At 42.3% G+C, this 144179-nt stretch overlaps 1 protein-coding gene across 3 annotated transcripts; it reads left to right on the forward strand.

Annotated features, from left to right (window-relative positions):
* The first annotated feature begins 40756 nt into the window (after positions 1-40756).
* Positions 40757-109943, forward strand: FER1L6 (fer-1 like family member 6). 3 transcript variants are annotated; one of them, XM_065628153.1, is made up of 40 exons: positions 40757-40832; positions 44615-44741; positions 46117-46171; positions 46267-46398; positions 47690-47752; positions 52120-52198; positions 53734-53890; positions 55474-55660; positions 57264-57456; positions 58498-58847; positions 62469-62577; positions 64367-64547; positions 67935-68055; positions 69357-69457; positions 70332-70422; positions 71182-71301; positions 72420-72572; positions 73916-74102; positions 74666-74790; positions 76632-76766; positions 77312-77461; positions 81265-81375; positions 82089-82250; positions 83434-83617; positions 83804-84000; positions 85553-85675; positions 85807-85846; positions 87773-87888; positions 89024-89155; positions 90196-90321; positions 91354-91481; positions 93225-93395; positions 94578-94738; positions 97712-97854; positions 98413-98501; positions 100508-100606; positions 103020-103261; positions 103605-103768; positions 105564-105664; positions 109763-109943. In XM_065628153.1, the coding sequence occupies exons 1-40, from the start codon at positions 40769-40771 to the stop codon at positions 109941-109943; spliced, it is 5550 nt and encodes a 1849-aa protein (XP_065484225.1). In that variant the 5' UTR covers positions 40757-40768. The 3 variants fall into 3 exon arrangements, with proteins under 3 accessions (XP_065484225.1, XP_065484226.1, XP_065484227.1); XM_065628154.1 differs by having other exon boundaries at positions 83810-84000; XM_065628155.1 differs by having other exon boundaries at positions 83816-84000.
* The last annotated feature ends 34236 nt before the right edge of the window (positions 109944-144179 follow it).

A 144179-nucleotide genomic window follows, 5' to 3' on the forward strand; every position in this document is an offset into this window, starting at 1 on the left:
TTATACTATAACAATTGATATCTTTAAAACCTGTTAAACTGCTGTAGACAGAGGAACTTAGCATGGTTTTAATGTTAATTTTATGCACAGAAACATTAACTGGTATTATCTGTGTTAGAAGCTTCTGGATGCAGTTGTACTTCTGAGGATGGGAGCAGTAAAGCAGAAAGGATGTAGGGTTCAGTGTTTGCCTGCAAAAAGAGTGATATTGAAGTGACTGTGTTCCCCATGGTGTTTAATCCCCGCCTAACACCTGCTGTCCAGAAAGCTTTGGCTCTGATGCTGGTGCCATAGTTCTCTACTAAGTATTCAATAGCTGTACAGGGTGCTGGCGTTGCTGTAAATGGATTTTAGTTATCTACTCTGAAGAGGTTGAAAAATCATGGAATTAGATGCTGGAGTAGCTGTTCCTAGTTTTACAGATCATTTGAGCATGACACTTTTTCCAAAGAGAGAACTACCTGAGGTGAAAATTTTAAAAATAATGCAGTTTTTGTGTTTTGGAAAAAAAAAAAAAAGTTTTTAAGTTAGACACGAAACTTTTTAACTTTTAGAAATTTATTGAGTTGCACTTGCAAATTGTGCCAGCAGCTTTTTGATGTGGTTGAAGCAGATATTCAGTGCTGAAAACCTAGAAATGTGTTTGGGAACCTGAGCTGCAGTTGAAGCTCTGTTGGCAACAGCGGTACTATTGTATTTGGTTCCACTGAGGTGAGAAAGACTGTTTTCAGAACGGAGGTTCTCTGAAGTGTATTTACCTACCTGAATATCACATCTCGAGTGATGATGTGGGAAGGAAAAGCTGGCGTGACAGCTCTGTTAAGCCCTGCTCACAGTGTGGGCTGAGCTCCGCAGTGCCGGGCTCGCGCCTATGGGGATGTCAGCCCTGGGAAATGGCAACTGAAACATCCCCACGCAGGGCCGTCTGTCTGACGGAGGGTATTTCAGGTCCAATGTTGTTGTGGCTGGAGAAGGAAGCACACAGGCCTGTTTGCATCCCGAATTTTGGGTGCAGGCAGACGTGAGATGTGGGCGACAATGGGATGTCTGGCAGGGGACAGCTGGCTGGGTTACCAGCAGGGACGGGGCTGTTCTTTCTCTTCACCAGTACAGGCAGGGACTGAAATGGCAAGAAATAACATTCTGGTTTGTATTCCTCCCGGGGGCACATGCTGTCCCCCAGCTCTCACTTTGAGCTCAGTCCAAACCTGCACATGGCACGAACGGCAGGGCAACTGCAGTGATCCTGGGCAAAGCCCAGGAGAAACCGACTTCTCTGGTGGGTTTTGCAGCAAAACACGCAAATCTTTTATTGGCCAAGATGTGCATGACCTCTTGCTGGTGTTAAAGTGTAAGACGCCCTTTTGACGTTTTTGGTGTCTTCACACGAGAAAGAAGCCAAGGATGAGACAGAATCATAGAACGTCCTGAGCTGGAAGGGACCCACAAGGATCATCGAATCCAACTCCTGTCCCTGCAAATGACAACCCCACAGTTCACACCGTGTGTCTGAGGGTGTTGTCCAGTCTCTTCTTGAACATTGTCAGGCTTGGGGCCGGGACACCTCCCTGGGGAACCTGTTCCAGTGCATCATGTACATGTATTTTCTAGTCTGTGTTTTAGTTGTGCTTCCTCCCTCTGCGTTGTCTGCCTATGGGAACTGCAACTCAAAAGCTGTTGTAAGAGAAATAGGGTCAGGACAGCTTGTGCCCAGTTGTATCAAATGTTTCATTTCAGGGTGCTGTGAGCCCTTCTTCAGAAATAAAAATCACTCGAAGGTCTTCATTTGATGATATTTTATTTATTCTGAAGTTGAAAGAAAGTCACTTCCACAGCTTGTCATCTTGAACTCTGAAAACTGGAATAGTTTTTACATCTCTGTGGCCGGCTATGGAGGAGGAGATTGAGCTGCCGTTCCGTGCACCTCTCCCGCTGTGCTGTGTACCCCTCAGAGCTTTGCTCTGCAGGCTCTGCTTTTGTCAGCTCTTCCTTGGGATGAACGGCAACAGCAAGAAAAAATGAATTGTCTGTATTCTGCTGCTCAGATTTATCTAGAGATTTCACCCTCACTTGTTTAAAGAAATTGCAAACCAATCTGCAGTCCTGTGCAGCAAGTAGGATGGCAGAAAGATTCATGCCTGCACCAAGCTCTAATTTGTTTTTGTCACTCACTTCAAAGAATACAGATAGCTAGTATTTTCTAGAGAAATGGAGTTAATATTTTTCAATGCAGGGTATAAAACAAAATTAAACAGAAAATTGTTGAGGCAATTTCATCTAGGAAAGGAAAAATGCTTACACTAATAGCAAAGTGCTTATTTAGAGGGGTATGTTATGGTATATGATCATCCCTGAAGGAATCATTAAAATATTTTTCGAAAATTCAGGCTAAAGCATCACCCCATTTTCTTCTGAATGCAAAGAAGCCAGTTAAATCTGAAGACCAGAGCTGAAACACTGAATGTCGTATTTTGAACAAATAGTTTACCTGTTGAAAAATGCAAATGAAACAGGCCTTTTTTTTTTTTTTTTCTGAACTATTTGCTGATTTCACCTGAATACACACACCTAATGGAGAAGCAGCCTCAAACCCCAAGCAGCCGGTGGGAGCCGTTTGGGGAGGCAAAATGCCAAAGTGAGATTGCAACCAGCTATGTCAATAGGTTCTTCTGTTGGAGAGATGTAAAGGGCAGAAAGGTTTTACCTCTAAGTAATCCCTCAATTTTCCCGACTTGCTGAGCAGCAGCGCTGTGTCTGTGTGTCATCTGACTGACACCTGGAACAATGGTACTTTGGAATAAGGAGTAAAGACCTGGAGGAAAATAGAAGGACAGAAGTGAAGGGATTTCCTAATTACAGTGGTTCCTACAGACTCCAGGACTGACTCATTCATCAGCTTTGCCATCACATGGTGGTCAAATAATTCCTTTTATTTTAAAGGAAAAGAGCAAAGATCCGTATCATAGTACTGAAGTGAAGAAATGTTTATTTCTGAATTGTGCCAAGGGCAAGATTTCTGAAACACTCCCAAGCCAATATGGTAACCATAAGAGTGAGTTCACCAGGAGCAACCCAGGTACTGTGACCTGTAACAATAAAAGAGGCAAAATATCTTGTCTTTCAATGCACCAGATTAGTTCCAAAAATAGCTTGCAAATTCCTGTGTCTGGTAGTTTCAAACACGGCCGTATTTGCACAGCATAGTTTGAAATGGCTCTGGCAGAGGCTAAGTCTATTTCTAAATAGACACACAAAAATGCACCGTTTCCTACCTTTCTGGCAAATATTTGGTTAAACAGATGTTGTTGGGAATGTGCCTTGATGTGTTGTTGACAGTAAGGATTTGGCATTGCAAGTTAGAGGACAAAATCGTTTGATATTTCCAAAGGCAAGGGGGAATCCACATGCCTGTCCCTGAGTGCTTGTTGCAGGAGAGTTTTATGCCACTGTCAGCCAAAATGGGGATTTTATTCCTGCTGTATCCTTAAATCAGCGTAAAAACCCCACAAATGTTGTTGAACTTCTGCTGCAGTCATTGTAGTGTAATGGAACAGATAACATAAATACAAGGCCTAACTTCAGCCTCTCTGACCTGTGTCTATAGGGACCTTTGCAGTCCTCAATTATTCAGGCAACTTCTGGCAAGATTCAAGGCTGAATTTATCTCCGGATCATAAATCCATCAGAGCTTTTAAAACCACAAGAGACCAGGTAACACTGGTCTTCAACCAGACCTGTCACCTCTGCGCTGCCAAGGAGATCACTGCTGGGTTTTGGAGGCAGAGAGGCTGCAGTTGGTCTGGAAAGAGGGATGTGGGCACTAATTGTTCAAGGTTTCCCAAGTCAAGGTTTTGCTTTATGGGACCAGCCTGCAGTTAAATAAATCTGGAGAATTCTGCTAGTAAAGGTGCCCTTTGGGACCAGCCCAAGGGGGAATAAAGTGCAATGGAAAAGCTCCAGCGACCTGGGAATTGCCATCAGAAAAAATAAAGATGGTTGTATCTTTCTTGCAGGCAAACTGGCTTTGGAAGGAGCTGACCTAAAAATAAAATAGAAAACACTGATGCCAGCCCTCAAAATCTTCCGGGGTGCATTTGCTCCGAGTTCAGCACCTGAGTGTTCCTGTGCTCTGCTGGATTAATGCTTATTGCGGCCTTCCCGGGCTGCCCCAGGGCTGGGCCACCCTGGCCCATGGCGGCCTAGCACCTGAGGGGTGGGGCTGGCAGAGATCTGAGATCTTTTTATTTTCTATTTTGTTCTATTTGGAGAACATATTTGTCTGCCAGCTCTGAGACCCAGCCCAGCCAGGGTTGGTGAGCCTGTGGCGGCTGCAGATTATACAGAGCATGTCCTGGTTCAGGAGCCTCTCCCTGTCTGCCCCATGAATATACTATTATTGAAATAAAGCAGAAGAACAAGTTCAGGAGAGACTGAGACTCATGTTTCCTCTCTCTCTTCATTTTTTCCTAAAACCACAGTGTCATGATGAGCGCATCCATGCGGGATGCAGAAGGCTCACCTCCCAGTTGGGTTTCTGTCAGACATCTACATGATCCGGCATTTCCCACATTTTTACAAAATACCTTAGCAGGTGGTGAGTGTCAGGACTTTATCATGGAAAGCTTCAATTGCTGTACAGGCATGTTAGGAGAAATGCCTAGAGTTTTTGGAAGTAAATGTCATTTCAGATTAGTAACCGGCTTTATCCAGCCTGTGATAAGTGAATATTTGGCTCCTGAATATATATATATATTATACTCCAAGATATGGCATTATTTGCAGCGTGTGGTCAGAGCTCTGTGTGTTCCTGTTGCTGCAGCTTATTTTCTGTGGCCATGGTGGAAATGGATCTCTAAGAAATGGGGTGAGGGCTCTGCTGCTGCGGATTTTGGGGAAAAGGGAGAGACCATACGGGTTTCGGGCTCTGCTTGCAAGCGGTTCTCTACTCAGAAAGAAAGCAATTAAGTGACAAAGGATTTTGGTTACCCTTTGCAAAAAAGCATTAAGCTTTCTTCCCTTGATTTCCATTCAGTGTTTGTGTGAAAACATAATGACAGTTAAATGAGCTTTGTTAAATCTTTCATAAAACATGTTAGCTGTGGAGAAGGCAGAGGAGTTAAAATAGAGTCTAGCATTTTCCCGGCAGACTTTCTTGCAGAGACTCCTACAAATACTGAGGTCTGCAAATCTATGATTCCTACATCCAGATGCTCATTTTTGCACACAGGAATTCCTGCCAGTGGCTGTTCTGAGAGATCCCGGATTTTCTTCTATTCCATCTGAAGTAATTTTTCTCCCATTTCCAAATGGGAGAAAAAAAATGTGTAAATGTGACAGTGTGTATATTAATAAATCCACTGTCTTTTCATGAAGGATCAGTTAATTATTTTTAAAGGATCTGAACAGAGAAGAGACAGGCTTTTAGGGACAGATATAAATTTCTTAGATCATCCTGTTTTCTGATTTGATAAACTGCCCCAGGATATGAAGCCCTGTATGAGAGCAATCCAGGTCTGCATTCCACAGAGATTTTGGAGAACGCAAAAGCTGTATGTGCTCAAATGCTGACATAGGTTAGTTATATCACAAGTGAATGAAGCTGCATTTTCAATATCAAAGATTTTCACACTGCTGCTTGTGTTTGCCTTGTACTAATTAAGTTTCAATGTGCCTCAACTTTGTGTTACTACCTTTTTATTAAGTTACTATCTAAATTCAAATTGAAAAGCATGGCTAGCAGCTTAGACAGTACCTTTCACAAAACTAGTCTAAATGTCTTGAAAAAAAAGATTTTAATTCAGATTTATTGAGATGCCTGTTTTATCTGGCTTTCAAGTCTCTAGTGCAGTGGATTTTTGCTGTTTAAAATAAAGTAATTCCTTTGCAGGACAACAAATGTGCCTCCACATCAGGAGCTTCGCTAACCTGTGCTGATGCTGTGAGGAGGTGGGTTGTTTCTGTGTTGATTCTGGCAGAGTGTGATCAATAACTGAATGTCTCGCTGTGACTTATGGTAGTTCAGAATAGCAAATATTATTGCTAACGTCATTTTGTGCAGAATAAATGACACGAAGCAATGCAGCTTTTTGTACGCCTCCTTGTTTAACAAGGGCTGTAATTTCTGCAGCATGTGTTTGGTGTGGAAAAAAAACAACAACAAGAAAACAAACGAAGACGTATTTCCTCCCATTTAGAAACCAAACCCTCCTAATGAACAGTGAGTCAAATCACAGAGAGCCTAGGGAGATGCTTCATCTCTTATCTGCTCTTTTCTTTCCTGGTTAGTGGGGCTTTGAGGCAGCAGCTACATTTTCCTGCCTCTCTCTGACAGTCTGGTCAGAGCTCGGTGGACTGTTGGCTTGAACACCTCACAGAGTATTAAAAAAGGAGCATAGAAGTGGCTCGTAAGAAAATAACAATATCCTTTTACCTTTGCCTTTTGTGGTTACTGTATTTTTAGTGTAGTTGCAGGCAGTGATCAGAATGAAGATGTCAAACTCGTGCTGTGAAACCAATTCATCCTGCAACCAAATGGCATATTTGGTGTTTGGAGAGGGATGGAGTAATCTATGCCATATACGAGATCCCTTCAGCCCCTGGTATGTGCTTAAAACTGAATTAAAGCCCTGGGGCCAAAATGCTCTTGTCCATTCTTCAAACTCTCAATAGGGAAAAGATGCTGCCACAGAAAGAGCTTGGACCCATGTTTCGGCCAGCTCTGGGCTGCTGGTTAAATGTCACCACCATAAAACGAGAGAAAAAAACCTTTCAAGAGTGAGAATTACCAGGATTTGGGGCATTATAATCATCTCTATTAAGGGTCAACGTGTTGGGAGTCAAAGTCCCTTGGAGCAGGTTTTGGGTACTGCAAAGCAAAGGGGCAGCTTCTGTCCCACCTTCGTCCCACCATTCATGGAGCACAGCTTGGGTTGGCCGTCCCTTGCTGGCATCTCTGGGGGCTTTGGCAGTGACCTGCTGTGAGGATACACTGGTGATTCTGGTATTTCCATTTTGCGCTGCTGCCTTCTTGACTCAGTACGGAGCTGTGTGTTACCTTGTTCATTCACTGAAGTGGGAACTGAGTGGTCTGGGCTCAATCTGTGTGACCTGACCAAACTCCTATTTTCTTAAGCTCAATTTTTTTTTTAACAAATTTGAGTTCTTTTTTCCACCTTGTCATTTTGTAAGCCAGTTTTATACCTAAGTGATGTGAAAAGCGAAGCCAAGGAAGAGGAGGCCATGCCTCAGAGTCTATTTATAGACCAGTGTACCTACTGAAGCATATCCTGTTGCCCAGGTTTTTAAGCTTTTGGCGTCAGGAACTATCCCTCTGCATAGCTCTGAATGAGTCTTAAGAGGGTGGCACCCAAGTTTGAGTGAGGTTCTTAAAGAGCGACCACTCTTGCTAAAACATAGTCACAAGCACTTAGCAGTTGCTGAGGCCATTGAGGGAAATGTAAAATACTTGTGTTTGGGCAACAGCAGCAGCATCTTTCTTATGAAGAGATTTGGGTGACCAAGGAAAAAGGTGTGAAGTGCAAATGTGGAGCCAGGAGGTACCCACCAGGGCAAGGCTGGTGAGATCCACCACGATGACTGTGCTGGGTGATGTTTGCCAGTCTTGCTGTCTGTTCCATGCCCTGATAAGAGAAGTGAGTCCACCGAGGCAGAGAAACCACCGTCCTGGCTTTGCATATTCTGATCTGAAGTTGCACCTGAAATCATGACTGTGTAAACAAACATTTGCCAAAAGCACAAGGAAAATTCTCAAGGCTGCAGCACTGAAATAACAAGATACTTCCTCAAATTTAGCTGCATGTTTGATATTGACTCAAACTGGTCTGAACACACAGTGTACGGAGTGTTGACACACCAGCCTACTTGACAGAAATTCTGTCTTATAGTCCAATTTTGTATTTGTACGTGGCCTACCATTTGATATGTGCTATAAGAGCTGCACCACAGAACAGTCTCAATGGGATGACAGTCAAAAGGAAGCCAAGAACTGAAAAATAGCCATTGCAAAGGGAAAAACTGGGTCTCATTGCCAGAACTGTAGACAGGAGTTTGCATTGCATCTCCTTCCCCTTCTCCATGCTACGCCTGAATAATTTGCAATAATTGTGACAAATTATCTGATCCCTTATGAGTTATTTGTGTGATATGTGGGAACATTAAAAACTACAAACCACCCACGGGTGGAGCGCCCCAGCAGGTAAGAATCTGAGTTATTCCTTGATTTCTCAGCCTGTAGGTGGTTTTGCTGCATATGTGGATGGGTATTTCTCTGCAGTCAAAGCATGCTAGAAATGGGAAGAATGGAAGCAAAGGCTGAGATTCTCAGGTGATATTGTTCCAACAGCTCAGGCTCCTAAAAAACAAAACAAACAAAAAAACCCCAATAACAACAACGCAAAATGACAACAAAACATGGAAAAGGATACTAGGATACCTTACAAAAACTCTAATGATAAAATCATGCCAAAATCAGTATAAACCTACTCATGGAAATACTTGTGAAAATTTTCTGGCATTGTTCCTGTCAAAGTAGTGACACCAGTGGGAAAAATCCCTTCAAATTTGTTGTTTTGATATCAGAATATGCAACATTTGTCCACAATTTTCTTTACCTGAATTGAGCTACTACTGACTGAGTGGTTTGTGAGGGCTAATGAGACCTGAACGCCATCTGGGATGCCTAAATTGAGGCCAAGTTATCAGGTGTTCAGAAGTGGCGGTGTGGCTATTGTTGAAGAGGTTCGCTATGCGCAAAAGTTAAGGTAATCATTTGGAAAGCTGGGTTTGATTAAAAATTCATTCCTGAATGAGCTGAATCAAAAGCTGCCAATTCAGAGGCCCCGTTGATGTTCCCTGGCGCAGGTCAGCTGCGCAGTCGGTATAGGGACCACAGAGCTGTTCACAGGGGGAGCCTTTACCTAAACCATCAAATCAGAGGGAGAGTGGCACCTTGTACTGGCAAGTGGGACCACGCCTGAAAAGTGTTTACCAACTGTATTTGGAGTTATTTTAGGGGCTCTGCATTACAGCATTTGGGGGACTGGCTATTTTAGGGACTGGAAGCTGAAGACAGGCTGTCTGCATCTGGCCCTCTACTGCATTTTGATTTCTGGAGTTGGTTTGCGGTGATGTTAGGGCATCAAGAAGCGAGACTGCTACCTAACACTGCTGTAATCTTCTGTTTAAGACCTGCACGCAGCTTCGAAGCAGAGTCGTATGAAGACATTACCATTCTGGTCTCATTCTGGTTTGAAACATCACAGAAGAAAATTAAATAAGGAGATAATGTAAAAACTGCTTTACAAATTATCCCACAGGTAATTTGAAGACAAACTGGTGCAGATAAAATACATGGAACAGTTCCAGATCCACTAGCACTGGATGTGTTTAGCAGCCCCATGTCTACTATGGAAATTGGTTGGCAGCTGTCCATAAATTAATAAAAATGCATACTCCGTGCAACGTTTATGATGCTGAGGCTGGAACCATAATGGGGGAGCTGTGCATGGCTTTGATGCTAACTGTTCTCTGTAACTATACACACAGAGAAACAAAGACGAGGCAGGGAAAATCAGAATTATAGAAGGAATTAGTCTGTTTAATGCAGAAATTAAGAAAAAGGAAGAAAGTAATTATGTACAGACAGGGGCTCAGTCTGACTCGCACCAAAATCAAAAGCATTTCAAAGGTATAGCTGTTCTTTCCACTATCAGGTATATACTATGGAATAAGGTTTGAACAAATGAAGAATCACGTGGCATTACAGATGCAATAACTACCCGGTCATGCAAACGATGAGAAAGTGTACAAATAATTCTATGGGCAATGTTAATTTTAAAGAACATGTTTGTAGAAAAGTAGGTTCAGGGGCATCAGAGGAGAGTAATGAGATTAATTTTGGAAAGGAGAATGAGAGATTGCTGTGGGCAATGCTGTGTGACGTTTAAAAGCACAAAACACTCCCTCATGCATATGACCAAGCAGCTGAGGCTTGGAAGCTTGCCCAGAGGTGAGATTGTATTACGGACACTGCTGAGAAAATGCTGTATAAACTTGGTTCTGTTGAAGTTAAAAAAAGCAAAATAGGCGTCTGCTGACATATAAGCACAAAAATGTCACCCACAGGATTTCAGATTCAATTTAAATGAATAACCTTGTGGTGGATTAAATAAACCAACAGAGTGTATCTATATGGGATACCAAGAAATGCTAAAATTTTTATTTCCCTTTTCTAGTGTAACACAGCTGAGGAAGAAATTTTTTACAATGAGAGTGGTGAAACACTGGCCCAGGTTGCCCAGAGAGGTGGGGGATGCCCCATCCCTGGAGACATTCAAGGCCAGGCTGGACGGGGCTCTGAGCAACCTGATCTGGTTGAAGATGTCCCTGCTCATTGCAGGGGGTTGGACTACATGAGCTTTGAAGGTCCCTTCCAACCCGAATGATTCTATGATTCTAAGAAAACAAATTGACTTTATCACATTTTTAACTACAGTTGTGTAGACACAGCAGCTTGAATGGTTTATATAGACTTTTATCACAGAGGGAAACCAAAACATCTGCATATGAACTGCATGGGTAGCTGTGAGAATACAAATGAAAAGAAGTTTATTTGATTGACATTTACATCTGGCCATGTAAAATCCAGTCTCTCCATACTGTACGTAAAAGTGAGAAACAGATGCGTGTGAGGCAGAGACATCTCTTTGTATGATACCTTCAAACCACTGAGAAGTGCTCGTGTAACAGCAGGTACTGAAACAGAGAAATAAACAACAGCAGAGTCAATTATACTGTTAAGCGGCTTGCTTTATTTTATCAATGCTGAGGAGCTCTGGGGATCATCCTCCCTAAGTGCTCCAAAGACTGGATGCTCTTGCATTGCTTATATTCACATAATTATTACATATGCATTACAATTTTTGAAAATTTTGACATACAATACATCTATACTAAGAAATAATTGATGATGTTAGTTATAATTATTTAGTTTCTTACTTACAACACGTCTATTAATTATTAGTTAAATATAAACTAAGCACTCTGCTTCTAAACAGTGTATTACTTAATCTTCTTTCTTCCTCTTGTCATGCAGAAGGATCTAAAACTTGAAAAATATCCCCTCACTTTGCAGGTGGTCAGAAAGCATTTATCTCATGTCAATTGGTTAACGATGGGTACATCTTTTATAACTTAATCACAGTGTACATTAATTTGTCAGCTTCTCTTCAGCACAAGCCTTTGTAAGCTACATTTGATTTTGTTAAGTAAAACCAGGTGAAGGACATGGTTGACATTTTGCCCATGGAACAGATGGATAAGGTGTCAGTGATCACGCTGCGGGGCAGGTCGGTCTGGTGCGTACTCACATGGTGTCCTTTGTACCTGATGCAGAGCTCTTGGGTGGTATCAGCTAAGGTGGTATGGGGAGACTGCATTTGTAGCGCTAAAAGACAGCGTCAAATCAAAAAATGTTTGGTTTAGGCATCAGATTTAGGCAAGCTGTGGAGCAGGCGGCTCTGGGGAGCTGTGGTTGTTAGAGGTGCTGGGGTGAAGTGCTTTGCTCTTCTGTCCTCTCCCAATTCAGCTGCTACAGACCGAGAAAATACAGCTCTTGAGGGGCTCAGCCCCCTTAGCAGCGTTTCGCAGGAGTGTGCCCTGCCAGTGTTCCCCAGCAGATATTGCTCTTGTCATGATGCTGCTATCTCTGCTAATTCAGAACCTCTCACTCTCTGGAAGGCTTAGACGTCCAGGAGACCTCATGGCTGAGAAACTTCTGGCACAAACTTCTCCTGGAGAGGGTGGCCCAGGCTTATGCTTTTCCCAGGCTGTGGCGGGGCAGAGATGGGCTGCAGCCTCACTGGTGGGCTCCAGACTCCACACCAGGTTCTGCTGAGCAGCAGCAGATGTTACCTGTGTGCCTCAGGGGGTCCTAGTTCAGAAAGCAGAGAGATAGTGGACATCAAAATTTTATGGCAGGTTGTAGTTAATTTACATGAGAATTCTTCTTCCATTTCAGTGCATGGAAAATGTTTTTACAGTAGCTGTGTATGACGTCTGTTTTACATCAATAGCATCTTTTTCAGGACTGAAATTATTCATGAAAACCCGTCAACTTTGTCTGAGAAATCTGAACTGCTGGAGAATCCAAGATGAAGATCTATTAATTATGAACTGAAAAAAAAATATATTGCTTTAAAAACCTACTGTATTTGAGACCCTTGTCCTCTGTGCTCTGAATGGAGTAGTTTTACCCTGAATTTGTTCTACATGGTCTTGCTCTAAGTAGCAACAGCTGAACCGCTTCGTCTGTTCAACACTGTAGTTATGTATCTTATGCAAAATGCTTCTGCAGGAAGAAGCTGTGGACAAGTGTTTTCCTGCTCTTCTTTGCCATTCCACTAATGATTTTAGAGGCCCTAATGTATCCCACCCATTTGTCTTTTCCAAGCATCATTGTCCTAATTTTGGTAGCTGTAACTTATCTGGAGCTACTCCATGCCCTTGGTCACCTCTGTCACTTTCCTCTGTCCCCTGCCAGTTTCAACTGTTTTCTTTTGGGAGAAGTGCACAGAATGTTAGACTGCACAGAAAATTAAAACTAGATGTATAGAGCCTCATTATACTTTGTGTCACAAAAGGAAGAAATGATGGATGCTTCTTCCACAAAAGGGGCTCCTAGGCATGACCAGAGCATAAATAAAATGTCCTTGTAATGAAATCCCCAACTGAAATTTCACCATAAACTGCTCCATTTGTCTGTCTTTCTCCTTTCCTTCCGAAGTGTATGAGAACCTCTGCCAGTTTTGCATCTGCCTGGGTGGAACTCTGTTCCTCATTGCCTGTTCTCCCATCTCTGTCCAGCAAAGTGCTTTACCTGGACCATGCTTCTCCTCAGCATTTCAATGCACTGCATTACATTGCTCTAACTCCTCCTTGCAAGCATAATGACACTGTTCAAACTAATAATGTTAACCATGCAATGAAAACTAGCCATGCCTTTTGGTTACTCTTGTCTAAACTGTCTGATGAACTCACCCTGTCAGAGATTGAGGAAATATTAGTGGGTAAACACTTATGAGTCACAGGGGTTTCTAGAAGTCACCTGCCCAAGAAGCAGGAAAGTCCCTCAGCCAGGAACTCTCTCCGATCAGCATCGCATTGCTGGAGATGGGTCCTGACAGACCTGCTTCTGCCTGGTTTTGCCCCTGTAAAAACACACGATGTTTTCCATGTTTGATCATCAAGTAGCTGTTTTGAAAACAGTGTTCATGTGTTACTCTCGAGTTGTTAGTGTGAACTGAAAACAAACCAAATCCCACTGTGGATTTCCAGTCGAGTCAATCATTATTGACTATTTATGCTATAAAAGTCTATTTATACTGTAAAAATACCCTGCCGTTTCTATGAGTATCTATTAACCCTAAGACACTGGCAGAGTGAAAGCCTGTTATCTACACACTTTTCCTTTCCTCCCTGCAGACAACAGACCATCACTGCTTTCCAGGTCACGGTTAGTTATTTTGCAGCATCTGCCCCTGGGGTGCTCAAGCGGATCACACAGACCTCGTTGGACTCCTGGGTGACCTCCTCCAGGGCACTGAAGTGTCCCTCATTTCACTTTCACTTATTTCACTTCCAAAGTTAATCAAACCAAATCAAATTACTGTCACGGTAATTCTGAGCATGTGTCTCTACACAGCGATTAACGCAGTTGAATTTGTCCACTTCAAAAGTTAATTCGGATTAACTCCCCTGGAAACCCTGTGCAGTAGAGCCATCAGTGGTCTCCCACAGAGCCAAGGTACTAGTGTCTTCCAGGGAATTTGGGAAATAAAAATACCTAGGGTGAGATTAATGTCACTTAATCTCATAAAGCTCCTTTCCAGTCCATGCAGGATGTCAAGGCACAGCTCCACTGGCCTCCTCTGCACAGGAACAGTGCCTTGGAGCCTTGAATCGAGGGCAGCTGGACCCTGATGGATGTCTGGCACCACATGAGATAATCCTGCCTCCTTAAGATGGGTCAGTATCCTAAGTGTGAAGGAAACCACATCAATTCTGTAACATAATGATCAATGGCAGCTGTAACATCCACTGAGCTAACTGCGCTCCAGAAAAATGCTACAAATAATTATGAAGTGAAAGAACTCAGCACTGTCAAAAGCAAAATCTTTTGAATGTGAGAGCTGGACTGATTGAGGTTCACTGGAATAGCTTGGAATTACTTCCAAAAAGAGTCAAATTTCCATCTGTTATTTTATTTTAATCAGTTTTCAGAACTCAGCCCTGTCACATTTCCTTCTGAAAATTAGTGGGTCACACTCAGCTCCCCATATCTGCTCTATCGCAAGTGAAATTGGAACTGTATAAATACAGGCATCTAGTGTCCTTAGAGATGCCAGGGACTTCAGCCACCCACCTGGGCTGGCTGGGATCCATAGGACACCCACACATTTCTGGAGCAGTGAAGGGAGACAGAGCAGGATGTCCTGAAGCACCACAGATGACACTGATTGCCCTGTTGAGGCAGAATTGCTCCCTTTGCATCCTTATTTCTGAACCTCTCCTGTCTCCAGCTGCTGTCCTGATGAGGACCCATAGGGACCTACCTAGAGCCCTTCCGCAGAAAGCTGCTGGAACTACTTTGTCAGGATAAACTTATCTTTGGGTGAAGGAAGGAAGAAAGAGCTTTCCTGGTACCTCCATAGGCCACACAGGGAACCTGTGAATCTAGAACAAGTACTTAAGGTTGTGGCTTCATCAGCAGCTGAGCCAACCTGATGGTTCCATCTTCCCTCCCATTCTTCCTCCTGCGCCCCGCTGCGTGGTGGCTCTTCTTTCCTCCTGGCTCCAGGCTCCCTGGTTCCTCCTGCAAGATAGTTCCAAATTGTCCACTCATTTCTGGTGGACTGGTGAGTTACATTGGCTCAGAGCAGCGTTGCTGCTGTTGGCATAACAAGCATCAGGTACACGGCTGAGAGCAGAAGATGGGATTGGTAAAGGGGGGTGATGCCCCCAACCTTTCTCAGCAGCAGTGAGCTGTTAAATTGGCTCAGATTGCTACATGAAACCCCCCACAATGATAAATGTCTAAACTCGGTGGTATGAACATGTCCCTGTGTGTTTTCCTTAGCACCTAGAATATCTGTGCTGACTAACCAAGGGCTAAAACAGCCTTAAACCCTAAAAATCAAACAAAAAATACTAACAAATTTTAAGACTTTATTGTGTCGCTCTGACACAATCTGCTTTTAACCAAGCTGGAGAGCAGTTTCTGTTTGGAAAGACCTGAATTAACCTTTGTGATGTAAGACATTCCTCTTGCCAAGAGATCAGGCTTTTCTTCCCCGTTTGCTCCTCAGCACATCTCTTTGGCAACCCTTGAACATGCATTGCAAAGCTACTGAACTGAGTAGCAAAATGACTGTGTATGCAATGTACTGCACGGTGAGCCAGGTCTCCCCTTTTTGTGCTAATTGTATTAATTGCAGCAGTTGTGTGAATGGCATTTTTTAATAAGCGAAAGAGATTTACTTTTGCAGAACTATGGAGCACAGTGAAGCATGTATATGTTTTTGATATGAGGTGAGATGATCAGCTAGTTAACACTCCATATTTGGTCAGCAGATTGCTGTTCAGTTAATTTAATTAGGTTACACAAAACATTGCCTAAAATGTGTCTGTGCTTTGTCCCAAAGTTTACATTTGTACTGCTCCAAGGACTAATGGAAATGTTGCATTTGCTGTATTGCTGTGACACTGCAGAACATCGTTTGCTGTACGAATAATTTGAAAATGTTATGTTATGCTTGCAAGTGCCCCAGAGAGAATCACTCTGTTATTGCATAAGCTGTAGTTCAGAGAGGATGTGTGACTTGTGTGGTCACAGTAACACCGATATCGCTGCAGGGAGCAGATTTCATCCTCAACCCATGCTGTAAATCCTGATATACCTGCACACACCATGACTAGTATCAGAATATAGGATCGCAGGACAGGATCAGAGGAGAACTGAGCTTGGAAGGGCCCTCGGGTGGTCTCTAGTCCAACCTCCTGCTCAGAGGAGAGTGAACCATGAGCAGAGACCTTGATGCTCAGGGCTGGGTCCAACCAGGTTTCAAAAATCTGCAAGGACAGAGACTGTACGACCTCACTGAGCAGCTTGTTCTCATGCCGGATTGTCCTCATTGTGAAAACATTTTTCTTTTTGCAGATCCAGGCTATATAGGGAACAATACGTCTGAACCCCAGAGGGAACGAAACTCTCAAACTTTTTCTTGTGCCCATCCACTCTGCCAGTTTCTAATATCTTGACCAAAATCCCATTCATCTGCCTGGGATATTTGTACACTGGGAACAGTAGTCTGGACTGGCAAGTCTGGAGAGAGGGTCTGTGTTGTGGAGAAGGAGCAGAAATTGTATTAGTGCAGCAGAAACCTGAACTTCATGAAGCCCTGTGAAAAGAAATGCATACTTCATTTTGGCATTTTCACACCCCAGAACATCAGGCTGTTGTTTTTCTGGAGCTGTTTTATGAGCCAAAATGCTGTCTGAGTCATAAGCTGGTTCCACCTGACCGCAGCAGTGGGGAGAACCCACTCCTGGCAGGAGGAGGAAAAATGTCTCTGTAAAGGAGCACTATGAGCCAAAACCAGAATTTTGCAAGGCTTCACTAAGCAGCTAACTGCACTTGTACACTCGAGTGCTTTGGGAAGCCTTATCTAGAATAAGAGCAATGAATATAATTAAGTGTTTAAACAGCCTCACCCTACTGTGGCAGATATCTCGGTGGGTTAATCATAAACACAGGCAGAATCCCTGTGGCAGCCAGGGGAAGAGGAGTGGTGTGTCTCATGCATGCTGGATGAGCTGCAGAAGGCCAGCTTGACACCAGACAGCACAAAAGCATAGGAGATGGAGGAAAAAAAGCCAAGGTAGTACCTCTTCTGTTTTTCCCTTTTAAAAAAATTTTTTTTGACAGTGAAAATGTAAGACATTCTGCAGCAAGAAAAATGAAAGACTTATTACATTTCGAAATTTAGGAATACTTAAAGACTTAGAATTTCAACATCGAGGTGCTTGCGTGAGGGTTTCATTTACGTCAGCAAGTTTTGTATTTGTTTTTTTTGTACTTTAAAAGTGTTTAAGGGAAGATCATTAATTCTACTGAATTGCCAATGTGAGGAGATGAATGTCTCTGGCAAGGATATTTTCTTGTGTCTTTAGGGTTTTCTTTTCCTGTCCACTGTTTTTTAGAAGTGTAGTGTCTTCGGGATTACCTTGGTTCACACTTGGTGTGCACCAACCCAGCAGTGCAAGTAGGACAGAAAGCACTTGTTGCACCATGGTCCAGGGCTTTGGAGCTTAAATGTATAAGAATGGTTTCTATGGCCACATCCATTGGTATAATACAACCTGTAACTCTCCCTGCAGTTCTGTGATTCTGCCTTGAAGAAATACGTAGAAACAGCATGCCATCTTTCTTAGGTAGATGTATGTATGCTTCACTTTAGCCAGCAAGAATTTCTTTTGACTTCAATGGGGTGCATCTAAGGGCAAAATTCGACACTTAAATATTTTAATGCTCAGGTGCTGCAGCTGGAAATAATCTTATTTTCCTGAAATCAGTCCAACTAATGAGCTAAGGATTAGCGCTAATTTGTGAAGTGCATGTTTTTCACAAGGAAGGTTACTGGTTTTTTGCTGAAAGAGAACAAAGGGATTGGTGGGTGTTTGTGCCTATGAATGTATAAGTATGCATATAACCATGTTTATTTGTATGTTTCTCTATTTCTGTTTACAGTAAGATTATTTCAATAGGATGTCCTGCATATAGTGTATTTTCTTGTTTCTACCTTCTTTTGCAGTAGAGCTGAATATGATAGTCGTGAACAAATTTTGCCGTGGCTGTAGTAGACCCAATCCAGAACTTTTTCATGGATTTTGTACAGTCTTTACAGACTCAGAGATATGGAACTGAGACTAAAGCCTGGCCAAAGCACTTAGAGGATTTGCCTGAGAATTTACCATAAATTAGTTTATATAAATAGTAAATAAATAGTAGTGATTAAGTAAAATTAACATAGTGACAAATTTGAATTTGCGCCTGTCGTAAATTCTAGGACGACTGCACAAGATTTTGTGTGCGCAGAGAAACCCATGTTTTGTTTCAATAGTTTTCTTTCTTCATTGAAACAGCCTAAGAAAATGTACCTGAAACTAGTCTAGCATTAGCTCTGGTAAGATTTAGATCAACTTTTCTGTTCTTTCTGTGGAAATGGGTTTGTTCTGCTGAGAGAGGTACATGGTTTTGGAGCCTGGGTCATTCACTGTTCTGTGGGTCTGATCCTGCAGACAGCAGAAATGTTCTCCATCAGATGCCTGTGAAGTTGGATTAGCCTCTGCACCAGGGAGTTCCCAGGTTGACCGTTTTTAAAATTGATTCCAAAAATTGTATTAGTTTTAGAAAGTAGTAGTGGTCTATTTTTCATGGATTAGATACCTCTCATTTCAGCTGATACAGCTGATTTTTAAGAAACTATAGTCACAACAATACGTAGTGGTGTAAACAAGCAGTGCTCAAGCACTTGGGAATTTGAATCATTCATGGGAATATATGAACTAGCACGATGACACAAATCTAATCTAAAAAATATTAATACCAATTTCTTGTGTGTCCTTTGCTTAGATTGCTCATTCTAACACCAATAGATTTTTACTCTGAGGATGCTGAAGTATTTGGTATTTCATTCAGTTCATGGTCTTGTTTTCCTACGTACTGCTATTGCAACTTCAGAAGTGAACCTAGTTTCTATGAGTTGTAAGGAAATATGGGTAAAAACAGAGCTGATGTTCTACTTATTGATTCTGATTTTATCTTAGATGCCGTTCTGGGATAGCTCTAGAGAAATAAGTAATTGCTTCAGAGTTTACATCAGCGTACCTGACGGCAGGATTTGATCAACTAAAAATAAATGATGTGACTTCGGCTGTTTATTAAAGTATTTTTAAAAAATGCACAATCATTATAAATGGGATCAAACAAAGCAGTTGTTCCCACTTGTGTATATCCCTTTGCCACCCCGTGTTCTGAACACTCGGAGGCAGTGGCAGGCAGCTCTGTTGTGTGCAGCACTGGAAGGAACCCCCATCGCAAGGCAACTTCAGGCTGAGGCAGCCGTGGGGAGTCTGTCAGGAAAAACCACACAAGATGCAGCAAGGAAGGAGCTGGGCCACCCCTTGGCAAGTTCTGGGTGGTTTCAAGGAGCATCTGACTTGTGCTGATGCTGCTTTGGAGGAGGGTTTGAGTTTCTCTGTAAGCGCTCAGGGAATTGTAATCCCTCCTTTTTCTTCCCCGTACTGTGGATTATCATCCTGGCTTGTACCAGGAACAGTTTGGCCAGCAGGACCAGGGCAGTGATCGTCCCCCTGTACTCAGCACCGGTGAGGCCCCACCTCGAATCCTGTGTTCAGTTTTGGGCCCCTCACGACAAGAAAGACATTGAGGTGCTGGAGAGAGTTCAGAGGAGGGTAACGAAGCTGGTGAGGGGCCTGGAGCACAAGTCTGATGAGGAGCGGCTGAGGGAACTGGGGCTGTTCAGCCTGGAGAACAGGAGGCTGAGGGGAGACCTGATCGCTGTCTGCAACTGCCTGGAAGGAGGGTGTAGCGTGGAGGGGGTTGGTCTCTCCTCCCAAGTAGCAAGTGGTAGGATAAGAGGAAATGGCCTCAAGTTGCGCCAGGGGAGGTTGAGATTGGATATTAGGAAAAATTTCTTCCCGGAAAGGGTTGTCAGGCATTGGAACAGGCTGCCCAGGGAAGTGGTGGAGTCACCATCCCTGGAGGTTTTTAAAAGACACATAGATGAGGCTCTTAGGGACATGGTTTAGTGCTAGAGTTAGGTTATGGTTGGACTCGAAGATCCTGGTGGTCTCTTCCAACCAAAATGACTTTATGATTCTACGATCTGCACCAAAGCTGAGGGAAAGGCAGCGGAAGAATCCCCTCACAGCCTCCCTGGGGAGCATTTTGCTCTCATCAAGCCTGTGCCCAATGATACAACCTGGTCCTTGTTTGTGAGCATGGAATGAACATCTGCTGGGGTTCTGGGATGCTGGTGTGTTGAGTTGGATCATGATGGGGTTTGGCATCTTGGGATTCTGTTGCTCAGTGTCACAGGTTGACCTCTCCAGTCTTGGTTGGCTTGTCCAAGGAAGGAATTTGGATGAGTTCAGTGCCTGCACTTTGGCTCAAGCCAGCACACCCCCAGTTCCCACAGGTAAAAGTCCTGTAACATGGAAAACTTGAGAGCTCAGATTTACAGCTCTGAGTATTGGGCCGTTGCTCAAGATGCCCTTAATTCATAGCAAGCCATGAGCGATGGATGCAAGTTTTGCTCGCTGGGAAAGGCAAAATCTCTCTCTCAGGTTTTATGACCTGTCTGTGTAGAAGTAGCTACTGGGATTAAGCCTGTAAACACAGTGGGAAACCTCCTGCTGCTGGTTTTGCGATTAGAAAAATTGTGGTGGCTTATGAGGCCCAGAAAGTGCTCTCCACCAAGAAACAAGCAAACAAATGATCAGTGGTACCTGAAGTATTTTGAGCAAGTACTTCCAGAACACTTTTTGCCTCAAGAATGCATACAACACAGCCTTCTTCCTCTTTCCTCATTACATGCCTTGAATCCTTTTCCCTGGCATTTCCGTGGTTTGGGGTGACATACAGGCACTGGAGCGCAAGCCAGTGCCTCCAGCAGGTGACCTGGGAGGTCTGGGACAGCAAGGCCCTGGTTTCACTCTCTGTGAGTGGAGAAAGCTGCCCTGGGAGAAGGGAATCTCCTCCAGTCCCGTTTCTCCTGGGGAATATGGGAAATAATCTGTAATCTGCTGTGACAATCAACAACTTTCTGCACATGCAGTGGCAGTGAAGGGCTGGGGCAACCCCTGAAAATGGTGAAACCACTGCTCTTTGAATTAAGTCATTCCTCTCCTTCTTTACTCCTTGTTACTTCTTTATGGTTATTTTAAAAAATTATTTTATTGCCTTTTTATTGTTTATTACAGAACTACTGTAAAAGTTCTGGGAGTGTGACATTCAGGTCGTGCTCCTAAAACTGGTAATGGTATCACTGAATAACTTCACCTTACTAAAATGAACTGCATGGATAGAAAAGGTGGCTGATGGTGAGGCCTTTGGATGGGACTTGGAAAACATGCATTGACTTGTGTGTTTACCACTAGCCTTGGGTCCTGCCTTCAACACACATGCCCTGCACACACCTCAGGGAAGTTTTGCTGATTTGGTTCTGATGCATCTTTTCCCCATAGTCCATTTATTTTATGTTATTTATATATATATATAAAAATTTATGTTACTTGTAGCAATGTTTGCTTCTATCTGAAACTCTTTATTACAAGCCCATCAAATAAATACACTCAACGGGGACCAGGACTGCAGGCATGTCCGTTCCTGCAGAAAGCTTGCTACTCGCAGGACACAAATCAGCTCGATTTATCCTCAAAGGATGCCTGTAATGACCTGACAGGCCTTCGAAGAGGCACCACCAGGTGGCATTTGAGGACCAAAGCACTGGTGGCACAGCCAGCCTTTGCAATGCCACTTCCTCCACCATCAGGACAGGGTGATGGATAACCTCACTTCAGAGAGGGGAGATTTGCTGACTCCAGCCATGAGTGGGCGAGAACTCACATCACTGTCTCCCCTTCACCAACCCAGAGATGTGCTGACATCAAGTTACTTGTGTAGAGCTAAACTGATCATGTTCATAAAAAGATAAGCTGTGCTCCATGTGGAGTTCAGTGCAAGGGCAGGGAAACCCTTGCATTTGGCCTTCTCAAATGAAATACCCTAGATTTTACAGAACCTTTTTTTTTCTTTCCCTCAAAATACTCTACACAATCTCTCTGTATTTGAAATCTGTACCTCATTGAGAAAGTTTGATATATCTGTTTTTGTTGTTGTTGTTTTTATACTCTCTTGCTAAGGCTTGCCACACAGGAGTGGGATTAATCTGGACAAATGGAGATGTCTCAAGTGTCTAGACTCCTTTCCCAGTTGATAGGGAGAAATGAACACTTCTGGTGCCTGATTCATTTGGATGCATTTCTGATGTCCACTGGATATGGATTACCTAGGATGACTGGCTAGGATGTAGCAGCCTACTTTTAGATGTCTGAATTTAGGGCAGATAAATCTGGCACTAGTGTCTAGATGTGTGGCCACAGATCATGCTCAAATAAACCGCATATTGTGACTTTAATGGAGTATTTATGTCTTTTTCCTCTCACGTTTTTCTGCTGGAGGTGCTGGCCAGGTAGCTGAGCTGGATCCAGCTGGTCTAAGTGAGGAACCTGTCAGAGGGATGGCCAGCTAAGCATCTGTCCTAAAATTCTTTTTCAATGTTGGTCCATATTTCCTACTTTATTTATTTATAAACCACTCTGGAAATCTTGTTTCCTGGGCCATGACCTTGTAATGTGTATTTGCAGCCCAGAAAGTCAACCATGTTCTGGGCTGCATCAAAAGAAGCGTGACCAGCAGGTGATTCTTCTTCTCTACTGTGTTCCTGCAAGACCCCACCTGAAGTCCCCTGCCACCACTGAGTCCCACTCTGGGGTCCCAGCACAAGAAAGATGTGAACCTGTTGGAGAGAGTCCAGAATAGGGTCACAAGAATGATCAGAGGGATGGAACACCTCTCCTGTGAAGGAAAGCTGATAAAGTTGGGGTTGTTCAGCCTGGAGAAGAGAAGGCTCTGAGGTGGACTTATTGAGGCCTTTCAATATATTTAGGGCACTTACAGGAAAGACAGAGAAAAATTTTTTACCAGGGCCTGTGGTGACAGGACAAGGGGCAACAGTTTTAAACTGAAATAGATTGGACATAAGGAAGCAATTTTTTATATAAGGAACAGGCTGCCCAGAGAAGCTGTGGATGCCCCATCCCTGGGAGTGTTCAAGGCCAGGCTGGATGGGGCTTTGAGCAACCTGGTCTAGTGAAAGATGTCCCTGCCCATGGCAGGGGGTTGGGCTGGATGATTTTCAAAGGTCACTTCCAACCCAAACCAATCTATGATTCTGTGATTCTATGAATAAAGAATTAATTATTTCTCTGTATGTTTATACAGAAGGGAGCATATTAGCCATTCCTCCAGCAATCTTTCTTCATATGATAATCTGTATCTTATTTCATATTTGTTTGTTTTTCTTCTTTATTAAATAGTCCCAGTAAAATATGAATTGTGACAGACCTGATTATTCAGAAGGAGGTTCATTCCAAATTTTTATTTGCAGACAGGCTCCTTGTCAGACTACACAGATAACTGTTTTTTACAAGAAATTTCCATCTCTGTTACTAACGACGCTTGTGGCAATTGCTGGAGCTTGGCTACTTCCAAACACCTTGAGAAATACTGCAGTAATCAAAAGTACTTAGTTCAACCGAATGTGTTTATTGTTGACAAAGTGTGAATCATACCCCAGAACAGCAAACACCTTTGAGTTGTACCCTGTGAAGGCAGGATGCTCTCAGAGACATTGATGAGAAACAAATATTGAGACAAAAAGGTGTTTGTTTTAGACACTAGTCATTTTACATTTTATACACTAGTATTCTAGTCATTTTATATAGCCTTAGTTTCAACAGATTCCCTCCAACTCTAGTAAAATAAAGAAGCAATATTAATGAGTGATGTTATGTTGATGGCTATGATAAAAGTGGAGAGAGGAGATGTTTTTTCTGGGAAACTTTCAGGCCCTCTCGTCTGAAAGATACAGCTGCCTTTGAATGAAAGGGTGATTTTGTGGAAAGACCGGGCTGGTTGCACACTTTATTTTTACAAGTTCAGGTCTTCTGAAAGCAAATGGAAATGGAATTGCTGCAGTACCAGTGTAGACCAATTGCCCATCCAGTTTCAAGAGGTTTGGCAGTGTCAGCATGAAGCATGTGTGCTTGTGCCTGGCCATTGCCACCTCCCTGGTCAGCACCTCCAGCGGATCACCTGGCGCCGAGGGGCAGCAGCCCTGTGTCCTGCTTGTAGCCCTTGGAAGCTCCCTGGGATTTGGCTCAGGCAATAACCTAATGCTCTATAAATAATTTTTAAGGTGATTTTTTTTTTTCTCTCATTACTATTTCAGGAATTTATTTGGCCTGGCAGGGAACAGGCTATCCAGAGTGAAAATCAAATCACCCTGCAATGATTGCTGTCTGAACCTGGACACAATTACTGTACCAGCTATTTCATAAAATGCTCAGTTTAAACTTGATATCTATAGAAAGGCTGAAGGCAACATCTGCTCTTCTGGCTTTCAAAAGATGAAAGTCTGTTGTGAAGACAACCCTCTAAAATCATACTGAAGATTAATTTGAAAGTTTTGCAGAACAGGAGACCAGTCTGGAATATATAACTGTTAAGCTCTAGCATTTTACAGCCCCTCTGAGACAGAAATAAATGAATTCTTAGCACTTTAAGAGAAGTGGGATATTCATGCTGTTTCAAGAAAAGTCAGAAACACCTGCTACTAGCCTCTTGATCTAGGAGCATCTTTTACATCAGTCAACGACTGTCTTGGTACTTATTCAGACTGGGACTGAGGTAGACACAATAAGAACAGATACATGATGGAAAGATAGATTGGAAAAGGAAAGAGATGTAACATTGGTGATGTGGGATGACAGGGACACAAGAAGTGAAAAGGTGTTGTCAGCACACAGGCAATGCAAAAGTCATGACGTTAATCTCATACCTTGGCATCTGTAAATAGAGAACCACATCATGTGCCCAAGAACTGTTAGTAGCTTTTGGTAGAACTCTGGGAGGGCAACCTGCATCCCTTATCCTCCACATCTGCCCTTCAGGGTCCTTGTGTGTGCCCAACAAGCACTTTTCTTTGTAGGGTGAGCTACAACCTTTCTGAGGCTGGAATAAAAGAAGTGCTCTTCCAGGTGGAGTGACTGCTGAGCTGCTTTGTGCTCAGACACCTTTTTGTTTATGGAAACCAACCTGCTTGGTCTTTGAACAGTGTTTAAACTTCATGTCTACTTGGTAGAGAATCGCACCGTGTGTGTGGTGAGCTCAGATGCAGAGCACTTCCCCCAGCAAACAGTCTGGTTTTGTTCCTATGCCAGAACAGATTCATTTGGGATTAACAGTTCTCTGCTGAACAGCCAATAGTTACTGAACAGCCAATAGTTACTGAACAGCCAATGGTTACGTTCTAGTTCAAACAGTGTGCTGATAAAACAGAAGCATCTTTGCAAATGTCAGCACTTAATTGGCATTCACAGAATATTTTACGTCATCACTGGAGAGTGATGAACTGGTCAGCATTTAGGGGTTCATATTGGTGGGCTGTAGTTCTGGGCTGTGAGTCCTGAAAGCTGGATGCAGAACCCTGGACTGAGCAGAAAGCATTGTATCCCAATCAGAGCACGGGAGAGCTCATGGCTCTGCTTTTGAGACCAAAAAGGTTCAGTAAAAAATAAAAAAATAAAAAAACATCCCTAAGGATGTTTCATATCCAGGCAGCCTGCAATAACTGTGAACGTGTGTATGTGGAAGGGAGGGAGAAGAATTAAACCATGTGGCTTAATTCATACCTTGACAAGTGAGTATCTTCTGACTTGGAACTGATCCTACAGCCATGTCCAAACCTTACATCTTATTGTGCGCTAAGCCTACCCAGGTGGGACTTACTATTCCTCTCCCTTTCTCACTCCACAGTAATTTGCTGACAAATCTTGCCAAGAGTCTTCAGAAAGTCGAAGATTAAGTATGTTGGGAGTACTATAAAATAACAAGCCCCTTGGGGAGAAGCAGGATACAAGACACAGGCTTTGAATGCTGAAACCCAGCAGTGCCTGTGAAAGGTTGAAGCATTGCCTGGGAGAAATGGAGCGGTAAGGGATACTTGTCTGCCTGACCTCATGGAAACAAAGCTCGGTCAGGAAAGATTCCTGCCCAGGACAGAGACCCAGGATTAAGTGAGGTATCAGCACTGATTACAGACTGATTACAGACTGATTACAGACCCCTCCTGGCTGACCTGGCAATGAGCCTTGCTGGCTGAGCAGTTTTCTTTTGCAGACCCAAGCCTGTCACTCATGCTTCATTACTTCTGTCGCTATAGTAGGTTTGTGTGACATTGCAAAAGTAGAACCAGAGGTGTTAGCAGGGGTCTGAGCCACTTTGTGCTGCCTGAGCCACGCTGCAGCACCTGCGGCACAAGCAAGTGGATGGAGGGGGCTGCAGGGGAGCAGGGATGTGCCAGCATCTCCATGGCTGCCTTGAGGCAAAATTGGATTAACAATCCATTGTTCTCAAATACCATCCTCTCTGCACTTTGGTATGTTTTTCTTTTCCTAAAATAAAAATTTGTAGTAAAGCAAGTGCAAAGAGATAGAGTTAAAGATGTTATCACAAAGCCAAGGTCCCCCTGGGTAAGGCACTGAACGTAATACTTCACTTCCACAAAGCTTTTATTCTATTTTTCAAATTTGACATATTTTCCTTTACACCAAAGCTTCCATCAGTTCCATATTCAGTAAGAAATGCACTCACTGAGGGTAACCCAACAGTGTAGCCCCAGACCAGCCAGGAGCTGCTGCAGTCGGCAGGTTCTGGCTCTCAATCCCTGGCTGACTGCTCTGCAACATGCTCCTGAAGCTGCACGAAGCATCAGGAAAATGCTCCTGCTATGGTCCTGTATGGATGCCTCCATGCCTGCACTTCTCTTGGCCCACGACCAGCTCGCAGTATCCCTCACAAAAGTCAAATTCTGCTTTTTATACTAGGCTCCATCAAACAACTTATTTTCAGCTGGATCATTAGCTGGATGCCTTTGCCTGGTTTTTAACACATGGATTCCTCCCTGAAAAATTACAGTAATCCCATTTCTAGGGCTATGCAGTCACTGACGTAATATGACAATTCATACCTGCTTAGGAGGTGGCCTATTTAAGTTTCTCAGTTTTTCTAACCTAGTATCTCTTGCTCTCAAATAATGTTGTACCAATGCTTTGAGAACTTTCCAGCAGTAGACAATTTGTAGTTCAAGTTCCCTGGCATGCAACAACAAGAATTAACTCCTATTTGTAGCTGCCTGCATTTGGCAGCAACGTGCCCAGTTTGGGACCATTTGGCTCAGTCCAGATCCTGCAGAGCAAAAGGCATTGAGTCCTTAAGGGTTTCAAAGCTGATTAAAAGCAATATTCTGCTTGCAGCAGAGAAACCAAAAATAAAACATGTGGGTTGCCAAGTCCCTGTAGTAGTTGTGAGGAACCATTTTGTTCAAGGGACTCTTTCCTTAGACACACCAGCCCACCTCTATAAATACTGTGGTTTCGATCAGAATACTTCTCAAACAACACTGAAACCTCCTGATGCTCTTCCCATGGGACAGGTAAATGTTTTATATCCATTAACTGAACAGGCCACCCCAAGCTATGTAACTTTATGGATGTGGCAGGAGTGAACCTGGAAACAAACTCAATATCTTGACTTCTTATGCCTTCCCTTCCACTGAAGACCTCGCTTAGCCCAGGACTGGTCTACTTTTTATGAGAGAAGAAGGGCTGAGTCACTTTTTTAATGTATTGACTATTGAAAACCTCCCCTTATGTAAGCTTTCTATTTCTTTACACTCCTAAACATCCCGTAACTTGGTGCTAGGCACAGCCCCCACCTTGGTTTATCAGGTAGCTCAGAGAAACACCCTCTTTGTAAATACAAGGGAGTTTCTGTTCGGCCTCAGATTCATCAAATTAAAACCCTGGCACTTTCTGTTCACCTGTTCCTGTGGCACAGAGCAATTCATTCGGCAAAGGGAATCATAGAATAATTTCATAGAATAATTTTGTTTGGAAAAGACCTTTAAGATCATTGAGTCCAACCATTAACCTAACACTGTCGAGTCCACCACTAAACCATGTCCCTAAGAACCTCATCTATGCATCTTTTAAACACCTCCAGAGATGACGACTCAACCATTTCCCTGGGCGGCCTGTTCCAATGCTTGATAATCCTTTCAGTGAAGAAATTTTTCCTAATATCCAATCTAAACCTTTCCTGGTGCAACTTGACGCCATTTCTTCTTGTCCTATTGCTTATTACTTGGGAGAAGAGACCAACCCCCTCCACGCTACAACCTCCTTTCAGGCAGTTGCAGACAGCGATCAGGTCTCCCCTCAGCCTCCTGTTCTCCAGGCTGAACAGCCCCAGTTCCCTCAGCTGCTCCCCATCAGACTTGTGCTCCAGACCCCTTGCCCTTCTCTGAACTCGCTGCCCTGTGCCGCCTTGCACAGCAGCACGAAGCCATCACTGCCGTGGCCGGTGGTTTGATGCTCACAGCCTGGTGTGGGGACATTTCTGCTGACCAGCAATGGGAGATGCAAAGCGTAGTTGGCCTTTGAGCATGGCAGGGCATGAAAAAATGAGTTTAAAAAATATTACTGGGGATGGATTTACTATAGATGAGGGGAGAGAAGAGGCAAGGCTCAGGAAAATGTTGTCCCCCAGGCAGCGATTTGTGATGCGTTTTGTGATCTGTGATGGACTATGTATAATGGTATATTGGTTGCTATACCCCTCTTTAGTGTAGCTCACGCTTTTCAATGAAAAATTTACAAAGCCTTTTCCAGGAATCAGGTAATTAAAGCTACAGTAACTGCCTGGGGCCTCGGCACATCTTCACCCAAACCTAAGGCATCCGCAGCTGGTGATTTCTGTTATTGTTAGTATTTTCTATGGCAGCTTGTTTGTGTAGAAAGAGAAAGAAGATGAGATAAAGTAAGAAAAGAAATTGAAGAAAAGTACTCTCAGAAAAAGCCATAATAAGAACTTGGGGCTAACTGCGAACTTCAGAAGGTGAATGAAAAAAGAAGCGTATTTCATTTTCTGCTCCAGTGGAGAAAAGGGGATTATGCACATGCTTTTTAAAGATACAGGATTGTATGAGATATCTGATTTAATTACCATTTCTCCTCCTAGCAGAGCTTTGCCCAACTACTCAAGTCAAACGAGAGTACGATTGGTGCCAGTGAAGGGCAGGGCAGGTTCTGGACAGCCAGGCTGGAAGCTTGTGCCTTGTTGAACTGAGGCAGAGCAAATAAGTCAGACCTGCAGAGACATCCACCTCCCAAAAGTCACCCAAAATAAATGAAAGGGTGCAGGATTTTGAACCTGGTTGATCACTTGGGCTAAGCTGCCTAATGTAGTTTTATTTCACTGCTGCATTTCTCACTCCAGTAAAACTACTGATACCTCACTTGCTGTGGGTACTTCATCACAGCAAGGAACTTAATCTTGGGAAGAATTAATCCCCCCATTCTGCTGCGTTCAAATGTTTGATTCCAAACGTGTCCTCAGAGAGATGTTCAGTGTCATGGTAATAGACTATCCTCTCTATAGGTCAGTTCCCATCAGACAAGGCTAAGAACAGTGTCAAAATGCTCTTCTGAGAAGCGCTGAACAAAGATCTTGTGCCTCTGTAACCTGTTCTCAACAACGACTGGAGTCCATCCAAAAGCAAATGTCAGGGAAGTAGCTGTATAGACAAGGCTGGAGGCAAGAGATGTGAATAATGTGAAAGTTTACTAACTAAAAATTGCACATATTAAGCTTTTTAACTGGGGAGATAGGAGGAGTAGAAGGGCTAGCCACAGTCCGGAGCCCTATGTGTTGGGCTGCAATAAAGTCAGGCAAGTTATGGGTGGAAAAAGTGAGAAAACAGAAAGAAAGAAATTATACTCTTATTAAAGAATAGCTGTGTATAAGTACATGAATACTTAAAATAGGCCTGTTTTGCCAGAGGGTGATTGCTCAGTCTGTCTGAAATCAAAAACTTTTCAGGGTGTCTTGGTGGGTATGAAAATCTCAGTGTCCTTTTAGCTTGGAGCTGCTTCTCGAGGGCGCTGGCTTGCTCCCACAGGTCTCTGCAGAGCAAGAAGAGTTCATGTTTGCACAAGGATAAGTCTTTTTCTGTTCAGTGTTTACCAACTTGACTAACCAGGCCCAACATTTGCTACCAGCGAGTAGCAAATTTAAATGCAGTCTTAAATGCAAATACGAGCTTGGAGAGCCTGTTCATGATGTAAAAGGTAGTGGCTGGAAGAAAAACAGCAGAATGGAGCCCTCAACAGTGTCACCTCAGACCCACAGGTATGTCTGATACCCCTAGGGAATTATTCCAAGATTTGAGCTAAATTCAGCTAATTAGATTTAAAGACTTCTTCTTGAAGTAAAAGAAAATAAACAAATCCTTTAATGCTTATTTAACTGCTCCTGGCAGACATGACTATTATTGCTGGTATTTATCTATTCCATACTGACTTGTGCTTCATTTAATCATTTCTACCTGCAAGGGAAGACTTTCTGAGACCAGCAGGTGATGGCTCAAGCTCCCTGTGGAGGGAGGAAAGGGCTCCAAGAGGTGCAGGAACAGGAGGAAACAATCTCTTGTGTGTAATAATGGCATATTTTATTTTGTGAGCACACATAAGTATGCAGTAGATCTGTTACCCAGATTTTGTGCACTGACATACAAAACGTTGCTGAATATGACCCTTAATTTGCACCTGTTCAGGATGTGGCTTCTTTGCTGTCATGACTCATGATGTACAGGAATGCTACATGTGTCAATAAAAAGTCATTGCTTTTCTGCAAAAGGGATAGAATTTGAAAGAATCAAGGCCTGAGTAAATGGCTAGTGTTTGCAGCGTACCCATGCTGGGGCACTGCTGTCTCTGAAGCCTTCTCAGAGCTTTGAACTTTAGGATCATTTGCAAAATTCAAAAGTTCCGTTGTAGGTTGTTCAGAGTATGTTGGAATATATCTGGTATTTCTTCTTCCAGATCTTCTTTTAGTCATTCTGCACCTAACAACACATAGGGAAATATTACTTTTTAAATTACAATGCTAAAAACATGGAAGGAACTGGGTCAAACTGTAAGGTCTCCTTCACCCCAGTTTCTGCCTCCCAAGAGGTGCCAAGGGTGGATACTTGGGAAAAGAGTCTGTGAAACAGGTATGAGCAAGTGATTCTGCCTTTAGCAGTTTCATGCAGTTAGGAAGCTTATGAGCTGGATGGATATTGGACCGTTTGGCCACAAACTTCATAAATTTACCTGAAATATCTTTGAGTTCTTTGGTCTCAACAACCTTCCTTGCAACATGTCCTACAATCTATGTGTCTCATTGAAGAACACTTCCGCACTTCTGTTTTAAACTTGTTGCCTGACAATGTCATTGAGCGCTCCCGTTTTGTGGTCTGGGGACTGAAACTGAGAAATTCCTCTATTCATCTCTCCATGTCACTCATTATTCTATAGCTCATTTCCAAGCACCACTTCAGCTGCAGCGGGACAGTACAGTGAATCTAGGTACCTCTCAGGAACATGGTGATCATGTGAGGCCGTGCTTTTGGGGATGAACTCACCTTCCCGTTCAAGTGTGTTCCAAGAACACATTCGTTTTTTCGCTATCAGACTTTATGCTGGATTAGGTGTGATTCTGGCAAAAGTTTGTGTTGTGTGCTTTGATCATTCTGACAGAAATGTGATAACAAATCCATACCTGATTCAATCCAGCATGACTGCCAGGTGATCCAGCCATGGTCTGATATTTATGATCAGGAAACCATCAGAACATAAGAAATACCCTATGAGGTCAGATGCAGTATGTCTGGCAAGGTGCTCTATCTCCAGCAGTGACAAAAGGAGGTGATATTCAGGGACAGCACGTGAACCTGGCTACTTTCTGTGGTCCATTCCCCTAGCATCCAGAACATTTATATCATGAGTGTTAATGGATACATCCCTATCTGGTTCTATTATTATTTTTAGACCTGTTTCATCACGTGCATCCTCATTCTAGTGTGGGTTTTGCTGAGTAACAAGCAGCTCTGCTTTCACCTTGTTCACAAGCTTAAATTTATAATTTTGGTTCTATTCCCACTTAGTCATTCCTTCTCCAAAAGAAGAGTGCAAGTTGTTTCAGTATCTCCTCAGTGGCTTCTCCCATACTTTTCTGTGCCTCCTCTAACCCCATTATCTTTTCTGACATGTGGCGACCAGAGCTGCACACAGTATTTGAGATGTCAACCTGCATTACTCTGTAATCCTGTCTTGTGATCCCGTGTGAGTTCACCAATGCTTTAGAAGCAAGACAACACCCACTGGCTTCTTCCCAATATCCACCCTGATGATATCTACCACCGTTTTGGCTTCTTTGACTGATGCTTCACACCAAGGCGCTGACTTCAGAGACCACCAGCTATGACTCCAAGACCATCTCTTTGGGTTTGATTGCCAGTTCTGAGTTCAACACTTCTCAGACATGCTTGATTATTTTTAACTCAGTGCACCACCTTAAAAACACAGTCTATCATCTATTTTCCAGGCTGAATAGACTCTGTCAGGAGCCATTAGCCTCATCTGGTCACACTTACTGGTGTTTTCTGCAAATTGTGGAGTTTTGTGCTCTTTTCAAGAGGACCCAATTGGAGGAGAAAGCAGTAGCCAAAATGCAGTAATTGAGTGTCATATGATGTTCCCTATTATAATTTTAACTGATTTAGTGCACTTCCTAATGGTTGGTTTCAGTTTTTGACTGCTGCAGTGCAGCAAACTGAAGTTTTACAGAGAATTATCCACAAAACCATCTGATTTTCTTTCCTGAGTTGCAATAGCTCTTTTAAAGCCTATTGTTGAACATACAGGCTTAGTGTATAGGTAATATTGATCGCCATATTGGCATCTTGCAATTTCTTTTTCCTGTTGCTGATGATAGTTGAGACAAGACGTATAATGTCATAGTGTCACATAGATGTGAAAAACTCCAAGCTTCAGAACTGATACCTGTGTGTGTGCCACAGCTGGTTTTCAAATAGCAGCTTGTCATACAGGATTGTGTAGTCACCTTCTTGAGGAGCTGAAGCTTTTCCATTGCAAATTCTTGGACCTGTCAAAACAGCAGAACCAGTGGGAAATCAGGAAAAATAGAAACAAGTTAAGACAGCTAGTGAGACCTCTGGACTGTGAAAGAACCACAGCAGAAATAATGGATTTTGGGATAGAGTCACATAACTGAATCAGGATAAAGTGTCTGACAATATACTGTATGAAGCAACTCTGCACTGGCAACAGAGATAAATTAAATAAATAAACAGAAAATAAATCTTCCCTTAACTTCTGTAAACCTGAGAAAAGAAGGCATGAAATTAGTACATCATTAACCATTCATTAAGGTGTTTCTTGCTTTCCATGAGACGCAGTACACAGAAGCCATTTTATTCATCTCTCTTTGATAATTAAATGTAATGCAATAAATTTATTTCCTGGGACTTCATTTATTATCACAAATGGCATACAAGCTTAATAAAAAATGTTTCCGAATTAGCCAGTTACACTTGCATTATAGTTTTAGATCGATTAGACTTTTTATCTTTAAGCTCCATCTTTGTATTGTAGTTATGTTTTACTCTTTGAGATGAGTGGCTTAAATTATGAGATAATTTACTTTTCCTTTCGATTTCCTTGACTAGTACATATTGTAGAAGAGGCAAAATGAGAAGCCAAGAGTCTTTCTTATGTTTTTGCATTTAAAAAGGAAAGAGAAAATATTTTTATCCCCTAGGGAATTATGTTGTTTTTACTTGTGTTTATTTCATAAAAGTTAGAACTAATTGTGTTGAGATAATTATTCACCTGGCACAATGTGAACCTGGTTGATGTACTGCAAAACCCTTTGGAAAACTGAGTTTTGTTGAAAGAGAATTATAAGGAGCTGCAAAAAATATAAGCCACCTTACACAATGGAAATAACAAAATGCAAAGATATAGATCCACGTAACAATTTTTACATTAATGTGTGAGAAGGCTGAAGGCTGTTTTTCCTCTTTGTTCAGTTTCTAACATTTTCTCGGTGAAGGCAGTCACTGCAGCCATTGCTTTACAATCCTTAGGCACTGGAGCTGGCCCAGATCTGAGCTGCACAAACCTTTGATCATCCCTGAACTAAATCATTTCGATGGTGTCAAAAAGTTTGCTGAGACTGCTGCTTCCAGGGAGGAAGAGACTTGGGAGGAAAAGCGCAGCAGCTGCTCCAATAAGGGTTTTCTGCTGCCAGGAGCACTCTGGCAGCTCACTCACCCTGTCCCATGAGGATTTCTGGATGGTCTTGGGAGACGTTCTGGATAAAACAGGGTTTGTTTCTGTGTCTTCCCTCCGTGTTTCCAAGGATCGCCAATTCCCCCCTCCCTGGTCTCATTCCTCTGTGCCCACCAGCAGCAGGTCACACACCAGCACTAGGGAAGGGCCTCCCAAGGCTCATGGCCACAAAACCAGGCCATGACATGCATCTCAGTCTAGTGCAGGTTAAGCCCAAGAATAGGTTTTTCTTGAACAAGAGGTAGAAAGCTGCCCTGAGAGGGGGCCTTGTGGAAGGAGACAGAAGGTCCTTCTTTGAGCTATACATGTTCAAGATGGCTCAGTTTGTTCTTCTGACTGTATAACCAACGGACAAGTGATTTCTGCCATCCTACAGCAAAGAGCTAGAGCAAGTCAGATAACCTGCACCCTGGAAGTGTCTGTTTGCCTCTGGATGGTGTGTGACCATTCCCCCAGCAAGAAGCTTTTCTCCTCATACGTCGCTTCTCTGAGCACATGGACTTGTGGAAGGATTTTTCTGGAAGAAGAAACAAGTTTAAACAATGCGGAAAATCTCCAGGGAGATTCAGTGTTTAGTAAGGTCACTTGCACTTTCTTGCTGACAACTCCGAAGTGCTTTTTTGTGCCAGCTTTCCTTTAAATTAAGCTGCAAATTGTAATTATATGATACCTGAGAGAATACTATGCAGTGCAAGAAGTGATCATGAAGCCTCTATGATGACTGCACACCTTACCTGAAAAATAAAAGGCATGAAAGGATGCTTTTAGAAAGCTAGCAAAGCAGGAATGCTGGAAGTTGCCATGGATAAATCTTGATGAGAATAGAATGCAGTTTGTAGGTCTTTTTCAAAGTATGGAAATTAATTCAGAGACCCAGTGGACCTGTGGCACTGAAAAAGGGAAATAAACTCTTGTATTTACAGATTTGTGGTGCAAATCTGACACAGTCTGAACATAGTCAAATGCTGTGCTATGGTTGGTGTCCCACTCACTTACTCTTTGAATCAGGGAAACCTCAATGAATCGCAGTCATAAACTGGGACCCACATTGTCACTGTACCTGTGCAGAAGAAAAAAGTTGTCCTTACTCCAGAATTTTTTTCAATCCCCATGTGGAAAGAGCTGGGAGAGTCAGTCCTCTTTGCACTAATCAATGTTCTTTATTAGCTGAGATGGCTGCTTTTTAATTATTTCCAGTCAAGGAACTTACAATGGGAAACCTCCAATGTAAGCATGTTGGTAGCCTGTAGAAACTATTTCTTCCACCTTCTCTTTGGACAGGAGTTTGTTTTATCATACCTTGAATTAGCTTGTTGGCTCCAAGGAGGAACAAAACCCTTATCTGGATTTGTGTATCATGTAGCATATGGGGACTAAAACTTCACTGGATTTTGTCAGTACTGCCAAAATACCAAATCTCCACCTCACCACAGGCCACAGATAAAAGACTTTTTCTGCACCCCAAGGGATCAGCACCCCAGGTCTCTCCTGATTTCCCAGATTCTTGCAGTGCTGTGTTTGTGCATTGCTGACAGCCAGGAGGTCCTGTAGGGAACATGGGAGACAGTTCCTACCACATCTTTGGGATCTACCTAGAGGTGACACACACAGTTTCACGCCTGGCTTGGGGATGACAGATGGATATGAATAACTCTGGGGACATGACCAATCTGGTAAAAATGCGTGGAAGCCTGCAGTTTTCCCTTCTTGGCAACATTTTCCTGTGAACATTTCCATAATCTTAGGGAGAGGGAAAGGAGTAATTTTCAGTGGTTAATTGAATTTGTGTCTTGAAGCTGTGGTAAAAAGAAACATTCTTTGAGGAAATTTGAAGACAGCTTACTTTTATTTTTTCTTTCCAAGAGAACAGCATTTCTATTGCATTTAGAAGTGATGGAGCCTCTCTGTTGTGAGGGGCTGATACCTAAAATTCCCTGAAAACACAATTTACTTACACCTTTAGAGAGAAGATTCTCTTTGGCAAATCCCATGTACAATGAATGCTGCCCTGCCATCTTGGCGAACAATCGCTTGCTCTTCTCCTTTCCCACAGCTGAGCCTTGCAAGTGGCTTGTGCTTGCTGCCTCGGGTGCTTTTGAGGGACACTTCTCTGCGTGGCCGCAGCTGCCTTTGGCAAGGTGACTGGTGGGACCAGGGGTGCAGGGGAGCTCCGGTGTACCCTGATGCCTCCCTGTGCCCAAACCTTTGTCAGACTAAAAAGCTGAGACTGAAATCTGGTTTGCTTCAAGTGTAGATTTTGCCGTTGGCACCCGTGGAGTTCTCTCATCTCCATCTGGGCTGTTTCTACTTCTGTCACTCCATGGCGCCTTCTGCAGTCCTGTCTTCAAGCAGTTTTGGTGATACGTAAACATAAAAATCATGGAAGATGTCCCAGTTTCCACGCCAGGCTTTATTAATGGCCATTCCATTCAGTTGCCCTCTGGCTCCTGTTTTGCTTGGCCCATTTTTTTGTCTTGGTACTTGTCGTGGATTAACCCGAGCTAGCAATATAACCATGATAGCCGCTAACTCACTCCCTCCTCCACCCTCCCCCTAAAAGGGGAGAAGATCAAAAGGGAAGGGAGAAACTTGGATTGAGATAAACACAGTTTAATAAAACAGCAAAATACTAATACATTACTAGAAAATACATACATAAAATAGAAATAAAAGATACTCAAGGCAATTCCTCACAAGCACACTGAGCAGCCAGTCCTAGGAAACAGCCCAATCCCAGCAGCTGATCCCAAAGAGAGAGAAGAGAGGAAAAAGGCAGAAAAGCCCAGAGGCTTCTGCAAAATGGCAAAAGGCCGGGCTAAACATCCTGACCGAACTCCCCCGGCTGCGCCCCAGAGCAAGCAAGCAAGAAAACGGAAGAAGCAAACCTGAAGATCCCAACTTCTCCTTAAATAATTAGCATGACGCTAACGGGATGGAATACTCTTATTGATCCGTCTGGATGTCAGTCAAGCTCTGCTCCATCTCTGCCCCACTTCCTTGATGCCTCACACCTGTAAGCAAGGTTCTCAGACTGTCCTTGGCTCTCAGAGCAATTAAAAACTTTAGCTCTGTGCTGGGGTGTTATCTGCTTGTTCTCAAACTAAGTCCAAATAAAGAAAAAGAAAGGTTTCTAACTGCGTGAAGAAAATTAACCCATTTTCAGTCAAACCAGCACAGTACTACATTTCCACTTGTACTGGCCAGGTTTTGGCATGCTTTGGCACACAGAAGTTGTGTGTTTTCTATGATTGTGCCCAGCATGGCTGACATTCCTCTCGGGCCTGGCTAGTAAACTTAAATTGCTTGTCCTGGATACCGCTTTTAAATATTATCAGCTTCCCTTTCCAGTTTGCAGTAGCTTTTCCTCCATAGCTAAATGTACCTCGAGTTTGCAGGTGATTTTGAATGTTTGAGCATCGCTTGTTATCAGGTTTGCTCAGCTCGTAGGTGTCTGCTTGTTTGGACTGGTTGGACTGTACACTTCTCCAGGTAAGGTTTTTATTCCTGTAGCAATGTAGGCAAACACATCGTCTGATAATAGGGGAAAAAACGCGCTGATTGTTTATCACTGTATGCTTGTGGTCAACAGAGAACCTGGAAAATATTGCCATTATACTAAATCCTTTGTATTTCCATCATCACCACCTGGTTTGTTTGTTAGTAGAGTTAATAGCACAAAATTGTTGAGCAGCGTAGGCGGCTGTAGTATGAAATCATGCCCACAGAAATCTCCTCTTGAAATAACGTGACCAATACTTGGGAAAACAGTACAGAGCGATACACGAATAAAAGTTAAGTTCTAGATGGGTTGAAATCCACCACTGTTCATAAATTTGTGTGGGATTTAGTGAATGTTTCAGCTCTTCACATGAGGCATAAAGCAGTGTATTTTCAAAATATAAAACCATGCAATTTCAACATTTCAAAACGAAATGAATATGCTGAACGTTTGACATTCCAAATTGAAAAGGACCAAATTACCTGTAAACAAAACTGCATATTTCACTACTACACAGGGTGTTTCAAAAATATAGACCTAATTTGAAATCACTATATCTCTGCAACCGTGAACTGCCTATGAATGAAACTCTTAGCACTTGAAAGGGCCAGGCATAGACTTTCAGATGATTACTGCCAGACGCCTCTCCCAGCACCCAAACTGCCCCAGCCTCAGTCATTCACAGGATGGTGGCTCTGCAATGGCCTTGAAATTGGGTCCACCTATTTGAAACACCCTGTATAATATGAAATTCAGCAAGAAGGTAAGATCAGCAACAACGGGTTTTATATTTTCACCTTCAAATAAAGCCAAGTGAATAGTTTGCAATGACTTTGGATTTCTGAGTATAGGTCAGGTTGGTGTGGTTAATTCAAAATGGTAAGACCACAGGCTTTTATTTAATGAAAATAGCCTCTCAAGACTGCTTTGGTTCTACTGATTTATTTTCCCATTTTTTCTTTCATGTTTTAGTTCAGACATTCAAAGTCTGCTATCACCAACCTCTATTCCAAGCACTGTCCAGTTTACTATTAAGGAAGAACGTTTGTGTATATTTCCTGCATTATTGTGACTGTTTTACCAGACCTTGATTGGCAGCAAGAAAAGATGTGCAGACTCTAAGGGTCATTGTTAGACACTGATTCAAGCCTCCAGAAACCTTTAGAAACCCAGAAAATTAAAATGAATGCTCTAGTGCCCAACAATTTGATTTCCACTCTCCAATCCCCTCTTGAGTGATGAATCATGTGGCTTAAAACCACACACTTTGTAAAAGGAAGAGAAGATAAGAAAACCTCGAAGATAAATGAAAATCAGCCATTTCTTTCCAAAATGTAAGGAGAGCTGTGCTAAATTCCCCATGTTAATGTCTCAGGGAGGCAACTGCAGAACAGCTGGCTGCTTTCCACACCTTCAGAACCCTAGGTTGAAAAGGGTTCTCTGGGCACAGCTTTAACACAGAAAATGGTGTTTCTCTTCCACATTGCTGAGAATGGATGCTGTGCTGAGCCCTGCTCAGGGGCAAGGGGGAGAAGTCCCATCTCCTTCCCACAGCTTTCCTTCTCTGCAGTGCATCACCTCCTGCCTAGGATCTGGGGTATGGCAGAGCAGAAGTTGGAGCAGTAGGCCAGGTGTGAATTGGAGACTGTTAAAGTTATTAATCTTGTAGTCATACTTTGATCTGTTCTTGCAAAATGTCAGAACAGCACTGGTGTCCTATTGCACAACTGGTGCTCCCAGGCCTCAACACAGGGCAAACAAAGAGTTTGGTGGGATGAGGCGGAATGGCAACCAAGAAGGAGGGACTGGTAGCAAAGGAGACCCTTTGTTGAGGGTGAGATACAGTATGACATTTGTAGAGATAATAGCTTTTGCCCCCTCTTTGAAACCAGCTCTACAAAATACAACTGCTCTTTCTCTCTGCTCTCTCTACTCACTGAAGAGCTAAAAGACCAATAGAAGAGTAAAATAGGAAAAGGACCACCAGCACAGACCTCTGAACAGCCACCCTGGGCTTGCACCATTGCTGGGAGAGGTGCTGTATCGCAGCTCAGCAGCTGTACCTCCCACCTCGAGGCCATGGGGATTTTTGCCATCAGTTTCCCAAGGAGGAGGACTGCACTGTGGGTCCTTGCTGAATGTCTTGAGATGCTTTATCTGTGATGGCAACCAGACGGAGGCCATGCTTCCCTGCCTGCATCTCAGCCCATGAACACACCTTGTTCCTGGGTGACTATGGTAGGCTCCTGGCAAGGTGTGGTGGCTAAAACTGAGTTGAACTCATGGAATAAGGAAGCCCTAATGAGGTTACAGAGCCGCTTTAGCCAGGCATGATCTGAAAAACAACCTCATTAAGCTTCCACTGGGAAAGTTAGTTTTAAGATGGATCAATTCCCTAATCTAGTATAGGAAGAAGTGGGAGGCAGAAAAGCCTCATGCAGTAGTGGCTTGGGTTGATGCTGGACTGAAGCACCTTGGTAACACAGCTCAGGAAGAAACCCTTGTCCAGTTTTGTTCATGGCTTTGCTGCTCGGAGTGAGAACAAACTAAATAAATAGCAAAAGCTGTTGCGGTGTGTGTGCCACTGACACTGTGGGTGTCCTCACTAAGGAAGTTTACACAAACACTTCTGTGTTTATCTTAATTGTCTGGAAAATCTGCTTTTGATCTGGAACCTGTTATTTCTGAGAAGCTTTTATCTCTGATCTTGTCACAGGCAGAAGAATTACATGTATGGGAAGTCAGTAGACTGGAAACTTATCTTGGAATTCCTTTCTTTGCCTCTTCTTGCTGTCTTGGTTTGAAAAAAAGTTTTGGCTCTTCTCTCAGTATATTTGCCTGTACGCAGCCAACTTTTAAAAATAAATAAAATTAGATGAAGCATAAAACCAGAGCTTTATACTGTTTGCTTTCAATAAAAGGAAAATAAAAATATAATGATCTCTCTTGGAAATCAAATCTCCCTCTTAACAGCTCCTTGAATTAAATTAGAGTCCAGCACAGAAAAGGGCTTGAAGATTTGCACTGATTGCTTTCCTTTACTTTTTCAGAAAGGGGTTGTTTGCTGGCATGAAGCTGAAGAAGAAGAAAAAAGGCAAGAAAGGGTTGACTATTGCAAACAAAGATGCATTGGGTAAGGCCTCATAAATCAATATTGCAACTGGGAAGAGCAGGTGGGGGATTTTATTATATCTAATTTCATGTGAACTAATCTGAATTGTGTCTTAGGGTTTAGTATTGATAATGTGGGCGGTAAAGTCCTTATCACAGCCAAGTAAACAGAGACCTAATTTGCTTTAACTATTTCATGAAGTCCACCTTCAGATTCTGTGAGCTCAAACTGCTGTATTTGCTAGAGTAAAAGAAAAATGTCAGCCTGATTTTCACTGTAGAGAGATGACACATTTTTGTATTTTTTTTTGTACTCTAGAGATAGATAATTCATAACAGGTATGTAATTCCTCCAGAAGGTCTGCTTCTTTTAGAAACCATAAGATCACAACCTGAGTAGGCTCTAATGGCTGGATGGGCTGGCTTGATAAAGCCAGGAATTTTACTTAGTAGCAATTTTTCTATTAAATGTACAACAGTTCTTTTCTCTTTTCTCTTTTCTCTCTTTTCTCTCTTCTCTCTCTTCTCTCTCTTCTCTCTCTTCTCTCTCCTTTCCTTTCCTTTCCTTTCCTTTCCTTTCCTTTCCTTTCCTTTCCTTTCCTTTCCTTTCCTTTCCTTTCCTTTCCTTTCCTTTCCTTTCCTTTCCTTTCCTTTCCTTTCCTTTCCTTTCCTTTCCCTTCCTTTCCTTTCCCTTCCTTTCCTTTCCCTTCCTTTCCTTTCCCTTCCTTTCCCTTCCTTTCCTTTCCCTTCCTTTCCTTTCCCTTCCTTTCCTTTCCCTTCCTTTCCTTTCCCTTCCTTTCCTTTCCCTTCCTTTCCTTTCCTTTCCTTTCCTTTCCTTTCCTTTCCTTTCCTTTCCTTTCCTTTCCTTTCCTTTCCTTTCCTTTCCTTTCCTTTCCTTTCCTTTCCTTTCCTTTCCTTTCCTTTCCTTTCCTTTCCTTTCCTTCCCTTCCCTTCCCTTCCCTTCCCTTCCCTTCCCTTCCCTTCCCTTCCCTTCCCTTCCCTTCCCTTCCCTTCCCTTCCCTTCCCTTCCCTTCCCTTCCCTTCCCTTCCCTTCCTTTCCTTTCCTCTCCTCTCCTCTCCTCTCCTCTCCTCTCCTCTCCTCTCCTCTCCTCTCCTCTCCTCTCCTCTCATTTTTTTAATAATTATTTTTTATTTTTAACAGACATGGGTGCATCCAGAAGACATGCAGAGTTTCCAGTATTTTCCCTTAACACACCATTGGTTTCCAAAATAAGGAGACATTCCCCCACACATTCTACCACTGCCATTTTTCTCTTATCACCACAGTCCTCTCATTTACCAAAACCTGTAGTTCAACCATAACCAAGTATTCACCTTCTGTAGTTTTATTGTGCAGTCTCATGCCTCACATTTCACAGAATTTTTAAAAGGTGGACTACTACTTGTTTAGTGGAGACCTTGAATTGCAGTGTTGTAATAAACCAGCCATATGTGTCTTTACTCTCGGCTGGGCAGAAGTAGGAATGCATATTTTGTGCCATAAGCATTATTTAGCTAAAGGGCTCTACTTTTTCTTCTCTGGTCCTTACAGCAAGGGATTTGGGCTTTTGGAGCAGAGAAAACTAAAGACCATTAAATTTCTTACTAATTACAGACATGTTAGAGTTTATCTTATGTTCCTTACAATATATTATGCTCTACAGCATATACTATACTGTAATTTCCTTCAGTCTTTCATGTGAGCATTCAAATATCTGTTTATTTAAAATGATTGTGATTGAATTATTGGATAAATTTGGGTCCTTATGCTCCATTTTTGTCTATTTCATTAGTGTCTTTGTTGCTGAAGAATCTGAACTAGCAAACATACAGCAATCACTGGTTCTCTCTTGTCTTGATTGGGATTTGAGCTTAAGAGATCTATGAGGAAAGTGTGCAGTGGGGGAACATGGTCACTCGCTGGACCGTTTGCATTTTCTGTAACTGTTCCACACAGGGGAATAATTCCTGCCGGTCAGTTATGTACAACGTACATATGGTTACTGAGGGGAAAAAAGGATATCAAATCAGATATTAACATGTCAGGAAAATGGAGTTGTAAATGGAAAGACACATTGGAAGCAGTTTATAGCTCAATAGAAACAACATGGAACTCACAAAAAGTGGCCCAGGCAGGGCGTCATGCTGACACACACCTGTCCCTGCCTGGGGGGAAGTTTTATCTGCTTTAGCCTGAAAGTAAACAATACAGAGTACTACAAGCTCATAATCAAACATCGTGCTCTAGAGCAAACAGGATATGGAGGGTAGTCATGGGAACTTGGTGCTACAGATACAAAACTACAGACAGATGCCTTTGCCTCAAGAGGTGATAATCTGTCGATGCCTACAGGGGTTCACTCTCCCTATGTTCTAGGGGGACTGGACAAGAGCAAGAGGGGCAGTCACTGAGCACATATGGTATATGAGATTGCTAGTGGAGGAACCTTCATTGAGAGGCCATGTATGTCAACTTGGGCACACAGCTGCACTAAGGAGGCAGTGGGACACCCAGGCTGGAGCTGGTTCACTTCTGGCTGCCTTGCAGCACAAGCAAAAGTCATGTCTGTCCGCAGCTGTCTGGTAGTTTGTCTCAGAACATGAACTTATGGAAGCCAGGTGAAAACCAAACAGATGCATTCAAACCTGATGAGAGTTGTAAGTAGAAATCCAAGTGAGTTTTACTGTACAGTGGATGGTTCTTCACTACCATTACCAGTTCAGCACTCCTCAAGTGACCATATCATTGCAAAGAGACAAGGAAGTGCTATTACAACCCTTTGTATAGATTGTAGTGGGAAGGCAGTGCCACAGAGTAGTTGCAGACAACGCACTTGGATGTGTTTTCTTTCATTTCATGCAGGGATGTCTCCACAAGGTCACCTAAGTCCCTGGGTATTGTTGGGCAAGTTATCTTTGCTGCCACAGGTAGCACTTGACAGCTTCTAGACCAGAAATAACTCACATCCAGAGTCACTGAACATTTCTTGCTTGTAAATATAAATATTGGAATAAACTACAGGCACCCAAATTTAAAACTTTCACCTAAAACACACAGCTCCCTTACGAAGACAGGTGTTGAACACAAACGTGCTTGGCAATGGGCAGAGATGCTGGTGGGACTTCTGTCAGACCAGGAGGACAAAGCAGAGCAGTGTGGGAAGGGCTTCTCTGGCCAGATGTAGATGTGTACATCTGAGCTAGTTGCTGAGATTAGTTTTGTGGTCAGGCAGAAAAATAAGCACTTGTGGAAGCAATTTGTCTCATCTGAGTATAACTCCCTACAAGAGATCCCATCAGTCATACTCTTCAACTCCTTTTCTGTCCTTGATCTTCCAGTTCATATCTAAAAAGAGGAGAGTTGGGAAATAATTTCTAAACTAGGCTCCACTTTGGTTGTTTGGAAGGGGCTGGAGTGTGTCAGACTGTTATGACAAACCATGGATGGCAGACTGCAAAGTAATATGGGCAAAACTGAGCAATAATTTGTCTCACTGTCTTTCTATCAGATGAGAGATGGGGCAGTCAAATGAGACTAGTATACATGTGCCTGTTGTGGGTGCACATGGGGTGAAGAGAGAGGCTACAGCCACCATTTATATAGTACATGATTTTGCACAGGAGGTGAGATGCTGCTGTAATCAATGCTGCTCAATACAAACCACAACTGTATCTCTCATTGTAATACCAAAATAAATAAAATATTCAGTTCATGCTGATTAATTCACTGCTCTGCTCCAAATTAGCTTTTTGCTAGTAGAAATCAGAGGTGGGTTTTAATTTCTTGATTGTTTTATTCACCAGGTGATCATGACGACAGTGCAAGTCTTCACCATGACACTCTAGGAAGACAAGAAGAGGGAGAGGAAGATCTAATGAGCAGCGATGAACTGTCCAATGTTTTTGGATCCTTAAGCCCAAAGAGGAAAAGGTGCTTCTTGGCATACCTTACCTAATATCCCCCAAAACACCTTTCCATCCTTCTCAGGAATGGCATTGCCCTAGGGCAATGCATCTGACAGGAAATCCATTTGCTGACAGCAGCAATCCCTTCACTCCTGTTGTCCCACATGACAGGGTGGGATGTACTTGTCAGCAAAATATTATCAGCTCAAGACAGATTGTCACCAGATGCTATCCAGTGCAGGGAGAGATGGAAATGGATACTGAGAGCCTCAACTATGCTGCTAATGAGAATGAGACAAAGGGGAAAGCAATTTCTATAGCCAAGAGTTTGTGCAGTTGTTTTGTTCATACAGGGGAGGAGTGGAATCAGGTTTGATGGGATCGACGACAGCAATAATGCCCATGCCTGGCAGGTAGCTGCACTGGTCTGTGTGGATGCAAAACATTTCCCTATTACCCAGTATATAAGAGACTGAAATCTAAGTGGTGTGTCATTAAAATCTAGGTATGAAATCCCATAATATCCAAGGAGTAATTATATCGAAATCTTCCATGTGAACTGGATAAGAACCTCCCATCTTCTTTTTGTGTTAGAATCATATAACGGAATCACAGAATGTCCTGAGTTGGAAGGAACCCACAAGGATCATCGAGTCCAGCTCCTGTCCCTGCACAGGACAACCCCACAGTTCACACCATGTGTCTGAGGGCCTTGTCCAGTCTCTTCTTGAACACTGTCAGGCTTGGGGCCGGGACACCTCCCTGGGGAGCCTGTTCCAGTGTCCAGCACCCTCTGGGTGAAGAACCTTTTCCTAACGTCCAACCTAAACCTCCCCTGGCACATCTTCCTGCCATTCCCTTGGGTTCTGTCACTGATCACTAAAGAGAGGAGTTCGGCACCTGCCCCTCCTCCTCCCCTTGTGAGGAAGCTGTAGACTGTGATGAGGTCTCCTCTATTTTCCTCTTCTTCAGGCTGAACAAACCAAGTGAGTTTGGCTTCCCCTCCAAACCTTTCCCCAAATTCATAGCCCTCTTCTGGACACTCTTTAGTAGCTTCTTAATATCTTTTTTATACTGTGGCACCCAGAACTGCACACAGTGCGCCAGGTGAGGCTGCACTGGTGCAGAGCAGAGCGGGAGTTGCATGAGAAGCAACAGGAAAAGTTAACAGACACAATGGATGCTGCTCTGTGTGAAAGCTGGAATTACTCTGGGACAAGCTGTGATGCTTGTCATGTCCCTGATGCTGCTTAAGTGACTGCTGGTGAAATCAAGCCCAACAGTTCACAACAAAGCTACCTGCCATAAACAATGTTGTCTTAGTGACCATAAGTCTTTCCAACATGTGTTCATGAGAGATGCCTAGAGATGCCTAACGACCTGTTTTGTCATTTAAACAGGGCAAAGCTGGTGACCAGAATTCACGAAGAGGAGATGAAATCCCAGAACTACCAGGTGAGGAGGGAGTGACAGCCCTTATGTGCCTGTGAAATCCCCAGGCAGGCCGGACCTGAACCCAGGCGTGTGCATGGTGTCCTTGTGCCCCACAGATTGCCATCACCATCATTGAGGCCAGGCAGCTGGTGGGTGAGAACATTGACCCTGTGGTGATCATCGAGATAGGTGATGAGAAGAAGCAAACAACAGTAAAGGAAGGCACAAACGCCCCTTTCTACAATGAGGTAGGTGCTCTCTCTTGGAGAAGACAATTTCTTCAATGGTTATGGGTTGTCCTTCACTACTTGGCAGCTTGAATGGGGATGAACTAAGTTGGTAGCACCTGCATGTCTGAGCAAGGAGGTCTGAGAATCACAGAATGTCAGGGATTGAAAGGCACCTGGAAAGATCATCCAGTCCAATCCCCCTGCTGGAGCAGGAACACCCAGATGAGGTTACACAGGAAGGTGTCCAGGTGGGTTTTGAATGTCTCCAGAGGAGACTCCACAACCTTCCCGGGCAGCCTGTTCCAGTGTTCTGTCACTGTGAAGAAGTTTCTTCTCATATTTAAGTGGAACCTCTTGTGTTCCAGTTTGAACCCATTGCCCCTTGTCCTATCATTGGTTGTCACCGAGATGAGCCTGGCTCCACCCTCCTGACAGTCAGCCTTTACATATTTATAAACATTAATGAGGTCTCCCTTCAGTCTTCTCCAAGCTAAAGAGCCCCAGCTCCCTCAGCCTTTCCTCATAAGGGAGATGCTCCACTCCCTTCATCATCTTCGTGGCCGTGCACTGGACTCTCTCCAGCAGTTCCCTGTCCTTCTTGAACTGAGGCGCCCAGAACTGGACACAATATTCCAGATGAGGTCTCATCAGGGCAGAGTAGAGGGGAAGGAGAACCTCTCTTGACCTACTAACCACCCCCCTTCTAATACGGCCCAGGTACCATTGGCCTTCTTGAGGAGGAGCTGCTTAAGTTTCAAGCTTTGCAAAGCGCCAGAAACAACAGCCTTGGGTTTATCTCAATTTGCTCTTTCCCTTTCCAAGCTCCACCCATCCCATCCCCCTCCACTGCATCCTACCCTACTACCGCTGCCTCTACATTTTTCCAAATGAACCTTTTGGGAGCTCTATCTAAACTGTCCCAGACTTTCCTTTTCTACCCTTTGACTGTTTCAGCCTTTCCTTGACATTTATTTTTCCCAGCTGGTAACAAATGAGACCAAAGTGACTCCCAAACCCAACTGCTCCTTTGGGTTTCCCTGTGCCTCCTGTCCCTTCTGGCAGTACCCTTTGATGCGGAGTGACCACCATGGGGATTTGCAGAGGTCGGCACTGTGCAGCCATGCACAGAGAAGAGTAGCAAACAAGCCCAGGCCATGGCAGCCACAAGCCAGGGAGCACGGAAAGGTTGCCATGACCAGTGTTTCACAGGGGCTCTGTGTAGTAACCTAAAATGATAAACCATGTTGCTGATAGCACTGACTACCAGCACAAGCATGATTCTGAACCTGCTTTTCCTTTTTTCCCCCAGTATTTTGTGTTTGATTTTGTTGGACCGCAGGTGTTCCTGTTCGACAAAATAATCAACATCTCTGTAAGTACCTAGGAAAGCTTAGCACAGTAAGTAAAGGTCATTGCTGTTTATGTCACTTCAACTTTAAATGATTCTTCTCAATGTAATTAAAAAGAGAAATAATTTTAGGTACCAAGAGTGCTATAAAGTCAGCATGAAGTATAAGAAAGAGAAATGATAGGGGCAAGGAAAAGGAGGAAATGCAGCTGGCAATGATTCAAAGGGATGTAACCCTACAAGAAGATTAAGTGTGCATTTTCAGGGACAATCATTGCTGGCTTGGCAATCTGCGAGGTAGAAGGCTTCAGCTTAGTTAACACTTGTCAGCATTGTCCTCTTCTCTCTAATTTTCAAGCTGCTACTTGTTTCAAATGGTTTAGTTAAAACTTCTGGCTTATCTCAGCTCCTCAGATATGACTGTTTCTAACTAAAATATCCAGGTACCTTATCCTCAGCAGCGGCTCTTGGGCTGTCCCTGTGTGTCAGTGGCTGGTTGCTATTATAACAGCATGGGAGTGGGCTCCAAGTGTTCAGTGCTGTGGCCACTGCTCACTGCAAGTAAAGTCCTAGCAAAGTTATGTGACACCTCAGAACAGCCCTGATGGAAGACACACACGCTCTCGGACTCAGGGCCTTAGATAATAATTTGCAGTTTGGGATGCCAAGTCTGTGGAGTCATGCTAATTATCTTACCTGAGGCTCCTCAGGTTCATCACCTCGTTTAGTGGAGCTGCTCAGGAATTAAGGAAGATTTCATGAAACTCTGGACTGTGCTGTATTTTCAATACTTCCAAATACCACAAGCTGAGCCCTTCATGAGCTGTTTTTGCTTTTCTACTGCCAAAGGTCCCACCAATTGGCCAGAGAACTGAGCAGGGACTTGTTGCCACAGCGAAGGTTCTTTTTTTCCTGAAGTGCTTTGTCCATTTCAAAAATGTACACCAGGAAAGGATCCATGCTGGTTGTGCTCGACAGAGCCAGGCACTGGTCAAGAGCAGTAAGAAAACCTCTGTGTAAAACCTCCTGGAGATGTTCACTGTGTACCTGCTTTGCTGAGCTGCTAGTAAAGTGACTTTTCCCAGCTACAGAAGTAAAAAAATGTTTATTTACACACAGCTAGCTGGACAACTAGGTTTTCAATGCTGGTAGTAAATTGACAGTCTGAATCCTAAGCTCCAGTTAAAATCCACTGTATCACATGCACAGCTCAAATATATGAAATTCATACCTACAAGAGGTATCTGCAGATCTGACCTTCACTTATCCTTGAGGACAGAGTTTACTACAGGCTGACACTGGCTCATCTCTCATGGGAGTAGATATTGTCTGACTGTTATGACTCAAATCACATTGTATGGTCCCCCCATGGTTAGTATCAGCCCAGTAGTGAGGCATCAACTCTTGTGAGCTACTACTGCTTGGGGATGTACAGTTATTTTTGTCTAAGATATGGCCAGTCTTTCTGATCTCACATTCTTTTGGTAATGATTCCATATATCCAGTGGTGGAGGGGATAGTGCCAGCTTTCTGAGTGTGTTGGAGGTGGGCTACCTAGTGTAAATCTGCATAGTTTTGTCAAGCTCAGCAAACATATTTGATTTATAGCTGGTGAAGATCCAACGCTAAGAAATTATAGGTCTTCTAGATAAAAATTACTTTAAAAAACACCCACAAACTAACCCAGTGCAATGGTCAAATACGCTGTGGAAAACAGAGATTCATTACCTTGCAACATAGTTTTGGAGAATGCAATATATCAGGAGAATAGAAACAATTAAGAGAGGAAATATGTGTGCTGGCAGTGAAGGAAACACTGAGGGATGGAAAGTTTTGCAGCACTTGCTTAGCATGAATCTCACTGAAGGAGAAACAAAGATTGGCAGCCTCCATTACCAGCAATCATTCATGAACTGAGTTTGCCTAATCTGTGAAAATGAACTCATCTGCATATGGAAGCTCAAGGAAAATTAAAAAAAGATTAATGTCATTGTCCATCAATTCAGTAGATAGTCTAGCTGTATTCAAACCCTGCATTTGAGGGGAAAACGAGATTTTCTATTTCTTGGCTCCTGCTAATGAATAGATTTCTTTCTTCATTAATATCTTCCAGTGCATTCCAACAACCTTGTAGCAATGCTGTAGTAAAAATGTGATGGCTCTTTCATGTTAAACCTGTACCTCCAGTACTGAAATACTCCCCAATTTAACAGTGTTCACGCTTGTCCTTAATCAGAAAATCTGAAGAAAATTTTTCAGTCATCTACAGAGTCAATCAAGTGTAGAAAGACACAAACCTTTAACTAAGTACAGTGCAGATGTGATGCTTCCTCTCAGAGAAGAGGTGTTTGCTATAATCTTCATGTTCAGGCTCAACCACTTTGTTACATTAGAAAAAATATGTTTGCAAAAAAGCACCAAGAAAGATGCAGAGCATTTAACAGCAGCAGTGACTTAGTTCTTCAGCAGTTAAAAACACTACAAGGAGTGGAAACCTTCATCGTTTCAGTGGGTGAAGGGAGTGTTTGCCCAGGAGCACCACATTTCACACAGCCGATCTGATGGATGGAGAAGTGATGGTTTACTCATCTAACACTCTCTAAATAGACTGTCGTACTGTGGAGAGAAAATGCAAAGAGCAATGAGACAACACCACCTTGGACTCACCACATATCCTCCCCTTGTTTCTGGGACTTAAAGAAACTCCTTTTTTTTTGGCTACAGAAAGGCTACAGCCTTCTTTCCCCTTCGATCCATCCCATGTTGGATCAGCTGATTTGGGCGAGCTCCTATTTCCATGTAGTTCCTCCAAAGCTGTAATTTTGCCTGGATTCAGGGTGAAACCCACCAGTTTTCATGGCATCTTCCCCACCCTCATGTGCCCATGTGCAACCTCATAGGAACAAGGGTCCAGTGCTATGATGGGACCTGGCAGCACCAGAGATCGAGGAAAAGCAGCACCAGTGCATGAAGTGTTGGCTTTACTCTGGCTTCTCTCCCACATGAAGGTTACTTAATTTATAAGTTTTAATAGTAGAGTAAAATGAAACTTGTCCTTTGTCCACTTCTGATTTTTCAGCCCTAGAAACTCCTGCCATGTTGAAGTGAGGAATTACTATGAATGACTGAGTGTGATCTCTAAATCATAGGGGGACAGTGGCCTCAGGCCTTTAATGGGGAAGTATGTTCTGTAGCAACTAGCAACTGCCTGAATTTTCTGGTAGATCTTGATGGAGGTGCCGGTGACCTTTACTTTGGAATATATTTCTCCTGGTCTTGAAGAAAAGCTCACAAAATGAAATCACATGACAAATCCAATACAAAATTACAGAAGTCTTTACCTCTATCTAGGATGTGTAGTTCCAGAGCCAGGGTCTGATGTCTTCCAGATTCCTAAAATGCTCTCAGAGGTTTGGTTGTTTGGCTCCAACATCTAGATTTAGTTTCTGTGGACTCGAATCCCAGAGGCTTAGTTTTTCTTTGCAGTTTGGTCAAGGTTTTCCAGGCAATTCAACCTGTTTTCAGAAACTTTCCTACAAGCAAGCAGTGGATTTCACCTTTTTTAGCTATTCTGAAATGAGGTGAGATATGTTTTTTGAGAGATACACTTTGAGAGGCAGTCTTCCCTTAGAATATGTCACTAGCCTCTGCATTGCCTGTGAAGTGAAGCACATGCATGTATTTGAAAGCCAGACATAGAAGTACATAGATTCAGGAATTGCGACAAAAGAAAATTATTAATTAAATTTGAATTAAATTAAATTAAATTAATTATTTGTCAGGAAGAATAAGGTCATAGACTCACTGGGGCCTGCTTGCTATCTTATTTATATCTGTTATCACTTATCTGATTTCATTAATATGGTGGGGGTTAATTCAGAATCGAGCCTCTTGGTTTAAATGCAGATTGAAATGTAACAAAGAAACAGTTTAATTCTTTCTCCTCTGGGTGTATTCAGTTCTTATGAAAATTCAGTTATTTCACATAAAGTGTTATGATTTCTGCAGCCTACTGTGAAACCAGTTATGTCCCATGTGTTTATATTCATTGTGATTTATTTAAAACTGTCATGATAAGTAATACAACTGCATCTGCTCTGAAGACACATCCGTCTGATTCCTGCTCTGCATAAGCCTGGGACCTGAGATGAACCTGTGTAAATCCACTTGGATACAAATGTATTTGTTTCTAAATTGGCAGAATATTGGGTGAAGAACAGATTTCAGATGCTTGCAGTATCTGCTGTGGCTATGCACACCCAATTTTGGGTGATGTTTGATGTCACTGCTTATTACCTCTGAACCAAATGTGATATTTGTTTGGATTGCTCTTTCTTATGCTGACTGGGAAGAAAGATGGTGACATTCTTTAACTTGTCTTTTTCTAACAGGTTATGCACAATAAACTGATTGGGAGTGTGCTGATAGGCTCCTTTAAAGTAGATCTGGGGACGGTGTATGGTCAGCCAGGTAAGTGATGCATTTTTCTGCCCTTTTTGTCTCTTAAATGAGATGTGAGGCAGGGAAGAAAAGGAGAGGGAGGTGTGCTGCTTTTCCACTTAGATACTTGTGGCTTATGCCAAGAGATAAACTTAACAAGGTTTTGGAAGTGTTGTTTTCCTATTTAGATGCCAGAGCACCAGCCACATTTTTGGAAAAAAGTTCAACACTGAAAGCACCTTGAGAATTTGCCCATTGGTGGGAAGCACTTATCAAGGATGACTTTTCTTTAAGGGGTCAGAGTGGGCAGCTGAATACTCCACAAAACTCAACTCCACTCATTTGTTACAGAGCATCCAAAGCTCTGCTGTGTGTGTTGGGGTAGAAGCAGGGGAGAGAGGGAGAGCGGGATGGAGCATGGAAAGAACAGTGAGGAGCACATGAGACAAGAGGAGGAGCAAACCGTAATGGGAAAGAGAAGAAGGAGACAACAAAGAGGCGACCGTGGGTCCACTTGACCTGCCCTCATCAGAGCTGTCTTGTGCTTTCTGAAATACGAAGCTAAGAAAAGCTCACCTACCTCTTTTTGGCCTGTTTTTACAACCATCCACATGTATCTTTCTCTCTTCCATAATTCCTCAAGGACCTGGTCTCTTCTCAGTCTTTGGGAACAAACAGATTTAGGCCACTTGCTATAGATCTCACCCAGTTACAGCAAAAGTGTAGAGTCATTCAGGCCACCCTCTCTTCAGGGCTCCTGCAAGAGTCAGTAGAAATAGCCTGACTGAGGTGAGCAGTCTACGTCCAAACTCAGACTGCCTTAGTCTCTGAATTCTGTCCTTTATTTCCTGCTCACATTTCTACAGGAGGGTGTTGTCTGAGGGTTGATCATATCCCTGATACATCCTGATCTCTCCTTCCCACTCCTTTACGCACCCAAAGTGATGGCCAAGGTCTTAATGTAAGGTTTAAGGACCTTGCTCAAGGACAGTTGCTCAAGCAGGGCTGCAGCAAGGGCTGTTGTGGGTGAATTGTCTTGTGCATTTTACGACCAGAAAGATGGAGCTGAACCTGCTTTTGGCTTTTTCTTCCTTTGATGGCCGTCCACATTCCTTCCTTCCTTCCTTCCTTCCTTCCTTCCTTCCTTCCTTCCTTCCTTCCTTCCTTCCTTCCTTCCTTCCTTCCTTCCTTCCTTCCCTGGCTGCCAGTGTAACACCTGGCCACAGCTCCCAGTGAGGGTTTTGCTGCCAGACAGTACTGAGATCTTCAAACAGCTCTCATCAAAATACAATCTCACGTAACTTTCCACTGATCTTTAGTCATTGACCTCAGTAACCACTGATAAAAATGAGTTTGTTGCTGACAAGCTCTAGATCAATCCTCTCATTTGCCTTTTTGGCCACACAACACTTTGGACCCTCCAGGTGCGTCTGATAAACAAATGTGCTTGCACATGGTCCTCCTGGAAGCACAAATTTTCTTGGCAATGCTTTTTTCTGGGAGAGGAGAAATGTTTGCATTTTTTGCATCCTTTATTTGAGTGTTTAAGTTTGTCCATCTTACAGGTCATCAATTTTGTGACAAGTGGGCCCTTCTCACAGACCCTGCTGACATTCGGACAGGAGCCAAGGGATACCTGAAGTGTGACATCAGTGTGACTGGGAAAGGTGACTCAGTACAAGCCACACAGAAAACAGTGGATACTGAGGAGCAGATTGAAAAGTACTCCAATATTTTCTTCTTTATGGCTTCCTTTTTTATTAAGTACCTCAAAAGTCCTCTGCTCTCCTTTTAGTCCTTTCCTTGCTAACTCAGGGTTAATAGCAAGATAGTATTGTACACCTGGCTGTTCTGATGTGCTCAAAGAGAGTTTTTACAGTCCTTTGAACTAAATTGAAGGGTATGTTAGGTCACTTCTCTGCAGCTGATAGAGTTGACCATGCCCTGTGGCTGAGTGCCAGATTATCCCTGACAGAAGGTTTACTGATCTGAAACCAGTTAAATGTTTCTGAAAAGCAGGGAAGTCAGAAGAAAAAATATGAGGAAAAGCTATTGCTGCCAGTTGTGTGTGCATGGATATTCTCCATATCCTTAAATAAACTCAAATGCATTAGCATTCTCCTTGTGAAATATGGAAGTTCAAGGTGGTAAAGTATGCTGCCAGCATACTTTAAATTTTACAGGAGCAATGCTTCTGGTCGATACTGACGTACTGGACCATGTCCATAGAGAGCCACCCAGATGACGGAGGGCTGGAGCATGTGGTCTACAGGGAAAGGGGGGGGTGTGTGTGTGTTGGAGGCTTGATTTCTTGAGCCTTAAGAAGAACAGGTTAAAGGGGGATCCTACTGCTGTCTTCAACCACTCAGCTGCCTAGTGTGCACCTCTGAAAAGAACCAGACTCTTTTCAGAGGTTCAGAGTGGAGGATGAGAGGCTTTGGACACAGGTTAGAACAAAGGAATTTCAGAACAGCTATAGAATCATACAATCATTTATGTTGGAAGAGACCCTCAGGATCATCAGGTCTAACCTTTAACCTCACACTGCCAAGTCCACCTCTAAACCATGTCCTTAAGCACCACATCTACATGTATTTTAAATACCTTCAGGGATGGTGACTCCACCACTTCCCTGGGCAGCCTGTTCCAATGCTTGACAACCTTTTCAGTGAATAATTTTTTCCTAATATCCAATCTAAACCTCCCCTGACACAACTTGGGGTCATTTACTCTTGTCCTATCATTTGTTATTTGGGAGAAGAGACCAACCCTCTCCCTCTCTACAACCTCCTTTCAGGTAGTTGCAGACAGCAATCAGGTCTCCCCTCAGCCTCCTTTTCTCCAGGCTGAACAGCCCCAGTTTCCTCAGCCGCTCCTCATAACATTTGTTTTCTAGACCCTGAATAAGAATTTTTGTTACCTTAAAGGTGGTCAAACATAACAAGGGCCCAGAGACAGTGGGGAATCTCCATCCTTGGAGATATTAAGAATTTACTGGAGAAGGTCCTGAGCAACCTCATCTAATCAGACCTGTTTTGAGCAGGCATTGGAGCAGATGACTTCCATAGTTCACTATGTGTTCTGTGCTTTTGTGGTTCTATATCACATAGACATATTTGATGCGTAATGCAGTATCATTTTCTCATGATAACCAGAAAATGTTTTGACTTAGATGCAGAAACAAATTCATATACCTTTTTGTGTCTTCTCAGGACACAAGCTAACTTGAGATAACAATTTTGTTAGAATATCACCACATTGTCTGAGTTTTCAGTTTTAAGGAAATGGCTTCTGTTTTCTTTCAGGAACCTCTTGATCCCCAAAGGCTTTCCATCTGAAAGACCATGGGCCAGATTTTATGTGAGAATTTACAAAGCAGAAGGACTTCCAAAGATGAACTCTAGCATCATGGCCAATGTCACCAAAGCATTCATAGGCGACAGTAAGGACCTTGTGGATCCCTATGTGGTGGTCATGTTTGCAGGTCAAATGGTAATTGGGATCCTCTTGATCACAACTGTAGGCCTTCTTTCCTATTAGCTATGCTACAGGCAGGTCATTATGCTGATATCCTTTAACTTACAGTTACATAAACTAAGTAAAACATATGTGTCTTTCATCAGAAAGAAAATTTTCAGTTCTTAAATTATGCAGGAACGAAGTGATGGAAACACTTAATGCCAGCAGATCTAATATCAGCTTCGCAGTAGTAGGTTAGAGTCAGACAGCAGGAGGGGAAAGAGAAGTCTGTAGATTTCTCACTAAAACTTCGAGTTACAAGACAGCGAATTGCCCAGTGTGGTATTAGGTAAGTGCTATGTTCTGGTCTCCCAAGACTGAAAAAAAGGAAACGGGCCTGGAATCAGTAAAGATGGTTCAATCTGTATTTTAGGGCTGTGTATTGACTTCTTAATTACCCTGCTCTAATTCAGGACCCCTATAGCTTCTCTATGGGTAGCAGAAGAGGAAGCATTTGAGTAGACTCTTGGCTTGGTGTTTCCTGGCTTCATTGCTCCCGGAGTTCCTTCAACATCAAATGTGGTGCTGCAGATAGCTGCTGAGAGGGACCTTCTGACTTTGGTGGAAGAGGGACGCAGAGGAGGTCCAGGGCCCTGCTTCCTCTGGGGTACACCCATCAAATGCCATGTCAGGGAGCTTGATTAGTGGTGTTAACAGGGAAAGAATCAGACTAGAAAAGATTGTAAGCCAGCAATGCTTTCTCTGTGCAAGGAAGCCTTAGGGAGAACTCCAGTTAGTCCTTTACAGATGTTTCAGGCATGAGAATGAGGCCTTTGGTGCTGATTTCCTGTTTTGTTGTGAATCCAAATTGCAAAGTATTAAATCTCAAACTGATATGGGTTATAATGGTCAAATGCATGCAGCTACTTTAGGTTTAATAGAGGGTTGAAGAAGTCATAAGAATGGGTCAATGGTGTGAGTTTGCATGATGGTGTGTAAAATATGGGTTTAGATGTACAATTAGTGGGTTTTCTGACTCAGTTTTCCCCACCAAATGTGACAGCAGAAGTCCTGACACAGCCTGTGTCTGCACAGACTTTGACACAGTCCTGTCAACTCCTTCAAGCTAGGAGGAATAGCTCCAGTCCCTACAGCCCTAGCACACAGGCATGTGCCCAGAATGCGAGTCACAGTAATCATGTTTTCTACTATATAAATTGCTTCATTTAAGGTAATTCCATTGGTACATGCATCCTGGCAGCTGTAATGAATTTCATCTTTTATAAGACAAACAGCCTTGCATTACTACTACCCAGATATTTCAAAAGCCATTTGAAGGTGCACAGTTTGTAGCAGCAATGCCAAAGTCTGGCTTCACAGATAAGTTTTGTACATAAGGGCTCTGAAGAATAAGATCTTATTCCAGGCTTGGCTGTGTGCAGGTGAGAATTCTTTAGACATAATGTGGTCTTTTATTAGATATGGAGGGGAAAATAAACAAGCTAATAGAAAAGCCGAAGTACTTTCAAGATAGGATATCTGGAGAGATGTTGCCAAGCACAATTTGTGCTGTACTCATTGCCATTCTGTAGAACCTCACCCCTCTGGGGCTAAATTTGCTGGACTTTGGTTTCAGGGACGAACAACAGTGCAAAAGAACTGTGCAAATCCGGTGTGGCACGAACAGATTATCTTCAAGGAAATGTTCCCACCACTATGCCGAAGAGTCAAAATCCAGGTCTGGGATGAAGGTAGCATGAATGATGTAGCCTTAGCCACTCACTTCATTGACTTGAAGAAAATATCAAATGAACAAGACGGTGACAAAGGTAAGTGGGAAAATGTCTGTTCCAGAACATCCTTTTGTAAGTAAAATCTACTTGCTTGGGATCTGGGCTCTGACTTATCCTGTTCTAGAGAGGTACAGCACTCAAGTGAACATCCATGGATTTTGCTGGTTCTGAAAGACCTTCTCTTGCTTCATTTGAAGTTGTGTTTTGTGCATGGTGGTCTGCCATTGCCTTTCTTGTTACAGGGCTGCTCCATAATGTGGTACCTTCTTTTTGACCCTGACAACAGTCTACCTTAGTCCATTAGAGATGACTGATGTAAGTTCATAGTTTGTGCCAGTTTCTGCCTGGCAATGAAAACACAAAGTGTAAATCACGGGCAGAGCAGGCTTGTGTTTTTGATGTACCCATCAAGAGCAAAGCATTTAGGTAGGGCTCAGCTAGGTGCTAGGACTGCTCAAGGAGGTACCACAGACTAATGTGTTTGTCCTCATATATTTGAGGTAAAGTTCACTATCTGGCATCTTTTCACTGATATTTGAGCCTACATGTATAGACATTTATACTGTGTGATCTAAGTGTGGAACGTGTTCAGTTGTCACAGCTCAGCAAAGTCACAGTAACTCCTTAAACTTGGCAATTCAAATGTGTATGTGAATCCTTAATCAGAAAATAAAAGATAAATCATATAAGGTAGGTAGCGGCATGAACCTGGGAACAGTTTGGACAAGGTGAGAAGGCCTCCATTCCTCTCCCACCATGCCCCAGCCCCCAGTCTGCGGGACCAAGCTCTTTTTCTTAAGACATATAATAGGCCTTATGTCCCAGCACATGTGGTACGGATACCTTCTGAGAAAGAGCTTCATATTGGCAGAGTCCCTGTTTGAGTACTGGCAGAGGCTCCTTGGTGCCTAAAAATTGCCCTGCAAAACAGTGCTCTGTATGAAGCGGTCCTCACCTGCATAGAAATGGGTTCAGGTTTGGCTTCTGGTGTGCAAGAGGCAAGATTCCTTGCAGCAGACAGTGAGGAGAGCATGCTAACACCTAATAGAAATGCCATAAAATGTGTTTTATCTCCAGGGTTTTTGCCTACTTTTGGGCCTGCCTGGATCAATCTCTATGGCTCACCCAGGAATCACAGCCTCATGGATGACCACCAGGAGCTTAATGAAGGTTTTGGAGAAGGTGTCTCCTTCAGGGGACGTCTCTTCATTGAGATTGCTGTGGAGATACTTTCAGGAGGAGCCCGTGAGTCAAAGTTTTCAAGTTTTATCAAGGATGTAAAATTTCCATCTAAAGATAAAGACTTCAAAGCCTCCAAAGGAAAAGACAGAACTGAGAAAGCAGGAGAGGATCGAAAGTCAGTTTCTCCTTCAGATAAGATGAACTCAACTGAAGTGGAAGTTGAGCCATTTGATGCGCCTTCAGAGGTTGGTATGATATTAAGAGATTGATTGACACTTGCCCCTAAACCTCCAAGAGTGGGACCAATGTGTGTATTTGAGTTCAGGCCATGTAATATTGCTTTTATGTACCTCTGACAGCTTCTCTGTGGCTCTTGGGACCTTCCCACAATAATGCAGTGCAAATGGATCATTGATGTGTACCTGTAACTCATAAAAAATCTCAAGTAGGACTTGGTTTCCATAAAGCTTAGCTTCCTCTTCTATTGCCCCTTCTGCACAAGCTGCACCCATGTGCTCCTACTAGAAACTTATATGATGTAATATCTGCTAAATGACAGAAAGCCGGTTAAGGCAGCTGGTAATGATCAAGTCTGATTTCCTGCATTCATTTGAGAAAATTGATAGTTGTCAATTGAAGGCAGGAGGGAATCACTGGTGCAGAATTTTTACAAGTTGCAGAAGGATAGAGCCTAGCCTGTTTGATTCTTCTCCTTTAACCCTGCATTGGCAATGTAGTTTTAGATTGCTGATCTCTTTAGGAGAGGGCCTGCAAATCATGTGTCCAGCCACAACTGGTGTTAACTGGTGTTGCTTGCCTAACTTCATCTGTTATACTGAGTTACATCATGGGAAGATCTGTGCTATGATGCTTTGAGAAGGTTGTACAGTTGTGGCAGGGCATGTGAGTTTAGGTGCTGAGCCAACACTTGGATTCTCTTCTCTGCCACTTCACTGTCTGGGAGCAACAACATGTTGGTACATATGCAAGCTCAATTCTTTTTATTACCCAATAAATAGAATCATAGAATCATTTCAGTTGGAAGAGACCCTCAGGATCATCGAGTTCAACCATAGCCTAAGTCTAGCAATAAACATGTCCCTAAGAACCTCGTCTAAATGCCTTTTAAACCCCTCCAAGGATGGTGACTCCAAAACTTCCCTGGGCAGCCTGTTCCAATGCCTGACAACCCTTTCCGTGAAGAATTTTTTCCTAATATCCAATCTGAACCTCCCCTGGTGCAACTTGAGGCCATTTCCTCTCATCCTATCACTTGCTACTTGGGAGGAGAGACCAACCCGCTTCATGCTCCAACCTCCTTTCAGGTAGCTGTAGACAGCGATAAGGTCTCCCCTCAGCCTCCTTTTCTCCAGGCTGAACAGCCCCAGTTCCCTCAGCTGCTCCTCATCAGACTTGTGCTCCAGGCCCATCACCAGCTTCATTGCCCTTCTCTGAACTCTATAGGAAGAAAAATAGTCTCATAACCAATTTTATTTCTACTTCAGTATGTCACTGATCAAAATTTTGACTTTTTTAGTGGGGCTACCACCTCAGTGCTTAAGGCACTCATGTCCTTTATCAGATCTGATTCTTGGTCTTTTGACTCCATGTGTACAAGTAAATAGGACAAGAGAGATTGTTCTTTGGTCCTGAGGCTAGCCTTGGTGGGTGCTCTCCCTTGGCCTGTGCCATGTTATTGCCAGCATGAGGGTTAGCTGGAGCAGGTCAAGGAGTGTCTTAGCAGAGAAATGGCACGGGTAATTGCAAGCCAGTTGTGTGAACCTGTGTCCTGGTCTTGCTTTATATACTCACACAGTTGTAAATTGCTTCTGTCCATTAGCTCTTCTCTAAAGATTGTAATAGAGGTGATATGAGAAGAAATTTATTTCCATATAGATTTTCCTTTATATGGAAAAAATCCATTATTGTGAGCAGCTCAAGCACTATGGTCTTATGAGCTAGCTAAATACTCCAGGTAGAGGAACAAACCCTGTGGTAACACCAATAAATATTAATAATAGTAATAAGGATTTATTTCTGGCTACTGTGCCTCAGTTTCAAATACAAAATGAGTAAAAGGTAAAAACATAATGCTTGATAGTCTTTTGCTTTTGACATTCAGCAATATTTCATGCTACAGTAGATACAGTAATTGTATTAAAACTCTCTGAAAGGACAAGCAGCAACTGGAGACATTACAAATAAGGTGAAAAATGTCTCATAGAGCCTCTGAGACAACAGAGGCAAATTACCCAGCCCCGCAGCCCAACTTTATTGACTTATTCCAGCAGCAAGAAGACGTTAAACATTTGCAATGTTCTTTCTTTATAATGGGAGATAGATGTGTGTGTTGTAGCCTCTGAGCCTCAGCTTTATTAGCCACTCTGTGCTTTGGATTCATGCTGAAAATAATCAAGGCGCAGGGAAGCTAAAGCTGCTCTGCAGCTGCAACCTGTTTGTGGTGTTAGCTGTGATATGTGATGCTGCTAATCCTTTCACTGGAGACTTATGTCCCTTTACTGTGTATAGCAGAGGTTTTTCAAAATGAAGACATCATGGGCTGTGTCAAAAGCTGTTTCTGCTTTGCAAAAGTCAGGGAAATAAATATTCAGTTGATGTTTTATTCATTGCCTCACTCTGTTGCAAAAGAAGCTAGTACTGATCTTGCCTAATGGACTTCAGCACACTGGTGTCTGTGGTGTGAAATCGGTAGGGTTTGCCTTGGAGAGACTGTGGCAATCAGGGCGCAAATTTGAGGAGAACTCAAACCACAAAATTTATCTACTTTGAGTTTGGTGTTGGTTTGGGGCTAATAGCTTGTTCTGTTAATGACCCAAGAGCTCTAGAGGTGTTAGCCTTCCTTCAGTGAGAGTTTGTGCTAAGGACAAGCAGATGCTGGGGCTCCAATAGGTTTAAACAGAGCCAAATGGTGCCTTAAAACTCCACAAAGCATTGTTACACTTTTCAGGGTATGCTGCTACGCTAAGACCCTTTGGTTCCTGTGCTTTCAAATTCTGTGAAAAGCTGAAAACAAGATTACTGATTTCTGTGCTGTGATGCTGGGGAAGGCAAGGAGTGGAGGACTGCACCCCCCTGAAACCCACCTTTGGGCCTACAGTTTAAGGCACAGCAAGAAAAAAACAAAACCAACACACACACACACACAAATAAAGAGAAAAAATAAAGGACTGCTTGCTTTCAATAGGCTTTTGCACAGGGCTGCTGTCTAACGAGATGTGGACGGCAGAAATCTTACTGGCATCACTGACAGCTGAGTGTCCCCGAGCAAGGTCAAAGTCTTCATAGTCCAAACACGTGGGTCGTAGGTTAAAGTCATCCTTGGGGGAAGCAGAGCTGGACAAGAACTCCCCTGCCTGAATGTGTTAGGATGCAGTATTTACTATTGCAATGCAAGGGAACACTACTACTATATTCACTGCTAAATGACTTCTCTCAGGGTGGTGATATTTTGTTTCTGTTGCACTGAAAGGGCCCTTGAACTGCCATAGATACATGGTTTGAATGGTGGTATAAGAGTATGTGAAGATACTGAAAACACTTAATAACAACTACTGGTGAGGCAGAGTATGAAGTGAGGGTTAATGACTTTTATGTAATCAGCCATGATAGAACGGGACAATATTGCCAAGACCAAAATCATAGAGGTTTATCTCTTTTCCCAACCATATCCATTTCTCAGAGAAGAGATGTTACTTCTTCCTGCAAATTGTGCCGCACTGACCACCTCAGACTGATAGATCTACAACAATAACACAGCTGCTATTTATAAATACTCCTCTGTGCTGTAAAAAAGAGTAGAAGGTAAAATAAATGTCATTTTTTTCTGCCTCCTCCTTCTCCAATAGATCTATGAAGAGAAATTTGAGGAATTCCTCCTCTTTGGGACATTTTTTGAAGCCACAATGATTGATAGGAAGGTTGGGGACAGGCCAATAACCTTTGAGGTTTCTGTTGGTAAGTGTGTTAAGCTTCTCCAAAGCAGAGAGGGAGTCTCAGGAGCAACGGGATGCTCCGTGCTATTGACAGCTGTGTCTCAGGGCTCAGGACTCAGCTTCAGAGCAGGGCTTAAACATTTGAATTGAAGCCTGATAATCATTTCTCTGGGTAGCGGTCAAGCTGAGCATACTGACACTTAGCTGTCTCTACTCCCACATGCCCTGTATTCCTACAAATCCTCTCAGCCCATATATATAGAGCAACTCCTCCAGTGTTTAGCCTCCTAACCTTTTGGGAGACCCAACTCAAATCATTTACCTCAGGGCAGAGTTCATTCTGTGGTGCCCATTGCAATTAGACCTTGGCTGTGAGGGAGCTCCTTTGCAGGGACGACCCATGTGGACCCTCTTGGCCAACTCCTTTGAGCTACATGTGGTTCTGTGAGGGCTGACATGGGATGATGTACAGCCAAGCCCCAAAATGCATGTACCAGCTTGTTCTCTAAGATTCATCTGGTAAGTCCTGTCCTCCTCCTGAGTAAAGCAGGACTGTACTGTGTGGGGAACATCCTCGTGGTGGAGCTGAATTTTCTCTGGGAGCAGAATAAAGAGACAGCGAAGACATTTTCATGAATATTGACTGGATATTTTCAAAGCAGAAGAAATTTCCCTTAAGAAAGAAGTTTGCATAGGTCTCCTTTCCCTTGCAGGGGTTTGCTTATCTCTCTACTAGCCCCTCTTAGAGTTCAAGTGCACAGTAGCACCCTGGCACTTCCCATCTTCATGCTTGTGTACCTGAGTGTGCTCAGCTGTAAGGCTATGTGTGCAGGGAGGGATGTCTGTGATAAACAGGGCAATCAGTCAGTGATATTGATTCCTGCTGAAACTTAGCAGGAAGCAGAGCTAGGAATGACAAGAAACTCGTTTGTATAGTTGGGCAAGAAATTATAGTGATTCTTGTCTGAATTAATACTAAAGATGAACCTGGCTCTGAACTCTGGACCTGAACATCTCCCAGCTACTTGTGCAGTTGAGATTTGGATCCAAATTTGGCAGATGGCCATTATTTACATGAAAGGCTGAACGAAAAGTCCAGATCAGGAGACTGTAGGGGGTGATTCAGCACTTCCTTCTCCTGCAGGGAATATTTTCTGCCTGACTCTAATAAAATCTGTAATTATGAGTCTGATGGAAGCACCTCTTTCTCAGTACTGATAATTGCCCTTTAAGGCAAAATTCTATCAGAGAAGATGGCTGTATCATTAGAAGAGTTCTTTGGCATTGGGCTTAAATCTGGGGCCTCAAAGCATTGTTATTACTAACTCTGCAATGCTACTATGCAAAATTTGCTTGTCTGAAAATGAGCTTTAGTGCCTCTGAGATCAAACTTTGAAATGCTCATCCATATGTTGTAAAGAAGACATACATTTGCTACGTAAATCAGACACATGTTGGGGCTCCTGGGTTTAGAAATATCAGCAACAGTATTGTTTTGCTTCTGAATTTCTTTAGCAAAAGCAGAAGATCCTGTGGGCCAGCAACCAGAGGATCTAAGTGATGGGGATAGTATACCAGGTATATATCACATAGGGCAGGTAAGGAAGCACTGACCTGGAGTCTGGAAAGTCATTGGGACTGACATAACCTGTCAGGACCTTTATAAACTGTGGTATGAGCAGAACAGGTAATGAACAGGAGGGGACAAAGACTTTCCACTGGTATGACTGGTATTTCTCTTTTTTTAAACCTCATTCATGTTCGCCACCTCCAAGCTAGTCACCTCTTCACTTGTAACCATGTGTCTCTAGGTAACTTTGGAAGTATTACTGATGGGGTGTCAGCAGGAGCTGGAGGGAAAAAGAAGACACGTGATGGAGAAGCAGAAGAAACTCTACTACATGAGGGGGAGGATGAAATTACTCATGACCTTGGAGTACCCCTGACAGCCACCACACCTCCTGAGAAGCCATTGATCACAGGTGGGAACAGGTGAGGATCTGTGTTTCAAAACCTTTCGAAATCTGCAGGACTCTGGTTCCTATTTTACAATACCATGGGACCCATTAATGAATCCTGGAAGCATTAAACATGTTGTGTGGAATTGAGGCTTTCAAATCCTCAGTTACATCTTTCACAACAGTAAATTTTCCAGGCTTCACTGAAGTGAATGGGCTCTGAGCCATTTTATACTCATATTCTGTTCTTGGTCTCATGGGCTCTTGAACTTCTGGTGTTTCTGAAGGGACTGTGTTACATCAAATATGCATTGGAAAGCTGCAGCGAACTGCAACTCCATCAGTGATACCCTTGGCTTAGGGTCCCATACTCTGATCACAAGTAACATCCACCCTGTGACCAGCTCCAGAAGCAGAATTACGCATCAAAAATATTGAAATCTGTTCAAGACAAAGTCAGCTTCCCAGAACACTTTCCAGAGCTAATAATTAGAGATACAGACTTAAACAGCAAATAATAACAGAAGTAGGAGGAAATAGCCCTTGAAAAAAAGAATGGGTCAATGGATGAAAACATGCAGAATAGTTCTTCTAAATGGCCTTTTTTATAAACAGAAATGTAAACGTTTGATTCATCTCAAAGATGCTAAAAAAAGAAATATTATTTTGTTGCTTCAGTAGACAGAATCATCCCCGATAGTTGCTGAGTGCCAAGACTAGATGGTACCTCTTTCTTTAGAAGGCCAGGCACTGCCAAGCAGTTTACAGATATAAGGACCACATGGGAAATATCAACCTGGCTCTCTTTGATTTCTGGACCTCCTTAAAATTAAAAAGTACTTTCATCCTTTCTTGCAATCAATGGCTCAATCATATTAAAAAAAGAACTAATGGAAGAAAACTAGAATGAAAATACCATGATAGAAATTTTTGTTTCTGCAACAAATAAAGAGAAGGAGGGAAAAACAATGTTTAGTAGAAATATAGTTGCCTCTCCTCATTAACAGGACTGCAGATTTGGGTACATGCTGGATCATTATCCTCCCTGAGAGACTGTGGGATTTTTAGTTTTTCAGATTTAAAGAACTGTTGTAAAAGAATGTCTTCAAATCTGCTATTTGCTTCTTGGCTCACTCCAATATTAAAAAAATTTTCTCTCATTAAAGATCCCTTTTCCTCAAATATATGTAAAATACTGTGTCTTTTTTTCCCTCCTGTGCTATCTAAAACAGTTTGGCCAGGCACAGATACCAACTGAAGACTTCGTGACTGTCATATTGGCATCCTACTGGTCTCATCACTGGATATTTTTAGTATTAATCAGTACTTACTGGGATATCCCATAGCTTAGATAAACTCTGCATTTTAGAATCATAAATGAGCAACAGAAAATGATAACAAGAGTCCATTTTTGAGATTAAAATCACTAACTAATTAAAGGAGCAGGCAGAGCAATAAGACTTCTAAAGCAGACACCATGAAATTGCCAGGAATTTTTCCACATTTATGTCAAAATGTATAGCAAGGGTAAGCTAACACTGAAAAAGTGGTTCCCTGAAATTCTCATAGAGGGAATAATAGACATGAAAGTTCAGTCTTTCATGTGAATTATTTCGTGGATATATGATATTCTTAGTAAATCCCATGAAAAGATTCGTAAGCTCTATGAATTTCAGGTTAAGACGTTCTGGCGTTGAGAGAGAGTTGAATTGTTTTTCCCATTTATGAAACCACCAAAATTAATGATTGCCCGAGACCTGTGTAGTTCTACTATGCACCAAATTCAATGGGTAATGCTTACCTTGCTGTAGGTTATTGAGGAGAAAGTAAGTGGGAAATTCTGTTTCACTTTTGATATCCCATAGGGCAGTGAAATGAAGTTGCAGAGTTGATCTTCATCTTTCTAAACAGAAAAATTCTCACATAAACCTATTAGAGATGTGTGGAAGTTAAGAGTCATGGATAGGATGCTCAACAGTGACAAGATATTTGGATTCTGGGAGCTTGGCTTAGTGGTTAAACACATGCTCAGTTCCATCAGAAATTACTTAGTGTATCTGAGGCATCCTTACAACTAAACATGAGAGATTCAGCCCCTTCTGGGCCCACAGGTAGATGCCCACGCTTAAGCAACTCGGCCTATTTGAGCTCTGGATTTTAGGAGCAGAGGATCAGGACTTTCTAGAAATTTGTCTGTGCTCAGACAGAGAGACCTTGAAAATGAAGAAGTCAAGTCTTCTCTCCATACCAAGTGCACTCTCCTTTCTTGAGTACCACAGCCTCTCCCAGAGGAGAAGAAATGGAAAACGCAACCACTTTTTCCTGCCAATTGTTGAACATTGTGAAGAGCGGGAGGCACAAGTAGTTTTATTCTGTATTATTTGGGGAGTCACTTTCTGTGGAGAAAAACTGAAGTGTCACATGGCGAGTACACACCAGAAAACATCTCTCTGGTACAGCCTCTTCTCAGCTGCAGTGCATGCATTGCTGGCATTGGGTTGGAGCCATTCCCAGAAGAACATGAAGTAGTTTATAGAGCTTCATATCCATTAAAAACCTCTCCACTACCCCATCATTAGTAAGGAAAATGAGGCCTCTAGTGTTAAATCCAGTATGGCTGAGCATAGAGTTTCACAGGGCTGTAGTATTTATATAAAGGGAGGACAAAATGCTTGCCAGGTACCTGTTTTGGCATATTGCCTATCACAACTCTAACAGAAACATCAGGTTTGTGGCAGGTGTGCATTGGAGCCTGCAGAGCCTCTGGTTATGCTCATTTTTTTTCTGTATAAGACACTCATACAGCTAAACACCCAAAGAAAACACCTTTACAAAAAGAGTTAATATGGCAACTTTGACCCAAGAAAAAATGTGAGAAAAGAGAGAGCAGCAGATGCATTTTATCACTGAGTTATTATGAGTTTGGTATGACTTTTACTGAGCAGAGTCCTACAGATCAGCTTCTGCCAAGGAATGTCAATCTACATTACCTATTGCTTCTGAAAGAAAGCATCTTGTGGAAACAATGTAGTGGCAGGCCCTGCTATGCGGTGTGCAGGGCCATTGCTCTTGAAGAGGTGATCAAATTTTAATCTTTGCTCCTTTTTCCCTTGTTGCTTCCCACCATTAACAGTATTTCGAAGCTTTTCTGCACACCTCTTTGCCTGGCTTTTCTCTCACCCTGGAAAGTACTGAAATTAAATCATTGACTTCAAGATTTTCTCTTCAGGGATCTCACAGGTGGCATAAATGATGCCTGTGTTCGTTCTTCCCAGTGTTTACTGGTTATCACATGTGAACACATCCTGTCATGTCTTCAGTTTCTGTGCTGTGATAGAGCATCAAGCAGTTTTTCTTTCCCGTCCCTCCCCTCGAACTCCTCTCTCACTTTTATGACCTGCTCCGTACGTTGTTTTCACAGGAACTACCAGTACCTGCCATATGAGGAGAGGAAGCCCTGTGTCTGTGTCAAAAGCTACTGGGGTGACCAGACCTTTCGTCTGTACTTTTCCAACACTCTTGAGAAAATGGCAGATCACCTGGTAAGTGGCAGCCATCCTCCCAGGCTCCTGTGTCCAGCAGGGTATGGCAGTAAGAGATCATGTTCCCCAAAATATGCCTTCAAAATTTCCCCCACTGCATTCCTTGCTGTTCATTTGTGAACAGTAGCTGATATCAACACCTTTTTTTTTTTTCCCCCCAAATTATTATCTATTAGAGCTACTTAAGTATTCCTGTCTACAATTTATTATGTTTTTTTCTGGCTGTAGAGCTGTCTTTCCTCAGAAACTTTTATTCTTTGTAAGAACAGTCAAACAATTAAAATATGTGATATAGAATAATTCCGTCTTCTATGGCTTCCCTTCTGACATCTTCTTGCCAGCCCACATGGTTTAAACTGTGTTTATGCTGGAGACTCTTTAAAGGACACTCTTTGATTTTAGTTTTCCTAAAAACATTGATAGAGACAAAATAGCATATCATCTCATGGACACTCACTGTGATGCCCTTATCAGTGTTTGCCCATAATGATGTTTTTTCTACACTTTTTTAAAGCTGACCCTACCAGTAATCTCAAGAAAGTAGTAATATTTTTTGGTAAAGTGACTTCTAATATTGAATATTTCAATTGGGGGCACTCAGATTAAGAGTCCGATTCACCCCTCATTAATGCTTGCATACCTCATGAGCATCAACACTAAAGTCATGCTGATGCAAGGCTGTATCATGAGAAGACAGTGGCCAATAGGCGAACATTTTTGAACCCAGGAATCTGAAAATTAAGCATTGAGTATATATATGGAAAGACAGGTTCATCAGTGTACCTGAACACCCACAGAACTTGCTGGAAACCCAGCCATTTATTTTAGTTTGTGAGGGCAGACTCCATTTCTCAGTGATAACAGTAGGTGTTGCAGTAGAACTTGCATATGTATTTGGGTACCTCCTAATGTTTGAGAAGTTAACTCCATCAACTTGATAAATTTAAGCAGCAGGGCTGGAAACAGAACCAAGGAGAATGGAAGTTTTTCCTCCTACCTAGTGGAGAATGTTTTCCACAGATTGATCTTCACCGAACAAGTCAGAAAACAAAACTGTTCCATGCACTAGTAACTTGGACTAGTAGTTGGAGAGACTGGAGAAAATCAATATAAATCATGCTGCCAGAGTCTTCTCTCTGCTCACTGCAAGCGCAGTGATATATCAAAGGTCCTGTTCTGTCAGGTTGCAAAGTCGCCTCCCTCATGCTTGCTAGTCATACAGTGAATAATGGTGTTATAACACTGGCAGAATGACAAAGTGCCCTCTTTTACATAATGACTTCTTCATGTGTTTTTCATAGGAAGAATCATTAGATCAAGTAAAGGATTTGATTAAGGTTTCAGAGGTTGCATCTGAGGAGAAAATGAGGATGACCCTAAATGATTTTATCCATCAAAGCAGGTAACTACATTTACTAGAGGCATACATGAGGAAGAAATTTTTTACAATGAAGTGGGCGAAACATTGGCCCAGGTTGCCCAGAGAGGTGGTCAATGCCCCATCCCTGGAGACATTCAAGGCCAGGCTGGACGGGGCTCTGAGCAACCTGTTCTGGGTGAAGATGTCCCTGCTCATGGCAGGGGGTTGGACTAGATGGGCTTTGAAGGTCCCTTCCAACCCAAACTGTTCTATGATTCTATGATACAGAAAATCAACTTCATGTGTTGACTACAAATTCGAGGCTAGACCAGGAAACTGATGATAACAAAAAAAAGTACAGTAAACTCACTGATATATTTTATTTATTCTGCTATAACAGCAAAGGTCTTACCAAATTGCAATTTCTATTTATACAGAGAAAATATTTTATTCTAATTCTCAATGCTCAATATCGACAGTAGATTAGTGCCAATCATTGTCATGTTATTTTGGCTTTTTGGACTCTAAGAATAAAATGTATATGGGATAAGTAGGATTTAATGAAGTGTGTGATACACATTCTGTAAAAAAGAACAAGGTTAAAATAAAACCAAAGGATTCCACATGCTGGGGCAAATCACTCAGTGGGCTCTGTGTCAGATGACATGATTTGGCTCAAAATAGATATAAACCCTAATTTCTAGACATTAACCCTGTTTCTGTGAAAAGCAGTGGAGAGTTTTCAGGCTCTATTCTTTGAAACTTATAGATGCTCAATATTTATTTTAGAGAATTCAGCCTCTCTGTCTTCTGGTTCATGTACTGCAGCAGCCAAAGAACATTTAATTCCAACATATTTTAGCAGCTCACATTAAAAAATAACACATTTAAAGAACCTGTTATTCTTTTGTCCTAGAGCCTTCATTACTATTGCTGAAAAGAAGTGCAAAGGGTTGATCTACACTGCTTTAGACAAAAAGAGACATATGCTGTTCAAGAAAGAGCTGGTATGTGTGTTCTTTAAGTGTTGATGCAATGATGTTAACTGAAAGAACACTGGTTGTATACATTGTGATTTATATTTGTTTTAACCATACTGGAATGCTTTGTAATTAATATGAATATAGTATCCAATAACATTTAAAAACCCTGTTATATTTAATAAAGGGTTGTAAGATAGCTTAAAATAATCCAGAACATATTGTTTTTAAATACAAATAAGACGTAATAATGAGTCGTTTTTTCTTTTCCACGCATCTTAAAACAGGATGATGCTGAGTTCAGTGGAAAAATGCCAAATTAACACTGCTGTTAGGCATCTAATTACTGTGGTGGGCTGAACTTCAAGATCAGTAAAGTCTGGCATTTAATACTCCTGGACATAGTCACCTCCTCCAGGGAACCAGTGAAAAGAAACCAAACTGGGTGGAGGTCATCTAAATGTTTATTAGCTTTTTAAACTGTTTGTAGCACAGAATTTGGTTGTGACTTTGTCAGGACCGAGGCCCAAAGATTCTAGGTGGAAATCCATGTGTCTTGGGACATGTAGTATACACACAGACAAAGAGAAAATGAGGAACATTGAGATTTTATGTTATCCAGCTCCAAAGAGTTAACCACTTTCTGTTGTGACAAAGAAGTTAATTGTTACCTTGAACCAAGTGTCTCTATCTTCTCTTTTCAACTTGAATTTAAGACTGTTTTTCTGGTCCAGTTCAAACCACTTGATAATGCGTAAAAATACCTATTGTCCTTCCTGACTGCAGGAAGCAATGTCCAGTGATGCCAAGGGAATTGTTCAGCGACAGAAAAAGAAGATGCCACTGGATGAAATGATGCGTGAGACTCAGAGCTTTATAGATAAAATCCGATTCTTGGCTGATGAGGTAATCCACACAGAAATTCAGATAAATTTAAAATTCAGGGCTTGACTTTGATTTTCATAACTCCTGGACTGGTTATCCAAAGAGTTCTCATTTGGATATCTGGCCTCAATCCTGTTTTGCATTAAATGGAGCTGTTAACAGAGTTGTGTCGGAAAGACTGGGCTGTGTGGTATGGAGAGAATGTGGAAGGAACAGTGTTGGGTTTCTTTTGTTTGTTAGTTTGTTTTTAAAACTAAGGTCATCCCTACTGTGCCCTGGTGGTTTGGAGACAACCTGCTTTCTGATCTGAATTCATGTCTCCACTTGTATGGACATTGTGATTTGGACTCTAATGAGCTCAGGAAGGTCTATACTATACTTAACTGTACAGGCACTGCTTAGACATACTATTAGGCCTGAGAATAACAGCAGAACAGACATATTTACTCAGGTCAAAATCCACCCAGTGGGGTGCTGTCTCGCTGAGAGCTGTCTGTGCTGGCAAACTAAACAAGACCATGATTATTCCCTGGCTCAGAGAGCAAGTGGCACAGCCTGGCATGGTTCCCATCCTGTGCCCAAATTCTCTTCCTTCCCAAAACAGAGTGACCTTGCTTGCACTGCATCCTGGGAACAGCTCCTGGGCTGGTCTTTGCTTCAAACCATGCTCAAGCTTTCCTTGGGGACAAGGGGACAGGGCAAGGCTGTGCCATGGAGCATCCTCACAAGCAGAATAGATGATCATGTGCCAGGGCTTGAGTTTCGCCCTGATCCTTTTTGGGTCGCTGGTATGGATGAAGTGGATGGTAGGCACTTTCAGCTTACGCAAACTGTGGGTATGTTATTTTTTGAGACGGAATTGCACACAGATTTTTAGTTTTAGTTTCTCCTGAAATGATTTAGAGAGTGGGTGCTCTTTAGCTATTCTGCAAAGCATTTTACCTCCAGCTGTGCTGAGGAGTGGAGATCTGGAGTGCAAAGCATGATGTGACTGCCTCTTTTATTTCGGGTGCACATCTGCCACTCCACAGGAGCTGTGAGGGAATCAGCTTTTGGTAGAGAGGGTTTTAACAAAACATAATGGCAGTGGATCATAGAAAGTATTCAGTTTTAGTTCAATATTCCTCATCCTTTAACAGCCGCAGAATACGGTGCCTGATGTGTTCATCTGGATGCTCAGCAGCAACAAGAGAGTTGCATATGCAAGAGTGCCAGCAAAAAACATTCTCTATTCCCCAGCGAAAGAACAGAGAGGCAAAGACTGTGGGAAGATTAAAACCCATTTCCTGAAAGTAAGTCTGGGGCAGTCTGCAAACACAGGTAACGCCTGGGGACCATTCTGTATTCAAATTTCCTCCAGGGATTGTATTTTACAGGCTCATTTTTGTAATATACTAAAAATGTGTAAGACATTTATATCTGCCATCTATTAATGTTTACTTCTTATATTTATGCTTATCCTTCTTTCAGCACTGTATCATTGCCAGGCTTTTGGTGTCTGAGTAATTCTTTCACTACTTCATATGGCAAGTTTATAGCATTGTTTATCTAGAACTGTATACATAAACAGATAGAAGAGGTACAGCTTTTTTGCTGACAAAGACATCAGAATGCAGAACATGAAAGTCTGGGAGGAGACCAGTAAGAGATCAGCACACAGTGACTCAGATAGCAAGGAAACCTAGGTATTCAGAGTTAATACAGCAATTATTTATGCTTTCTGTTTGAAATGTGCCTAGGGTTGTGTGATAGTATGTCCAAAATATTGTTATGGGCTTGTTCATCTTGAAGGAAAGTCTTAGTGGATATACTCCTACAAAGGCAGTGTGACTTGTAGTACCCAGCAGTGGAATATTATGCAATATAATTGTTTCTATGGCCATCAGGAAAAGCCCAAACACACAAGAAAATAGTAACTTCATATAATGACTTTTTAGTGGTTTTTCACCTGGAGATACTGGGAACACTCCCATAAAGCACAGCTAAAGAGGAGATAGAAGTATCTAAGCTCCTGATAGTTGCCATAGGTACTTGTTAAGCACAGTGCTATTTGCCTGCATGAACAAAAAAATATCATAATTAACTCTCCAGCCCCTTCAATATCAAGAATTACTGTAGGAACAGATAATACTAAACACTGAGCTTAGCAGAGCTAGATGAAGTGTGAGGGGGAGAGGAAGGAAATAATACTATTTTTTTTTGTTAAGTCTAGTAACATTTTATACTGGAATACATTTTCTGGCCTACCTAATGGGGTAATACTGTTAGTAATGCACAGGACTAACTACCAGCAAAACTGCATGAAATGTAAAGTGGGCTGAAGTCTGGGAAAGCAGGGTACCAGCTAGCACTGATATGCTTGCAGCTATTAGCTAGTCTCAACAAACCTCTGCATATTAGCCAGTACACCATTTACACAGACTTTCAAATGAGCAAACTACTCATTTCTTCCCTAAGAATGACAGCAGTTCCTTGTACTTAATAAGTCTCAGGGCCCCTCACTGTGGAGAAATGCCATTTAGCAGTATATGAGCTCAGTGAATGTTCCTTTATTTTACTCTGGCTTGGTAGGACTCAGCATCCAGCCACCTCTCCTTCTTGATCTTGTTGGTGACAGGTGGCTTTTTTCCTTCAGTTACCAGGCAAGCGCCCTCTGGGCTGGACTGTGCATGCAAAGGTGGATGTCTACCTGTGGCTTGGACCTGCCAGCTATGCCCACAGCATGATGGAGAATTTACCTGTAGGGTATGAGATCAAAATACCATCCTACACCAGCTCAGGGCACAGCGTGGTGCCCTCACCTGCCTGCCTGCTGTATGAAAGTAAGACACTCTTTCTTCTACATATTAGAAATTAATAGGGCTTGTAAGAAACACATGGCTCCAAAAGCCATAACTCAGAGGGCTGCAAAACCTCTGTTTAAAGTAACCGTTCTCAGATGATCACAGCTTAGCATCTTGTCATCAGAAAAGGCTGGTTTCACTGCCAAGTCATCAGTCCTTCCACTGGCACTTTGCAGATGTCAGGGAAAGAAAGTGCTCTTGCAATTTCTGATCACTGTCCCGCAGATCTATCTCTTCATAATGAGGAAGCATCTCTCGGTTCTCCTGATGAAGCTACCGTGTTGGACACCTAGTAGATAAACCAGTGATGAGAGATAAAAACTGGCAGTTAACAACCTTGCAGTAGAGACTTACATCAGACATTGATTTTAAGTGAACACAGAAGTCTTATACAACTTCTGAGTGTCTCAGGTGTTTCATTAGTGAGACAGTTGCCCTTGTCAGATCCTGACTGGACAGTGGATGGTGAATCTTCCCTTCCTACCTGTGTGCTGCATCATTTCCATGAAGTTGACATTACTGTTTTCCTTGCAATGATGTAGCTCCGCAGTTCTTCCAGCTGAGAGCCCACATGTATCAGGCGAGGGGGCTCATTGCAGCAGACAGCACTGGACTTTCCGATCCTTTTGCAAAGGTTACTTTCACATCACACTGCCAGACCACGAAGGTAAGTTCCAAAGTCTCTTTCAGTAAAGGAATACACTTTTTTTTTTTTTCTGATTAAGCCATGAGAAGGAAAATTATTGGTTTTGTAAGGAGGTGCCTAGGAGGAAAAGTTAGATACCTGCTGTTAAAGGGCAACTCCTGACAGTGCATTGCAAGTAAGGCAAAAGTTTAGGTATAACCTGCTACTCTAACATAAGATGCAGTAGTCCTAGTTTATTTTAGCTCCTTCAGAGGTCATATTCTCTGGGAACACTGGGCCTCTGCAGCAAGTGAATTACCTTTCTCTCATTCTTTTTGTAAATATTTTAAATTTAGGAACGCCCATGGTTCTCTTTTTCTAAAATATATGTGTGCAATGATTAAGCAAAGAGTGAAGAAGAGCTTATATGGCTTCTGTAGCTGTGCAAGCCAACATGGTTCTTTGCGATGGAATCTGGCAGTGGATTGACTCTCAGAAGTCCTGACCCATCAACAATCACCCTGAAGTTAAAATGAGGTTGAGAGTTCTGAGATTTGGGCTACAGGCAGAATTTGCTGGGCCAAACATAGCATCACTTCAGAAAAAAACTGTTTCACACCCAACATCCAACCCCTCCCCAAAAAACTCCACAGAAGACTGTCTAAATGTAATTAGCAGATGACTGCTCTTGAATAATCCTGCTGAATACAAGAGCACTGGCTGCACGCTGAACATCTCATTGCCAGAGGCCAGTGAGTAGCGCGAGTGTAAAAAAGCATCTGTTAGCTCTGCGGCCCCTTGAATTTGCTGACCCTGTGCAAGATGGAAACACCTTGACATTTCTTGAGCCATGATTACTGAGCTTCTAAAGTCCCTCTGACACCTTCTACTCTCAGGAAGCAAGTTCTGTAGCACATGTCTAAGGGAGTGAGAAGAAAAAAAACTTCTCTGCCCTAAGACATAGGCGACAGTACTGCTTTTGCCTCAAATATATGAATTTATTTTTTCCTGTAATGTGCTTTTAACTTCTAATAAAAATTGGCGAATGAAGCCAATGAAATTAGTGTTTGGATGCACCAGATTCAGGAAAGTAGAATGTGGCCCTGGAAAAATAGCATTTTATAGGCACAGAAGTGTTAGATTTATTCACTGCCTGAATAAAATATTGCAGCCAATAACTTGCATGTTTTTAGAAGACTCTCATCCAAGTGCCAATAAACTGTAGTCAAGAGCCTGATTTCCATTCAAAAGAATGATAGCAGGTTATGAGTCATTTTGCAGTTGGCATATTTTTCCTCTTTAAATGTTATCTTTGTTAAATATATTTCATGCCAAGATAGTTAAAACATTCTCTATGATGAAATGCCATAAGCATCCACAGAAACCAAACTACAACAAATTAAAAACTAGTGATTCATTATGAGTGATTCATTAAAATATATATTTTTATTAAAGTGTTATGTGTCATTACACTGAAGTAAAAACAAGATTGAAAAAATGTACCCCGGAGAAGTGAAAACTGGCCTTGGTTTAGGTCAAAGGCTTTATTTTAATAGAACTGGGCATAATCCTGCTTTCCTAAACCAACAGTTTTCCTCTAAATTTGATATCAAGCTTTGTCTAAACAGACTGGTGGTCATGTATTGATATGCCTATGAGCAATACATGAGGCAAACAGGGAAATAGAGAAACTGTAGATACTGGCATCAAGGCAAAATAATTGTATTCTTCTGGCTGGGAAGAGCTGCTGAAAAACGCAGCATCTCAGACAAGGAGCTGTTCAAGTTGTGGGAAAGGACATCACCAGCATGCCAGCACATCCTCCTGAAGGACTCCCAGCCAAACAGTTCATAGCTCATTAATTATTTTCTCTCTTTCTTTAGATCATTTCCCAGACATTATCCCCCACCTGGAACCAGATGCTGCTTTTTGACAGCATCGTGCTTCATGGCAACAGAGAGGAGATTGCTCAGTTCCCACCAGAGATCGTCATTGAGCTATATGATGACGATGCAGTGGTAAACTCAAAATCCTTAGTAAAGAACCTGGGCTCTTACATCTTACTGTGTGAAAGCAAAGCTGAGTCACTGAATAGGCATTAAGTGGGTGACCTTGTTGAATGGGAGCTCAGTGTTACAGTCGTTTGCATTTTCACATCTGAAAACAGCCCTGAGACTCACTTTATGTCCTTGCAAAGCTGTGGTCTTGCTTTTTCCCGAGTGATTCTCTCTCCTGAAGACTAGCTTAGAGAAATCAGAAGCATCTTGCCCCCACCTCCCTTGCACACAGCTGTAAATATTGTATGTAAGTCTGCGGAGACACGGGTTTATCTCTGACCATGCAAACTGACACCGTCTCACTGGCTGAATACAGAGCTCAGAAACTTTGGCTGCACTGAAGAGTATTCATCTCTTCCATTTTCATAGCTGCCTTAACTTTTACCTTGTTCTTTACTTCAGGAGAAAGTTTTTTTTCCCACAAATACTAAACTCTGCATCACCTTGGCACCTATGACAACTGTGAAATTCAAATGCATTTGACACCTATATTCTCCTTCATTTAGGGTAAGGCAGAATATATTGGGTCTACAGTGGCTGCCCCTGTGGTAAGACTTGCTGATCAAAACTATGAACCACCTAAACTTGCTTACCACCCAGTGCATTGTGGAAATCTTTCTGGAGGAGACCTTCTTGCTACATTTGAGCTTCTGGAGGTAAACTGGACTTTCTGGACCATGACACTTTTACACCCTGGGCTCACAAAAGCAGCCGTGGCATCGAGACCCATCACCTTCTTGAATTAGTGGGAATTGTGACTGGACCAGGACCATTCTGTTGTTGGACCTCATAGTCCCCATGCAATCTGTGTCACTCCTTCCACCCTGCCAAGGACCCCTGTCCATGAACACACCACCACCAGTCCCTTGTAAGCTCTGAGCCCCATTTGCCCATTTGCCCACTTCCCCTGCCCTAAATCAGGTCCTGGCCTGAGAAACAACCGAGAAAATCCCACCACCATTGCAATGAGCTGCTCTTTGGAGTGGCACATGGCACTGACTTTAGCAACCTCAAACCTCTCAATAGTACTTTCCCCTCTTAGGAGAAGGAAGCAGTGAATAGTAAGGACTGGATCAGGGAGACCGAGTTTTCAGACACTCCTAACATATTAAGAGAAATGTTACACTGGTTTCCAACTGCAAGGCCAAAGGCAAATTCAGTGTACCCGGTGGACACATGAGTGGGTGCAGCACGCCTGGGATTTCAGCGAATTTCAGTAAGCATTTCTAGAACTACCATTAAGAGGAAACTCCTCTCTGCTAAAATCCTATGGCAGTTTATTCTGAAATCCTAGATGGGCAAAATGTGAAGCTCCATGACACAGTTTACAGGTATTCCCAAGATAAAACAGGCTTTTAAGCATGATGGGCTAATTATGTTCTTGGTGAAAGCCTGAAATATGACACTATGGGGAATATATTCTTATTATGGTGGGTACCTAGGGATAGAATCAGTACCTTAGCCATAATTTTCCTGCTTTTTTCTTGAAATCCACTTTTGGCGAACAAAGAGAGCATTGGATTTTGTTTTCCCATCTTTTGGGACAATGGAAGCAGCACAGCTTCTGGGATATACCCAAATATACCCCTAAAGCTTTTCTATAGAGTTGACAAGAACTGTAAGTAAAGATCCTGCAGTCCTTATTTTCACACTCTATTATTCTTAGTGACAGCACTCTAGAGCATCTCACATGGTAGATAATAGCAATATGGACATTAGAGAAATCTTTAGGAAAAAATACATATAAATGTCTACCAGACTTCAAAGCACTCTGAGAGCTGATGTGCTGATGGCTCCTTCCAATATCAGGGGATTCCTGATGAAGCTCTGTGTGAGGATGGAAACAAAAATCTCTCATCACTAATTTATTTTCATTCCAAACCCATAACTTTTCCCACGACATACCATGCTCAGTAACTCTGATCTGCTGGTTCAGATGAAGAAGTGGTGTGTAAGAAGTGAAAGGTCCTTTCTCAAAATGGAGGCTCTTATGCTGGGTTTTGCTGGAGGAATAAAATGATTCCTGTAACAAAGCACTCTGGCACTTAGAAAAATAGTAGACTAAAAAAATGTAGACTAGTGAATACCAGGAATCTTGATTTTCTTCAAAGTGTGCTCAGGATTTACTGATTTTTAAAAAATCAACAGACCAAAATACCCTTGTAAACACAACTTGTGGGTATTTTCTTCTACTGTCACCTGAGTGCTAGATCATTCTCCACCTCTTATTCTGTGCATTTTCACTGCGGCTATGAAGCAAAGTCCTCTCTGAGTTATACCAAGCTGATTGCACTAAAATTATCTCAACTCCACCAGTGGTTGTTAGATCCTGGAACACTGGGGACCTTGTGATATATTGGAGAACTGTTAACTGCAAAATTTTAAAAGAACAAAAGTGAAGAACCAGGGAATCTTGATTTGATATCAGTCTTCCGTTTTGCAGTCCTGGAGCACAGTTTGATAAAACTCTTTATGAGGCAATTCTGTCCCCAAACGTGAGATCTCGCCAGCCTTCCTCTCCTAAGCTGTGTCCTTGGGAACTAATCCCTTCTCACAGCTGTAAGAGGAGACATAAATATCTATGTACAGTCTATTTTTTAAAAAAAGAAAATAAGTGGTGCAGTTTACGAATTTCATATGCATAAGTCATTGTATCATGCACATTAATATATTTTTCTTGATGACCTGTCATCAGTACCCAAGTCAAATAATGCAATGAAAGTGGGTACCCCGAGATGTGAATTGTATGCAGGGACATGACACCTGGTATGTGATCAGAGTCAGGTTTCGTTTGCCTCTCGTTTCATTTAAAGTACCAGTTAATTTTATTATGAGGTAAATTTTTAGAGTGTTTAATGTCAGCTACCATAAAGTTGGAAAACTCAACAGGTGGATTTCTAGGCAAGCAGGTATTGTTCACCAAGTTGTGATCTTTTGTTTGGTTTTTGAAACATCATAGAGGTGGCTGATAGAAACCAGATACATTGAGGAACAACAAAACTAGACCTAGATCTCTGGCCTCAAGTTCCATTAAATCTATTAAATGAATTGCTTTGGATTTTTACCAATAAGAGGCAATAAATATGTGTGTGTGAATTATTGCTGTTAATTATGTGAATGGTCACCTATGCTGCAGGTGTTATGCTAGAAGATACATTTTCCACCTACCTCCTCCTTCATCTAAAAGGTACTAGGGAACACATCCTTTCTCACTTATGCTAATCAAACTCCCACACAACTGTACGTAGCTGCAGACGACAGACAGATGGCCTAGTTAAAAGAAGCAGAAGACTTCAACTTTACAGGTCCTTCAAGAGCTATATCTCAGATGCTTCACCTCTCAACAGTGACAAGTTAGCTAAGGAACAATGAAGCACTCCAGAAGTTGTGTTTCTTTTTTCTAGAAGCCATATGTACAGTATGCTTTAGGTACCATACTTCATGAGAAAGCCTGTAGGCTGTGAAACCCGTGTTCCTGCTGTCCTCTGCTACCACAGCCTGAGCTTCTGGTAGGAGCAATCATCAAGTCCTGGCTTCAACTATTTTAAGTAGAAATTCTCTAAATCAGGCCAGGCTTCAGACCTGCCCTGCGTGGGCTGAGGAAGTCATAAATACACTGTGGAAATTAGGAAAGGATTGGGAAAAGAAGCCAAGGAGCTTTCCCACAGAAGGAGAACCAAACAGGCAGCAGAGCCAGGAGCACAGCAAGAGGCAAAGAGAGGGTCAAGGCCCAGAGCGGCGGTGGAGCGTGCTCTCCTCCCACCCACCCGGCACATGGCAGCCCTGTACGCCCAAATAAGCTCCTGAATGTGGGACAGGTTATGAGCGATCACAGGCAAAGGACATAAGTGCTGCCTGCCTCAAGATTTTAGTAGTTGCACAGAGAAGATTCAGCACTAATGCTGGAAATGCGATTTGCAAGTTATCTAATGCTGACAGCATGCGGTAATGCAGAACTGCTATTCTACAGTGGCTGAAGAGCATTATGTCTGTCTGGCAAACCTGTGGTTTACCTGATGTGTACTGTCTGTTCACCAGCCTTTTTAAACTAGAATCAGATCAAGAATTTTCCTGTGAAAGCCTTCTAAGCAGTTTTGCTCAGGACTTTTGTTAAATAGAATTACCATGCTTTCTATTTTTAGTAAATATAATTACCATGCTTCAGTACACGCATGTCTTTAGGGCAGACTATGTCCTGCTAGGACAAAAGAGACTTTTTTTTCAGAAATGTGCATAAACCCAACTTATTGAATACTCTTTCTGCCAAATGTTTTAGTATCACAGCATGACAGACAGCAATCCAGCTCACATTCCTTCCACAGCACAACCTGACTGCCCTACGACGTGTCTTGTAAAGCTGCATTAAATTGATGTGTTCCATGTACAATTAACAGACTCTTCTGATATGGGTTTTATTCTTCCAAAAAACAGCCCAAGTTATGACTGCTTAATTTTTCAGATTCCTGAGTCAGATCCAGACAGACTTCCCCCACTGGATCCACCAGATATCGGCCAGATCTACCCAGTCCCTGCCAACATCCGACCTGTTTTAAGCAAGTACAGAGTCGAGGTAAGTTACTTAGAATATTCCCATTTCCAAATCCCAGCTCCTTTCATTCTCTTACTGAACTGTAACAGTAAGGGATGATGATTTTAAAATCCTGATCAATAGGAATCGCATAAAAATAGCATATGGATCCCAAAATAAATATGGTAAGCTCAGGTCAAATTGATTCTCTGAGGCTGGGCATGCGAGGCAATGCATCCACCTGAGGCCACCAAAGGCTGCGTCTCAATCCCAGCCTGCTGGAATGGAACTGCACCCATAGCAGAGGGTGGCTGAGGGACCTGCACTCTGTGCAGCCCAGGGAAGAGTCTGCAGGAGATGGAGAGCTTCCCCTTGCAGCTAACCTCACCGGAGGTGAAGTTCAGCATCAGCCACCTACCAGGTCTTTTCTGGGTCCCAAACAACTATGACGCTTTAAACAAACCAAATCCCTACTTTTCCGGTGGGTAGTCCCTTTGTCCTGCTGAAAGGACAAGTTTTGCAAACATGATTATTGTGGCTTGCTGTTGGCAATAACTGCTCAATAACAGCTGGATGTTATAAATTGTTTTAACTTCCATCATAATCCTGATGGTTACTGGATATCAGATTTAAGTTATTTGGTTTTTTTTCCTGCATTCCCAAAGGGATACAAGGTGATGGGATACCAGCAGTGGCTTCCCCCAGACTGAGAAGTCTCTGCAGATGACCGATGTTTCCTGCTCTGCCCCCCACAGGTCCTGTTCTGGGGTGTTCGGGAGCTGAAGAAAGTCCAGCTCCTCTCTGTAGATCGCCCCCAGGTTCTCATCGAATGTGCAGGGAAAGGAGTGAAATCCTCTGTCATTCAGAGCTACAAGAAAAATCCCAATTTCAGTGGCCTTGCAGACTGGTTTGAAGTGGTACGTACAGGATGCTGCTCCTTGTCTGTCCATTCTCTGATTAGGAAAGGTGTTAGTTACTAATTTCCATCATTTATTGTCATATAATTTTGCCAAGAAGGATTGGACCAGGTGATCCTTGAGGTCCCTTCCAACCTGGTATTCTATGATTCTGTGAAATAATTTCCTCTGTGTCTTGATTAAATACTAAAGGACAAGAGTTCTTATGCAAAAAGCTACTGATTTGAAGATGCTTTGAAAGACTTATGCTACAAATGCATGATGAAAGAAGATGAAGTTCCTCATGTTATGTCTCAAATATGCAAGGCAACATGTTACAATCAGGGTTTTAGTGATAGGTTGGAAATAGTTGGCAGATAAGAGGGTTATTTTTAGTACTTTTTCCTCCTCTTCTCCCATTTTGCAGGGAAGAGCTCAGTTTCCTTTATTTTCTTTAAATTATCTTTATTTTCCTCTGTGTGTTACTGGACTATTAAGGGTATTGATAATTTCTGGCTCAGAAGCTCTGGACCTTTTCACACTAGCTGTTATGGACTGGAAGTTTAAATATCACCTGTTGACTGGGTTATAAGAGCTGGTACTTTCAGTGCACAGAGGTGAGCATCAGAAAAAACCAGTCTGCTCAATTTGCATCAAGTTGCTAGCATCAAGAAATAAGCTGCTTATTTATAAGACAGAAGGATATCAAAGCACTAAGCCGGATACTGAAGTGTGGTTACTGCGTTATTTTCAACTTCCATCATATACCATATGTCCAAAGAGCTGTTTTCCCTTTTGTAATTTATCCTATCAAGCATGTAGCCACACAATGTCCACATCTCATGGTTGAGCAAACTAAGGCACATGGGGTTCATAGCCTTGAACAAAGCAGCAGTGGCATTAAGACTCGTAACCTCCAACACTGCATTCGTTCCTTCTGAACATTTCTGAATCTCCCAGTTTATTCTAACAAGAGATGCATGTATATAACAGCACAGGACTCAACTCAGTAGCACAGGCCACAAGGTCCACTCTGGATTCTTAAGGACAAAGCTTTCTCCAGACTTTGCAGAAAACTGTGGGCAGAACTTTATTGCCTATACTGGATGCATTTTGTGTTTTGAGTATGTTAATAGCAGGGTATTCTATACCTGTTCTATATTCTCTAGCAATGCTCATGCTGCTGTTTGTCTTCCTCCACTAGGAGCTGCCTGAAGATGAACTCCTGCACCCACCACTAAGCATCTGCGTGGTTGACTGGAGAGCATTTGGGAGGAGCACTCTTGTTGGAACACACACCATCAATTGCCTTAAGCAATTCCTATGTAAGACCCAGTTGGGTCCTCAAGCTACACCAAACAGACTAGACATTGTAGAAATTGAGAAAGGTAAATGTCTGATCCTGACCGCAAACAAAATACAAAGGACTGACTCAGAGGCTTAACACTGGCACGTGCTTGGAAAATATGCTTTATTGTCTTAAGAGTAGGGTCAAACTGTTAATGAGATGATCATTTGATGGTCACCAAATGTGATGATAGTATTTCTGGAAAAATCTTAACTAACTTGCAAAGTTTCAGTTTCAGCTTCACCTGAGTCATCCCAGCCTGGTGATTTATCCCAAGAAGAACCATTTTTAGATGATCACGTTTATGCTGAGGTGGAGCAGGGTAAATGTACAGTGGTAGAGCCAGATCCATCTCTCGCAACGCTTCCTGCTGATGAACCAAAGCACTCTGCCTCTGAACCAGAGAAAGAGAGAAAACAGAAGGTGAGTATAGCTGAAGCTGCTACCTAACTTTCTGTTGCAGTCTTGCAGACTCAGCTCTTCCTTATGAAATAGGAATCTCTTAACTCAGGATTAGAGATTCTGGATACTAATGTTAAATACCCACACTATCTTGCTGGCCCTTGAGAGAACTAGTTAGCAATGCCGCTTTGACCCCATGTAATTTCATTACTTCCATTAGTAGATACTACCTTTCCTTTTGTGCTGGATGTTTTGTGCTTGCCCATGGGCAAGCACAACTGGAGTAGTAGGATTTTTGATTTGTCTGGCTTTGAATGATCTACTTAATTGCGAAACTCTCACTGTGAATGATTGTTTCTGTGTCTGTGGTATTTAGGCAGGGATGAAAGTCCCTTTGTGCTAGGTGCTGTACAAATGTGGAGCAGAAAGTCTGTTTCCAAAAGATCTTATGGTCAAAGTATAAAGCTGGTGTCAGTCTGTGGGCAGAAGCAAATAGGAAAGTACAGCAAAACAAGGCAATTCTGATCAGCATGCTGTTTACAGTAGAGTATATGCTCTGGATTGTGGACATTGTTTTTGTTCAGATGCACGTGCTCCTCCTTTCTCTGTAGTTTCTTCCATCACAATCACTTTTTATTAACAAAAATAAAAGCAGAGATACAGGACTGAGTTTTGTTTCAGGAGCTCTTTCTGCAGCTACATAAAGTGTGTTTCTTTGACCTTTGCTGTTTCAGTGGTCAGATGTTTCCAGCATCCTTCGTAATTAGAAGGTCAAAGAAACTGCAGGGATGTCTTGTTCCCTAGATGTACACACCAGTCTGGATTTTTCATCTGGTACAGAATAATTTTGATGTATGACAGCAAAGTAAAGTAAGAAAAGAGTCCTAGAGAGAACTCCATAATTTAACCATCTGCATCATATTAATTATAATACCCACTTATCTATCATTTCCAGTTATCTATCTTTTCTCCAGCCTCCTCCCACAAGCTGACAACTCTCTGTAAGGGTGCAGGGTGAAACACTGTTTCTCAAGGGCCAATCTTTAGGCAAGAATGAAGTTATTAAGATTTGCCACATGAGCAGGTGGGCTTCAGGATCCAATTTTAGCTGTTTTGTGGGAAGAGAATGGTTAAATTGCAGCAACTATTGAGACTCCTCCTCCTTCCAAAAGGCAATAAAGTATTATTGAGAATTCTTAAAATACTTGCAGACTTAAGTGGTAGAAACTGACTTGCATCTGAATGTTTAGATCCCTCAAACTATTATCTATTTCTCTATGTAGGTCATGTATTTCTTTATGTAGCCTGTTGCATGGGTTGTTCCTGTGGCAATGTCTCAAATGTTCAAAGTTTTGGCATCATCAGTAAGTAATATAGAGATATCTTTAATAACATGATCATGATGAAATATCTTGGAATGAAAGACAGAGACACTAATTCATATCGTATTTTATTTAGTTCTTGGAGGTTGACATTTTCTTCGTATACATCTGTTCATGCTTGATGTCGTGAGTCAGGTGATTAGTTTTAATCAGTTCTGGATTTCAACAGTGTTTTCCCCACGATTTGGTAGGATATGAAAAAATCCATCCGACGGTCAACGAGAAGGAGAAAAAGAACTATTGCAGATGAATCAGCTGAAAATGTTATTGACTGGTGGTCAAAATACTATGCTTCTGTGCTCAAATTGCAAAAGGTTAGTCACCCAGAATTCCAAAAACTCTCATGCATCTGCAATATTGTAAAAGCAGATTTACTGGTGAATGATTCCTTTTTGGTATTACACTCATAATGAGGAGTTTCTCCATCGTCTTTTTCTTTTGAAAGGCAAAAGGAATTTTTTCCAGTGAGGGAAAACCAGAAGACAGTGAGTAAATTATTTGCATTTTTCTGTTATTTTGTATTACTAGTAGTTTGCTTCTGTAGTATTTTACTGTCAACAACTAATATCTGATAACAGAGTTCCAACAGTATAAGGGGTTCTTTACAGATGATCAGACAGCAGCGAGGTTATTACTTCACAGGCAGTGTTGAGTTAACGTGAGTTTCCTGTCATTCAAGTCTCATGCAGGAAGATTTGTGAAGTCAAATTCCTAAATGATAGAAGGTGGAGATTATCCTAATCTCAGGTTGCATTTTTAACAGGTCCAGAAAATAAGTTTCTCTCAATTTTGAATCCAATTCAAGATCAATGACGTAGGAACAGATTCTGCTAGGAGACTCCACAGTCATGTGTGTTACTTCCATGGCTGTCAAGTTTTGTGCCTAGCTCAGGTTCAAGCAGAAAATATTTTACACAAGAACATAAAAGAATTGGCTGGAAATAGGCTCTGTATGTGTATGTGTATATGTTTCCATACATGTGTACTCCACGGCTTAACAGGTCCTCCCACAACCAAATAAAGCTCTAGGGTTTTTTTGTGGTATTTTTTGTTTGTTTTGGTTTGGTTTGGGTTTTTGTGTTTTTTGTTTGGTTGGTTGGTTGGTTTGGTTTGGGGTTTTTTTTTTTGACAAATGCACCTTCTTCAGCAGACTGTGAAAATAAAACCCAAATGTTTACTGTTTACACAGAGCTGCTATTCAGAATTAAACTATAGCATCTTCCCATGCCAAGGCTGACTGTACTTCACCAGCAATTGAGGTGATTTCTATTTTAAAGGAGGTGTTGAGATTGCTGTGGATGGAAGATATGACCTAAATGTCAGATGGTATCCTTCTGGAAATAGCAGCTGACGGTGTTTCAGTGATCATCAGAGCTGCTGAGAGATGAGATGGAGATTGGTTTCTGAATGGAAATCACTTGTCCACATAGATGAAATATTTAAATAGAAAATGTTCTACAAAGGTGTGATATTCACTTACCATTAGACATTTACTTGATATTCTAACGTCCACTCACATGCTATTCAGGTAGCTGTTTTGACTTATGACTTCAACCTTGTAAATTCTCTTCTGATAGCTTTTGTTACATATTTTAACCTATGATGATAAGTATTATACATAGAGAACAACATTGATATAATGTATACATATATACATATATTTGAAATATTTAGTGATATCAAACACACATGAACTACTCAAAATATGAGGGTAAAGTGAACTCAAAATGGTTGGATTCAATGACTTACAGTTGGACTTGATGATCTGAGAGGTCTTTTCCAACCTAAATGGTTCCATGATCCTATGAAAATCCAGAATTTAGCCAAAGAACTGAACCACCTCAGTGCCATTTTTGAGGGCTCAGCATCTATTTGTTAGGAAGCCCCCTCTCAGCGTTTGGAGTCTGACTTGAGGTTGGTCAGATATCTCCTCCCGTTTCTCATGTTTCTGGGTTTTCACAAGGTGAGGTACACTTGTGATGCCTTTGAGCAGAGGACTTGGATCACCTGAAATCTGAAGTACCAGTCAGCCTAAATAATGTCTTCCAGTTTTAAATAAGCTTTTTTTAAGTGAAAGATGTTAAGATTTATCAGTTTATGTTTGGGAGGAATCAGAAATTAAGGAATAGGGTATTCTGGGAGGTGGCCTGCAGGGAGGAATTTATACATTACACCATCACACTTGGTCCACAAAGCTCATCATGAAGACTCTTGGCCACAGAGAGGATAAAATGCCACCTCCATGCCTGGGAGGAGTGGTGGGAAAAACAAGAGGAGCCTATGCTTGGCACTGGGAAAATGAATGGAGGAAGAGCAAGGGGAAATCTTCAAAATATATTTTGCATCCTGATCTGAAGCATTTGATGTGCTTTGCTCACTAAAACCTACATGATGTCATGAAATCTCTGCAGATAAGCAGACTTCTGACCACATTGCATTGATCATAGAAGAGGAGCCAGACAAAAAGAAGAAGGACAAGACGTTGAAAAGGAAACAGAAAGAAACTCCAAACCTAGCAACCCTGCAGGTAAAAAAGAAGTAAGGCTAAGGTGTAAGGCTGTTATTCACTCTCTCCAAAATCTGACATCAGTGGCTGAGTTTAACAATGCCCTCCTTACATTTATTTCAGACACTTTGAAAGGAATAAAAGACACAAAATCATGGTGGCAATGCACATCAGCACATGAGACACGGAGGAAACTAGGTTCTTGTAGGGTGGATGAGGCCCTCTTGGCCTTAGACCTTTAATTTACCAGGATAGATGCGACCAGAGAGATTTAAGTGAAAATTCCATTTTGTTGCTCTCATGTAATACAATGAATTTGGAAATTCCAAATTTGATGTTGGAGATATTACAGCCTATTAAGAATGACTTAAAAAAGGGTATGGAAAGCATCACTGCAATTGCTAGTTATGTCCTCCCTGATGCGAGGCAACATTCATTTCACATTAAATTAGGTTGGGTAACGATAGAAGGAATTCAAAGAAAACTCTGTGGGTCATGCAAAATGACTGGAGGAGTTTTGAAAATATTAGGACTTCTTAGATTCCACTGTAGCTGAATAAAGGGTAATTCTAAATCGCTGTTTCCATTTTTTGAGAGATGGCAATAGTCTAGGCCCTTCTATTTCACACTGAATAACACTTGATAAATTACAGGGGAGAGTGTTGAAAGAAAAAAGCATCCTTTAAAAAATGGTTTGGTCTCTTTACCTATCCTAAAGCTCTGTCCCCACATCACTTCATTAGTTTCTGCTTTGCTGTCGCGTTCTGACACATTAAAATAACAGAATGGGTAGGTACATCAAAGGCACATTGGAGAGAGTGAACAGAAGCAAAGAGCACCACCTCCACACTCTTTTCCCCCAACATCAGTGCTTATACATGTTCATTCTGGTGCTTCTAGAGCCACTTCTACCTTCTGCATTAACATGCTGCTCCAGTAGTCGGGAAGGACTTTGGTTAAGGACAAAACTGCTCCTTTTTAAAGTGGGGAATTAACTTTTTTTTTTTTTCTCTTCTCAAGAACTTTTGAAAAACTCTGATTTTATTAAAAATGTGTATTTGAGGCAAAATGGAATTCTAGTCATCCTGTAATAAAAAAGTTGCCATAAATATTTTCACTGCACCATAAAAAAATAAGCTTTCTCCTGTTTTCAAAGATTTATGAAGGAGACTTGGAGAGTGAATTTAATAACTTTGAGGACTGGGTGAAAACTTTCCATCTCTTAAGAGGAAAATCTAATGACGAAGTTCATGCTGACTCTGAAGGCAGAATAATAGGAAAGTTTAAGGTGAGCTTTAGTGTTGATTAAATGAGTAATACTTTAGAGACTTTATGTTTTCATGCATATTTCAGGTATGCCAAAGATGAAACAAAAAGACATTGACAGTCTGTTGTAAATACTTATCTATTTTATTGCATCTAGAGTCATATTTTTCCTTTCCTGTTATCTGATAGATGAAAGCAGAATTCAGCACTAGGTGTTCACTGTTGTTTTGAAACAAGGAATTACAAAAATGCTTTCTATCACAGAAGAGGGAGAAGAGAGATATTGAATAGTCCAGATTCCGCTAATGTAACATAATTGCTGTGCTATCAGTTACAGCACCTTATATGTAATTTTCAGTAATTTAAATGGAGGCTCTTACAGCTACTCCAGTTGGAAACAATAGCACAGCCTGATCCAGGGCACCATTAGGCAATCAGAAAGTGTAGTTCAAAGCATGAATAATGTTAGTAGAATTTCAAGCACTTTGTAGTTTAAAGGAACTGATTGAACTCATTGATACCTCAATTAGTTTGCAATGCAAATTTCTGTTCAAATGACTTTCTAGTTGCTCTGAGGCAGTATGAGCTACTCAGCAGCGTGAGTCAATATTGGTTTATATGAGTTGTACAGTGGCTGCTAAAATACAATCAAATTTCAGTCACAGTGTTGTGAAACTAATTCAGTTGAATTATCAGTTTGCAAATATACAGCTAAGGACAAAAGATAATTTTTAGAGTATTAATATCAAGAAAACCAGATTTCAAACACCTGCAGGTGTTAGTCCTTTAAATAATAAAAGAGAGAGCTGAGACCATGCAAGCACTTCTTGCAATCATTTAAAAGCGATGATAGTACCATTCTATAGACCAAAGACATTTTAAAAGATGACGTTTAATGCACTGAAGCCACTGTTCCCTTTGAGTGGTACCAGTAAATGTGCTGTATATATGTAGGTACTGCATTGCAGGCTGCATGAATGATGTTTTGTTTGCATTCAAAGGGTTGGTCTTGTATTACATTTGATCTGTTTTCAAGAGAGATAAATGACAGCGTATTACTAGGGCTCCTTTTGCATATACCCAAGTCCTGAGGATGGCAGCTTGCTGGACGGAGGGCAGACCCGCATCCTGCAAGGGATACCACCAAACCACTCTGTCAATGTCCTCATCAGGGTTTATATTGTGGCAGTAAGTACACAGATGTTCCTTTAACCTTGAAATAACTTCAACATTTCTTTTCAACTCAGTTTACCTCCAGTGTCTTTGAAGTGAAGCTTCTGAAAATCCTCATCCATGTGGTATAATTTTTTTGGGTCATATTTCAGAGGTTTCATGTAGAAATGGGTGTTCAGAGTAGAAAACATTACATATTCCTCATAATAAATCACAAGACATGAGAATCACTTCGCTTATTCAAACTGAAAGGGCTAGAGACATAAATAACATAGTATGGACAACCTGTTCCATCCATGTTATCCAAACTCGGCTATTTTTAATAATTAGAGTTTCAAAATGACACACCTTTAAACAAAACCTTTTTGGGAAGAGGGAAATGTGATGGTATTTCTTGAGTGCTGTGAACTGCATGTAATCAAAGTAGTACATGTTGTGAATAAGTTATGGAGTGGAGAAAGATGTAGAAATACAGAGAATGAGATGATGAGGGAGCATGTTGTGAGAAGTGAAAGGGGTGGAAGGGGCTAGTGTTTCAGAGAAACAAGACAGTTGCTGGTGGCCTGAGATGGGAAGAATGGCATGCCAAAGAGACAATGACAAACAAAACAGAAGAGAAAAATAGGAAGAGGTTGCTTTATTTCCTGAATATAAAGACTTCCAGGCCACCTCATAAATACAATCTGAAGAGTTGTTTTTTTATTGTTCAAGGATCTGGACCAATACTTTGGGGAAACCTTTCATTAATCCTACATACACTTGTACAGACAGCTCCTTCCTAGCGTTGCCCTTCCTGCTCATCTCTATTTTCATCTTAGTGGTGGGACAGCACTTACATCTGGTGCACCTTTGCAAACTCTCTTTTCATCCAGATTATCTTTTCCCAGTAACCTGCAAAGCTAAATGCCAAATTTTATATTACATGAGGCAAACAAAGCCCCTGCACTTCCAGAACACCCAGGACTTGTCAGGAGACCCACAGTCCTGTGTCCTGACCGTGCTGCATTTAAGCAATCTTCTTGAGGTCACAATCTTTCTTCCTAACAGGCGTTTAACCTCAGCCCAGCTGATCCAGATGGCAAGTCTGACCCCTACATTGTCCTGAGACTGGGCAACACTGAAATTAAAGACAGGGAAAACTACATCCCCAAGCAACTAAACCCGGTATTTGGAAGGTCAGTGATAGCATATTTTCTTATTCAAGGGTGATTTCTGCTTTATCACTTGCTGCCACTATTGCTGTTACTATGACAAAGAGGTTTTGTAATTCTACTTGATAAAACATTGAGAATTGGTGTCATCCTGTATGTTTATAAATTATTTCATTTTCGTACCGGTCAAAACACATCACAGAATGCAATCTGTGAGAGGCTTTGCAAAATGATGCATGAGACAAAATGAATCAACAAATGATCTTGTCTGTGCAAATGAATGCAGTTGTTAATTTTGAAGTGAAATAAATATCAGCACAGTAAAGTGCGATTTCACAGTCTTTGTTGCTATTTAAGGTTGAATAGAGTGCCAAATAAATCTCATCATGTTAGGACTAGGACAAAATAAAATAGTTTTTTGAACCCACACAGTCTTCTGAATGGAGAAGCTGGGGTAAGCTGTCAGTGAACATCATTGTAGTATCAATGCTTCATGACTTTATATTGTTAATGCTAATAACTGATGTTTTTGCCAGTAAGTTTCCCTGATTTAAGAAGGCTGAAAATATTTTGGATTGAGATGGAGTTATAAGAACATTAAGACAGAGAATCTATACTACATTGGACTGAAAAGCCCCTAGGTCAGAGTCCTGTCTGCAAAAGCGGAGACTTAAAGAAAAAAATGTAAGAAGAAAAGGCAAGAACAGAGTGGTGCCTCCATAGAATGCCATGTCAGTTTCTGTGATTTAAGCTCTTCCTTAGCAGAGGTTGCAACTGAACCATCATTATGATAAATTGTAAAGCACAGCCACTATAGATGCATACAGAATCATAGAATGTCCTGAATTGGAAGGGACCCACTGGGGTGCCTGGACTAGCAACTCCTTCGCAGCAGTAGCATCAGTCATGGTAACTACCTCTCACTATTCTAGAAGCCCTAGTCATCATGACACCACCAACCCCTAGCAATCCCACACCATTCCCAAATATCTGTTTCCTCCAAAAACTGTTCTGCTGTTGCTACAAAATTGGCTTCAGCTTCTTTGAGAAAAAGGGAAAAACTCGTCCTTCAGGAGACAAAGGTCAGTTTTGCCTGTGCTCTGGAGAAATCTGGAACCAACATTGTGTTGATGAGGATGTCCTGTCTTCCACTTACCTGTCAAATCCTTTTAAAAAGCGCTTTTATATTTTCAGCTTCTCTAAACATCCCAACAACAATTCCTATCCCTGAAAAATGTTCTGTGTGAAAAGGGAGTTCTGATCTTTCTTTTTTTGAAACTTGTTTTAAAGCTTTTGCCTGATAATTTTGTTCAGTGCCCCCAGATGCCTATGTGCAGTATGTAGTCTGGAGCTTTTGGAAGAAAACAGAAAAGACTCAGATGTTCCTTTTGGGCATTCTGAAAAGTATGTGAGATCTCTTATATGTACAGCTTTTTTAGCCTTGTAATTTACATATTTCCATCTCTGTGGGATTCAGGATAAATCATTGCAGCTGACCAGCTCAGTCCCATTGCTCTGTCTACTGCAGGTAGGTACAATCTTAGAACTGTACAAGGGTGGTAGGAAAGCAGGAGAAAAAAAATACTTTTGTACTCTGTGTTTCTAGTATGTTCAGATATTTCATTGAAACAAAAAATACTACCAAAAAATCCCCAGTGCTTATCAGAAGAGGCACTTGCCACACGTTGTTTGCACAGTGTTCATTAACTTAGTCCTTTAGGCTTCAAAACTGATTTGACCGCATGTAGTTCTCATTTTATGCTGTAGATCATTTGAAATCCAAGCTACATTCCCCAAGGATTCCTTGCTCACAGTCCTGATCTATGACCATGACTTTGTGGGAACAGATGATCTCATTGGAGAGACTAAAATTGATTTGGAAAATCGTTTCTACAGCAGGCATCGAGCTACCTGTGGGTTACAAAGTCGATATGAAATGTAAGTATCTCTGCAGACAGCAACAGGGAGCAGCACACAGTGAATGACTTGACTGGAAGGAGGAATTCCAGATGTGGATGAATATTATGTTTTCTCCAACACAGAGGTGTCACAGGAGGTATTTTAATTAAATTTCACCAAAGAGCTTAGCAGTGGCTTTGGGTAGCTGCCAGCCTCAGTAGGAAGTGTATATTTAAAATTAACAGCATTGTTTGTTCAACCAAGTATTTTAGATAGCAAATGGCCTATGTATAACATACCTGCTTGATAAACTGCCTTTGGAGGGGCTTAGAGGGCAAATGCAAAATAATCTGTCAAAGAAGCTATGACAGGGCTCTACTCTGCTCTCAGTTATTCAGCTGCAACTGGAGTGACTGCAGCAAGGGTGGTGGGACTGGTGCGGCACTGGGGGCAGCAGGAGCAGAGCGGGGCTGCTGCCATGGCCTCTGAACGGAGGTGGGTCACAGGCCGGTGGTGCTGAGCTCCTCGTCCCTGTCATACGGCTGTACTCTCAAGGACGTTGTGCATAAAGACTAATTAATGCAGAGAAAGTCGAACTAAAATAACTCGATTGCGCTGGGGTGAGGCACTAACCTGAGAGATGTGGGTTTGTGGTTCTTCTCCTATGGTTGTTTCTCTATTTTATCTACAAACAAAGGGTGGACAATGTAAAAAAGCAATCCAGAAACACAGACCAAACCCCAAGACTTTCCTTGTCAGCTCAGTCTCCAGTGTGAGATATTTCTTTCCGTGCTTGTTCCAGGTCCCAGATAATCTCAGCTTCTCCTCTGCATTTGGGAGCCGCAGAACACTTCTCCTTAAATGGAGGTAGAACATGTACACTTGAATCCTTTCAGGCAGAACAGGGAATGAGCTCTGATCCTTTTGTTCTTGGAGAGCATGCCAATGCCTGAGCTACTTTGTCTAAGCTGTGGATAAGCCTGCCTCAACTTCTCTCGTGTTTTAAGAGAAAAGAGTGATTGGCCCAGGGCCTGAGCAGACAGAGGAGGTATCTAAAGTAAGAAGTAGTGCTGGACAATTCAAAGGAAAAGTTTGGCTGAACAGATGTCAGGGCCATTGACCACAACGTGAATCTCTGCATGGGAAGCCCTGATTTGCCCGTATGCTTTGCTGAAGGAAAACCTCACCCATTTTTCTTCACTCTCTGTTTCCTCCTTGCAGAGAAGGGTACAATTCGTGGCGAGATGCAATCAAGCCAAGTGAGATCCTCACTAAGCTATGTAAGGACTACAGAATAAGTGGACCCTTCATGCGGCCTGGGGAGATACAAGTAGGAACAAAAGTCTTTAAGGGACAGACAGTCTTCACAGAAGCTGAGAATGGTAATGAAGTAGTTAATCATTCTTCAACTGCGTCATAGCAGCACCAAGAGACTGTCCAAGCTCTAGCTGGGGCCCTGTTGTGCTACGCACTCTAAAGTCAGTTTACTGGAACCTATCTCTGCTTTGAAATACTCATACAACTGGACTGATGAAGGCTGTGTCTGTATTAGCTATTACTGCAGCTTAATTGCAGAGAATCTGTAAAGTCAGACAGTTATTACTGATGACCTGACACCCCCATGGTAGATGTTGGGGGATACTTTGGACCAGCTCTTTCCTGATTCCAAGGGTGGGATGCGCAGGATTATTGGTTGGAGTGCAGGGGACCCTCTTGGAACAAGTGTTCTGGCTCAGTTTCATCTGAAAGGAGTGCAGCTTGCATGTCCTGAGATCCTTCCACACAGCAAATCAAAACATGGGAAGTCAGGGAGAGTCTTTTATAAAATGCATTCCCTGTCTGAACTAGAATACTAGTGTAGACAGACCCAAGAAGTGAGAAGAAAGGGATGTGCAGTGAGTTACTCAGGGTCAGATAAGTCCTCTGTTTGACCACAGCCAGGTTCCAGGACACTTATCTGCCAGTCCTACCTTAGCTACTTGGCTTTCCTCTCTGTTGTTTTTTTCCTTCTCTTGGTTATTACCACTCTAACTGCTCTTCTAAAGCACTGATCTTGTGAAAAATGTCCCTGCCCATGGCAGGGGGTTGAACGAGATGATCTTTGAAGGTCTCTTCCAACCCAAACCATTCTGTGGTTCAGTTTTATACTAAGGGTAAGGAAAAGTGGTGTGAGGATGGAGACTTTCAAGGGGAAGAAAAAGGAGCTGCTCTTGGAGACAGTAGTGGACACTGTGGCAGTCTAGGGAAACCTCTACTCCCTTCTCTGTGTTTAGTTGTCTCTGAGCAAATTCCCCTTGGCAGCTACAAAATATGGCTCACACCTCAAGTGGAAGGTTGCTCAGATAGCACTGTTGAAGGGAGAAGGTTGATCGATCTTTTTGTTTCTTGTCCTGAGAGAGATTTATGACTCCAGTAGTGCTGTTTGTTTTTCTCACTAGCAGATGACTAACTGCAACTACCAGCAAGAGGATCTCTTGCTCAAAATTCTGGTTCACTAAAATGAACTTCAGACAAACCAACATCAGACAAGATGATGGAAACGAAAAGCAAGGAAATACAGAACCAGATGGCAAAATCTGAAGTACTTATGTACAGAAGTTTTTAACATGTTATAAACATATAGTTTACAGCATAGAGTCTTCTGCATGAACCTTATCCTGGCTGCTGTTCTGACAAGTACATCTGGGTCTTTATTTCATAGAATCATATAATGGTTTGGGTTGGAAGGGACCTTAAAGATCATTTATTTCCAACTCCCTGCCCATCCAACCTGGTCTTGAACACTCTCAGGAATGGGTTCCTGTGCATGTCATCATTTGGGCCTATAAAACTAACCAAGACCACAGATTTGAGCTATAGAGAGTTATCAAAAAGAGGGAGCAGTACCATTTCCACTTTATAGGTGGAGAAAATTATACTTCTGGGGCTTACATTCAGCTTTATATTGCAAGGGTAATAACAGTTTATATTTGCTTTAGGAGTACAGAAGAATGGAATGGAATGGAATGGAATGGAATGGAATGGAATGGAATGGAATGGAATGGAATGGAATAGAATAGGAGAATAGAATAGAATAGAATAGAGTAGAATAGAATAGAATAGAATAGAATAGAATAGAATAGAATAGAATAGAATAGAATAGAATAGAATAGAATAGAATAGAATAGAATAGAATAGTTCAGTTGGAAGGGATCTACAACAATCATCTAATCCAACTGCCTGATCGATATGCCCAGGTAGTCTAGGACTACCTGTAGCCAATGGGAAGAAATAAACATCTTCGGAAGGTAAAAGCAATCTTTAGAAAGATGCCTGAGAGAAGATATGGGTTATCATGGGACAATCTGTCCTTGCTATTGAGGCTGCCTGAGTAGCTCAGGCTAAAAACCTTGCTTTTAGTTGGCTAAAATTAGATGAAATATATCACATCTCAAACCCATGTCAGTCCACAAGAGAGACCTAGGACTCATAACCACAGGGTCATCCTTCCTCCCTCTCTGAGCCATTAAGAAGGGTTTAATACCTGCTGTTTAAATCCCAAACCAACCCAAATCCACTCCAAGATAGCAACACTGTAGGAAAACTGATAAATGTTTGCTGACAGAAGTCTTAACTTTCTTCTTACTTGGGTACTTCCAATCTAGGAGATACTCCTCTTCAAAATCTGTGTTTCTTTTGTGTTAAGTACACACAAAAAGGGAGGAAAGAGAAGCTCAAGAGCCCAAAAGACTTTGTCTGCTTTCCACCTTACCTTCAATATTAGTGGTGGTCCTCCCTTGAGGTGCCATTCTTTGGGGTCTCCCTTCCTCCAGTGGCCAACCTGAGCTGGTCAGGATGTGACATGTTCTTGCCCATGGACTTCAGCTCTCTTCACTTGAGGTGTGATTCGGTTCTCCAGGAGGGTCTTTGCTGTTCCCATCGCAAGGCAAAATGAAGTGTAGATATAATTCCTAGTGTCTATTTATTGTCAGCTCCATCAAAATTCAGGTCTCCCTGTCTTTAATGAGCTGTAAAAAAGCCTCACATTTGCAATTTCCTGTAAAAGGAGTAGTTCACAGGTTTCTTCCATCTTCATCTTAGAAACTGCTGCTGTAATAGTGAAATGAGTCTCTGTGGTTTATAGATAAGATACTGCCTAAGTGCTAATCATCTAGAGACCCTAGTGGGTACCCTTATTTACAATAATTTAATGCATTTCAAGACCCTTCTTTACTTAGCTGAGATACATAAAACCTTCCTTTTAACTCACGCATATATTTAATGACCATCTTCAATAATTAATGGAACACATTACTAAGGGGTTCAACATTATAATTCGGCTCTCTTTGTTCTTTTTGTTTTACTCTTTCCTATAGAGGAGCCAGTTGAATCATATGAGCATCTCTCCTTAAAGGTTTTACATGCTTGGGAAGAAATCCCTGGAGCTGGATACAAACTGGTCCCAGAGCACATTGAGACTCGGCCTCTCTACCATAAGGATAAGCCTGGCATGGAGCAGGTAGAGCAGCTCACAGATGGTGGTGATGGTAGACCCAGGAGCAGTTTTCCTTCCCTCCAGTGGCTATGGTTTCTATTTGTACCTGCAAAATTGCAGACACAGCATCCATAAGAGTTTGTACAGTATCAACCTCGCAATTGTCACGCATGTACATGTACAGCCAGTTACCTAAATACACAGTAACCACACAAAGTGTGACAGAATATTTTAATTCTTCTAAACACTTTAGTAAGTTAACACAAACTCTGCTTATATTTGGGCTTTGGTTCTTTTTTCCCCCTTTCATCATGTACTATTTTAATATGGATTTTACTTTGAAGTTGCCAATGTTTCAGTTCATTTTCAACTTTACCAAATTCCTGAGAGTTTGATAGAATATGTGTATGAAAATAAAATACATTGCATAGTAAGTTTATAGATGAAATCATAGTTACAGGATAGTGAGCTGGTTGGTATTTATAGAGGAAGTGGTGGGTTTGGATGTCAGAACTACATTTAAAGGCTTTTAAAGTCTCTCTAAAATAGGGTTACAGATATATTTGTTTCTTTATTTTCAAGGGTCGTGTACAGATGTGGGTGGACATGTTTCCTAAAGATATGCCCCTGCCAGGACCCCCAGTGGACATATCACCAAGAAAACCCAAAGGGTAATACTCTGCTTTCCTCCCAGCACAGTGGCATAAGTCTTCAAAGACCGAGTTTTTCTTAAGTGTCTGGAAAGAACTATAAAAAGAACTATCACAACAAACTTCTGCGGTGCTGAGAAAAGTTTTCTTAGGTTCACAAAACTTCAAGTCAAAAGAGAGCATCTATTTTGCCGTCCGTTAAACAACTCCAAGAACTGCTGGCGATTTTTTCATCAAGGGCTATCTGACACCTCTTTTAGAAAGATATCTCTTTTTCAGAGAGAGATTGCAGGTGCCAGAGGCAAGAGTCCCTTAGTAATTCTGATTTATCATCCACTTGTTGAGCTGAAAGAAGTAATTCCTCTTTCAGCTAGGTAACTTGCTTGTCCCTGGTTGAGATCTTTAATCTGATGTGATAGTATTACACCTATTGGACTCCCAGTAGTGTGTTCAAAGATAAGATCAAGAAACACATAAAGCAGCAACAGGTAGAAGAGACACGTTTGGAAAAACTTTCTCTCAAATCTCACACAGATACTCATGCTGCTTTTTATGCAATGCTACACATAGTTCTTCAAGCTAATTGAATGTTTGTAAATGAAACACAAAAATAAGCAGCAGAGTTCTCAGCCCACTCTTTATCAACTTTATTCCAATATTTTAGCAAGGCCTTTCCTGAGAATTTTATGTCTGAAGCAGCATCAGGTACTATTCCTGTATTATTTATGTTTGAACAAGAAACAATGTAATAAAAACTTGTTTCTTTTCCTTTCCTTTCCTTTTACAAAATCCAAGATCTGACAAAAAGTCTATGTAACCATTACTTTCTTCAAACCAGAACTTTCTGTATCTAAAGTTCCTTAAAAATAAGTATTTTCCCCTCCAAAAAGATTTAAAACTAATCATACCCAGAAAACCAAATTGCCGCTGCCATTTTTGTAGTCTGCAAAAGCAGGGAAAAATATTGTTGAACCATTAATTACGAAAAAGAAAGTAATTATGCAAACACTAGTTAAGACATTTTGCTGAGAAATGCATATTTGCTGCAGCAAAACAGGCTCCAGGCTCCATAAGACTTCAAACACTTTCTGAAAACGTTTCTTGTTGATGATTTTTGACTGAACAAGGATCTGACAGAACATTACAGATGAAAGTTTCTTTGGCTAGTGCAGAGGCTTGGTTTTCATGGTTGAGATTTTAAGAGCTCCATGAGTATCTGGTAGCTTCTGGGGCGAATTGTTTCATACCTGAGATTGAAGCTATTTCCAAGACAACATGTCATATCAGAAAAATCATGCTGGCGCATGTTGTTGTTGTTTCTTATTTATTTATTTGTTTGTTTCTTTGCAGTTCATGCAATGACTCAAGGCATACCTAAATTTTTGGGTATCAATTTTTTATGTCACCTGCAACATCGGTATTTCAGTTCAAGGTTCTAGAGCTTTGGAAGGCCACCATAAATGTCTGTATATAGGGAGTGGAAAGGATGGAAAAGCTTTAATTCCTTTTACCACTGTTTCTAAAGATGATTGCACTTGCTTAAATGACAATATCTCTAAACAATGATCCTCTTCCCTTTTAATGCACCAGATTTCACCAAAGTTTTTAGGCGTTTCTTCTGAAAAGCACTTCCCAGGGAGCTCTGTTTTTTTATTAGGAAGCTGCTCACTGTTTTGGAGACTGTTCTGATGATGTTGTTCAGATCAACTTCACCTTGTTTCCCTGCAGCATTTTTGTTATAAGAATTGAAAAGGAACAGGCACATAAAAAGCAAGGAATTTTCCATTCCTCTGAAGCTGGCAGTGACCCCACTGTTGTCCAGCATGCTCTGAGAGCCGAGAGGAGGCACCATCCCCAATCTATCACTAGACTTCTTTAAACAGAGGAGGCCTGAGGCTGATGCTATTTTAAGAGTTTTGCACGAATACAACATTTCTCACTTTATACAAGCATGATTTGGTAGAGGTTTACATTAGTGTTTGACCAGACCTTGAGTATACACAGGCCTGCTTTCTTGTCTTTTTCAGCTATGAACTGAGGGTAATAATCTGGAATACAGAGGATGTAATTCTAGAAGATGAAAATATATTTACAGGGCAAAAGTCAAGTGATATCTATGTAAAAGGGTAAGTTCTGAAGGACTTGTCTTCAAAAGAACATGTAACATTTTATTCAAAAATCATACGAAAAAATTATGTCGTGAGAATATCCAATAAGCTGTTTCTGTGACCTTGGAACTTTGCTCTTAAGCACCTGTCCAAATTACCCATCTATATTGGATACTGCTTCTTTTTCTTGTTTTGTTTTGGTTTCTTTTTTCCTCTTCAAATCAAATAACTGTAAAATGACACTAGTTGTTACTTCCTGCTCAGGCAGAGATGACACAAGAAGAGAACCAAGCCCACAATTTAGCAAACAGAGAACAAACACTTAAAGAACTTGAAACGTAAGAGCTTACAGAGATGTAGAGATGTTTTACATAATCAGAAAAAAAAGGAAATTACGAGCACATTAAAAACAAGAAAGCAGGTGTTTTCCAGGCTATTTCTATTGGAATTATTTTCTAACCTTATGTGGGGAGTGTGTGTGGGTGGATGACCGTGGCCATGCTGGGTAGAACATCACATGGGCACTTTCTCTCTCCATCTCCTTCCTGCTGCAGACAAACTAGCTGTCATAGCTTTGCAGATGTTACTGGGATAATCGTATAAATCATATAAAAACAATGAAAAGAGAGAGACCGAAAGGGAAGATTGACACTCAAACCAGTTCTTTCCTGAGACTGTAGCAAGCTACGTCTTAAACTTGCTTGTTTTGGAGTACTGCTTTGCACTTTCTGCTTCTGAGCAGGCTTTGAATGCAAGTACCAGAGAGGGGTCGGGGGAAATTATGGCATACATGGCAGTGGGAAGTATTGGAAATCTCAGGTGTGAGGCTGGTCTTAGATTTCTTGCTGTGTTTCACTACTAGTGTGAGATGATTATGCCAATATGAATTGTGTCATTGCGGAGTCCTGGAAAAATCTGAATTTGTAGAGTGCTAGGCAAATGGAAAAATGAATTCACCTAAAAATCTGCTGCAGCATTGCTGATGACCAAATGCAAGGAGCTGGAGGGTGAAGTACTGGGGCTGATGGAGCAGGGAAGAGAGGATGTTTTCCACTTTGCAGATTCTGAAAGTCATGTGAACATAAGAAGAAATCCAAAGTAAGCATAAGGACAGCGCAGTCTGGTAGCAGCTCTTACTCATGTGTAGGGCATATCTACATGCACTTTACCAGGGAAATCTATGTCAGCTCTGACCAACCTGTGTGGGGCACCAGGGGTGGCACCACTCCTTTGGAGCAGGTGACATTAGCCCAGGTGAAGCTCACACTAACGCAGCCATATGACCTCCAGTGTTCTGCAAGTGCAGCTGTCGCGCACACTGGCTGAGCAAACCTCTCCTTGCAGTTCCCTGAGAGGAGCTACTCTGAAATCACCAGTGTTCACACAGGTATATCCAACTTAGCAATAAACTAACGTGTTCAGAGCAGCAGCAGAGTAGCCCTGAGACCACAAAATTGAAGAAATAAACAAGGATCCAGCCTTTGTGCTGAGCTGTGTGATAACATCACTATCAATGCCAAGGTGGTCTGACAGGAAAAGCCAGGAGCGGATAACTTTTTGCTTCTGTGCCTTAATGATGAAGACATAAATCTCATTATGTTCAGACAGTGCACGTGACACTGAATCTATCGTCAAGCATGGATTTGCACTGGGGGCAGCGCCATTCTTGGGATTGTTACTGGTTTTCTCTATTTCTTTTTGAAATAATGGGGCTTGCAGGGGAGAAGCCAATCTTTGGATGAAGTGCAAAAATGCTAATCTTTACTCAAGCTGTGATAAATCATCTTCAGAACTAAAATATGCCTAGCTGGATCGTTACCTCCATGGAGGTCTTTAGAAGAGAAGATTATGTTTAGGAAAGTGTAGTTTTGTGCCATAGCATTGCACATCAAATGTTGTGCACACTGTAGCAGAAACCAAGAGGAAATCACAAGAAAAACCAAAGGGACTTCTCCAGCCACACTTATGCCCTGTTTATACCCCCAAACAGCAACTCCAAACAATTTAGACCCTAATACTGAGCACTTAAATCAGCCTTGGAACATTGGCACAGAATATATTAGTGTGGCACAATATGAATGCGAGATGATTAGTAGTGGACAAATGACTGATGCCTGTCCAAAACAAAACGGGTGTCTTACCAATTGTAAATGGCCAGCTGATATTTTGGAGTCTGATCTAAATAAAAATCACATTCTGACACTCAACTTTTGATCAACACTGTCCGTTGCTGCAGCTGGTGCCATGGCTGGGAGGGAGCTGAGATCCCCGAGCCAGGGCTGTCACTGCATGTCACAGTCCTGAACGGTGTGTTACCTCCTACTGATAAGGGAGGAATTAGTAAATGATCATACCTGTAACCTAATAGTGACAACTGCAACTCCAGCTCCTCTGGTGATGGCGATGTATTTCCACTATGTGCTTGCCATAGGTGGATAAAGGGCCTGGAAGAGGACAAGCAGGAGACAGACGTACATTACAACTCCTTGACAGGAGAGGGCAACTTCAACTGGCGCTTTGTGTTCCCATTCCACTATCTCCCAGCAGAGAAACAAATGGTGGTTAGTAAAAGAGAAAACATATTTTCTTTGGAAAAGACAGAGCGCAAGATACCAGCTGAGCTGGTGCTACAGGTGTGGGACTTCGAAAGACTCTCTTCAGATGATTTCTTGGGTAAGTATGCAATGGATCTGCCTTTACTTCACCCGAGGTCTCGCCAGACCTGCATTTTGTGGAGGTATGTACAAAGTGGTGTCTGAGACCCAACATTTGCTTGTCTTTCTCTGAAGCACCACATTGCAAACTTATACTTTTGTTGGAGAGGGAATATTTAGGAACTCCTCTGAGACAATGCCAGGGCGATATAAATGGATCACTGACAGTGCAGAGAGATCCTCAGCTATGAAGCTTCGGCCCAAGCTGCTGCATTGCTCCATGTGTCTATCTGGAAGTTGCTGTTTGAATTCCTTCATGTCTTGCTGGTCTCTGAGTGTTGTCACGTTACTTCTCTCTCCAGGCACTCTTGAACTGAACCTGAATGGCTTCCCTCGAGCAGCAAAGACAGCCAAGAGCTGTGACCTGGGCATGGCTGTGGCAGCAACTGAAGAAAACAAGATCTCCATCTTCCAGCAGAAGCGTGTCAGAGGCTGGTGGCCTTTTGTCAAGGCTGGGGAGCTCACGGTAGGAAACGCGCTACAGACGAACAGTTTTTCTCTGGGGCTGATATGCTCTGCTGAGATCGTGGGACAGTCAGATGCTAGTGTTGGATATGGCTTCTAAAGAGCAACCATCACATCCGTAGGACTCACCCAAAGTCATCAGTGATCCCCCATATACTTGGTTCAGATAATCCCAAGCTATGAGAGCACTTTATACTTTTTCTTTGCTTTCTTCCACTGTTCATCTCCCAGCACGCTGGATGGGTAGAGTGGAAAATCAGGTGTTTTCAGCCAACTTTATGTCAATTGAGGAAACCCTGGGAGGAATCTCACCCTCTTATTTATTTATTATTTCTCACGTGAGAAAACAAACAAACAAACAAACAAAAAACAAACCACAGACAAACACAAACACAAAAAACAGGGTGAAAGAACTGATTTTGGAGTCTACCATTATACTCCTTGCTATTGACATGTATCAAGCAGAATGAGCACAATCTCTCTTCCTATTGAAGTGTGTCCATTAAGCCAGTATTTTTTTTAGTTTAGTGGCAGGATACAATTGGTATAAAGGAATGCAAAGGATAATGACAGCTTCCCAAAAACTCTACAAGACTTGTTAAGTTAGAAGTATCCTCTTAAAAAGAACATAAATTCTGACACACGAATTTTCATTTACCCAAAGCCTCTAGCTTAGCAAGTCTGGCAGCAGAGTGCGAATCTCACTCAGTGTGTACCTGGCCGTTTATCTCAGGATTTTCTGCCTGCAGCTTCTCTTCATAATGTTGTAGTGCTTTCTGTGCATAATCTGGAGCAACACTGGAGTTTTCAGTGTTTAACAAAACTTCTCCTTTGCCCCCCTCTTAAAGGCTCCTTTGTACTGTTACAGAGGCACAGACTTCCTCAGTGTACATGGAAGGCAGCTCTGCTCCTCTGCTACTTGAGTGCAGTGTGTGTATCTAGGCATGAAGTACAAACCCCAGTAATTAACTCTGCACATGGTCTCTGGGGCATGTCTACAGGAAACAAAGCATGAAGCAGATGACATGTTTCTACTGTGTAGCTGGCACGATCTTTTATAAATGCTAATAGTTGATTGGTCACTCAACAAGTTTTAATGGCTTGCCACAATGAAAAAAAAGCAGTAAAGCAGCAGTTATATTCCCTTATGACTTTTTTGAATTCTATGTATTATTGGTAAGTCAGTGCTGAACAAATTTGCCCTTTTGTCACAGCTCTGAGTGTCATCTTCTGGCCATCCATCAAGTAAATTAACTCTGAATTCACTGTGAGACTCCCATTCTTTTAGCCTGAACAGAGCCCTAAAACTATACGGCATTTTCTGCACACAGATCTCATTTCTAGCCATCTTTCTTTTGCAAGCTCAGACCCCACAGCTCAACTGCTCCAGCACTTGTGCCTGGCTGAATTTCCTCCCATTGATGGACTGTATCTTGTCCAAACCAGCAGCACAGCTTCCAGCTCGACTGTTGAGCTGTGCCAGGATGTGTGCTAGATAGAAGACAGCTCTGCTCAGATGAATTATGTTGTAATTTAGGAAGGAGAAAAGATATGTATGGGTCTGGAAAAAAACATACTGCCCCTCTTTACTTGCAGTCCCTGAGCACAAGTCAGGAATTTGATGCTTGGGTTTTCCTTTGGGCTTTCTCTTTATCTGAAAAGACTTTATCTTATTTTCTTTAATTAAATTCCTTCACCCTCAGCTGGTTTCATAATTTTTCCACAAGCTGAATCCTGCTGTGTTTTAACTATAATATCCTAGGACTGGATGCTTACATTTCATCTCTCCGATACAGGGCAAAGTGGAAGCTGAGTTTCACTTAGTCACAGCAGAAGAAGCTGAGAAGAATCCAGTAGGCAAAGCTCGAAAGGAGCCTGAGCCCTTGGAAAAACCCAAGTGAGTAGGAGCATACTCATTAAGCAAGCTGGGGAAGGGGTGTTCAGCAGGAGACAGGGAAGAGCAGGTCTCCTTGCTTCTCTCTTGGCTTTTCTCCTCTTTACTGCTATAACCTGGAGTGAGACATTTGGCAAACTTGTGCATCACCAGGCTTCCTCCTGATGGGGCTGGCTCCTGGCATTCATAGCTGGCAGCACCTTCCAGGTTAGCCGAAATGTCTTTCTCTGGAAGCTGAAATAAATCTGCTCATTTGTTCTCAACTATAGTTCACATGTGGGCTCATTCCATAGCTGACCTGGCACCTGATAACCTCTTAGACCATCACAACTTATGCATAGATGGATGATATTTATTATATTAACAGGATAACTGTAAGCCATTAAGGTTTACATGCTTTAAAATGACTGTATGAATTATTTCCTCAGTTTTGTTTTTTTTTTTTTTTGTGACGATTAGGAGATAGAGTTTTAGCACTAAGAGATGAGAATTTAGGATATTAGGAAAAAATTCCTCACCAAAAGGTTTATAAAGCACTAGAACAGGCTGCCTAGGGAAGTGGCTGAGTCACCATCCCTTTAGGTATTTAAAAGGCTTGTGGACATGGTGCTTAGGGACATGGTTTAGCGTGTTAGGCTTACAGTCAGACTCAAAGATGTTAGAAGGCTTTTCCAACCTAAATGATTCTGTGATTCTAAGAATTACCTGCACACATTTGGAGATGTCTTAGTTGCTACATATCCAGGGAAACCTGACCTCTGCATACATCTGGTTATTTTTGCCTTAATTAATTACTTGCAGATAAAGGCACATATAATCTGAAAATCAGGTCATACAAGAATGATACAGCTTTTACAAATCCAGCTCTAATTTTTTTGTACTTCATAATCAAAAAATGAAGGTGCTTATTTTTCATCATAAGACTTTTTAATGAGGAAATTTTAAGTGGTTTAACAAAGGCAGATAGTCTAGAAGGAGCATTTTTTCTTTCGGTATTTGTCACATTTAAAAAATATTATCAGCTGAGATTTTTGATTCTATTTTGGCTCAAATACTTTGTTCTACTAAAGTAATGAGCTAGATTAAAAAACAAACAAACAAACAAAACACATACACACACAAAAGAGACAGAAATTGATGTTATATTTCCTGCAACCAAAGCTTCTAAAAATCAATTTCTAATCATAATGGCAATCATTGCACTTTGTTTAATTTTGTTGGTTTGATATATATCCCAGGATAAACATGAAAAAGGAGAAAACAGCATAAAGCTGGACTTGCCAGTGTTCCTAAAAAGGGTATAAATTTTGCCTGAAATTTATAGGTATCAGAGACTTATTGAAAATTAGTCTTGGAAAGACTTTATTCAATCATTTCACCCAACATCTTTACCCAAAAGTAGGATGAGCTATACCTGGCAGATATCTGTCTGAAGAATTCCCAGTAATGGAACCTAAAGCGCTGTCTTAGAAAAGAGGACTGGGATAGCTCTGAAATATGTCTGGTAGGAAGCAATCAGCCTGGGCAGTTTTAAGAGGGAGTGCAGTGTGTGATAGAAAGATAACATCTCCAGAAGGTTGTCAACAGGATGCACAAAGGCACCGTCTCATTTTCCTCTCATTTTTTAAGGCCCATCCCATGCACCCCAGACAGCCTGGGGCTCCAGGGCTCCCTCTGTTTTCACCTCAAGGTCATTTTATCTGCAAATGTGCTGTTGGGCCAAAAGGTTGTCACTAGCCTGGCGGCCCCTTTTCTGCTGCACGGGCAGCCTGGAGGTGTTTTGAAACAGAAGCCACAAAACCGGAGCCTTCCCAGGGATCTCGTACTGAGTAATCAGAGAAGCTACACAACTAAATTTTTATGATGAAATACACAGACATCACAAGGCTTAACTCAGTTCTACTCTTAATAAAGATGTATGGCTCAATTAAATTAAAATTAGATTGGGGCTAGTCTCACTTGGCATTACCCATCTCAGAAGCAAGCCATTCAGGCTCCTTCGGTAGCTGCTTATGTACCTAACACACGTATCTCAAGGTGGGAGCTCGGGAAAGAGAAGAATTCTCCTCATGCAGACAGCTCACATGACTGACCAGGCTGGGGAACTACATTTTAAAGTCAGACAAAATAAATCCTAAGGTTACTAAAGCAATATCAGAATGTGGATAGTAAATACTATTTTAGCTAGACACTCACTGGAAAAAAAAATAAACTCATAGCTGAAGACACTGCATGCCTCAATTCTGTAAAGCTGGTATTAAAGTTCACCAGCTCAGTGCCCCTGAGTGATGGAATATGTGGTTCATACATTCAGAGTAGTCAAAACCAACTGAGAGATAACAGATAACTGTTTCTGCACTTCAAGTGAGTTCTTTTCAGGAAGAAGTGGATCTCAAGGAGCTTTGTGTCAGGACCTCCATATCTCTGTAATTAAGTTTTTAAATTAAAAACCAAAATAATTTCAAACCCAAAAGTATCTTCTAGGACCTACTAGACAGTAGCAGACTCTTTAATGTACCAGAGTAAAGGTGGACAAAGATTAAATATCTGGGAATTAAAGAGAAACATGCAAATGAGAAATAAGGTGCAGTGACTAATTTCCTGCTGACCAAAGCACCATGAGGTTATGCAGCTCTTCATCTCTGCTGATCAAGACAAGATGCTTTTTCAGATGCACTCTATTATAACAAATGCGCTACTGTAACTGGCACCGAATTCTATTGCCTACATTGCAAAGAAAGCAAATTAATGAGCAACAGTCTGGATTTTTTTTCCCTGTCTTTAAAGGTTATGAAAAGCCCTTAAGTAGTTGGAACATGCAGACTAATGGTTTTGTTACTCAAGTCTGTGATTCAGTAAGTTTTACTCTTTAGAGTATCCATTTTTAAATAATTCTTTTTAACCTGGAGGGCTCATTTGTTGATTTATTTCTGAGTTATTTCCACCTCAGTATAAAACATGGTCTTTAATTAAAAGATACTCAGTTGGTCTTTTAGATTTACAGGCTTTCTGTCACATTGGCATTCAATTCCACATGCTGAATTCTCCAGATAACTGAGACATGGCTGAAATTCCTTGAACAGCTTTCTGTAATGAGACGCGGCTGTTGCTTTTTGCGACCCTCAGTTTCATTTTGCTTACTGCTGTACCATCTGCACACTTGCAGTGATATTGGATGGGAAAGACAACCTGCACCCAGTTTTGCTGATGTTAATGTTGCTCCGCACCATCACACTTGTCAGGCCACCCCATCACACAAAGCCAACAGATGTTGCCTCAGCTCGTCGCAGGGGTAGGGCTGTGGAAGTCAGAGGCACGGTGACCTCCCAAGCTGGGTGGCATGCTGGAGGAGAGGCTACGCCAACATTTTTCCTAAGGAGAACGTTGTTTTTCTCTCTGTATGCAGCCAGCTTTGCTGTACAGTGTGAAGAAACTCTGGCCATGGAGGAGAATACGATATGAGGAAACATTTGGAAAAAACTTAGGATTGTGGAGTGCAGATATTCTCCACCAGAAGAAGGTGGCTCTTCCTTATGCACCCAGACCACCTACCTAGATTTTGGGTTGCATCTCATTTCCTGTCTTCAGGAGGCCTGTTTTAAATTTCTTTCTGAAAAGATGCCATTTGAGGCCATATGACAGACCTGAGCAGGCTTTGTCTATTATTGCACCATGACTATCACTGAGCAATCAGGGTTTTTTTTGTAGTGGCTTATTACTCCTTTTGCAATGCTAAATTCCTTGCAATGATTAGAAAGCTTTTGTACTCAAATTCAAGATGTCTGCATTTCCTCTGTATGATTTATCGTGATCTTGTCTATAATTTTGAACAACACGTCTTGCCTTAAATTGCAGTAGTTATGAAGTGTGAGCCAGAATTTCATTCTGAGTGGTGTGTGGAGCTTCAGCTCAGGGATAGATGGAAGAAGAGTGACCCAACGGGACGTGAAACTCATGGAAGTTCCCTCTGAACTCTTTAGTTGGTTCCCAGGAGTTAAAGGGCATTTTTAGACTCAAATATACGTTTTGCGGTGGGGTAACTTTGGAAATAGCTGAATCTGCCTTTACATAATCTTTCTCTTTTTCTTTCTTCCCCTTTAGCCGACCAGACACATCCTTCTCTTGGTTTGTTAGTCCTTTCAAGTGTTTGTATCACCTGATCTGGAGAAATTACAAGAAGTACATCATCATCGGCATAATTCTGCTTATGCTCATTGTCTTCCTCGTGCTCTTCATCTACACACTGCCAGGTGCGATGAGCAATAGGATAGTTGTAGGATGAGCGTAGGTAATGTCTCTCATTGTAACCAATCATATACAAACACTTCAGTTAAAAATAGAAGTCAGGCATACAGAAATAATCAACCTGAAACACACTTCATTCCTTGTAAAAAGAAAACATAACTATTCATAGAAAAAAATGGACCTCTCTTCGAATATTTTAATGTCTTCTTTGGCTGCTCATTCAGACACAGCCTTAACGAATATCATCATTAACACACTGCTGCAGCTTTATTGACAGCGAAAGTTTGATTCTGCACCTAAAACTGAGTTTGAATGTAAATTCCTTAATGCTAAGCAGAAACTGATTTGTCAGTCAAATATTTATTGTTACAGACAAATGATTAAACATTAAAACTGAAATCTGTACACAAAAATAAATTTATAGTTCAGTCTTTGCATAGTTTTGCAATTAATTATTTGAACTGGTTCTCAATGAACTTATAATGGCATGATTATTTTGAGATAAAATGTTTATTTCAAAAAATCTAAGGTTAAATTTTCTCATTTGGTGTCATGTGCAGAATTCATCGTGCGCCTCTCAGTAGGAGCTCTGTGCGCTATAAAGAGGTCTCACACACTCGTAAATGAAGTGTCAGTGACAGGAGGAGGTAGAAGCAGAGATGGAAAGAACCTTTTTCAGCTGCAGTTTGAAAGTGCTGGAGGTCGCTGGAGGAGAGAGATCAGGCAGATGAAGACTCAGCCACAGGCACTGTGGTAGCAAATGATCCTTGTTAAGGAGAGGGAACAAAGAGAATTCTGCTTGACGAGCAGAGGGAAAGAGGAATGGAAAAGAGAAAGGCTGCAGAGTGGAACAAATAATAGAGGATTAAAGAAAACAAGGAATAAAACCTTACACAGTTGTCAATGTGAAAATCCTCATCTTGCTTAAGAACACAGAAGAAAATGTTGCAGCCTGTGTCATGCACAAGGCAAGGCTTGATAACTTAATGACCCTGCTTGGCCTTAAAATGGGTGATTATGAATTTGAAGTAGCTATAGAAACTTCCTCTAGTCTCATCCATGGTTAGATGTTGTAAAGGCGACCTTTGAGAAAATGCTTTCCATCATGCTCCGCTCATAAAAAGTATGAGCACCCTTTCCAAAATTTAGACCATCAAAGGGAAAGAAAAAGAGATCATAGAAATGCTGATAACTTGTCCAAGCTCAGGGTGCAGGAATAGAAATGTAGGCATCTGCGTCATTCTCAGAGGCCACTTCTATGGGAAGCTGGTGCGGTACTGCTGGTACCTGGCCTGTTAAGGTTGTGCAGTGAACCTCTTTGTTCCTCTCCAGCCTACAACACAGGTAATTGCAGTATTCTGAAAAATAGATGCCAATGAAACTTCCAGAGAGAAAATATTTTGCATCTAAAAAGCATTTTAGAGGCTTATTTTGGATGGGATGAATTGCTCTAAAAGTGCCTCTTCCTCATTCCACTGATGGTAGAGGCAGATGGCTAAAAGCAGACTGAAAGCGTCGCATCCCATCCCCATCTCTTAGTATTTCTTCTAAATTTCATGTTCTAAGCATATAGTAAATATAACTGAATTATTTAGGTATGTGAGTAATTACATTAAAATTAGACATGTGAGGTTTACTCTTGGGCTGTTTTCCATTGGAATTGTATTTAAGATGACCAAGAAATTAGAACACAATTACATGGTTGAATCTGCACTAGTTAAATGTAGCAACGCAAGACAGTGATGTGGAGAGGTGCTGAGCAACCTCAAGTCCATCTTCATCTCATATCCCTCTGCACTGGGCCTTCATCTCGTACAGTCTCTGCTTCTACAGCGTATGTCACACATTCCTCTGAAACCACTTGTTTTTCACATTTGTGCTACTTTGCAGCTGAGTCTGTATGAAACAGAAAAGGAAATCTTATTTCTCCTAATATATCTCACCATACCATGAATTTTGGAATTGCAAATGAAGAGCTCCAGTAAAAGCAAATAAAATTATATTTTGCGCAAAAGGTGGGAGATGAATTGTGACAACTGGAGTATGTTTTGACAGCCATAAAGGCGATAGTTCTGATATTTTTCCAGTGTGTCAGGGCAGTAGGCCTGATCCTGCATGGAAGCTGGTGTGTCCATCTGTCCTTACTCTTCTTGTTTGACCTTGCTGCCATGGACTGTGTGAAGCACTGGACTGTGTCTTGAGCACCCTGCCCTTGCCAGAGGGTTCCCCTGCACAGCTCCGGGACCAAGCCTTGGCTCTGGACCCCAGCAGTGAGCACAGTGGTGGCAGCACTGTTAGGATGAGATGGTTGACATGACATCCCCCTCCAAGTCCTGGACTGAGTGTGGATGAGCAGGGACCTTGCGAAGACCCTGTCCCACTTCTTCCCTCGCCTCTCGTTGCAAATAGCCATTTTCTCCATCCCTGCTGGCCCTGCTGGTCTTCATTCCCCTGCAGCACGGCCATTCCTGAGCCCCTTGTATTGCCAAACACCAAGATCCCCTTACCCCTGTGTAGCCCTGCAGTCTGGGCTAAAAAGGGCACCATGCAGCAAAAACGCAAGCAATCTAACTCCTCCACAACTCTTAAACTGCCTATCACTACGCTCAACACATGCAGGCTGAGCTGGATAGCATTGTCTTAGGGGACAAAGCTAAATCAAATACCTTTTCATGATCTTCCAGATGGCTGCAAAGTAGCTGGAGAGGCAGAGCTGTCAGTAAGTATTAAAGAGACAAAATACAGCAGCACTCAAGGCTGGTCTACTCATACAGATGCCAGATGTTAGGGGTTTGCATTTTAAGTGGGTTTATGGTGACACGGGCTTTGTGGTTAATAGAGAGTGAGGTTTATACCAAGGATTGTTGTTATTGTCAAGGGCTTTTCTCTATTTCATACAAAAAGAAAAGATCCCTATGCTAAGTAGTTATCTTAACATTGGTCTGCAATTATGCTGGCTCAATTTCGAGGCCAGCTGGTACAGCCTGGAATTTTATCAACTGGTTTCTGACCACAAATAGCTCGTTAAACATCTGAGTGTTGCCACTGGCAAATACAAGATCTGTGGATATAAGATTGTGCTCTTGGAATGGGAAGGCTAGCCAGGGATCCCATAAATATTTGGAAAGAATAGCCTATCACTGCTGATCTAAAAAGGCACGTCCTGCTTTGAGATATTTGGCTTGCAACAATAAACACTGCTTTTTGCGTCCAAAAATTTTCTCAGGTGGGAACAGATGTTATCCTTCTGGGAGGCAAACATGAAAGACAGAGAGACCTATTCCCAAACTGTCGAAGACAGACTCAAGTTTGGGCTGTAATAATTTCTGAATGCCCAATTTCAGTTACCCTGGGCCAGGTTTTTTGAAAGAAACTCATCACCCACTGGAATATGAGAAGTAGAGTGAGAACAGAGCCCCATGATTTAGTGTTGTGGAGCATGCTGGGCATTGATCAGTTCTTCCTGCTCTAGGCTCCAGATGTAGCTGATTCAACCTATGGGCACATCAAAATGCGTGACTGGGTACAGACATGTCACAGAGTTGTGCTGACCAAACTGAAGCCACCCCTAACCTGGAACATGTATCGGTGCCAAAATCTTGCTGTTTTCAACAGGACACATCAGGTCACAGCGTAAATAGTAGCCTGTTGTCACTCACACATGTGGCCGTTGTTGTAGGTGGATGTGCTACGTTTTCAATCACTAGGCAAAACTTCGCATCAAAAGAAGTTGTACGGGTTTATAAATGCTACTAGCAGATGTCCAACAGCACAGCGGTAGAGATGGGACAACAGAGGAAGATGGACCTCTGCCTCGTTCTGGTCATATGGCTGAAGAACATCTGAGGAAAGGAAGTGGAAAGTCTGCTTTCAAGGAGGAAAACCAAAGCAGAATCTAATACAATGTGAACCACTAGAAAAGGAATGGTTTTCTGTAGAAAAAAAGTCTCAGCTCCAGGCATATTCACACGCACAATAAAATGAAATCTTTATAAAACATTATTATTACATGAATCAGAAGGAAAAAGCATTACTGTCATTGCAGAGCAGAGCTGTGAAACCACTCGCTTTAACAGAGCAGGAGCAAAGAAATAGAAAATCACTATCAGATCTTTGCTGTCAGGACCTCTCATAAAAGGGAAGAACGCTGAAAAAAACCACTAGCAAATGACTGAATTGTGAGTCCTTGGGCAAAAGATCTGTTCATTTATACCTGTGTCATTTCTATTGGCTGACTTTGGGAACATAGAGTGCCATGGTAATACTACAGGCAAGCAAGAGCACAAAATGCTCAAGAAGCAGCAGAAGTTTTGAGCTTGGCCAGGAAAAGCAGTTAAAAGTAACCAGGACCCCCACAGTGGGGTTTGCCACAGTCTTACCTGATTTCCTACTGCCAGAACAGAAAAGAGCTGTTATCATTGACTTGGCTGCATGATGGCCAGGTACATGACAGGTGAGTCTTACAGATATTGACCTCTCTTGACAATTTTGCACTCCCATATAGCTTATTAGAACAAAAAAAGTCTTATCTCACTCTGCACAGTGTTGCGGCTCTCAAAAGATACACTTGCTGTTCCTGACAATGGCTACAGAAGTCTGCAAAAAAACCCCAAGACATTTACTTGTGTAAGCACAAATGACCTCAGCCCAGCTGCTGAAGACCAGCTGTTTATGTGTGTTCGTCTGGAAAATAATGTACTATGAAACGATCACCAGACTCACTGGGAGTTCAGGATGGGGCCACGGGCAGCACCCATTGCCAGCTATTTCCCACTCATGACATCCCAGTGCATCACAAAAGCCTCAGGAAAACTGAAGCACAGGCTTCCTTTCATTGCCACCACAACTTGGGAGCTTAAACTACAACAGGATAAAAAGGGATTGAGGAAAAAACCCCATAATTTCTGACTCCTTCTCCTTACCCATTGAGTGAGACAGCGAAAAGCAGCGCTTGATTTCCCTGTGAGCCAAGTTCTCACCAAGCCCCCATTTATGCTGAGCTGCCCAGCAGAGCCAGGATAACCATGGTGTCCCAAGCAGCCCTGACCCTGGCAAAGTGCAGCTTTGAAGTTCTGCTGAAGGACGAAGTTTCAAGCCCAGGCTTGTGCTGGGCCAGCCAGGACACACCTGCCATCATCTGCACAGTGATTTCTGCAAAACCCACCAGGGCCCTGCCAGTTTCTGTGTGTTGTACAGTTAGTTTGCCCAGCCTGGCATCTTGGCCTTGCATTGCTCAGACTGGGGAAGGGCAGGACATGGAGGGGAGCACGAGCATCAGAAGATGAAAATGCATGGGGTCAACTCCAGCAACTTACACACTGTGCTTCTCTCATCAGAGATTTTCTAATTTGTTTCTGCAGTGGAAGTAAGCTTTGCTGGTTGTCATTTACGCAGTTCCTTCAGTTTTCGAGGAAGCAGTGTAAATGCATGTGCTTGCTGACTGCTCCAGCCCCTCAGCACCCCACTGCAGCAGTTAGCATCTCTTTTGCTGCCGGTTGCTTATGCTGAATCACAGCTCTCAAACGCATCAGTCAGCAGCTGTGGTTACACAGCCACGCTTGCACAGCTGTGGTTGCAAAGCCATGGTTGCAGTGTAGCAGCTGGCACCTCCATTCCTACTCCAAAATGCCGGAAATGTCACAAAACAGAGAGCTCAGCAAGTCAGTCCAGGGAAATTGTGACTAACTGAAAACAAACTACTGTATCAGCCTGTTTCAGGGAGGCTAAAGCTTTCATCATAAGCCAGTCTTCACCTAAGAGATAGAGCAGTCCTTTGCTATACAGGGACATAACCACGTGTCAGGCCAGGTGCTGGTGTTTGAATTCTCTGCGTAGAAAAGCGCCACAAAGAGAGAGATCTGACACCATTTCCTGGCTCTGCCACAGACTCCTCTTTGCCTTTTGAGAGGGCACAGAGAGTCAGGTGTTCATGCAAACCACGAAAAGCATCAAGAACTGATTAAAACTGTAAAAATTCTCGTGTAGAGACACCTTTCAACCAAATTGTGATAAAGTTGAAAGGACAGCTTTCAAAAATGTATCTTCCAATTTTCAGTCTGTAAGGAAGGGATACCTTTTTCTGAAAGCCTAGTCTTTTTAATTTTTTATCTTCTTGCAAACATTTTTACAAAGGGAAGATAGTGATGTGACTGGCAGAAATTGTGGTTAGCATACTCGATTAGTTTTGCTGAGATTACCATACTGAGCATGGCCATTCATAGCTAGATTGCATTAATGTAGTACTGAATATTGAATTTGTGGATTGGCAGAACAATTTATCCTATGAAGAGAAGCAAAGCAAGGAGGGGAAACTAAGCTCCAAAACAAAGCATATGCTTCTTTATCCTACAGTTATCACTCTTGCGAGACAACAAATTTGGCAACTCTGTGCCTCTTGGCAGACTTAATTCTTCATGTTCTTTAAGTCAAGTATGAAATAGCCTAGATCTACCGGATTTGGAGAGTTGGGTTTTTTTAGTTTAGTTTGAGGGTTTGTTTTGTTGTGGGGTTTTTTTTGCCCAGACTTTTTTGAAAGTTAAGATTCTGGGCAAATTGAAGAGATATTACCTGTAAAGATATTTCTTTCTCACTCAGAAACGGTTTGAAGGCACTATGGTTAATGTTCATGAGATCATAGCTCCACAGGTTAGTTTATCTGAACGTTCAACACCTGGCAGTCTCTGTGTCATTACACCTACCCTGGGAGGTCCCCCTTATTACACTGCATGAATTAGAGCATCTCAAGCTAGGCCTAATACTTTGCAGTACGTGCAACGTGTCCTCCACTTCCATTCTGTTTTCAACACAAAGGTGGTCACCACTGCTCAGGATATGTTGAGGATGTATTGGAAAAAGAAAAGCATTATGCAAACCTTTAAACTGTGTTCCTCACCTAAAGGTGCCCTAGGGGCCTTTCATGTTTAACTATCACCACTCCGCCATCCTTATAGAAAAGAGACAGCTGTATCCATCCTATATGGAATATTATAAAGCAAATCTCCATTTCAGTGCACCGAATTGTTCCACAAAGCACAGAAATATCTTGTAACATTGCAGTTGCTGCTGCCTCTGAGGTGTTTGTTGGGAAGGTGGGTTGGTTGGGGTCATGAAGCCAGCAGGGTCGGGGGGTCTGCAGGGGGTCTGCCCTTCCCTTCGTTCTGCAGAATATTCTGTGCCTTGCTCCCAGCCTGCAAACTGCACTGCACCTGGCAGATTGGTCTGGTAGTGACTAATCACTACGTTAAAACGACTTTTACATTTGGAAGAAACAAATCCCCTGATGAGGTGATATAAGATTCAGTCACAGAAATGGCTTTTGATTGCCAGGAGGAGCTCCTCGTCACTCCTTGTGCCAGCTCTGAGCTCCAAAAGGGATGTTTATGAGCTTGACTGAATAGCCTGTTTGCCTTCAGCTCTGAAGTGCAGAGTGCTATCTCCTTCCAGACTAATTTAGACATTTTCTATCAGTTATTTGTGACTGGAGAAAAGCTCAACCCAAGATCTGGTTCCAGGCTCCCTGACATTTGATACGACAACCACCTCTCCCGTACACTTTTAAATTATGTCCCCACCTAAAAAGGAAAAAAATAACAACTTTTCACATATATCTGATGGAGAAAGGATGATTTACAAAAATCTTCCAGACTACATCTCTTTTAATCACTTCTGCAAGCAGGTATGGAGACTAATCAAAGTGGCATTAATTAGCAGGAACTATGCATCTCCTGCCTGGACGCCTCTGCCATGACTCCAGGACTCTGTGGCAGTAATGGAGGTCACCTTCATTAAAAGCAAGCTGGAAAGATCTCTGGCTTTTCCCCCGCTTCCACTAACAGGAGAGTGGCCCTGGTTGAACTCTCTCTGATGGCACCGACAGATAATTAATGGGCTAATCCAGACGGCTGAACACGAGCCAGCAGTGTGCCCAGGCAGCCAAGAAACCCGACAGCAGCCTGGCTTGTATCAGGGATAGTGTGGCCAGCAGGACCAGGGCAGTGATCGTCACCCTGTACTCAGCACCGGTGAGGCCGCATCTCGAATCCTGTGTTCAGTTTTGGGCCCCTCATGACACGAAGGACATTGAGGTGCTGGGGAGAGTGGAGAGAAGGGCAACGAAGCTGGTGAGGGGTCTGGAGCACAAGTCTGATGAGGAGCGGCTGAGGGAACTGGGGCTGTTCAGCCTGGAGAACAGGAGGCTGAGGGGAGACCTGATCGCTGTTTGCAACTGCCTGAAAGGAGGTTGGAGCGTGGAGGGGGTTGGGCTCTTCTGCCAAGTAGCAAGTGACAGGATGAGAGGAAATGGCCTCAAGTTGACCCAGGGGAGGTTTAGATTGAATATTAGGAAAAAATTATTCACTGAAATGTTATCAAGCATTGGAACAGACTGCCCAAGGAAGTGGTTGAGTCACCATCCCTGGAGGCATTTAAAAGACGTATAGATGTGGACATGGTTTAGTGGTGGACTTGGCAGTGTTATGTTTACGGTTGTGCTCAATGTATTTTCCCTTGCCGTTCACGTACTGAAAACGTGGCAGTCTTGCAGGTGCTACCTGCAAGTGCTTTAAGATTTCTTCCTCAAATGTCTTTAAGAAAGGCACACGCAGAAATTTGGCATCCATTAGTAGGCAAGTAAGCGTCATTGGAGACTGAGAAATACTGTAATATATATAAAAATATATTAAAAATACAGACCAAGAACTCTTCAGGTGTCTATATTACTAGGTGAGATGGTTGAACAGCCAATTATGCTGCAGTCACCTTCCTCCAGTGGTTTCCTCTTATTCTAGTTGTTTGTTATTCTCTGCAATTCTCATTCAGAAGGGTCTCAGTTTGCCCTGGGGTACCACACCTCAGAGGGATTCCTTCATCCACTTTTGCTACCTGCAGCCTAAGTGGCTACAGCCGGTCCAGCTGCCTCACTTGGAAGCCTTGCCTCTCAAACCTTCATCCTGGATCAAAGCTCTTTGCACCCAGGAGCAGTGGTTACAGATGCAAGCCCCTGCCAGTCTAGAGGGCAGATTTCAGGTGCAAGGAAATCCAGACAGGTTTGTCGTGCCCAGAGCATGCTGGTCCATGCTGTTTAGCTCAGCATTAAAATTTACATGCCAGCTTTCAGGAAAATATTAGAAAAAGAGCCAAACGCAAAGGCAACTCCAAAGACTGTTGGCATGTCATGAGAGACAAGGATTTATTTTTTTGTTTATTTATTTTTTAGTTATGTTTCTTTTTCCTGACAGATAAGCGATATTTAATCCACTCCAGAAACAACCGCATAGTTCTAATATACTGACAAAGCATTAGCCTGTCAATATGTCTGTACAGCAAATAAACGTTGGCGGCATTTGGTGCATGTGATGAGCTTTTAATTAGCCATTGCAATAAAACTCACTGAAACACTAGACAAAGCACTTTTCAAAAGCCTGTGACCTCTTGACACTGTCATTACGTTCTTGGCTCTTGGTGTATGAACAGCTTCACCCAAGAGAGCAGCTCTGCCTTCAACTGACAGCTCTCCAGAGCTGGTACCCAGCGTGCAGATGGATGTGCGCTGCTTGTTCAAAAGCGCTGCACTACAGCAGCTTCAGATGCTATTTTAGAGCCTTGGAATACAACTGCAGGGAATATCATACAGTAAAGTCAATATATTAAACAAACAGTAATAATGAGAGCAACCTATCAATCAGATTAGTGGGAGTCATCTTGTTCTGTTCAGTTCACACATTTCTCCTCTTCCAATATCTTTATTTGGAAAGGGTTTGCATGTCCCAGGCTCTGTTTTGACTGATTCCTGATGGGGTGCAACTCACGCAGATGCCCCATCAACAGCTCTGACCATAAAGGGAGCTCGTTTGTGGCTCTGGGAGCATGGGTGGATTTTGATGTACTGAAGTTAGTTGTTCCTGTTCTTGGCACAAGAAGCTGGAGTAGCTATTTGTGAGGAGCACTTGTAGACTGGATGTGTAAAATATGACAAAATGGAGGATGGGTTTCAAAGCCATGCACTGTGTTTTTCCCTTCCATGGTAGACTCTTAACAGAATTGCTGTTCATGTGATCCTGGGTCAACATCTTTCAGTGATGATGCTCACTGCCCACCAGGACAGACCTTTGGAGCGCGGAGTGCAAAGCCAACACATGCTCAAGAAACAGGAATATATTATCTCTCTCAGTTATTTGAACTTTGGACATGAAAAGCTCCCAGCCTAGAAGTGAAGCTGGGATGCTTTGTCAGGATTTTATTTTCATTTTTGTAATATCTGTGATGGAGAGAGGAAAGGTGGAAAGGCCAAACCCTTTTTGCTGACTCCACAAGCTTTGGTCAGGGCCTTTTTGGTTTGTAAGTCCAAAAACTGTGCAGGCAGCTAAAAAGGGATATGTCCCATCAAATTTGGGAATGGCTATGCTTGTAACCCATTACAGCCCTCTAAAATTCCAGTGACTGTAGATCCCCCTCAGCCCCTGGGGTCAAGTCCCAAAACATCTCTTTTTCCAAGAACCTCACTTTCCTGCAAATCACTTCTGATTTGGGGGTTAAAATTTTATAGACTGGCTTTAGTGTTTTCATTCCCATTCAGTGGTTTGAGAAGTCAGCTGGATTTAGGGACAGGGAAGCATAGACTGATGACAACTTGGATTTGCTGTATCAGGTGGGACCACGAGCCATGGGAGCCAGCTGTCCACCCAGCAGCAGCTGGCAGGGACGGTGACAGAGCTGTGCACAGAGCCGTATGAGGGACACGGTCCAGGCTGAGTCTCTGCATCAGTCTTTGGATGCCTGTATGACGAACACGCTCCAGCCTGTGAGATCTCGTGCAGCTGAATGCCCCCCTGCCAAAAACGTTTCTTACGACACCAAGCAAATTATTTCCAAGCAGGTGTCAGGTTATCCAAGGTATTCTTCCCATTGGACCCAAAAAGGGAAGCTGCACCTGTAAATCACTTGCACCTGTAGTCACTGGGGTGCTGACTGAATTCCCTGAGGCATCTGGACATGTGTCAGACCCCAGACACTCCACTGTTTATGCCAAGCACAAAATCTTTTTTAGGAACAGAATAAAAAAGGTCTGACACCTGCCTGAAAGGTTATTCCACTTGGTTAGTATTCAAATATGCTAATTTATTCATGGCAAGAAAATTATCTTGCTGCACACAAAACTAAACACTAACTGCTGTCGTCATTTGCATTTCAGTAGCTTCACAAAAAGCAAGGGGTTTGACTCTGAATTTACTCCTGTTCATTTTGCTCCCTCTGCGAGGAAGCTCCTCATGAGTCACCCCAAGCAACCCGAGGACGTCCCAGGCAGGCTGGGGGTCTGACACCCGGGGAGACAAATATCAGTCCACTATTTGAGTCTGGTATGGGAAAGCTGTAACATTTAACAAGCTGTGCTGATCATGCCTTGCTTTGTTCATTGATCCCATCCAACAAGGCTGAAGGATGAACAGAGTGTGCGACACGAGTCCTACCTGTTAATTACCCTTGGGTCACTCCCTGCTTTTAGACCTGGCCTCTGCATGTTTCAAGGGTGCAAGGCTTTCCATGCAGTCCCTGATCACAAGACAAAAAGGTTTCCAAATCAGCTTTCACTCACTGCCAAAAATTAAACATTCGCCAGCTGATGAGCTAAACCCCCCTGATTCTTTTCCCCTGTGCCACCCGTTCCCACTACTGCAAAAGCAGAAAAATAATTCCCTTTTTGGAAGAAAGCAATCTTGCAGGTTCTTCTTTCATTTCAAATACCAATAGAGCAAATTCATCTTCCACCAGAAATGAAAAGTAGACACACGCCTGGTTTAACTGGGCTCAGTGTTGCTTTGTGTGATGCAAAGTACCCACAACATCTTATTTACTGAGCCTGTATTATTGACTTTCTTCAATTATTGGCTGTAAATTAAAGGATAAAAGCAGGTGGATAACATCTCTGTGGTCCTTGGGACTGGGAAACATGCAGCCTGCTTGGAAATAAGTGAAAATGAGCAACAGAAAGCGCATTTTACATGAAGGTTTGGCAGCACAAATCAGACTCAGACCTGGAACCCAGCTCTTGCACATCCCAACCCACAGCAGGAGCACAGAGGAGGAACCAGCTCTGAATTCCACAGCTGTTCCTGCTACTCCAGGTTTCAGAGCAGCTTGAGCACGACAGGAGCAGACTCGCCAGCTGGACCGAGGTGCCCTGTGGGACGTGTGATGGGAGACAGGCTTTGGCACTGCCAAGGCTCCTAAGCACTCATCAGGATCAGGGTTTGACAGCACTAGTTCATCCCTGCATGAACTGGTCTCAGCTCAGCTCTCTGGGTCTGATATGCAAGCTTCTCACAGGCTACACTTGATTAAAAACCATCTCTTGGAACTGAGCTAAATAAATTATGATCCCTGTCTCAGAAAAACTGTCAGTATTGTTTTGTCAGTGTTTTTGAGGGGGTAAGACAAATTTGTCAGTGAAAAATGTTATTTTAACCTGAGGCAGCTTGCAAGTACTTCATACATGAGAGCTCTTTGATTGCACTGCTTATAATTACATTAACTCGGAGCTTTCACTGGGCTCTTGACTTATGAATATGCATTACTGTTATCTCCTTTTTTTTTAATCCATCAAAACACCTTTCATCTCAGAGTCATAAGGTCTTTTACACAGCAGTCTCTGTGGGTTGATTTTACTTGCTACCACATACCTCACTGGAAGGGAAACAAACTGAGCGCGGCTCCGAACGGCGTGTGTGCAGTTGCAGATCACCTGCTGAGCTGCGTGCAGCTGGTGTGCGTCCTGCTCGCACCTTGCAAAGCTCTCACGGTGAGAACCGCCATCAGAGCTGAGCTCCTGAAACACTGGTGTGCCAGAGCATTCATGCTCAACTGATCCCCGATCAGACAATATGGTTTGTGTGGTCAGTCATCCCCAACAGAGCTTAAACATTAATCTGAAATGACTCTCTGCCAGTGTTCAGCACCTAGTGTAGCAAAACATCAGACAGGGAACCAATTCTGATCTCGCTGAACATGGCAGGGGTTACATTTCTGATGCGTGCAGGGCTTGAGATTGCTAGACTTCAGTCAATAGGTTGAGAGTAAGTAATTTTGCTACTGAAGGCTTTGGAAAAAAACTCTGTTGCCTTTCGTCAAATACACATGCTTCTGATAGTTTTGTGTCTTGGAGGAAGCTGAACACACAGAAAGAGCAAGCCACTGTGATCAAATGCACCATTATAAAAAAGCTGCTAGTAGCTTCAGTATTTCACATTTCCAGACTTTTTTTGTGCCCAACTCAAGATGAGGACTGTGGAAAAAAACCTCTCTTAAAAACAAACAAACAAACAAAAGAAAAACAAGCAATAACATGCTTCTCTGAACTCCTGCAGTGTGGCTGCAGCCCTTCGGATCAACTTCCCCCATCCAGGATCACCGGGTGCGGTTCTGAAGCAGTGGGTGGCAGGTAGGAACATCGCCACAGAGACATCAAGGCAGGACCAACATCAGATGCCCCATTTGCACTGAAATGGTGGCCCAAGCACTGTGAGGCAAAAAAGGAGCAGGACAGTTGTTGCTTGGGCTCACCCCACCATCCCCCATTGCAGCATCTGAAGTGAAAACCTCACGAGCCCATCCTCACCAGGAGATCTGCAGATGCTTTTCTGAGTCTGGATATGAGCTATTGCTGCAAATAATACCTCAAGGGACATATTGAGATGGGGCAGGTGATGCCACAAAGCAGTCACTGGCTGCGGAATTGAACCCTTCTATTCAAGAACATTTCAACACTGGAAAAAAAGGAACATAGAGCACACACTAGGGCAATTTGGAGTGACGGTGGAGAGAGATCTGCTGAGTTCAGATTGCTTTGCAGCAAGGACCCAGAGCAAGCTGCCTCAATAGACCTGGCAATCAGACCATCACGGTTATGAGATGGTGCTGGGTTAACAACCAGAGAGTTCAGCAGAGCAAGGGTGGGCCCATAGACAAACCTGCTGCCTTCCTGTTTTGCTGATTTCAGTCCTTTTATTGCAAACACTGAAAAGGAGCCTAACTAAATAATTTCTCAGCTGTGGCAAAAGAATGAGTAACATTTCCATTTGAAAATGAGTAAAAATGGAGAGTATGACCAAATGAAGGAGGTGGAAAAGATTCTAGACCATCGTTTGTGATTTTCAATCACATCTGCAGTTTTCACTACATTTTTATTGGGATGTCAATTTTTATCCATAGTCCATGCTGTGCTTTCACTGATCACCTCTTATCGTTTACTGAAATGGAGCAGACTCATGCCAGAAATCTCTCATCTCATCATAACTCCCTGTAAGTTTATATATTGTTTTGCCATAACCCAACTGGTGAAGCACAAAGTGACTGCTTTCATTAAAGGGCAAAATTTGAGCCACCTACCCAGACTATTACCATCTGTTCCTTCTTCCTCATTTCCTGTTTATAGAATAATAAGTAATTCACAGTTATATGCAGCTTTTTGTGTTTTGTTTGTTTGTTTGTTTGTTTTGAGTAAGTCCTTTAGCAGAAAAGCTGTTATGTCAGTGTAGTTACGATGCTGCAGGGACTCTAAATCCACCTGGCCTAATGAGGATGTTGGTGATGCAAATATGTCACTCCCTACACTGCAAAGTGCAGCACTGAGCTCAGGTGTTCTAGCATCCCTAAGCAAATCCCTATGTAAAGATTTCTTTAAAAATGAAAGTATAAAAAAATCATTAAGTCAAGAAAATTATGTAAGTTAAAACACCATGGTTTTTTAGATGAAGCAGTGCAAAAGGAAGAATTAGGCAAGTTTTTGGGCACACAGGAGCTTCTTCAGATCTGCAATAGAAGCAGGAAGATTCACAGGCACGTAACAGCGGAGAAGAGTTGTCACAGATTGATGACCTGTGTATCAGCCCATCTTTGAAGAAAATGGGTTTGATACCTCTTAACTGGAAAGATATTAATAGGATGGAGAGAAAGGTGCTGAGGTAGATATCATCTGAGGAAAGAGAAGGCAAGATAGCATAGAAAATGTGGAGAGCAGAGACGTTATCAGGGAGAAGAGAATCATGTGCCATAAATGCAATATTGCTACAGAGCTGCTGATTTTTGGTATGCAATAAGATATAAATTTTAATTCCGAGGCTCATATTTGGCAGAAGTTTTGTAAGTTTCCTTAATTCATTTTTTGAGAGAACAACTAGGAAGATTTTTTAAAGTCTTTATACAATGGTATACCTTAGGAGGAATGGGGGGGGCGGGGTGTGTGAATGCAGTATACTTTGTTCCTGCTTGAATATTGTGCATATTCAAATAACATCTTCCCATAACCCATCATATTGTCTTCAGGGAAGTCTTGCATCCCCTCTGAAGAGCTGAAGAGGATGCAGTGAGGATGATGGGCTGTGGTCAATGCCCCTGTGTGGCTACTGGGAATGCAAGTGGCTGTTTTAACCTTGATGGAACCAGATTAAAAGATACGTCAGGGATATGATATCATTGGCATTAGCGAAACCTAGTGGGATGAGTCCTGTGGCTGGTGCGCGATGATGGATGGCTACAGGCCGTTCAGAAGGGATAGGAGAGGCGGGGGGTGGCTCTGTACGTAGCGGAGGGGCTGGAGTGCATGGAGCTGGCAGTTGACAATGGCAAAGTTGAGAGTCTCTCAGTAAGAATTAAGGCACAGACAAACAAAGCAGATGTCATCATGGGAGTCTACTATAGGCCACCCAGCCAGGACAACACCACCGATGAGATATTCTTTAAGGAACTAAGCGAAGCCTCTAAGTCATCTGCCCTTGTGGGACTCCAACTTGCCAGATGTCAACTGGAAATATACACAGCTGGTACAAACAGGTCCAGAAGATTCCTAAACTGTCTGAGTGACAACTTCTTGATACAGGTACTAAGGGAACTAACCAGTAAAGGTGCCTTCCTTAGATTTGCTGCTCATTAACAGAGAAGGTCTGGTGGGTGAAGTGGCAATTGGTGGCTGCCTTGGTCAGAAAAACCACGAAGCAGTCAGGTCTAGAATCTATGCTAACAGGAGGAAAACTGCCAGCAAGACCTCAACTCCGGACATGAGGAGAACAGACTTGAGGTTGCTCAGAGAGGTACTTAGTAAGGTCCCCTGGGAAAAGCCTTTGAAGGTGCTGGGGTCCATCAGTGCTGGTCACCTTTTAAGTACCACCTACTAAAAGCACAGAAGGAGGCAATTCCAAAATGTCAAAAGTCAAGCAGGTAACGCAAAAGGCTACTTCATAAATGAAGGCCGCTTCTAAATCTTTTTTACATCAACATATATGCAAAGTGACCTTATGGACTACTATATGCAGTTCTGAGCAGAAGAGCTAGCAAGAAAAAAGATCCTATAAGGATTCAGAGAGAACATAGATACTTCAAAAACCAAGTAAAGGGCAGACATGTGACTTATTTGCATCATCTAAATTCTATGTCTTATCCTGACCTCAGATCAGACTGCAATTATTAAGTGAACTTTGTAGATCAGACACAAAATATACCACATAACAGTATCCCCCAAAGACTCTCTCAAGCACAGACTCAGCCTCTGACTTCTTTTAATATAGGATTACTTGTGACAGGCTAGGCAGAAGATTGATTATTGTTATAAATTATTTTATGTTTTCTCTTCTGGTGCAATAAAAGGCAGTGATTCAGCTATCCAAAGTGTGTTGAACGAAAAGAAATGAAGGGCTTAGTTAAGAGTAATTCTAGACCAGAAACTGGTCACTAGAAGATTGTTGAATCCATTTAAAATCCCACTCAATTATTTTTATTTCTGTAACATAACTCTATCTGAACTAATTCAGCTATAAAGCCAGTAGAACTACACTAGCATTCCAGTGTGTGAGGTTGTACCTTGACTAACCATATCCAGTGAAGCTTTTTTGAACAGTCTATTTCTATTTTAATATATTATTTTGTGTAATAAGATTAATATTTTCCCAAGTTTTTAACAAAATACTGAAGTTTCTTTATGTGCTTCAGTGTAGAATAAAAATATTCCAGAAGCTGGAAGAGAGGAAATCTGTAACAGAAACTGATTTCTACTAGTGGAATAAATTAATATGCTGGTTGTAAAACAAATGCTGTGGCTTCTAGAAGGAAGTTTGAGGTGAATATTAAAACGATATAGCTACATATCAGTTCAGGTTTAAAAGGTTATGCACAGAGGATATTTAAGGAAAACACATGATATTGCATCAGGTAAGCCCTGGAAGTGACTCAGCATAGAAGAGTCTTAAAGATGAGTGAGCAATGTCCATGCAGGGGACCAGCAACACGCAGCATCCCAGCACCACAACTCAAGCCACTTGCCCCATCATTGAATCCCTCGTCCTGAGCCCAGCACCTAAACTCTCAGTGTGATGTGTGAATCATATTACACAAATGCCACAGCGATAATTGAGAGTGGTGCAGTCCCTAAGCCACACCAGGGCATGTGACAGGGAGGACGAGGCAGGTTAATTGCACCTTTCTCTATAAAACTTTCCCTGGAGTTAATGCTTCAGTCTCACACAAATCAGTGAAATAAGTTCTTTGTGTCCCATCACCTGCTAAATGGAGCAGTAATCCCACGATGGCAACACTTCGGCTGGGGAAGGTTGAGATATGACTCCTGTTTCTTTTCTGTAGCTGAAAATCAAATCAAAATTTTCCTTTTTCCCAATTTCTCAATCATAAAGCAATATCGTTTGGTTCATTAAAAAAAAAAAAAAAAGCCACTTCTGTGGACTTGAATGTAGTTTAAATAACGCCATTTTGTGTATGTAGATTATGTGTAGCTTAAATGAGCAGGCAACATATTACCTTGTTTTACTGTCTTTCTTGCTCTCATCATGCCAATAGAAAAAGATTTAAATTCAGTCAGGCCCCTGACTGCTGTTGCTGGGATACTGTAGGTAAATAAGTGAGACACAAGGCAAAATAAAATACGTGATACTGCAACTAATAAGAGACAAAGCATCACGGATGATACAAAATTTATCAATAAAGAACCTAAAAGGTGGACAGAAATAACTTCATTTAGGATTCATCCATATCAAGGCATTTAAATATAAACAACTGGATGATGACAATATTTTAAATGGGAAGAAAAACACAGTAAAAAGAGAGGCTGGGATCTGAAGACTGAAGGACCATAAAACATGTTACAGGAATTACCCTTGTCCTGTGGCTGCAGGCTCGGCTGGTGAGGTCCTGAGCAAGAAGGGGCATCCCCCACGTACAGCACATCTTCTTGTTCTTCTGCTTCACCTAATCTGGCAATAAATTAATGTAATTTGTATGTATTTGTATGTAGGGTTTTCTTTGTTATCTCTGCCTGTCCAATTAAAACAATGGTGTAACAGGTTAGGTGATTACTTACATATATAAAAGATGAATCCTTTCAACTGGGGACTGAGAGACGGCATATATGCTATCTAGAAATAAGAACGTTCCCCTGGGAATCAGAGTGCTTTTGTCAGATAAAAAGGGCATTTTAGTAATAACTGTCATATTTACAGGAATGATGGTCTTAGGTAAGGCTTCAAGTGGATTTGTAATGTCACTTGGTGTTATAGAACCTGATATTTTGGGGTTTGCTTTTACTGACTATCAAAGCCATAACCTGAAAGCATTTCCATGAAGTATTGTTCTTCAGGCAGGGGCGAAGTACATCTCCACAGTTTTATCTCATGTACCAGGTACGAGATCTCAGGTATCTCCAGCTGCCATAAATCTAGTGCCAAGACCATTTTCTCTAGCTCCATCTGCCAAGGACTGTGATGGTGGCAGCCTGTTTAACCTGCTTTTGTCAAGCTGGCCATGAATTTGTTCTTATATAAAAAACGTACGAGTCTTTCTCATTAAAAGAGACAGTTTGTCTCTAGGAGGGAGATCATAATTAATTGGATTTAGGGTATTACATCTGTCTGAGAGTGACTCCAAAAATTACAATGTGGAATTGAATGCAATTACTATAGACTCTGTGATGAGAGCTATTTTTATAATGAGAGAATTCAGGTGGTTGTATAGCCTGGGTGTAACAGCTACATCCTGTTCCTCCAAAATGCATGGTAAGGAGATATGACTGGAACTTTTCCCAGGTCTTTCATCCAGAACAGGGTGAAAAAATGGTCTCCAGAAAAGGGAGCAGCTTTCCAGCTCTGGAAACTGCTCTTCTTTGTGTATCAGTCTAGTGTCATTCCATGGTTAAGCGTGCAGCTGATATTTCCTCCTACCCATCCATCACTGGACTGCAATGCTGGCTTTGAAGGTTCATTCCTAGGGTGAAGAGACCATCGCTTCACTGAGGCTGGGCTCTTTGCTTCACAGAGCAATGTTGTGAACCCTTGGCAACTAGTAAAAGGACTGGAGTTGCTATTAGATATCCACTGCTGGAGAAGGATCAGACCCCACTACTGGAGTTGCCTGGAGGTCTCATGTGCCCAGGGAACATGGCATTGGATACCATCTCAGAGACAGAGGACTTCCCAGATGAATGTGATTTTATGTATAAAACCAAGATTATACACTTAGAAACAAATGTAGCCAAGAGTCTCCAGACCCCTGCATTTTCTCACCAATTATTCTGCTATCATGAGCCTCTTGCAAAGCTGGAAAGGCAGCCTTAGAAATAAATCCTTCAACTGCACTGAAATTTGCCAAGGAATCTCTGTAACTTCCCCAAGTCACGTCAGCACAGCACATTTTAGGCCTTATTTAGATTCCGTTCATGAACACATGAAGATGACTTATCTCTTTGCAGCAGCCTGCTGAACACCCACAATTTACTCACACCTGGCTTTCATTCTTGGTTGTACTGCCTTGCCAGAGCAAGTCCAATGACCCACAAAGGCTTCCTCTAAATCATAGGCCCTGAGAACAAGCACATCAGGATTCACATTGCAATATGTTCCCATGGACCTGAGAGAAGAGCAAAGTCCCCACTGTAAATCTTCCTCACCGAATTGCAAATGCTTCTGGCACTTCAGGGAGTCTAAGCCTGACACCACTTGTATTTCCCTGGAGGCTTGTCACCTCCAAACCTTTCCTATCACTTTAAAAACCTTTTTTTTTCTTAGCTTGAAGTACTTAATTAATGTCTGAAGTTCTGCTAAGGCATCTAAGTGATCTGACATCTGCGACCCACAGGGAAAAAGGCTCCTTCCCTTAATTGTCACATGGAAAATGGCAACTGGCAGCTACTGTGAAAAATCTTTTTCAGTTTCAGTAAGTTTGTGGGTCAAAAGTCCTTGTCCTCATCATGTCCTCCAGGGCAGTCTCTGCACTTTGAGCAGTAAGCAGGCAAGGAAGGATCACCCACTGCTCCAGAGGGCATCCAAGCTCAGACCTCTTCCTCTGATTCCCAATCAAAGGCTTTTTTCACCTGGTTCCCCAAGAGAAGTCCCTATCTCCGGAGTGGCCAAGAAAAATAATCACTGCTAGCTCCTTCCATGTGAGTCATGATGCAAAGAGTCAGGGATCATACACATGCACACCAAACCTTCCTGTTTTGTTGATACACACACATGAAGAGCACAATCAGCTTGACTCATGGAATAGCTGTGGAAAAATTCCTTTGCCTTCTCCCTAGAGATCACAGAATCACAGAATGGTTGGGGTTGGAAGGGACCTCTGGAGATCATCTAGTCCAACCCACCCGCTAAAGCAGGTTCACCTAGAGTAGATCACACAGGAATGTGTCCAGCTGGGTTTGAATGTCTCCAGAGAAGGAGACTCCACAACCTCTCTGGGCAGCCTGTTCTAGGACTCTGGCACCTCAAAGTAAAGAAGTTTTTCCTCATATTCAGATGGAACCTCCTTTGCTTCAGTCTGTATCTGTTGCCCCTCATCCTATCGTTGGGCACCACTGAAAGGAGTCTGGTCTCATCCTCTTGACACCCACCCTTGAGATATTAATAAATATAGATGAGATCCTCTCTCAGCCTTCTCTTCTCCAGGCTGAACAGACCCAACTCTCTCAGTCTCCCCTCATAAGAAAGGTGCTACAGGCCCCCAGATGGGTGAGCTGGGGAGAGGTGATACTTCCATTAGGTGTCCATTCACATGAGGCCATTTGTCTACGGAGTGTCAGAAGGGCTCCATGGCTTTGTGGCAGACTCCAGAGTGACCACTGCTCCTGATTGGAGCATGGTGCTCTTTGAAAATGCACAATATGAAAGGAATAAAGTTAAAATCTGTTTTTCAAGCCGAAAGTGGGCTTGAAAACTGCGCTACACTTTTAAAGTAACAATGTGTTTTCCAGGGGAGGACTCTGCCCCCTAAGTGTGGGTTTCCACAGCTGAGGAGCACAGCTCCCTGCCATGTATTTGACAACGGCATGCAGAGGAAAGCTGATCTCCATGGCGTCCCAAAGACATCTGTGTGGTTTGATGCCTGACTGACTGGTCCCCTGCTGAGACCTTGACTTGCACCTTCCATAGGGCCATCGGGCCTATCTCCACTGCTCAAGGTGCCTTTGTGCTTTCTCAGGCACTACTTGCCCCAGGCTTAGGGAACTGCTCAACCCTAGAACTAACTCTTTTTCCTTCTTCAGCTCCCTCCTTGCTCCTTTGTTACAGCACGTTTGATGTAGTTTACAATGCTGGTATCCTGAAATCGCTGCTTAACACATTGGCCAGTGATATTTTATTGTTTTCTGGCATGTCCCAACCAGCCCGTCTGTGTCCAGTATCTCTTATTCTGCCCTGTTCATGGTATTGATCTCACCTAACTGTAACCATGAAATGTTTTCTGTTGTAATAATACTTGACAGTAGTCTTCAAACAAACCAAAGGAATAATTTATTCGCATTATACCTAGTTAAGCTGTTAACTCATTGCCTCAGGGTGTTCCGGGTGGTGAAATGCATGAAAGGATTCAAAGAAAGCCCAGAAGGAATTTATAGTGGAACAGATACATCAGACGCCATTTAGCATGATTTTTCACATATAAACTTTGTCTTAGGAAGTCCCCCAGAAGCTGCTGTCTGGAAATATTGTACTGAGGGATGCATCACTCTGTTGTTCTCCTGTCTTACCTTCTTCCCTAAGCATCAGCCACCAGCTGCTGACCGAAGGGCCCTTGGATGTGCCCTTGCTCCAAGTCACTGTGTTGGTTCTCATGTTCTTGTTCAAACCGTTTTCACAGAATAAAATAACACTATTCCTTTGGTTCTCATGGTCTAATTTAAACTGATCTAATTTAACACAGGTAGTTTCTCTGACTGTCCCATCTACACCAAGCTAAATGGCCCATGAGGTCCAGAGGCTCAGTCAGCCCATGGCTCAACCAGCCATGGTCCTATCTGACACAGGTCTTGGTACCTCAGCACCTCATCTCTACTGAGGTCTGGGATAGAGTCTCAGAGGGGCAACCTAAGGCTGTTTCCATGGTACCTAGGCCAAAGGGAGCCATTTTGAAGCAGCAGATTGGTGTAAAAGGGGCTGGAAAGAAGTGCTGATCCTTCCTCTGTGAGGGTTCAACCTACTGCCCTTGGCACATGAGCTCATGGAAAAAGGAGGAGGCTGTGGTTCTCCCTGCAAACGTGTGTCGCACGGGACATGTTTCTGAGATGGAGGAGGCAGCGGGTAATTGCATGAATCTTGGAGTCTATACCTCAACCAAACTGTGTACTTCAGTCTGTGTCATGTAACACTGTACACAACATTATAAAGTAACAAGAAAGACCAAATTAATCCCTCTTGTATCTCCATGGACGCAAGAGCTCATAATTTTCCAGTGCAGAGAATTCAGTGAGGACAGAATGCAAATAAAACCTCCTTCCCAGCACTGAGTTTCTTACAGTTTAATTTCTTCCAGTCAGCAATACCTAGCATTCACTGAGCTACTGAAATTTGTGAACTGTATTTTTTTCTCTGAGTTTACAGCCTTGTATTCTTCAGTAAGAAAATTCAGCTATTAAAAATGTCTACCTCTTTTTTTTTTAAGGGTAGAAGGAAGAAAATCAGTGAAACTTTATGTGAAAAGCAATGAAATGCTCAGGAAAGGAGCAGAGACAAAGAGAGGGGTCATCCTAGGGAAAAAAAAAAAAGAAAAGGGAAACATCTGGAAAACATGGATTGGGAAAGCAAGACTGCACAAGCAGCTCTCCTTCCTGGTACAGAAGCATAATACACGTATTTTTTCATTTATAGCTCACACATTATTCTCAACAAGGGATATGCCAGGTGAAAAGTGCTCTAGGAAATAATCAGATGGCATGTTTTTGATCCAGGGAGGAGAACTGCTGAATGAGAGGTGCAAGAGAGGCAGAACAGGTTAGATGTGGACTGTCTGTCCCTGCTGTGTCACTGGTCTGCTGGTGACTTGGGTCAGCTCCCTCCCTCTACCCCAGCAAAAGCGGGCTCCACTTGGAGTTTTGTGACTTGCTCTTCCTTGCTTCTAACTTTCCTCCATGGAAAATAAAATGCAATAATAATTTTTTGCATTCGAAAATTCAAAGCAATTCATAATTTTGTCTTTCCTGGAAAACAGGTGTTCAGCTACTGCTCACTGGGGCCTCTGTTTTCTGGACATGTTCTGAGAGGGGCTCATAGGAACCGCTGCACAGAGAGAGCCATTTGCAGGGCACCAACTTCTCCCCATCCTCGGCCACCCTGGGCCTGCTCTCTGTGTTCCCGAGAGCCATCTGCTGGCACCTCTGCCGTGGAGCTCTGGTACATGGAGATCAGACAACGCTCCTCAGTCCAGAGCTGCCCTTGTGGACAGACGTGCTGCAGCCCGGGGTGACCTGGTCGCCCTATCACCAGCTCAGAGGCAGTCCAGCTGGAGGGTACGCGGAAATCACAGGAGACCAACTCTTCAAAGGTATTTCGATGTGATGATGCTCAGCTTTGCCCTCCTGATCATTTACTAGAAAGTTTTAGCCTTGAACCTAAACCTTTCTTTATGGGGAGGGGGATTTATGTATATGGCTGGCAGATGGGTCCCAGCCAGGACTTTATCCTCTGTTTCCCTCCACGTCACCTACTTATGTATCCCATCTTCTTTCTGTGACACTCGCAGTGTCCCCCCTCCCACTCCTCATTTCTGCTCATATTCCTCCATCCCACTACCTTTATATAACATAGTGCCTGGTACTTCTTGGAGAGAGAGATTTGTTGTCTCTTGTCTAGTGGTTTTAGGAGGTGCCAGCAGGATTTTCTGAAGCTCTCTGTTCAAGTCAAACACATGGTGTGAGGCTCTTACCTGCAGGTCTGTGGACATTTAACCCTAGGTAGGTTGCTGCAGGGCAACCACTGTCTGTGGATTTGCAGAAGCTCAGTGTCAAAGAAATATGATGTCTGAGGTGGCAGGGTGAACCGTGGAAGAGCTGTGACACCTACATGGTACCTTGCCTTGCCTAAAGGGGCAGATGGGCACCAAACATCTTTGATAATTAGGATCTGGTTATACAGGAAAATGTCACCCTGTGAAAGTGTTGCATTAAGGATTCAAATCCATGAAACCCAGTGACTGGAGCGTGTGGTAAAAGATGCAACTGCTTGTAGTGTGTTTTCTTTCGGTAGTGAACAGACACGACAAAAATGTAGAATGATGGAACAGAAATCAGGAGGAAAAAAAAAAGGAAACTGTAAAACTGTAAAAAGGAAAATGTGTTCTCTACCACAGTAGTAGGACACAGTATGAGAAGAAAACGTGACTTATTTCAGTTATTATTATGGACCTGGGTACCATGGCAATTAAATAATTTCAAAGCAAGATTGTTAGGGTTGTAGGGCTTGTTTGTTGTTTTTTTGCTTTCTTTTGTTTCATTTTTTAACTTTCCTCTCTGCTGCTTCTCAGATCACTAGGTAGGTTTATTCTATTTTTATTGCAATTGCTGACATCTCAACAGCTTTATCTAGTCTCTTGGTTTGAGTACTTTTGGGTCAGAAGAGACCTCTGGAGGTCATCTAGTCCAGCTTCTCGCTCCAAGCATGGTTAACTTCAAATACAGATCAGGATGCTCAGGGCTTTGTGCAGCTGAGTTTTGGAAATCTTGACAAATAGAGACTCTTCCAACTCTGTGGGCACCTGCTCCTGTGCTGAACTGCCCAACATGCCTCCACACACTGTTTTGTCTAGGAATCTGCCCCCTGTACAGGGACATGGGGACTGAATGTACCAGCACAGGACATCCCTGTTTTTCTTCATATTCTCATCATGTTCATTTTTAAGTGGTTACAGACCTGAATTAAGAAATAAAGTCGCACGTGTAAGTAAATGAGCGTTATGATGGAATGGTCTCTTTTTGTTCTCAGCACTGGCTATTTCTAGATATTTCAAAAGCGGGTATAGCATATGCTTCATATCTAAGGAAGTTCAAGCAGTGTTTCAAAGGCACTGTCAAAGAGGTAGCTTGAGGAAAACATACAATTTCCACTTATAGGTTATACTAGCAAATCATTTAGTGCATTAGAGGACCTTACCTAGGAATATTTTACATCGCTAATGGCCTGTGCCTGTGTGCAGAAATCCATCATTTATGATGCAGACAGTAGACAGTATATATGAAATCCATCAGCAGTCAGTTTAGATCTTCCATCCTAATTCTGTGTGCAAATAAGGAACAATTCAGCTGCTACTGAAGTCAGTACATGTGTCCCCAAGAACTTCTCAGTGGGACTGGACTGAGTACCAGGGACTTGAAGGCATGTCCATATTTTCAGAAACCTGTTTCTGAAAATAGCCAATACATGTATTTCAGCTTCTTCCAGACTCATGGTCTACTTTTCCTTCCACTCTGGATCAGCAGGTAAGGTCTAGAGCGGTCGTCTCTCTGGATAACAAAGGAATCCACTCAATCAACCAGAGGGCAGACATTTAGACAGCAGGCATAGCTTGAAGTCTGAAATTGCTTGTTCTGCTTGAACTTTTATGTAGAGCAAGCATGATCCTGTACTAAGACAGCGATGTCAGTTAATGAGCACTGTGAGACAGGAGAGCAGGCAGTGAGCAAGTTTTGAGCTACTCCTGCTAAAACAGTATGTGTGATTTGTAAGAAAATGTCAGTCCACTGGGACACCCAGGACGCCACTTTCAGACTTGGCTGAACAACAGTCTTTAAAATCCTTTTCTTCTGGGCTTTTTACTTCCTCTCACCATTTTCTGGTTGGGTTTTTTGTTCAGCTATGAATTCAATCATCTCATCTTAAGAAGACAATGTTAGAGTAACCAGAAAATGTGCTTATAGAAAAGTTCTCCTGGAAATGGACATGATTTCACACTCAGCATGGCTCAGGTAGAGCTGATTCTGCCCTGCACAGACGGTTACAAGAACGCTGTAAAAACCAAACATATTCTTCCTTTACATTTCAGTCTGCTGTTTTATATTTACTGGCTTGGACAGAAAAGCTGACGTCTGTGTAAGACTTAACCCAGAAGAACTGGAGTCTTTATTATTTGAGAGATGCAGATGAAAACTGAAATGGTGATCAAGAACTTGTCCCTCTTTCATCTTTCTCTCATGTCATATATGAGAATAAATGTCTTGATTTCTGAATACAATGATGATTTCATCTTTCCTTGTTGATTATATCAGAATTTTTAATCTTAATAATTAATTCATCAAAATGGATATGATTCTTTAAACATAGTAATCCTCCTGCTCCATTAAAATTATGCCTGAGATGTCTTTTTTTTTCTTTTTTTGTAATCAGGAAGAAATGATAATATTTTATCTTCCTGTTTCCTCTAGTTAAATCTAAACGGCCCTTTGAGGCACAGCTAAGTGTTTCCTGTGGTATTCAGACTATCAGGAGGGATTCAGTTGGGATTCAGGAATAACTGCCTCAAGAAGATGTCTATCCCCATGGCTGTACAGGCAAAGATGGAACGACTGTAACTAGTCCCAGCTGAGGATGGCTGTCTGTACTGAGATTCATTTCACAGAGTTACAAGACATATTCTAAACTGCTTACTCAGGAGATATGGCTTGGATCTTCTTTACTGAAAGATAAATGAGTGACAAGTACTTAAAAATATCATGCAAGATCATATAACTGAAAATAAAGAGAAAAATATAACATGTTCACACTACCCAGAAATCTTGGCTCTGCATAGTGCCAATCCTACAAATGCTGTTTTCCACAACAGCCAGCAGCACCAAAGGCAGGTTCTGGTGAAGCAGCTAACACTGAGTAAACCTGATAATCTCTAGTAATTCAGAACAGGACATTTCTTACCTGAGACTGGCAATGGCCCAAGCTTGGAAGAACCTGGATCTCTTCAGAGATGTATGCCAGAACACGGTGGGTGGGAAGGACATGGCTTTCAGAAGTTACGACGGTTTACAAAGCAATTTCTTGTCCAGTTGTTATCTTTTTCCTGTTGTTTATCCTCCTTAGTCAAGCCTAATTGGTTATAAAACTCTCTATAATTCTGACTAATGTCAGGACCACAAAAATGGTCCTTTTATCTTGTTTTCTCACCCTCTTACATAAGTTCTGGCTGACAAATAGCGTTTGTAGTCAACTACTTTGTAGAACTTTTTAGTTACTAAGTTTGCTGAATCCATGAGATAATTACAAGTCCTATCCAAGACCAAGCAACATCAAACAGTCTCATTTGTACCCTGGAGCTGAATCTGAACATGATATACACCACATGGCAGTAGGTAGTCTTGATAATGTATTAAAAGTAGTCTCAGAGAACACTGACATTTATCACAATGGATGAAATGCGACTCACTGAACATCAGTTTCTAAAACATAGGTATCAGTTGCCAAGCTAGTCATCACTAAATTACCTTCATGATCAATGCAGAGGAGTAGGCGTAGTTCATACGATCCTCTGAATCACAGTCTACTTCTCTGACTGGAAACGTAAGGTGACTAGTTCAAATGGAGGCGTCTAAAGATGGGTGAAATGATAGCTATCGCAGTCTCTGATAAGAATCGTTGTGTTCAGTGACCCATACCTATAGAGTAGGCATGTGCAACCAGTTAAAACTAAACATGCAGATTTTAGATGTCTAAAGACTGGCAGAGATACTGCCCCTTATTTTCCCCTTTTGCCTCAGAGACCTCTGCCTCAGAAGAATGAGATGCCAAGTTACAGACATTGCTGAAATGTTTTGAGAAACATGAAAGATATGAGCTATAAGGTATTACAATTATTCATTTCACTTACAGGTATCACAACAATTTTCTCCCCTGAGGGCTGAAAGTACAAGGAGCAGACTGAGAAAGGAAGGAAGGGAGGAAGAGGAGAGGTTGAAGGTGCTTTGCCAGTGAGATCCTCCTCCAGGGCAGCGGTGGGAAGAAGATGCCAGTCGAGCCTTGGCCTGGGCAGAGCTCACCCTGATATGCAGCTGCTGCTCATGAAGGAAACGTTAGAAGGCCAGGACACAGGTGAAGTGGGGTCATGGCTGCACAGTCCCCATGGGACTGGCTTAATCACCAGTGCTCCACTGGTTTTAGGTAGGACCCAGAAGGTACTGGGGAAGTTCATGTTTGAGTGCCCACAATATAGAACCGCCTCCCTCTTGTAACCTAAGCATGCAAATATATGCACTCATATTGCTTCCTCTAGCATATGCACAGACCAAAATCCCTTTCTATCCCGTTGTGCTCTTTTTGATGCTTCATATACATATTTTCTACCAGCTGGAGAAAAGCTCTTCAGATTCACTTAATCAAATCTGTCTCTTTATTAGGTGCGTTGGTTTACATCAGGGATGCATCTAGTGTTTCCTTCCTTTGCTGCAGAAAAGGCAGTAATGAGAACAAAGGCACTTCATTAGCATAAGAAGAAATACAGGGAAAATGCTCATCACCTGAATGTGCACATAGGGTCGTTACTGGCACTACAACACGACTTTTTAAGGCTGATCATTTCTTTTTAATTGCACAAACACGGAAGGTGATTCCATCTTTTACAGCATAGCTTATGACAAGAATCCGTTTGCCAAACAGGCATCGCAGTAGCAAATAAACTTAAACTTGCTTTGAAATTGGAAAGGTACAATATCTGTGCTACTGTTTATACCAGCTACCCATGGGCTATCTGGGGAAAGCTATTTGAGTAAAATTAGCCAATGTTACAGAACAGCACACTGGCAAAATAATCTTTCTTAAGCCAGTATCCTGTCAAGCGAATTTAGTAAAGAAAGTCAGAACTGAATAAGGAGACAGACTTCATTAAAATGTGGCTGAAAATATCCTAACAACTTTCCTTTGAAAAATATTTATTTAATGGAATTCAGACTGTCCTACTTAATTCCCCAGCACAAAGCTACAGCTGAAAAAGGTCTATATTGGTATAATATTTCAGATTTCCATTTTTTTATTCCAGTTTGGGACGAAAGGTCAGAAATGCTAGAGTTTCCCAGTGTCAGAAGCTGCCATTTCTGAGAAGCTCGAAGGATGGAAATAAATCAGGAACGTCCTCTCCAGAGTCTGATTTCAGGCCTGCTGCATGCCTTTCAGACCCCCCTGAACAGATATAAACCTGTAAAATGAAAAAATTACGTGGAAAAAACCCAAAGAAATGTCAAGAAGCTTCAGGAGAATGACAAAGGGTGCAGGATACATCTACAGCAGAAACCAAGCAGGTGATGCTGCCCCAAAGGCATATGTCTGTTGCTACCCACAATCCTCCCAGTAGGTGTTGCTCTGCCTGGGACTACCCAGACAAAGGTCAGACATTAGTGGCTCCTGCAGATCAGTGAGGATGTCTCAGACAACAGTCAAACACTGTAGGTTAAGACAAACCAGCATCCCCACATGAGGCAGACGGCGGCACTGGGAGTCTACACAGGCCAAGGTCTCTTAGGGTGAACTTCTCCTTTGGCAAGATTCATGTGATCAAAGATAGAGTATTGCAGAGACATTCATCTGTCTTCGCTTAATAGTGGTTACAACTAGGCATATCAGTGTCCATTATCTCATTCTAAAATCAATACCTAAAATACGCTATATAAATCGTATTTAAAATTGCCTGCTTTTTCTTCCCATTGGCAGTGGCAGGAGCTAAGGATGAGGAGCTCAGATGGAGATCTGTGCACTACAGCCATCCAAAGTCAGGTATGATGTATCTTTCCCTATCTAACCACAGCAGAGGTATTTTTGACACAAAGGTCTACGTCCAGTCTGTTTAAAATGAATTATCTGCAGAAGCCTGCACTTTGATGACTTGTTTATTGGTTTGCATGTAGCATATAATCGATGAAAATGCTTTGTTCTTCTTGCAATGCATTGGGCTTTATTTGGTCACACTGCCAGTAAATTCCTGTACTGAGAGAGCATCAAGGCATTTGCTAAGAGCCCCTTGGGAATGACTGATAGATTACTCTGGCCACTGTTTGTCTGCTTCTGCCTATTCCTGTTTCTGACATAATCTGGTTGCTTTAGGAATAGATCCCTTCTTTCCTTGCCAGAAGCAACTGGCTGCAAGCATTAGTAAGGATGCAGATGAGTGTTTTGGAGCCCTGGAAAAACTAAAAAAAAAAAAAAACTACCTGCTTTGACATAGGTAGTAAACTACATTTGTAAGAGTATCTGGCCTCTAAGTAACCTCTCAAACTGTGGGAGCAAAGAAAACATCAATACTCTAATTGGAGAAGAGGCAACAGTTCATATAGCTCATTGTCTTCGTTTTCCCATGAAGAGGGATGTTCACTGGGAAGACAAGAGATTTCCATGTGCTTCCCTGGCTTCTTCTGAACCTCAAGGAACAGAATTCTTCCACCTCAGCATTTCAAACAAAAACCTGCCGCAGCCACCTGCTTGTCTCCAGGACTTTCTGTTTTGCCTGACAACTTCTATTTTTAAACTGGTTGAATTCCTTTCTGTAAGGAATTGCCACAGCTACTGTCACTCCCCCAGTTCTACCCTGCTCTGGGCTCTAGATTATGTTTCTTCATACATTGTGGTCTTGTTGCTATTTTATGACTTTTGATGGAGTGTTTCTCTGGTTCCTTCACAACACGTGCTGCAAGGAAGTGACTGGCATAAGGGAATGAAAGGCAGAAATTCATCCCAATCCTTTCTGCATGACTCCAGGCTACAGAGCACACTGAATTTTGCTGCTTGCTATTTTTTTCCCCCTCTTCTCACCTCTGCCCTTATTTTAAATATGATCTTCATATTTGATTACTGTGGTTTGTAATTGCCCTTTACTTAATAGTGGGAAAACACAGCTGTTCAGTGTGTTAGCTTGCAAATGCTGGTAGCTTTTGCAGTGATTTATACCTCAAGCAATACTCCCCTGACACCCTGGAAAAAGGTCATCTGAGTACTATTGCTCATTCATTTACATGACACTAGACCCTGTGTGCCACATGCATGACCCAGGATCTCATGGTCCTATGTGTTAATCATTAATAAACGAAAGTATTATTAGCACAAGTCAACAATTGATTTGTTTCTCATCTGAATTTTTTTATTAATTTGGGTTTTTTTCTCTAATTACCATGCATGAATATATATTTTTCATCTGAATGACTGAGAGGATCATGCAGCCAGGACAGGTCACAGGACCATATTCTGTTCCAGATCTCCTCAGTCATGTTCTGCATCACTCAGCACACAAAACAGCTCATGGAGCTTAATGAGTTTTGGAAGTGCTGTGTATAATTTCCCGTTACAAGTGTATATATCTCCTGTGAAATGCTACTTCACTTGTTTGTTCAAAACATTTTAAACCTGGTTTTGATGTCATTCCTTTCTAATGCATCCCCTGCAACCACATATTTGTGGCCCAGTTTTCAGAATCGACCCCCCCCCGGCACTGAATGGTTTTATGATTCTATAAATACAGTGAGAGCCAATAGTTTCGTAAATCCAGGTCAAAACCTGGATGTAGGTAGGTTAGGACCAAAACCTCAGCTCTGAACACAGGCATGAGAGAGCCTGCATGTGGTCCATGCTCAGTAACATTTATGTCCACATGGTAAATCCATACAGGCAGGGATTTTGTTTAGGTTTTTTTTTTTTGCCCAGTGGTTAGCACAGCCTAATTTTAGTGTTTAAGATAAGTAATAAACGTTGAAAGGAAGTTTTTCACGTAGCCTCAGGTCAAGTCAAAACTCAATCCTTCATTTCCCCAGACTCTGTGGTTTCCTTATCCTCATCCTTATGTCTGATTAGGTGACTACTTATAATATGTAACAAAGAATAAAAGAAGGAAATTACTGTTCACTACAGCATTCAAATCCTTTTCAGTCCCTCATTACTGCTCACTCTCTGTTTAAATTTCTTCCATCCTCCTGATAGCTTAGTCTTTTAAACAGGCATTAATGTGGGAAAAAAGGATGCTTTATTACAAAACTTGCCATGCACAACTCCATGCCATGCCATAGAAGCCCATCACCCTATGAAATACCAAGAATACACCTACAGATAGAAATTTAATTTGTCATAGCACTGTCTGTCCCAATCCAACACTGCGATCATAGAAGCTTGGAAAAGACCTTTAGGATCATTGAGTCCAACTGTTAACCTAACACTGCCAAGTCCACCTCTAAACTATGTCCCTAAGCACCACATCTCCACATCTTTTAAACACCTCCATGATGGTGGCTCAACCACTTCCTTGGGCAGCCTGTTCCAATGCCTGACAGCCCTTCTGTTGAAGAAATTTTTTTTTATTATACAATCTAAACCTCCCCTGGGTCAACTTGATGCTGTTTCCTCTTGTCCTATCACTTGCTACTTGGGAGAAGAGGCTGACATCCAACTCACTACAACCTCCTTTCAGGCAGTTGCAGACAGCGATCAGGTCTCCCCTCAGCCTCCTGTTCTCCAGGCTGAACAGCCCCAGTTCCCTCAGCCGCTCCTCATCAGACTTGTGCTCCAGACCCCTCACCAGCTTCGTTGCCCTTCTCTGAACTCTCTCCAGCACCTCAATGTCTTTCTTGTAGTGAGGGGCCCAAAACTGAACACAGGAGTTGAGGTGCGGCCTCACCAACCCCAAGTACAGAGGGACGGTCACTGTCCTGGTCCTGCTGGGCACAGTATTTCAGATACAAGCCGGGATGGTGTTGGCCTTCTTGGCCACCTAGACCCACTGCTGGCTCATATTCAGCCGGCTGTCACACATTGCCTAGTCCCACACTCCCGCAGGTTCCATTTGCTGGTATGGGTCCACAACCACCCTGCAACACCAGGAATTTCAGCATCAAACCATACAGATTTTGCAACACTAAAGTGAGGCACCAAGTCCCCAGTGTTCAGCACCCAGGCAGTGCTTGGTGTCCAGGATCACAGCCTAGAGAGCCAATAAATGCAGCAGAATTAGGCAGTAGCTGAACAGGGCATGATAAAGAGCCTTTTGATCTCATACAGGGTTTTTGGCTCTAGCTATGTACTTTTGTTGGCCTTTACTCAATGCCCTTTATGCCATTTAAATGCTACTGCTTCAATAGTCCTTGAGAGGGGACTTCTTTACCAGCTGTTCAACCCATCCCATCATCTGAGACATGGTTATGTTTTGTATATTAAGACTTAATTACTCTGGGAAAAAGATATAATGCAGCCAATTTATATATAAAGGTCTTGCCTTTACAAAGGCATTGGGCATCCTTGTCTTCACAGCAGGCCAAACCCAGCCTCAGAGCCAACAGAGCTCCAAATGCGCCAGCACAGAGTAGATGACATGAATTTACTGTATAATTGTTTGATTTGGGTTTTCTTAGCCCAGACAGGCTAAGGGATGAAAGGAACAGTCTAGCCTCTGTGATTAGACTTTCCTCAGAGGTTTCTCTGGAGACTGCCACATGTCAGCTGTGTAGTTCCCTTGGGTCTGCACCAAGGTGGGTGCAGAAGGACATCCCCCTTGGCACTCCATCTCACCCCAGTGCCCCCAGGTAGGGAGCTCAAAGTGCTTGTTACCTGCAAGTGGGCAGCACTAACTGTGCCAGCAAGGCCATGTGGGCAGTATCAAATGTTTTCCCAAGACATGTAGAGATCACGTACCTCCTGGCTTGCAGTAACGTAAGGATTGTGCAGTATGTTGGGATATGGTTCAAGGACACCCGAACATACACTGCTTTCTGCTTGCACAGCACGGAGAGGAATGGACAGGCCAAATCACATGGGAGCAGCAAGGGGGGCACAAACAGAGTCAGACAAGGTCTGTGGTACTCTGTCCTGCACTGATATGGGGTGCTTAGGTCCTTTTCTCCCATGGCAGGTGGAACCTCCAGAAACCTGCAAACACCAGGATTCCTTCCAAAACATGCTGCCCAGGTGAGGAAGGGGCTGGTGTTCACCAGCTCTCATAGTCCTGATGCCAGGCAGAGCAGCCTGGGGGCAAGGAGGAAAGGGCAATCCTCTCTATATAATTATTTTATAAT

Source organism: Caloenas nicobarica, chromosome 2, assembly GCF_036013445.1.
Source record: "Caloenas nicobarica isolate bCalNic1 chromosome 2, bCalNic1.hap1, whole genome shotgun sequence".
Lineage (NCBI taxonomy): Eukaryota > Metazoa > Chordata > Aves > Columbiformes > Columbidae > Caloenas > Caloenas nicobarica.

Coding starts and splice junctions, on each gene's coding strand:
- FER1L6 (XM_065628153.1), top strand. CDS start 40,769: ATGAAGCTGAAGAAGAAGAAAAAAGGCAAGAAAGGGTTGACTATTGCA. Junction 64,548..67,934: donor TTGATCACAGGTGGGAACAG/GTGAGGATCTGT, acceptor TTGTTTTCACAG/GAACTACCAGTACCTGCCAT. Junction 100,607..103,019: donor AGTGATATCTATGTAAAAGG/GTAAGTTCTGAA, acceptor TGCTTGCCATAG/GTGGATAAAGGGCCTGGAAG.